The sequence below is a fragment of the Erpetoichthys calabaricus genome, chromosome 12 (genome assembly GCF_900747795.2).
Source record: "Erpetoichthys calabaricus chromosome 12, fErpCal1.3, whole genome shotgun sequence".
Classification (NCBI taxonomy): Eukaryota; Metazoa; Chordata; class Cladistia; order Polypteriformes; family Polypteridae; genus Erpetoichthys; species Erpetoichthys calabaricus.
The window spans coordinates 10,911,444-11,055,622 of record NC_041405.2 but is presented as its reverse complement, the minus strand read 5'-3'; the positions used below and the strand labels follow the sequence as shown (position 1 = coordinate 11,055,622).

The following is a 144,179-nucleotide window of genomic DNA, read 5'->3' as shown; positions in this document are numbered from 1 at the left end:
TTGAGGGATGGCGTACAGTGCATCCAGAAAGTATTCCCAGCGCATCACTTTTTCCACATTTTGTTATGTTACAGCCTTATTTCAAAATGGATTAAATTCATTTTTTTCCTCAGAATTCCACACACAACACCCCATAATGACAACGTGAGAAAAGTTTACTTGAGGTTTTTGCAAATTTATTAAAAATAAAAAAACTAAGAAATCCCATGTCCATAAGTATTCACAGCCTTTGCTCAATACTTTGTCGATGCACCTTTGGCAGCAATTCTAGCCTCAAGTCTTGTTGAATATGATGCCACAAGCTTGGCACACCTATCCTTGGCCAGTTCCGCCCATTCCTCTTTGCAGCACCTCTCAAGCTCCATCAGGTTGGATGGGAAGCGTTGGTGCACAGCCATTTTAAGATCTCTCCAGAGATGTTCAATCGGATTCAAGTCTGGGCTCTGGCTGGGCCACTCAAGGACATTCACAGAGTTGTCCTGAAGCCACTCCTTTGATATCTTGGCTGTGTGCTTAGGGTCGTTGTCCTGCTGAAAGATGAACCGTCGCCCCAGTCTGAGGTCAAGAGCGCTCTGGAGCAGGTTTTCATCCAGGATGTCTCTGTACATTTCTGCAGTCATCTTTCCCTTTATCCTGACTAGTCTCCCAGTTCCTGCCGCTGAAAAACATCCCCACAGCATGATGCTGCCACCACCATGCTTCACTGTAGGGATGGTGCCAGGTTTCCTCCAAACGTAACGCCTGGCATTCACACCAAAGAGTTCAATCTTTGTCTCATCAGACCAGATAATTTTCTTTCTCATGGTCTGAGAGTCCTTCAGGTGCCTTTTGGCAAACTCCAGGCGGGCTGCCATGTGCCTTTTACTAAGGAGAGGCTTCCGTCTGGCCACTCTACCATACAGGCCTGATTGGTGGATTGCTGCAGAGATGGTTGTCCTTCTGGAAGGTACTCCTCTCTCCACAGAGGACCTCTGGAGCTCTGACAGAGTGACCATCGGGTTCTTGGTTACCTCCCTGACTAAGGCCCTTCTCCCCCAATCGCTCAATTTAGATGGCTGGCAAGCTCTAGGAAGAGTCCTGGTGGTTTCGAACTTCTTCCACTTACGGATGATGGGGGCCACTGTGCTCATTGGGACCTTCAAAGCAGCAGAAATTTTTCTGTAACCTTCCCCAGATTTGTGCCTCGAGACAATCCTGTCTCAGAGGTCTACAGACAATTCCTTTGACTTCATGCTTGGTTTGTGCTCTGACATGCACTGTCAACTGTGGGACCTTATATAGACAGGTGTGTGCCTTTCCAAATCATGTCCAATCAACTGAATTTACCACAGGTGGACTCCAATTAAGCTGCAGAAACATCTCAAGGATGATCAGGGGAAACAGCCCTCAATTTTGAGCTTCATGGCAAAGGCTGTAAATACTTATGTACATGTGCTTTCTCAATTTTTTTATTTTTAATAAATTTGCAAAAACCTCAAGTAAACTTTTTTCACGTTGTCATTATGGGGTGTTGTGTGTAGAATTTTGAGGAAAAAAATTAGTTTAATTCATTTTGGAATAAGGCTGTAGCATAACAAAATATGGAAAAAGTGATGCGCTGTGAATACTTTCCGGATGCACTGTATACTTACTTTTGTCCCATATTGTATTTTAGTGATGACTTTATGTAAGGTGACTTACAAGACCAGGGCATGGTACAACTATTTACGGTGAAAGTATTCAGACCCTTATGCTAAAATCATTTAAATTTATTTTTTCTGTCATTAAACAACATTCAATACAACAGAATAACATAGCCAAAATAACATTTTACTTTTTTTTCCATTTTTCTAAAAATAAAAAGCTGAAATATCAGATTGACACAAGTATTCAGACTCTTTACTCAGTACTTAGGTGAAACCACTTTGGCAGCATCTGAGGCAACAAGCTTCACACACCTGGATTTTGGAATTTTTTCTGCCATTCATCTCTGCAGATTCTCTCATGCTCTATTGTGGTGGGTAGAGACTGTCAGTGGTCAACTATTCTCAGGTCTCTCCAAAGATAATTTATTGGGCTCTGGCTGGGTCACTCAAGGACATTCAAAGAGTTATCCCTAAGTCACTCCTGTGTTGTCTTTGCTTTGTGCTTATTGTCATTTTCCTGTTGAAGGTCCAGAGTGTTTTAGAGTAGGTTATCATTAAGGACATCTCTGTACTTTCCTCTGTCCATCTTTCTGTTGAGTCTAACTTTTTTCCTAGTCCTTTACCCCAAATCATGATACTGCCACTACCATGCTTTACTGCTGGAATGGTATTTGGCAGGTGACAAAAGTTGCCTTGTTTCCTCTATAAGTGCCACTGAAGTGCTTTGCCTTCAATTCAGAGAATCAAGTTTTTCAAAGTCTGAGAGTGCTTTAGGTGCCATTTTGCAAAATCAAGGCTGGCTTTCATTTGTTATCAGGCTACTCTGCCATAAAGCTCAAAGTAGTGGAGTGTTGCAGTGGTGGTTGCACTTCTTGACATTACTTGCATATCCACACAGTTTCTCTGGAGTTCATCCAGACACACCATCAGGTTCTTTATCACCTCTTTTACCAAGGTCCTTGTCCTTCGATAGCTCATTTTGGCCAGGCCTAAGAAGAATCATGGTTGTACCAAACTTCTTCCATTTAAGAATTATGGAGGGTTCTGTGCTCTTGGAAACCTTCAGTGCTACAGAAATATTTTTTAGGTTTCCCCAGACCTGTGTCTCGACTTAATCCTTTTACCTCTGCAGGCATTTCCCTTGACGTCATGGCTTAGTTTTTGCTCAACCTTCTAAACACAGGTGTGTACCTTCTCGATCATGTGCAATCAAATTTACCACAGGTGGACTCCAAACAATGTGTAGAATCATCTTGACCATTATCAATAGAATGGGATGCACCTGAGTCAGATTTCAAGTGTCAAAGTAAAGGGTCTGAATACTTTTGTCAATGTGAGATTTGAGTTTTGTTTTTTTTTTTACAAATTTGCAAAAATTCCGAAAATCCTGTTTTTGCCTTGTTATTCTGGTATATTGAATGTTGATTGATGAGGAAAAAATAAATGTAAATGATTTCAGCACACAATGTGCAAAAAGTAAAGGGGCATGAAGAATTTCTGAAAGTAATTACTGTACTCACAGTACAGAGTCAAAATGGTTTACTTGACTGTGTGATTACTGCCATCTACTGGTGGTCATTCTTGGGATGAGTGAAATGATTTGCACTTAATGAAATTCAGTTTCTCTTTGCAAAAAAAAAAAAAATCACCAAAAAAAAATTTGCACTGTTACCACATATATTTTCGTTTAATCTAAAATCATTTTCTCCAAGTGTGAAAGAATACCAAAACTTTTCCTGGTGCTAAACATGAGGCTGGATAGCAATTACCTTAAGTACCTGAACGCTGCTAAAATCTATTGGTCTGACTATGGCAATCTGCAAGTCGTAGGGAGGATCCTGGTTTAGATTGGCTTACAGAGATGGAGAAAGTGAGTGCAGATGGTGTAGCTTCAGACCCCAAATAAATGGTGCGAGGCGAAACCAGTGACATGAATGTAAAGACAGATAGTGCATGAGGCAGGCAGGAGTACATGAAGCTGCGTAGAAGGACCTATAGAACACTGTGGTGGTGATGGAGGGTGGCTAAGGAAAGAGACAGCAGTTTTGGCTACAAAGTAACCTTTAGGAGGAAAAATTCCTGACTTTTCATGCCAAAAATAATTGTAAAAACACAAAATCTAATTTTAGTGAGATTCCTGCATCACAATTGAGAAATTACATCTTCTTCTTCTTCTTCTTTCGGCGGCTCCCATTAGGGGTTGTCACAGCGGATCATCTTATTCCATATCTTTCTGTCCTCTGCATCTTGTTCTGTTACACCATCACCTGCATGTCCTCTCTCACCACATCCATAAACCTTCTCTTAGGCCTTCTTCTTCTCCTCTTGCCTGACAGCTCTATCCTTAGCATCCTTCTCCCAGTATACTCAGCATCTCTCCAATGCACATGTCCAAACCAATGCAATCTCACCTCTCTGACTTTGTCTCCCAACCCGTCCAACCTGAGCTGACCCTCTAATGTCCTTATTTCTAATCCTGTCCATCCTCGTCACACCCAATGCAAATCTTAACATCTTTAACTCTGCCACCTCCAGCTCTGTCTCCTGCTTTCTGGTCAGTGCCACCGTTTCCAACCCATATAACATAGCTGGTCTCACTACCGTCCTGTAGACCTTCCCTTTCACTCTTGCTGATACCCGTCTGTCACAAATCACTCCTGACACTCTTCTCCATCCATTCCACCCTGCCTGCACTCTCTTTTTCACCTCTCTTCCACAATCCCCATTGCTCTGTAACAATTGAGAAATTACATGTAAAATGAATTTTACAAACAATTTAGTCAAACTGTACTCGAAATAAAAGTTTGTTGTTTTGCTCATCACTTAATTCCTAATATTCACAGTCTTTTCATTTTTAGTCTAGAAATGATGACTAATCTGAGTTAATCCCTCTTGTACTGTATCTGTACATTTTCTGCCTAACCTGGCCACACCACTGAATATCACTTATTATATTTAAATGATTAGAATGAATTTTAAACTGTGCAAAACTGTTCTTCATATGTATCATGTTGTCAGGTGTGTGTATCGGAGGACCTCCTCACAGAACCTGTTCAGGTACATAATAGTCCACTATTGCTAACACTGTCATCTCCACTCTTTCACCACAGTGCTGAGAAACTACCCAGTGAGGGTAACTGACCCCAGCCCTTCCCGTTATTTCAGGATTAAGCGACCCACCTGATGGAGCTCTGCTAGCCCTATCACGCTGGGTAACCAACCCACGAACCTCAATTATTTTTTTTATACACAGGACAGTGTTACCAAAAGTACTTTCTGACTTCACATTTCTTGTCGCCTGCCATGGTGTTAACATGTTAGGACTGGACTTATTTACAGCTGTGGGATTTACACTCCTTGATACTCAGCTCACCCTGGCCTGCTCTTTTCACATGCTTGGCTTACCCCTCAGCTTTTAACCATGAGCCACTGCTGATTAATCCATTTGCCCTGTCATACAACCTCTCTGCTGAGTTCCCAAGGGCCTCTAGGAGGCTGTGGCTCCTGAACTATGCAAAATGTATCATTGAACCTGTTAGTACCTTGCTGTGGGTCTCAAACTTACTAACAGTAAAAAAAAAAAAATGGGGGGTTTGTACCTCTGCATTCACCATCACCATCCATTTCAATGCCTCTAAGGTATTTTCTAAATTGGGCATTCGTCAGGGCAGGGGTACTTGCAGATTCCTCTCCTCTCTGAAAGCAGAGGTTTAACTACCTTTGTCACCCTTCATGAGGTGTTTCATTATACTAGAGTCCTGTCTGGCCTCAGCTCTGTTCCCAGCTGTTTTCTGAAGGTGACGTCTACTGTCTTTGCCAGGATTCTTGGGGTGGTCATCTATCTGGATGATATTTTTATGCATGGTCCAAGCCCAGCTGCTCATGATGAATGCCTACACAGAGTTTTAAAAGGATTATTTACTCATTACTTCACACTGAATGATGATTAATGGGTTTCTCAGTGCCTTCCATTGAGTTTGTGGGATTTTGCCTCTCTACACTCCAATTGCATGTGGAAGAAATCCAGCACTTCCCCAAGTCCACAAATGCGGCCCAGGTGGCCTCACTACTGGAAATGACCACCTACTAGTATCGCCACGACTGCTGAAGGTCTGTGCATCGGAGCTGGGGGTTCCTCTACAGCACATCTTCAACCTGAGCCTGGAACAGGGGAGAGTCCCGAGGCTTTGGAAAACATCTTGTATCACCCCAGTCCCAAAGGTATCACGTCCTAGTGAGCTGAATGACTTTCGGCCTGTTCCTCTGACATCACATGTGATGAAGACCATGGAGAGGCTGCTGCTTCACCACCTTAGGCCACAGTTTCAACACGCCCTTGACCCTCTGCAGTTTGCATATCAGGAGAAGGTGGGAGCGGAGGATGCCATCATCTATATGCTACACCGATCCCTCTCTCACTTGGACAGAGGCAGTGGTGCTGTAAGAATTATGTTTCTGGACTTCTCTAGCGCCTTCAACACAATCCAACCTCTGCTCCTTAGGGACAAGCTGACAGAGATGGGATTAGATTCATACCTAGTGGCATGGATCTTGGACTATCTTAAAGACAGACCTCAGTATGTGCGTCTTGGGAAGTGCACATCTGACATTGTGGTCAGCAACACAGGAGCGCCACAGGGGACTGTACTTTCTCCGGTCCTGTTCAGCCTATATACATCGGACTTCCAATACAACTCGGAGTCCTGCCATGTACAAAAGTTCACTGATGACACTGCTATCATGGGCTGCATCAGGAATGGGCTGGAGGAGGAGTATAGGGACCTAATCAATGACTTTGTTAAATGGTGCGACTCAAACCACCTACACCTGAACACCAGCAAAACCAAAGAGCTGGTGGTGGATTTTAGGAGGCCCAGACCCCTTATAGACCCCGTGATCATCAAAGGTGACTGTGTGCAGATGGTGCAGACCTATAAATATCTGGGAGTGCAGCTGGATGATAAATTAGACTGGGCTGCCAATACTGATGTGCTGTGCAAAAAAGGACAGAGCCGACTATACTTCCTTAGAAGGCTGGCGTCCTTCAACATCTGCAATAAGATGCTGCAGATGGTCTATCAGACAGTCGTGGCGAGCGCCCTCTTCTACGCGGTGGTGTGCTGGGGAGGCAACATTAAGAGGAAAGACGCCTCACGTCTGGACAAACTGGTGAGGAAGGCAAGCTCTATTGTTGGCATGGAGCTGGACAGTTTAACATCTGTGGCAGAGCGAAGGGCGCTCAGCAGGCTCCTAAATAGTATCATCTCCAGACAGAAGAGCAGCTTCAGTGACAGACTGCTGTCACCGTGCTGCTCCACTGACAGACTGAGGAGATCGTTCCTCCCCCAAACTATGCGACTCTTCAATTCCACCCGGGGGGTAAACGTTAACATTTAACATTATACAAAGTTATTGTCTGTTTTTCACCTGCATTATTATCATTCTTTAATTTAATATTATTTATTGTATCAGTATGCTGCTGCTGGAGAATGTGAATTTCCCATTGGGATTAATAAAGTATCTATCTATCTATCTATCTATCTATCTATCTATCTATCTATCTATCTATCTTCAATTTCTGCCTCAGTACTCCTCCACCACAGTCCCACTATATCAACTACTAAAGAAGGATGTACCTTGGTCCTGGACTCCCACCTGGTAAGAAGCTGCCCATCTCTTGAAGGCACAGCTCACATTTCCTAGCTCAGATCTCCTCCTATCTCACTTTTGTCTTCTGTGATGTTTCCAGTGTAGTGCTAGGAGCAATGCTGTCCCAGTTACAGATTAGTTCTGAATGATCCATTGGCTTCACCTCCCGGGCTCTAAGTCCAGCTGAATAAAAGTACTCTGTGGACAAACATGAAGCTGTAGCTTGTGTCTGGGCGTGTGAGCAGTGATGTGTGTGTGTTTTTTTTTTTTTGTTTTGTTTTTCTTTTACGGGCGTTCTATTACATTACACACTGATTACACTGGTCTACAAAAAAATATTTTTTGTTTGCTTCTGTGAACTTTAGAGCAGCTCTTTATTAAGTTTTTTACACTGATTTCACATATGAAATCAGAATTAAGCTAGCACGTCAGGTTTTTTGAAATACACATCATTGACGTTTTGACACTTTTGAATATCAATATAATATATCAACACGATATCTGGAGTTTGGACTCTGTCCAAAATTGTTTTGATGTGTTTATTCTGAAAACAAACCAGAAGACAATACCAGAGACACGTTAAAGGATATTTATGTCAATTTATCTCAATATAAAAGTGAGGTCAGCGTGCCCAAAAAATGTTGGAGGCACTCGCCTTTGTGCTTGTACTGCACATCCGTCTCTCTCTTTGCAAGAATCAACAGTAGTCACCCATCATGCTCAGAGTGAATTTTCCCCAGTATCAGTATTCCATCACCTTTATATCTTGATGAAATCTTTCCCTATACTCATCATCGACATCGCCCAGTTTGGTGGAAAATGGTTGAGATGAGAATGTAAAAAATGTGTCTTCAGGGACATTGTGGCTCCAAGCAGCTGCTTATTCTCCAGAAGCTCAGAGTTATTCTCTGCTCTGTGACTGCCAAGAAAATTCTGAACAACCTGCACGAATGAGGGTGCTGATTCAGTTGGCTTCAGTTTCCTTTTGAACTCGTCGTCAAGCATCAGTTCACGGATTTCAGGAGCAACAAAAACACCTTCCTTAATTTTGCCTTCACTTTTCTCGAGACCAAACTTATTTATTAAATGCTGAAAAGCATCGCCGTTTCTGTCCATCGCCTTGACAAAATTCTCAAAGTAATGGTGAATCTAACGAACAAAATGTCCTGAAATGCAATGTTATGTTTAATAGTAAAACTGACCACCTATACTGCACCATCATATCTGAGTTGTATCATGCTTTAGAATCAAATAAAACCTGGTAATCAGTAACAAATATTTTTTTCTGCTAATTAAAAATTAATAATTTTTAAATAAAATTAATAATGACAAGGTAAACAACTCAAAGCTGTTAGTAACATGTGGCAAATTCTTTTATTTCAATGGCATCTCTAGTGGAATTACTGGTATTTATCAAAATGGTTATCCGCCTTTACTGTCCAGTCATCCTAGTTGTCCAAGACCTGGAATATCATAACTAAAAAACGGGACGTGCTGGATAAGAACAGTTTTCAGATTTGGAGTGAGCAAGTGAAACCTGTTAAAGTAAAGCTGAAAGACTCCCAGTAGCAAAATGCTTGTTGACCAGTGTTATCAGACACTCATAACCTTACTGTCAACGTGACACATTGAGCACTGCAGCAGCATAATTTTACATGACAGTTCATCCCTGGATGTGAAAATGTGGTGGCAGATCTTCGGTCCTGTGCTTCCCCCAACTTCATCACACACCCAGAACCTGACATTAATGAATATAAACTTTTTGAAATTCTCTACTGTCCACTGTGAGAAGAGTTTCAACAGGCAACTGAATATGACCCTGCCCTCTCCCAGCTGGAGATTTTAATTTTCAGCCTACAAAGTTCTTGGAGGAACTTTTTCCATACTGCAGAATATGTGCTAAGCTGTCCTGTTAAAATGAAGGTTTTGTTCGACTCATACAGTCTTTACTAGCTGCCTCCAATCACACATCCTGACCATGGCTCATGAAGGCAATTTTGGCATTGTTAAACAGTGCTGCCATGATCTGGTGTGGTTCTGTGGGATAGACAAGAGAAACTCAACATTTTGTTCATGACTGCACTGTTACTGCGTTCAGTGGGAAGACTAGTTCTCCGGTTCTACCCCACTCTACACCCTATAGTGAGGCCAGATTGGCCTAGGGAGCTCCTGCAGGTGGATATCTGTAGGAAGTTCCATGAAGTTCCACATCTCCACCATTTTCTCATTGTTTCCAATCTGTACCCAAGTGGCCTAAATGCTATCTATAGGGTCTGTTACAACATGTGCAGTGGCTGATTTCTTGCAATCTCTGTTTCCCCTCTGGAGTCTGCCCACCACTGTCAATGACAATGATCCCCAGTTGCTATCAAAAGAGACCTCTTCTTTCCTAGCCTCCTGAGGCATACGTCAAATTAGAACAGCTGTTAACAATTCCAAGGCAAATGTCACAGTTCTGTTGTTTCTGATATTCAGTTTCTGGGATGAGAAGTATTTATTCGAGGAACGGGTAATTATTATATTTGTTCGGCCTTGCCACAGTGCTGTTTGGTCCTAACTTTCTATGTGTTAGTGAAGCGCATGCATTTCTTGAAATGTGAGAGTCTCTGTCAAGTAAAAATTTGTTGGATGCATGCTGACCTTTGTGTTCTCTTCAATAGAATGTTGTGATTGACCATGTGAATTTAATGGGTTTAAATTTCATTGAAAATGAAACTTCTACTTTATACATTCAAACCAAAACAATAATATTAATTATACTTTGGTTAAATGACATTTAAGTAAGAAAAACCCTCATGAGACAGTAACAGCAGAGGAAGTCATGCTGAAATCATTTTATTTGATTATGAAACAAAGCAGAAATTATTGCATATACAATTAAAAAGCAGAATATAATGATGGACAAAAATAAATGATTGTGTTAAACTTGAAGCAGAAAATTCTTTTGGTCATCTAAATATATTTTTTATAACAATAGCACCTTGCAAACTTGTAGAATGAAGGATCTTGGGGGAAAGTGGGAACCAACCCCGGTGACAGTGTTGGTCCATCACAAGGCAAACTCAAGCAAATATCCATAACTGGACCAGCTCAGAGCTGATGATGAACCTAAACAACACACTTTTGGGATGGGGAAGAAAAAAATCACCAAAGACACAGAGTGAATGTGCAGAGTTCACCAACAGTGATGCTGTTAGGCAGCAGAGCTAACTACTAAAACAAAACACACTTTAGTCCGAATTAGATTACAGCATAGGACTAGTAACCGCTTGTGAATTTAAAGTGATTGAACTCACTCTTAGGCTGGGACAAGACCACTCACCCAAAATTAAGATTAATTTGTGTTATAATTAATTTTTCATTCATATAATATTTGAAAATCAATCATTCCCCACTATTTCTTCAGTGCTTCAATAACATTCTCCTTAGTAATGGTTTTCCAATGATCAGGGATGTCAGTTAAGCGCCCATTGTATTTCTTCTCCAAGTCTTCTTTAAAGTGACATACAAACCACTTCCAGAATGGCTGCAATGACTTATCTGGTGTGATGGACCAACAGGTGTACTCGGGACCTGCCTGCCGATAATCTCTGAAAGGAATTTTGTTGTCTTCTGAAAGCACTAGAAGACAGTCACTGGCGACAACACTCGAGCAAATATCAGTCACAAGTCTGTCAGTTTTGTACCATTTCATACCACAAATTGTCTGGGGCCGATGGAACTGAGCACAGTGATCGTCACCTTCATGGGTTGGCATTGTGTTTATACACATGGCAGAACACAAAGGACACTTTTTACAACAACCACAGCACTGTCTGAACAATTCTTCATGAGGCTGAGACCTAAACAGCTTTCTATCGAGAGGGTTTTTGCCACTAAACTCTTCCTTTAATTCTAAATATGCACTATTCAGTAAGTCATTGATGCTTTCTTTAAAGAAACTCATGTTCTGAATATCCTGATCTTCAAAGCCTCGTACATTATTAATAGAGAAAACAATTTCATTTTTAAGTTCTTTGCAAAACCTTTCTATCCAGGCAGTTGCTTTTGTACAAGTATTTCCAAAATAAGCAGTCGATTTAGAAATGGCCAAAGAAACGCTGCTCTTGATGTTTTCAAGTTTTTCTGTGCATATATGAAAAATTCTAGGATTTCGGCTTGAAAAATAGGCCTCCTCTCGTTCTTTAACAAACACCTCATAATATGCCTTTGGGTGATCAATGTACTGCTCACATTTTCTGAAATTTAGATTTTCTAAAAGAGACAGTAAGATGTGATTCTCAAGCTTGGATTTATTTCCATTTAACGCTTGGTCACCACATCGTATTTCTGTAGCTATAAGTGCAGAACTTTTATTGTAGACTTCCTGACGGATGGCTTTTTTTAGTTCTCGAGTGACACGGTCTGCTAGCACAGTAGCTGCACTCGCCCCGCTGCAGTTAATCTGAAAACACCCAAAGTAATCTTCTTTTTTATTTTCTACATATTCCAGAGGATTGTTAACCTTCTGAAATACATGGTTCATCTCTTGAAATCGCCGTATGACATCACCTCTTAAATGCAACGCTAAGTCAATTTTGTATTCCTTCTTAATTTTAAACCTATTTTGGTTACACTTACAGTTTTTTACTGCTTTTAAAATTGTGTTGACGACTTCATACATAAAGCTTTTATTGTAATCGACTCTGGCTGCCTCCTTTTCTTTAATGCGGTCATTAATGTCCTGTATTATGCTGCTGGTGAGGTTTCTCATACAGAGCTGGTCCTGCTGGTTTATGGTGTGTTTATGCAGATATCCTTTGTTCATTTGTAAATATGCAGAAAAATCATCAATGTAAAGGATTCTGGTGTAAGAGTTGCTCCGTTTGCAGGAGTCAATTAGTTTCCTTTCAAAGTTTTCCAACAAAACTGCATCAGCATGGGCTTCTATGTTGGGTGGCTGAACATCGGGCATCTCTGATTTCACTCGAGTCACCCACTGAGTCCACATCTTCTGAAAGGCATTTTCTAGTTCTCGTAATGTCAAATTTTTACCTTTAAGGTCTCGTGCCAAATCCTGGCTCTTCTTCATCAGCTCCGACTCGTACGTTCCTTTCTGCTCTTCTACTTTTTTCAGACCCTGCTTCATTTTAATGAAATCAGTTAATTTCCTTTCAGTCCCTTTGACAAGCTCTGATCTAAGCGCCTTTAAGCTAAGTTCAGTTTTTGCTTTCCACTGAATTATTAAGTCTTTATCTTTTTCTTTAGCGAAGTACTCATTCATCTCTTTTGTAATTGCTTTATATTTCGCCTGAATTTTTTCGTCCAACTTGAAATCTCCCGTGTTTTGCAGTGTTTCATTTTCAATGCTGTTGCGAAGCTCATTCTCAATCTCTAACATGCAGCTCCTCAGCCGCCAGCTCCAGTCTGCGTACTTCTCCTCCACCTTCCTATACGCTGCAATCTCCAGTGTATTCTTGAAACTGAAGACAAAGTCCTCATCCAGAACAGCAGACCAGAGGTCCTCCATACGGGTTTTAAATTCCGAAATCTTTATAATCCCCTCTTGCATTTCTTCAGAAAACAGAGATTGCTTCAATTTCTGAATATTTTCACTGTATCTTGGGTTTGGCGGGGCCATTGGAGGATTTCCTTCCCAAAGGTGACTGAAATAGTGGACGTGCCTGTTGATGTCAAAATTGATGACCTCTGTAAATCGTGAGATGTCGCACATCTCCTGTTTTGCTGCAGTTTGCGTCATGAAATCCAGCCTCTCCAGCAGCCGCCTTCTTCCTTCCATATTCTTTTCTCCTGCTGTTATTTCTCCAACATTCTGATGAACAAAAATGCAGCTTGGAGACAGTTTTACTTTTTTCATCCTCATAAAGGCCTGCACTGAGATTTGAAGAATATCCTGCATGTCAGCAGGGTTCTCCCCAAATATATTGATCAGAGTCAGCTTGCCAATGCCAATTACGAATGTTGCAAGCTCATTGTCATGTTTCAGAGTAGCTTTGTCTCCAAGCTCTAAAGCTTTAAGTCCTTCTGTGTCGACCACAAGCACGTAGTCAAAGTTGAGTTCATTATTTTCATCCTTGACTTTAAGTAGCTGCATGAAGGCTCCTCTGGTGCAACGACCGGCACTCACAGCAAACTGAAGACCAAACATGGCATTCAGCAAAGTTGACTTCCCAGTGCTCTGAATTCCTAAAATGGAAAAAACAAAAACTCTTTTGTCTCCCAGCTTAGCAATAACCTGTTCAAGGACTGAACTCACCCAGGTAATAGCAACATGAGAAGCGTCTCCGTCCATCAGTTCAATAGGATGCCCAGAAATCATGAGGTCAGCAGCAAGTTGTGGTAGAGACAGAAACATTTCATTTTTCATATGTTGGGATGCCAACGTCTCATAGATCTGACCAACTTCTCGAAGGAGATGTTCCAGACCCAAAGTGGAAGCCGCAAGTCTACCTGAAGATACCTCAATTTCTTTTTTGATGATGTCTGTATTTTGCCTCTTTTGCTTTTGCTCTTCCATTTTTGCACACAATTCAGAATGCTTTTCATTGAGTGTTTGAAGCTTTCTTGATGTTAGATCATTCAGAATTTGTCCTAACCATGCCAGGAAGAACTTTTGTCTTATTGTGGATTGAGAGTTGAGATTCTTAATAAATTCCCTCATGACATTATTTAGTGGAAAAGCTCTCTCATACTGTTCTTTTCGAAGACGATTTTTTTCCATTTCAATGTCACCTCTTTGTTGCTCAATGGTTCGATTTTCATTTGCCAGCAGGTGATTGGTTTCTTTATTTTTTTTTACACCAGTTGTGCCATAAATTCCCTTGAAGTGGAATGAACTTTTCTTTAGCATCTGACAGTGACATATCTCTTAATGGCTTCACTGCAGTTTCTGCCATCTTTTTAGCGGCAGTGCAATCTTTGTCATCTTCATGTACTAAAAAATGAAGTCTTCTAGCAACATCAGCTCCCTTTTCAATACTGAATTTCACATCGGATTTTGTCAGAAGGCCCTGAATGCACTCTGCCACTTCTTGAATAAGTTCAGACTGATTTCGATTTTCAGCGCTAATTTCACTTTGGTCTTGTGATTTCCTTTTGCAATGTTTGTTTTATTTGCATACAAGCAGATTAGAGGATTTGGAGATTGCAAAAGTTGTGTTAATATTTCTTTACCTTTTGAATCCAGATCATGTTCCATCAGAACAACAACATTGATGCTTGAAGTTTCTAAAAGAAACTGGACTTGCCTGTCATGTTTTTGTGCATCCCCTCTGAGATTTGTAAATGCAATACACTCATTAAACTGGTCATCCTTGTTTCCAGCTGGACAGTACCACGAGATCTCTACAACCCCATCCATTAGCAGACTCTCATTACTGCTTCCTTTGCAATCCCTGTGATAAAAAGTGTCATGCTTTTGATGGTTTAATAAACCATTCATTATCTGGGACTTTGATGAAGTGCAACGGCCGAACCGCATGAATGTCACCATAGGCACTGGTGTGCTACAGATGTTTGCAGTGATGCTCTTCAGGGAAGCATTTGTGCTGCTGACTGTATCTGCACATTTCCAACTCCTTTTCAGTGGTCTAAAGGACCATATTGGCAATTCAATCTTTGTAGTGGACAGATTGGGCACTAACAATGGAAGAGCAAACTGGCAAATCGAGAGCTTGGATGTGATGTACTGCCAGAGAAACATGTCAGAGCAGTGATAGACAGCCATCTGGACATCCATGAAGTGAAGGCTTGCTGGTTTGACACTGCAATCGGTGTTATCGTTATAAATGTCAGGGTCATCCAAAAAGTATTCCAGATTGATTGCACTGGTTGTCTGAACATTAATTTTAGAAGATTCGGTTTCTGCTTTTGTTGTTTTAAATACAATTTGTCTTGCTTTGTAATCAATCATGAGAAGTTTCTGGAGAAAACAAAAAGGAACATCATGGTCAGAGGATGGTTGAGACTCGTGCAGAGAGAATTTGTCAATCAACAAAATATCAGACATTGTCAGCTTCTTTGGATAAAAAGACTTGAGCTCCAGCCTTTCAATCACATTACAGCAGGGCGAGTCTGTGAGTGGATGCATCACTGGTTCAGATTCATTTCTTTCACTCTTTGTACATGGTCTTCTTTTCAAATCAGAGTCTAACTGTCTCTTGACACATTCCGCATCTTTATTACTTTTCTGGTAGGTTCCATTCATTATGGAGTATAGCTGGTCCTTTAATTTTTTCCAGACAATAAGCCCCTCACTGAATTCTTGTACAAGGTTTCTAATATCCTCAAGCAAGACATCCTTTAAATTTGACTCCAGGAATGACAAACGTTTTTTCTTCATTTCAGGAGTCACTCTTGTGAACTTATTTGTTACTGTAAGGCCAGTGATGACCACAAAGGCCTGTGATTTTAAGATGCTTTCCCTTCTCAAAGATGAATACTTTTCTATTACTTTGTTAAGCTCATCATGAATGAAGATGATTTCTGGAAATTCAAGAAGTGACTGAAATGTGTTAGCTGTGTCAGAATATCCCACAACGGTGACAATGGAAAGTAGCAATGATAACTCCTCCATTTGCTTCATCTCCCTAAAATGTTTACATAACATAAATACTGAAATTGCGATTTTACTGGTCAGTTTTACCTTCACTTCCTGCAAGTCTTTCTTTTGAATTTCCGTTTTTGCTAGCTGTAAAATTTTGCAGAGTTGAGACACATTCTTCACAGACTCTTCCTTCTTTGTTTCCTGTCTTGATTCATTCAGCCAAGTCATAATGAAAACTCTTTTAGAAAAGCTGTATGTTTCCTCAATATCTGGGAAGAGAAGCAAGCGCATCTGTGACTTTATGTATGCGCTGTTTTTATTTGGTGATGTCTTATGTGTTGAAACAATGGAATATAAAAAATTCTGCAATGAAGGATCTGAAAGACATTTGTCAATCCATTCCTTACGGCTCTTTGTTTTGTCAATCAGGTTACTTTTCAGTTCTGATAGCTGTATCAAGTGCTGCTCAGGGTCAGAGACATTCCATGATTTAATGGTATTCAAGATCTCTTGAACTTCCTTGTAGATGATGCCCAGCTCTGTGCCAGTTAAATGTTCGTATCCCATGGCAAGAGAATCAGCAACTGTTTGTACATTTCTAAATTCTGTACTATGACTGGACAAGATTATTTCCCACACTGGAACCAAGTTTAGTCCTCTGTCAATGACAGACCAAGTCTTGCTACTGGAAGTCAATCCAGTTTTCCATTGTAAAAGCTGATCAGCTTTTTCTGGGCCACCGGTTTTTGAAACAGAAAGCTGAATTTTACTTCTCAGTAATTCAGTTTTCTTTTCACTAACTGGTCCTTCTGAGGATGTCATGTTTGTGCTACCTCCTGCTGAAACATTTAAGCTGAATCCACTGTAACTGGCACCAATGTAAGTATTTAATGACTCTGATATAATCTTTCTCACCTCTTCAGCTTCTTGTGAATGAAATCCTTCACAGGAGGCCTTCCACCAGTATATACCCCCAAAATGGAAAGGGCCTTGGTTTGCATGACTTCCAAACCTGTTAAAAAATGTTTGGATTTCTTTAATAGGAAGCTGTTTGTCATTAGTATTCATTACAAGCACTTCAATCCTTTTCAGATCATCAAGTGCTGACTTTGTCAGAGACAGATCTGACTTGTTGATAAAGCATGACGCAAGAGGAATGTAATTATATTTAATGATACAGATGTAGTTCTTCTCTGTCAATGAATTACTTTTCCTGGACAATTCAGAAGATGTGTTGTGCTGTAGCTGTGCATCTAAGCTGAAACTCCATCTACCACCTTTAACTGCAGCAGCAATGCTTCTTCCCATTTCTTCCATCAGTTTCACAAAAATGGCTTCTGATTCAGGGGATGAAACCTCAGCTTGTTCAAATACCTCAGTATCATGTGGTCCAGTGAGAGAGAAGGATCGAGGAACGTCTATCAATTGCCCCCTCTTGTTCATAAGGTCCTCAAGTTTGTTTGTCTTGTAACTCCCCTCTAAGGCAAGACCACCAGATGCATTCTTAACAATCTCTCCATCTGACAGGTTCTCAGTCTTTTGAAGTGAGGACTCCATACAGTCCAGCTGTTTCTGCATATTTTCTATCACTGCTTCCAATGGGACAGTTGAGGTTGTCAAATACTCAGGGGGTATTTCAAGTTCTTTCTGAAGTTTCTGCTTTTTGACTTTTACGTCATGGTCACTTTCATTCTGTCCTTGCTCATACATCTCTTGCAGTTCTGTCAGCAGACGCTTACTCTCCTCTTGTCTTTTTCTGGCCTTCTCAATTCGTTCCTTTTGTAAATTTTCAACTACAGAATTTTCATCCTTTATATTAAATGCCTGTCCTGCGGTGGGTTGGCACCCTGCCCAGGATTGGTTCCTGCCTTGTGCCCTGTGTTGGCTGGGATTGGCTCCAGCAGACCCCCGTGACCCTGTGTTCGGATTCAGCGGGTTGGAAAATGGATGGATGGATGGATGGATATTAAATGCCTGTCCTGCGGTGGGTTGGCACCCTGCCCAGGATTGGTTCCTGCCTTGTGCCCTGTGTTGGCTGGGATTGGCTCCAGCAGACCCCCGTGACCCTGTGTTCGGATTCAGCGGGTTGGAAAATGGATGGATGGATGGATGGATATTAAATGCCTGTCCTGCGGTGGGTTGGCACCCTGCCCAGGATTGGTTCCTGCCTTGTGCCCTGTGTTGGCTGGGATTGGCTCCAGCAGACCCCCGTGACCCTGTGTTCGGATTCAGCGGGTTGGAAAATGGATGGATGGATGGATGGATATTAAATGCCTTCTTAAGGGCCCTTTTCTCCCATTCTGCTTTGCAATGTGGTAAAAGTTTTTCATAGTCTTCTCTTCCCACATATAGCAAACCTTGGACAGAAATGATATCCAGCATCTCTTTCAATTTTGGAAGCCAATAGTCAGGGTTGAGTCCAACATCTTTAAAATGCTTCTGAAGGCATTCTGCTTCCTGCTCTGGATTAGAGTTGTCTGACATCTTAAAGAAACAAAAAGAAAATTGTTATTGCTATTTATTATTGTTACATACTGATGTGTGTGTGTGTGTCTGTAGTTCAGTAAAATTTACAAGCAGGTTCCAGAATGGCAATCTCGTCAAATGCCAAGAACAGTATGAAAGACTCAGTAGACCTAAATACAGTCTCAGCTTGAATTTAAATTTGATTGATGTTAATGTGATGTTTAAATGATTATAAAGATAGAATAAGAAAGTGAAGAAGTACAACTCTGACTGATTGGGCCAAAAAAGTTATATCGATATATTAGAGGCTGGGAAACTGTGCGACATGCTGGGATCAGTTATCTACGAATAACAGAGAGCTCTCTAAGGTGCCTGTAAAATAATTTCAACAGCTTTGTAGAAGGTTTATCTTAGGGAAAAAGGCAACCCTTTGAGAGATGTATATAGGGAAGCCAAAGAGAAACTTGGGGGAATATCTTGAGTTCTTGAGGAGAGACACACCGTGTCTGGAAAGGAGTGACAAGGCACAGATCACAAATCCACAGATGCATAGTAGAGCTGGGAGCAGTTATCATTAATTTATATGGGCAAGATGAGGTGAGCAGTGACTTGTCCAAATGTCATTGACCGTATTTGTTGGTTTTGAGGCATTTCCACATGGCCCTTATAACAGGGATGTTGATATAGGTGACCTAGGTTTAATGGTGTGCTTATATTCCATCCATCCATACATTATCCAACCCACTATTATGTTCCATTAAACAATAAATTCACCTATTCATTTAAGTGGTGAACCACTATAGGCTATGCCACATCAGAAGACTTTCCAGTAATTTTCAGTGGTAGCCTTTATTTCCATAATCCTAGCCAGGGCGCTCGCTCCCTCAGATTATGTTCTTTGTTGTTGCAGAACAGACTGGAGCCATACACATCACTAACTAGCTGTAAATGATAACTGCCGCTCCAAAAAAATAGTAAAAAATAGTATTTATACATACATAATCATTCCAGAGAGAAGCCTATGCAACAATACAATCTGCATCCTTTTCTTCAGTGGGGAAAACTGATGATTATACGTTCATCTGGCAGAGTGTTAGATGGCATTGAGAGGCTTCTCAGTGGTTTCTCCCCATTTTATATCCTTGAGTATTATCATAAACCTTGCCAGATATGGGCAACTGTCATCTAAGCTGTGTTATTCTCAGACCAATAGTGCACCATTTACAGTTGCTGTAATCACTCATGTGCTGTGCCTGTATTTGGAACACTTTCAGACAGAAAGCTTCAAATAGAAGACAGGAGCTCTTGGCTATGGACAAATTAGGAGAACTAGTGTACCTGTGCCGTCTTCCAGTTGTCATCTACTGACAGGTTCTCTCTGTCAGATTATTTGTGTGGTTTGAGTTATAAAATGATGGGTTTGAAGAATGTGTTTGAAATAAACCTCACAGATTACAGTGGCATGCTTGAAACCTATTACTGCAGTCGGAAGCAGCCTTGTGGTATGCTCCCATGAACCCAGGTGCCTAATTTTACATACCCAGTGGCTCAGACCAAATAGTCTGTGACTAGCTCCAATAAAAGCAATCCAAGTCTGTGTACATGAGAGCTGAAAACCAATGAGTGTGCATCCAGAGGAATAAGAGATGTGAACGTTTTGTATGTCAAAAACAGAAGAGAGGCTCATCTGTCTGATGTCTCATGTTTTTCATGCCACAAAAGAATAGAAAAAAGAAAAATGGCCAAGATAGCTGTTGTATTTGCCATATCTGTTGACCTTTCGTACAGCTCTGAACCTATCATGCAGTACTCTGTTGGCAGTCAATAAAAAGCAAATGCGCAGAATTTCTGGAAAGTCAGGTGGCAGAAGGTAAATTAAACGTGGGCAGTGCAATTCATCTGTTTAAACTGGCACAGTCCAGTGACAAGATCAGCAACTGCAGTCAGCAAATCTCACATACCGCACACCCAGAAGTCAAGTAATATTGTGTGCTTTTTCCATCTCTTTTATGTCAGTGTTAGTAACAATTTAACTTTTTCGATTAAAGGGCTCCATTTCCATTATGTCAAAGGTTATATTGATATTCTGTTATCATACACTTAAGATTATGAATGGTAAAATGTTACCATGTGAGGAAAAGAGTCCTAACATTTCCCAATTATCTCCAAATTTGGCTTATAGAAAAAAAGTAAAATGAAGCAAAACTTATTTACGATGTATATTTTGTAATCTTAATCCCATTAATATTTTATTGCAATACCTGGAAGGCGTTCATGTATTTTACAATAATATTGTGACGCGTCTTGCCATTGCATGGGCTGTAGGGAGTGAAAGCAGTGTTGGGGTGGAGTCTTGGGGGAACACTGTTTGTAAGGGCTTGGGGCACCTCCCTAGAGAGAGAGAGTTCAGTGACAGGGATCCGGGTTAATTAATGGTGCGTGAAGAAAAGGGGAGGTGGTGGCCGGAAGTGGTAACTGCTTCGATTTTCCAAGACTCCTACTTACCACATGGCTCCAATAATATTATCTCCACTGCCTAATCACTCACTTCTTCACCTCAGTCTCACATTACTCACTTGGGATCAGAGGCAACACCATCCACACTCACTTTCCTCAACTCAATGAGCTAATCCAAGTCAGGATTCCTTCCGAGACTTGCCAGCAGGCGTAAACTGCATCCAGACCAATGGATTTAAGCAGAGGAGAGGGTGTTGTAAGTGCTGCTGTTTAAGTTCTTCGTCTTCTCTCTCTCTCTGTTTTACACACACACACACACACCAAGTCTCCCTCCCCTCCCGCCAAACACACGTATTCTTTCTAACAGTCTATAGACACGTTTGCAGCATTTCTCTCCTGGTCCCAATGGCCCCATCAGAATCTTCATGCCAAAACTGCCAGTGCCTGCCTGTAACAGTTAATATATTGAATGAAAAAAACTTATGTATATAATTACACTTATTTTCATTGAAATTTTAATTCAATATTGGACATACATCTGTTCTAGATGATTGGTTGCATTAAATATTTATGGAAAAAAGTGTAAATAAATTCTTCAGACACCCATATAAAAGTCATAGCTTGGGCACCCCCTCATTAAATGTTTATGTGTTTGTAACATTTTGTGTACAACTTTTCTAATAAAAATGTAAATTATACATCTACACACTTTTTACTGCCTCTAAAGAAATATATAAGTTTCAGAAAACCAAACAGACCAAAATCACAAAGAGTGACAAATTACCCAAGCATATGCTGATTTCTTGTACAAGTAAAAAATAACAATAATGAAAGAAATTTTTACTGAGCAACAGAAGCAGAGTATCAGATCTGTGACAATGCATGTGGCAAACTAAATGTTCAGTAGCTTTTGTAGATCACAAGAATGAAAGACAGAGGACTCTGGCTTAATATAGTGGGCTCGATATCTGTGTATCTTTAGTGTCAAATGGCAGTTTCGGAACACACCTCAAAAACAATCTAGGAAAAAACCTGCTGCTTTGCATAAGAAACATTTATGATTCTGCTACTTCCTGATGTCTAAGTAAAGAAAACTTTAAACAATACATTGATGGTCTGCATCTAGTAATGAGTAGTGATTCAAGAACCCCACTGAATTTGTTTCACCTCTTGTTTGCCAAAAATTCAGAAATATATTGGGAATGTCGGAAAACTCAGCAAAATGTATTGATGTCAATAAGGAATGGAGGAGGTGAGCCAATCTGAGTGGCTTATAATGGTGCAATGTTTTTATATGAGGGGTAGGGAAGTGTCTGCTAACTATGCTTGACTAATTATTGTTGCCAAAAATGAGAACTGAGGTGTGAGTTAGCAGTGTTAACCTCTGCAGCACCATGCCTCTCTGAGATATATTTTTACTCATTTATCTCTCAACCTTCTATCACTAAAACTAACTAACATCCATAAAGCCTGTGATACAAGGGATCAGTGATATCTTCGATGGCTGCCCCCATTAGGTAATCTGAGCTATATAGTGAGGTGCCTAACTTGCTAAGGCATAACATATAGTGCATCAATGCAGAACAACAAAGTGCTTCCATAAAATTTTCATTATGCTCAGCTAACTTGTCAAATGAAAATAATAGTTTTTTAAATGCATATGGGGTGCAAATCCAGTTGGAGTATCGATCAGGTAGTGGAATCATGCATCTGCTTATACAGCATAAATTTTTCACACATGTGCAAAACAGATCAAGCAGTGCCGTAAAGTGTTAGGTAGACTATGCTTACAGTATGTGTGCATGAAAGTTTTACATATGCATGACACAAATTGTGCAGGTAGTATAGATCTGGTAGTGGCCTCCCCATCCAACATGGCTGCTGCAGCTCTATGGTATCATGCTGGACTCGCAAAGCATCTTGTAGTGCTGGGGATAAAAAAAAAAAATAGTATCTAAGCTGGTTGCACAGTGAATTTTTAAGAAATAATACCACATCTGTACCAGATTAGGTACCCCGAGTCACAACTGGACAATTAAATGTATTTTGTATCAAAGTAACATTTCCTAGAATGTCCTAATTAAGTACTAAATATGCGGTTCATGTGTATATCATATGAACAAGTAGGGGCATGATTCATCATATCTCTAATCCCAGTGTACAATTAAATAATGCTAGCAGTAAAGATTGTGCCTTACCCAATGTAATAATTACAAAACATAAAACAGGGCTGTGTTAACTAATATATCCCACGCCTCAGAGTAAGGTGTCCCAAAAAACCTCAATACAGAATGCTGTGTGCATCCTTCCCAATTCCATCCAGTTAAAATGTGGTTATTATGAGACATGGTTTTTGGAAGAAATTGTGCAAGATAAATGCCTACACCTGGGTGCCAAATTCCACAAATTCTAAAGTATAAGATTTGACTCTTCCAGTTACTGATTTCAAAGAACAGGACACACAGGTATTTTCACTCTTTGCAGCATTTTGCTTGCATTTTTCTATTGTGTTAATAAATCATTCTTTTAATGAAGATCATTTTGATGTGCTTTCATTCACAAACCGTGGTTTATGGTTATCCTCCTACTTGTGGGGCATTTTGAGATATCTTTAGGATTTTAAGTTTCTTTTGAAGGTTATAATCCATTGCATCTGCAAAGCCTGAGTCAGAACCTTCCCTGGAGAAAATAATCTTCTCATAGTTCCACGGTCGGTTATAACAGACAATTTCAAAAGACAAAGTCAAATATAGGACCATTTTTAGAGATTCAGGCCACTTGGCTGCTCACTCCCTCCTGGGGCCTCATGTATAACACCGTGCGTAGAACTCACACTATAACATGGCGTAAGCACAAAAGCGGGAAGGTGCGTACGCACAGAAAAATCCAGACGCAGGAATCTATGCGAACGCAAACTTTCACTACATAAATCCCGATCAGCGTGAAAAGTAACACACGTGCACGCGCCTTCTGCTCCGCCCCATCTCCTCCCAGAATTACGCATCTTTGAATATGCAAATCGATATAAATAGCCTTCTGTGAAAAGACAATGGGAAAAGCACGGGGGAAAATATAAGAATTTCAGCGAATACCAAGTGGAGGCAAAGGAAAAACGTACTATTTGTTGGTTTAAACAGTGGTATAATCAACAAAATGAAGTTGATCAAGTGACAGAGTGTCAGAGAAATTCGAAAGCTCAAGTTCACAAAGTTGCACAGTGCCCGAAATAAAAAAAGAAGTTGTCACATATTAAAGTCGCCATGAAAAGGTGAGTCATAGCCCACCGTCTGAGTGTCATATGAAAGTTTATTAGGGTACAGAGAAAAAAAATAGGCACACAGTGGGGAAAAAAGCACGAAATGTCAACTTTAATCTCAAAATTTCCACTTTAATCACGTAGTTTATTTTGTCATTAAAGTAGATCTTAAAATCATTTATTTTACTAGTTTCTCAAGTAACACGTTAAATGCTTTGTTCTGTATTTGATTTTCTATGTGCTCTATGTGTGTGAATCACTATGTGCTTCCGTTCTTTCGCTTTCTCCGACAGGACACAGAATCCATTGCATTCGTGATATTACAGCTCTCTGAATAATTAAAATACTGAGATGTATACGTGATATCTTTTTCATGATGATAGGAATGAAAGCATGTTATTAAACATGGGAACACGGTGGCGCAGTGATTGTTCATATCTCACGCAAGAGGCTTGCTGCACCATACGCCACCTTCAATGAAATAATTTATTACAGAAGTACTGTCTCTTTCAAACGTACTAACCTCCAATTCCTGTCCTTACTTTTCTTTCTCCAAATACCCAATCGCCACACAATCAGCTCTGTAATAGACGTGAAGCCATTTGTAAGCTTAGAACGCCGATTCTTCAAAACTTTTAAGGAACATTGAAATATCTTCGTAGTATGTGTTTAATTATTCTATCTGTCTATCCTTCCAGTGTCGCGTCAGCTCCAGCAAGAATACAGCGCAAGGCAGGAGCAATCCATGAACTAGCTAGCGCTGCGGCACCGTGTCCTCACATGTTTAATTATTAACAATACAGATTATTTAAATGAAGTTAAAGTTTTATCTGTATACTACAAGCAACACATTTTGCTGCATTTCATCTTAAAAATGATATCATCATCATATGTAAATATGCGCTTTAGAAAGTGGCGCAGGTTGTGCAATATTATAACTGTAGTGCAAGTTTGCAGTAGGGTAATTGTACTTATAAGTATTAACAGTTCTACCAGGAGCACTTGATGGACTGATTGAGTGCTTTTAGAGCTCTTGGGATGAAACTGTTTCTGAAACGCGAAGTCCCTACAGGAAAGACTTTGAGGCATTTTGCCATGGCTGAGGTAGTGTGTGCTTGAAACTGTATACTGGTAATTCTCTTTCCGATCAGCTGCTGCTGTGATTCTCCACTCAGATACAGTGATATAAATACTCTGAGTGGTGCAGTGAGAGTAATATGGAAAATGATGATCCGCAGTGGCAACCCTTAACGGGAGCAGCTGAAAGAAGAAAAAGATGCAGTGAGAGTCACAACGCTAAAGCTGTTATGGTATTTGGAATACTATGGCTATTCCCTGGACCATTATATTGCTACAGGTTAATTACAATCAGATGCATTACACTAATAAACAATATGCAGTTAATTTCAGTGTATTTATAAAGCCGCGTCAGGAATGTGGATCTAAGAAAGAAAGGGTAACCACACAGGAAAAGTAGCACTGCTTTGACGCTGGGTGCCGCCAGTATGCAAAACCGAGCAGAGAAATTGCGTACGCCAGGGTTTGAGGTACCATGGAAATGTGCGTGACTTTACGCCAAGTTTAGGTTTTATACATCGCGATTTGAGCGTGGAAACGTTTATACATGAGGCCCCAGGTCATTCTGCACTATTCTGTAAGTGTAGGCTGTGCAATCTAACAAGAGAGAAAACCCTTTAATCCTTCAATTCACTCCTAGATACTTAGACTCCCAGGTAACTCATATGTTTGTACAAATGACTAATAAATAGATACACAAAACACAAAGCTAACCTTCAGCTGTAGTCAGTTTCTGGTCGCTGCACTGTTGCAGACCTCTCAGAGCATCTCTCCGTGTTTTGTACCTGCTTTTTGTTCTTAAATCGTGTAAATTTGTTTTCTTTTTGTTTTCTTTTACTAGTTTGCAAACAGTTATTTCTATAAAATGCTTTATAACATTTGTGAAAGTTTCTTATTTTTGATCGTTATCGCCTTTGGAATCCAACGGGACACTAACGCACTACCTGCGCAGGAAATCCCAGGTGTGTGGCCGGCGCTGTTCATTTACAGCCGGGATGCTCTGCTATCAATGAGACCAGCTACCAGTTACTCCCTGTTTATTACTAATATACCGGATGAATTAAAATCTTTGAAACCCAGAAAGCGAGGAAAAAGAGGTGGACTACGAGTATGTCTGAGACGAAGAAGTTTTAAAACACCTTTGCCAACCATCATCATGAGCAACGCACAGTCCTTGCGAAATAAACTGGACGAGCTGAGAGCATCTGCGTGATACTTTCATGAGTACCGTGAAAGCTGTCTGATGTGCTTTATGGAGACCTGGTTTAAGAATACAGACTCGGATACAGCAGTCGAAGTAGAAGGATTTGTTTGTGTACGGCAAGACAGAAATCCAGCTTCTGGTAAGCAGACGTGTGGTGGGGTCTGCCTTTACATTAACAAAAGGTGGTGCAGGAATATCACTGAAAAAGATCGCATCTGCATGCCAAATATTGAACTACTCACCGCCGGACTTCTCCCATACTATCTACCACGGGAGTTTAATCAATTATTTGTGACAGTCGTTTACATTCCGCCACATGCTGATGTGGGAGCTGCAGCTGAATCGATTCTTGAAATTGCTCATAAACTAGAAACCAAATCACCTGGGGCCTCATGTATAACGCCGTGCGTAGAACTCACACTATAACATGGCGTAAGCACAAAAGCGGGATTGTGCGTATGCACAGAAAAATCCAGATGCAGGAATCTGTGCGCACGCATACTTTCACGTTCTTCCACTACATAAATCCCAATCAGCGTGAAAAGTAACACACGTGCACGCGCCTTCTGTCCCGCCCCAACTCCTCCCAGAATTACGCCTCTTTGAATATGCAAATCTATATAAATAGCCTTCTGTGCAAAGACAATGGGAAAAGCACAGGGGAAAATATAAGAATTTCAGCGAATACCAAGTGGAGGCAAAGAAAAACCGTACTATTTGTTGGTTTAAACAGTGGTATAATCAACAAAAGAAAGTTGATCCAGTGACAGAGTGTCGGAAAAACTCGAAAGATCAAATTCACAAAGTCGCACAGTGCCCGAAATAAAAAAGGAATCACTTATCAAAGTCGCCGTGAAAAGGCAAGTCGTAGCCCACCGTCTGAGTGTCATATGAAAGCGTATTAGGGTACAAACAAAAAACATAGGCACACAGTGGGAAAAAAGCACGAAATGTCAACTTTAATCTCAAAATTTCCACTTTAATCACGTAGTTTATTTTGCCATTAAAGTAGAACATCATAAACTTCATCTTAAAATCGTTTATTTTACTAGTTTCTCAAGTAGCATGTTAAATGCTTTGTTCTGTGTTTGATCTTCTATGTGCTCTGTGTGTGTGAATCACTACGTGCTTCCGTTCTTTCTCTTTCTCCGACAGGACACAGAATGCATTACATTCGAGATATTACAGCTCTCTGAATAATTAAAATACTGAGATGTATACGCGATATCATTTTCATGATGATAGGAATGAAAGCATGTTATTAAACATGGGAACACGGTGGCGCAGTGATTGTTCATATCTCACGCAAGAGGCTTGCTGCACCATGTGCGACCTTCGATGAAATAATTTATTACAGAAGTACTGTCTCTTTCAAACGTACTAACCTCCAATTCCTGTCCATACTTTTCTTTCTCCAATCGCCACACAATCAGCTCTGTAATAGACGTTAAGCCATTTGTAAGCTTTGAACGCCGATTCTTCAAAACTTTTAAGGAACATTGAAATATCTTCGTAGTACATGTTTAATTGTTCTATTCGTCTATCCTTCCAGTGTCGCGTCAGCACCAGCAAGAATACAGCGCAAGGCAGGAGCTATCCTTGAACTAGCTATACGCTGCGGCACCGTGTCCTCACATGTTTAATTATTAACAATACAGATTATTTAAATGAAGTTAAAGTTTTATCTGTATACTACAAGCAACATATTTTGCTGCATTTCATCTTAAAAATGATATTGTCATCATACGAGCTTTATAAAGTAGCGCAGGTTGTGCAATATTATAACTGTAGTGTAAGTTTACAGTGAGGTGATTGTACTTATAAGTACAAACAGTTCTACAAGGAGCACTTGATGGACTGATTGAGTGCGTTTATAGTTCTTGGGATGAAACTGTTTCTGAAACGCGAGGTCCGTACAGGAAAGGCTTTGACGCTTTTTGCCGTGGTTGAGGTAGTGTGTACTTAAAACTGTATACCGATAATTCTCTTTCCGATCATCTGCTGCTGTGATTCACACTCAGATACAGTGATATAAATACTCTGAGTGGTGCAGTGAGAGTAATATGGAAAAAGATGATCCGCAGTGGCAACCCTTAACGGGAACAGCAAAAAGAAGAACAAGATGCAGTGAGCGTAACAACGCTAAAGCAGTTATGGTATTTGGAATACTATGGCTATTTTCTGGCCCATTATATTGCTACGGGTTAATTACAATCAGATGCATTACACTAATAAACAATATGCAGTTAATTTCAGTGTTTTTATAAAGCTGCGTCAGGAATGTGGAGCTAAGAAAGAAAGGATGAGCACACAGGAACAGTAGTTTCACCATTCTGTGGACCATTATATTGTTACAGGTTAATTAAAATCAGATGCATTAAATTTATGAACGATATGCGGTTAATTTCAGTGTATTTGATAAAGCCGCCGCCGTGGATGTGGATCTAAGAAAGAGTAACCACACAGGAACAGTAGCACTGCTTTGACGCTGGGCGCCACCAGTCTGCAAAACCGAATGGAGAAATTGCGTACGCCAAGGTATAAGTTATCGTGGAAATGTGCGTGGCTTTACGCCAAGTTAATATTTTGTACATCGCGATTTGAGCGTGGAAAGGTTCGTACGCAACATTTCTGTGCGTACGCACCGTTTATACATGAGGCCCCTGGTTCTTTCAAACTTGTGATGGGTGATTTTAATTCGTGCAATCTAGAGTCAGTATTACCAAATTATCATCAGTATGTGAATATTAACACTAGAGGGGACAAAACTTTGGACAAGTGTTATGGAAACGTCCCTGATGCCTATATATCGCATAACAGAGCAGCCCTGGGTGCGTCTGACCACGTCGTTATTCATCTACTCCCGAAGTACAAACAGAAACTGAAACAAGACAACCCAGCCATAGGAATAACACAAAACTGGTGCAAGCACAGTGTAGAGGAACTGCAGGAATGCATCTCCAGTACAAATTGGGATGTGCTGATATCCTCACAGACACTAAATGAGGCCACTTACACTGTCAGCGAATCTATGAAATTCTGTGAGTCTATGATCATTATGGAAAAAACTGTCAAGTTGTACCCAAACAGTAAGCCATGGATCACTAAAGAGGTTAAGGCATTACTATTGGAAAAGCAACATGCACATCAAGAAAATAAGTTAGAAGATAAGCGAATTTTACAGCAAAGGATTAACAGGTTAATTAAACAAAATAAAAAGATGTATGGGGAAAAAATCAAGAGGTGGTTTAATGATAACAATCCAAAGCAGGTCTGGAAGGGACTAAAAACAATTACAGGACTGAGCTCTAAAAAGAATGTGAATTTTCCAGCTGACAAAGAACACAAGCTTTTAGCAGATGAACTGAATAACTTTTTTGCCACATTTGAAACAAGTGATTTCAGCACCCAAAATACAGAAATAAAGAAGAAGTTTTATAAAAACACCAGATATTCTGCTGTGATGGGGTTCAGTTTAACTGAAGTGGAGAAAGGCTTGCGGCAGGCCAAAACAAACAGTGCAGTGGGACCAGACGGTATATCAGGTCGGCTCTTAAAGTCTCGCTCTAAGCAGATCTCTCCAGTTTTTCATTTGCTTTTTAACTGGTCTCTGACTTGTGGTATTGTACCTAATCTGTGGAAACAATCAATCATTACCCCTGTATCTAAGGTTTCTAGGCCAAGCTGTTTAAATGACTACAGACCAGTGGCACTTACATCTATTCCAATGAAATGCTTTGAACATTTGGTGAAAAACATTTTAATGACAGAGACAAAGTCTTTTCAAGACAACAATCAATTTGCTTATTGTGCAAACAGAAGTGTGGACGATGCTCTGCTTGTTATCTTACATCAAATCTACACCTTTCTTGATCAGCCTGGTTCATATGTCAGAGCACTACAGTGATCCCTCGCTATATTGTGCTTCGCCTTTCGCGGCTTCACTCTATTGTGGATTTTATATGTAAGCATATTAAAATATATATCGCGGATTTTTTGCTGGTTCACGGATTTCTGCGGACAATGGGTCTTTTAATTTCTGGTACATGCTTCCTCAGTTGGTTTGCCCAGTTGATATCATACAAGGGACGCTATTGGCAGATGGCTGAGAAGCTACCCATCTTACTTTTCTCTCTCTCTCTCTTGCGCTGACTTTCTCTGATCCTGACGTAGGGGGTGTGAGCAGGGGGGCTGTTCGCACACCTAGACGATACGGACGCTCGTCTAAAAATGCTGAAAGATTATCTTCACGTTGCCACCTTCTGTGCAGCTGCTTCGTGAAGCAACATGCTTCACGGTGCTTCGAATACTTAAAAGCTCGAAGGGCACGTATTGATTTTTGATTGTTTGTTTTTCTCTGCTCCTGACAGAGGGGGTGTGAGCTGCCGCCTTCAACAGCTTTGTACCTGCGGTGCTTCGCAAACAGCCCTATTGATTTCTGATTGTTTGCTTTTTTCTGTCTATCTCTCTGACATTATCTGCTCCTGATGCGCACTCCTTTGAAGAGGAAGATATGTTTGCATTCTTTTAATTGTGAGACAGAACTGTCATCTCTGTCTTGTCATGGAGCACAGTTTAAACTTTTGAAAAAGAGGCAAATGTTTGTTTGCAGTGTTTGAATAAAGTTCATGTCTCTCTACAACCTCCTGTGTTTCTGCGCAAATCTGTGACCCAAGCATGACAATATAAAAATAACCATATAAACATACTGTATGGTTTCTACTTCGCGGATTTTCTTATTTCGCGGGTGGCTCTGGAACGCAACCCCCACGATGGAGGAGGGATTATTGTATTTTGGATTTTTCTTCAGCATTCAATACCATACAGCCTCATATACTGTTAGGGAAATTGAACAGTATGAATGTAAACCCATTTATGACACTATGGATTCAGAACTTTCTTTTAAACCGTTCACAGACAGTTAAAGTTCAGGACACTTTTTCAATAGCCATTCATTCAAACACAGGAAGTCCGCAGGTGTGTGTCTTATCACCATTACTGTTTACTCTGTACACAAGTGACCTGAGACAGAACAATGAGCACTGCTCCATTATCAAGTATGCGGATGACACCATGATCACAGGACGCATATCTGGGGAGGATGAAAGCCACTATCTAAATCAAGCGGACTGTATGGTAAACTGGTGCAAGAAAAACTCTCTCACTCTGAATGTAAAAAAGACCAAAGAAATGATATTTGATTTTAAGAGACAGAAATGTATGTTCACCTATTGTAGTTCTGAGAGAGGAGGTAGAAATAGTGAATAAATATAAATACTTAGGAACTTACCTACATAACAATCTTAACTGGAATACAAATACAAAAAAAATATTTTCTAAATGCAACCAGCGCTTATTTCTCCTCCATAAACTCAAACTATTTAAAGTAGACAAGGACCTCTTGTTGTCTGCCACAAATTTAGTGTTTCCAATTCGGACCGCGAGGACATTTTCACCAAACACGGCTACACTAATTGGGAAAAAGCTCTAGAAAAAGACGGTGGCGGCTTCCACAAACACGCGTCTAGTATCCCGCACGTCAGAGCCATGTCTGCATCACAGCACTCATCATTGGTGTGTCTTCAGCTGCATGCAAAAGCTCTTTCTCTACTTTGAACCGCATTCTCACTCCACTCCGCCGAACAATGCTGCATTCAAGGAAGAGAAATTTAGTCATTCTGGCACATGAGAAAAACATCACAGAAAATCTAGACATGAATGAAGTTATTTCAGAATTTGCCAAGAGTAACCGCAGGACTGGTCCTGTAGATAATACCCAGGTGAAACACTGGAAACTGATGTCCTATAGCCTCCCACGACTACAATAAGTCACGTTTCTGTTCTTGCTCTCATATGTTGTATACATTTGACTTTATTGATATTTACCTTGTAGATGTAGTTCTATATTTGTTCACAAAAAATAATAATACAAGTTCCATTGCCTCTGTTAATTTTATTGAACAATAGGTTATGATTTATGCCACAATTTTTGCTTTTATATGCTATATAAAACTATGTTGTTATTATTATTTGACCCCCCTACAAAAATGGGGATGGATGGATGGATGGATGGATATTTTCTTCCAAATGCCCACCCACACATGATGTTCTGGTCACACCTCTGATCGCAGTCTGATCCAGTCTTTCAGTTTCATTGCCTGGTTTAATAGTCTGACAAACCAAAACTCAAAAAAGCTCCAGCAGATTACAAAGTATGCAGCTAAAGTTATTGGGGCTGATGTAGATGATGTGACTGGTGTTTGTGTGTCAGAGGGCAATGTTAAAGAAACTGGAAATCATCTCAACTGATGACAGACATCCATTACATGTACAGCTAAAGTTCAGTAAATCAGGAAGGATAGTCACTTTGAAACCCCACACAAATCGCTCCAGAAACTCCTTTCTTACTAGTGCCATACAACTTTTCAATAAGAAATATCGGAGATAATGATTAAGGTTGTTGATAAATATCCTGTAATCTTTTTTTTTTTTTTTTTGGTGTAAATATGTATTATCTAACTGCCTTACCTTAACCTTTCTTGTTTCTATTTGTCTGTTTTATTTCATTCTGTCTGTTATTAGATGCACCTGAGAAGGCAAATTTCATGTTTTCTTGTGTAAACATGACTAAATAAAGAAACCTTAAACCTTAGTCGCGGTCTACTAGACTAATGTTGTGAGTTTTCAGCCTGATTTAAAAGCTGAGACCAAAGGGGTGTCTTTAATATCAGCAGGAAGATCATTCCACAGCTGTGGTGCCCTGTGGCTAAAAGCTCAAACACTCACTGTTATTGTATTTATCCTTGGAATCTTCAGCAGACCCACATTTTGAAATCTTAATGCACACTCTGGTTTGTCTGTAATGAAAACATGTATGTAATGATAAGTTCATAGTGGTTGGAAGAGTCTAGACCAGGGGTTCTTAACTGGGGGTATGGGAACCAAATGCTGGGGGTATGGGACTCAATCTCTGGGAACTGGTATTTATTTTATTTAATGTATTAATTTATACTTGGGTAGTACGTGAATGGAACACGATAGAATCTTCGAGAACATTTGACATTTCCTGCAAATGCTTGTATTTAATTTTATACGCGTGTATTTACTACAACTTTAATTTTAAATTTAAATTTAATACATTTTCATTTTAATATTTAAATTTAATAAAAGTATATTTACTGAACAAGCGTGTATTTACTAGCTTATTGGCAATGTACGTATCTTGAAGACTCTAGGAGTGCGTTTTCCATTATACATAAAGGCAGCGACTGCAGTTTTCTTTTTTCCTTTTACAGATTTTCTGCAAAATGTCATCAAAAAACGGAAGTGGAATGATTCATATGTTGGTTTTGGCTTCACCTGTGTGACAGAACAAGATGGAACTGAAAGACCCCAATGCATGATTTGCAATTTGGTAATGAGCAATTGAAATTTGAAGCCATCAGGACTGAGGGAACATCTCGAAAGCAAACACAGTAATCATGTTGGTACATCGATTTATGCTTTTAAGTTGAGAAGAGTTCGTTATGATCAGATAGCAACTTTTTCATCATATGGGTTTGCTGCTCCAGGAGAACCTTTTTGGAAGCCTCTGTTGTGATGTGAGATTTTGCATACAAGTTGATAAATATTTTGTATCTCTTTATTTGTAATTTAAGCAAAGTAATGTAATATTAGTGTTACATTAGTGAGAAGCATTCATGTTTGTCCCTGCCTTTTAGGACTGGGTCTCTTTGAATTTTACGACAGAGTTGGGGGAAAGTGCCTTAAACAAGTTTGGTAAATGTTTCTCTGAAGTCTCTCAACCCCCATAGGAAAGTCAGGCTGCCTAACTACCAAGCTTTACCTCAACATATGGTTTGGGGGGTGGCAGGGGTGAAGACGTTCTATTCCCCCATTGGTCTGAAGTATGGCTGTTTGGAATTGGCTTGTATCAAAAGCTTTTAAGTACCATGACATCCTATTGGCTCTAGGGGTTGGACAGAGAATCTATAAATTTATTTGCTTAACCTCACACTCTCTCTCTTACTAACATCTGATGAAGAAGCATCTCACTCCATGAACTGACAACAACAACACAATGAAGAGCACAGCTCGGCAGCCATATTGAGACAGGCACGTGGCCTGTTCTGACAGAAAGCTGACCACAAATGATGCCTTAACTAGAGACATTTTAAGTAACTAACAAGTCTGTGTGCCACCTGAAACTACACATCACCATTTATCAGGTTATATGGTTGCCAATATTCAAATGTACTTTGCATATTGTTATTATTTATGAATATTATCAATAATACATTGTTTAAATTGTAACTTAACTCCTGTTTGTCTTTTACTACACCTAATTGCCTGAGATTGATGAATCAACTGACGTTTCAAACCACAGTGAATTGCATATATTAGTAAGCTATGTACATAAGAAGAACATCAAGGAAGAGTTTTTATTCTGTGAACGACTCAAAACAACAACCAAAGTAGTTGACGTATTCAAGCTGATCCAATCGTTCTTTGATCGCCATGAGTTGGCATGGGATTGGGTCTATTTGTACAGATGGAGCTCCTACCATGATTGGCAAAAAATCTGGATTTGTTGCAACGAGAAAGCTCCACATCGTCAAGCTCTTGTATCCAAAACATTGCCAAAGAAACTTAAAGAAGTGATGGGAATACTTGTGCAAACAGTCAACTTTATTTGTGTACGTGCATTGAACCATCGATTATTTCAAAAATTCTGTGATGAAATTGGAGCGGAACACAGTGTGTTTCTGTACCACAGAGGTACGTTGGCTGAGCTGTGGCCGTGTTTTCACGCGTGTAGTAGAACTTCGGAATGAAATTCTCGAATTCCTCAAGCATCAACAATCCCCCTAGCTGATCATTTTGAAGATGAACATTTTATTGTTAGCCTGGGATATCTGGCTGATATTTTCAGAGTCCTCAATGATTTGAACATATCAATGCAGGGAAGGGATGTGGACATTGTTCAAGCCAGGGGAAAAGTTGTTGCATTTGCAAGGGAATTGCCTATCTGGCGTCCCGTGTTGAAAGCGGAAACCTGGCAAACTTTCCATACCTTGACAATATCCTTATTGGAGATGATAAAACACTACCTGTAGAAATACTTCAAGAAGTCAAAATCATTTGGATGTTCTAAGTACACAATTTGAGGGTTACTTTCCAGATATTGATGATCTTAGCATGGAATCCGTTTGGTTACCCTTTCTCATTTGATATATCGAGATTAAGTGATAACGATTCAGCAAAGGATGATTTCATTGACTTCCAAGAAGACCCAAGAATGAAAGCTAATTTCGAAAGGGCTGGGATGGATGTCAAGCAGTTTTGCTGTGAGCAAATCCCAGCTTATCCAAGCTGGGCAATGAGGGCAATGAATGTTTTGGTTCCCTTCACAACTACGTATCTCTGTGAAACAGGATTCTCTAAATTATTAAATCTGAAATCAAAGTGGAGAAATTGACTTGATGTGTCAGATGACATGCGAGTAGCTTTATCCATAACTGTACCCTGATTCGATGCTTTGATTGCACAAAAACAACAGCAAACATCTCACTAGATTAGTGAAAATCCGTGTTATGTGTTTGATATATTGAAAAAACGTGCACATTTAAGTTTGCTTTCTTCTTTTGTGTAATACTCAACTGTAAGAAGTAAAATTATTAGTTCATAATCTGAAACAGGTGAATCAAAGTTATATTGTAAAATAGCTGTAGCTGTTTGTATATTTGTCATTTGTCATTTTTTAATTTAGCTTATTGTAAATAAATATGATAAAGTTATCAGTGCTTATGATTTTATTTCATGTTCTCTTCCTAGCTATCCATATCTAAAGTACAGTAAATTCAAGCTGTTGACATATTTGGAAATCATACTGGCAACTAATATAAGGAATGGTGATGATTATTTCGACAGTCAAGTAAAGGGGGTATGGTGTCAGAGGGGGGACACTTTTACATTTTTTTTGTGCACTGGGTGGTTCCATTAGGCACCCACTGTTGGGACTGGGGGGGTGAAAAGTTAAAAGGCTATCTGTACTTATTAGTGGTATTTGCTGTCCTGCAAGGGAATCACTGCTTTGAAGTTTGGCCTTAGAAGAATGTCTGTATTTACCTGGCTTGGAAATATTGGTTTCTAATCAGCATATCTGTACTGATTAATGTTTGGTAACCATACATTTTGTTAACTTGTGTTTTTATTAATTGTTAAACCCAGGCAATTTAGATGTGCCATTGATTAAACTGTTTGTCCAGGACTGACAACAGATGGGTGAAGTAAATATAAACGTGCTGGCCAGCAGAAGGCAGGGGGGAGAGTCCACAGGAAACACTGCCAAGACACTCGGACAGGGCACAGGGGCTTGCAGGCAGACAAGGGTACCTGGCTGGCACGACGTGAGGCACAAGGACGGCAACACTTACTTCCAGGGAGGAAGAGACAGCTCCACAAGGAGACGCCAGTGTGGGTCCAGCGAAAGAGGGAAGCTGCATGAGAGGACCCAGTAAAGCTGACAGACGAGGAATGAGGCGTGCCTAGGTCCCAGCAACACAAGGAGCCCAGAGTGGAAGAAAAAGGAACAATGAAGAGACGCTGACAGGGAGTCAACAATTTGACACAACTTCTGCCGTGGAACAGAGTGCATCCATGAACAATTTAGTGTTGGGGTAACACAGTGCCCAAACTGGACTCTGCACCACTAAAGGTTGTATCCACCAATTCTTGTTTTTATGGACTTTTAGAGTGTGGACTGTGTATTTTCCTTTTACAAAAAAGGAAATTAATTCCTGATATGTTTAGGTTCTGTTATGTTCGTTTATCTTTTTAATGTACCTTTATATTGTCTTGTACAATAGAACTTACTGTTGCCTTTTCCAGAAATTACTGTTGTGTCTTTCATTGTGTGTTTACTCACCGCCCAATTTAAAGAAACCTGTGTGCTATTACTGGTAAATTTCAGGAGTTCCCAGTCTCTTAATAAAACTGGGTGGCGTAGTCGGATATTTTAATGGTGTCTAAGTTGGATTACCTATAAGTGTGACCAGACACCTGTGACAATGGGACCATATTGGGCAATCCATTGGGGGTCTGGAGTCATCAAAAGGTTAAGAACCCCGGCTCTAGACCATTTACGACTTTATATTTAAAGAAAGAGGACTTTTGAAATCACCCCCAAACTAGATGCCAGTGAAACAATGTAAGAGCAGGAGTTATATGGTCATACTTTCTAGTTCTAGTCATGATTCTTCCAGCACTATTTTGAATTAACTAAGATTACACAGCTTGTAGTGCTTAGAGAGGGGAAGGAGAGGACATCACTGTGATCTCGTGTGGAAAATCAAAATGACTGTGATTAACTGTAAATTCTTCCCTCAAAGTGTATCTTTCATTTATTAAAAAATACATATGTATTTAAAAATATGTTTATCTTTGAAGATAAAAAACACAGTTTCTTAGAATTAGTACATCATCAGGTTCATCTAACTTTAATCTTTTTTTAGGGATGGCTCTGAAATGCAATCGTCAAAAAAATTGTAAAATTTGCAGAGACCCAATTATTCAAAAATAAGCAAGCTATTCACCCAAATATCTTCATCTGCTTATACATCGACTATTGCTAATGAGATTAACAGAACATAATGAAAGGTGTAGCATTTTGTATGGGTGACAGTGTATTTCATAACAAACTTAAGTATGAACACCTTAGAGCAGAAGAGCAATGCACATTGGGTTTGTGTGGATGCACAGGGTCAGTTCATGGTGGTGTAGTGCTTTTTGCCAGTGGGCCAGTACACTGGCTGGCCAATTCAGTCGAACTACAGACCTTATGAATGAAGTTTGTGGGGAAGGCGAGGGGTAGTCAGGTAGTATTGTCCAGTGGTCCTGCTTATTTTTATTTTTAAACAGTGGACTCAGATGGATCTCTTTCCTTATAATAATAATAAATAATACATTTTATTTATATAGCACCTTTCTCATGCTCAAGGCACTTACAGAATATAATAAAGAATGGCAGCATATAGCATTGTACAAACCAGATAAATAAATAAAGAAGATTAAGACAGTGAATTCTGAATTATGCCACTAGAGTGAAAAGCTGGAGCAATTCTGAAATATTCACTTTGGTAGAGCTGCCACCATATTTGCTCACAGAGCTGAGAGAAGTTCAGTCAAGCTGTTAGAAGGCAGCAAACTAATCACAATTTTACTTTGAAGCACTGGCTGTAGCCTTATGATTTCCAAAATGGCTGCTGTATTTAGAATGCAGAGATAATTATTTTTTTAGCTATTGCAGATATTTGAAGAGTGTGGAGTTCATTAACCTTATGTGAATTTCAGAATAAATAAATAATTAATTAGACATTTTGTTTTGACAGAGAATAACTTCTGACAATATATAACTTTTTTTCCTTTTTCATGTATCCATTGGAAACATCCAGTATACAATAAAAGTTGTTTTACTAATATTGTAAGAGAATTAACAGACCATGATAAAGAGTTTGGACACCACCCTGGTGACCCCTTATAAATGAAATAAAATAATCTCAAAATAAACATGCACAATAATTGCAGCAATATTTTTCCAGATATAAGTTCCTACTTGAACTGTCTCAAAATGGTGGATGTTCCGGTTTTATGCCCTTCCAACAAGAAGATGCTGGTCCACGTGGATGGACACTGGAAGTGGTGTTATGGCGTTATAGCTGTCAATCTTTTGGTCTGCAGAAGGAGGAAAAGAAGAGGAATTAGGACACAGTGCCCACCCCTAGGAATTATAATCACCAGAGTCCTTAAGCTGTCCCCTATGCGCACATGCATGACAATAGATTGTGCCATACTGTACTTGTCAGCATATCTTTTTAACAGTTGGAGTGCAGGACTGTTAAGGGTCACACAAGTGAGTTACAGGTGCAGTAAACTTTAAAGTCCAAAGCCCAAGATGTTGTAGAACACTTAAGAATAATTTTATTCTTACTTCTGATGTATTCTAAAAATTAAATTGACAGAGCATTGAATTCTTCTGCAAAAATGTGCAGGTAAGATTGCCAGAGGTGTGAGGTTCATTGAAATGGAATGTTGTAAAAAAAAAAATTCTTTGCATTTATATAGCGCTTTTCTCACTACTCAAAGCGCTCAGCAATTGCAGGTTAAGGGCCTTGATCAAGGGCCCAACAGAGCAGAGTCCCTATTGGCATTTACAGGATTAAGGAAGCTGTAAGGAATGAGCCTGCCAAATTTCAGCCTTCCACCTACACGGGAGTTGGAGAATTAGTGATGAGTCAGTCAGTCAGTCAGTCAGTGAGTCAGTCAGTGAGGGCTTTGCCTTTTATTAGTATAGATTTTACACAATGTTGAAAAATTAATAAGAAAGCTACATATTTTGGCAGCTGCTGCTTTAATTTTCAATGAAATGAAAAAAGCTCTCCAAGAGAAAACCTCAATGAAGAAGAAACAGTTTGCACTATCTAAAAAGGAGAAACCCTCATTTATAAAGGTTTGCTGCAGATGACTTAACTGAAAATAAATGAATAGTTCCTATGTGTATAATACATATTTATCTATTTGACTTATGCCTTTATTCCAGCAACTTGCAACATCTGAGGTACAATTTGTTCCATTACTTTTGTTTTTTGCAGCACAGGCAGGTGAAGTGACTTCCTCAGGGTCACACAGTGGTGTCAGTACCAGGATTTGAACTGACAAGCTCCGGGTTTGCTGAAATATTACTGAAGAAAGAAAAAAAACAAAAATGGGCAAATAGGGCTATGCATACAGATGTCCATCCATCCATTATCCAACCTGCTATATCCTAAATACAGGAGCCAATCCCTGCCAACACAGGGCACAAGGCAGGAAACAAACCCCGGGCAAGGTGCCAGCCCACCGCAGGGCGCACACACCCACACACACCCACACACCAGGGACAATTTACAATCACCAATGCACCTAACCTGCATGTCTTTGGACTGTGGGAGGAAACCGGAGTACCCGGAGGAAACCCAGACAGACACGGGGAGAACATTCAAACTCCACGCAGGGAAGCGAACCCGGGTCTCCTAACTGGCACCTTTCACTGCGCCACCATACCGCCCGCATACAAACTTAAAAAGTTTAAATAAAACAGAGATATATACCTTTATTTTTACTTCCTTCACTTGTGGAGGGTGTATCCTGTAGCAAAGCCCTAAGTTTTTTCATGAAAGCCCCTTTCAGTCAATAAGCCTTAAAAACAGGTGTAAAGCTAAACTTGCTGCACCACTATTCAATTACACTTGCCTAACGCCTCTACTAAGGGGAGATACTGTGGGATCTGGGCATCCGTCAAAGCACCAATCACAGGCCCAATTAGAAAGCGGGAAGCTGTGATTTGTCGTCTCCCTCCTATGTAACAATCACAGCCCGTGTTACAACGCACTATGTATGTATGTGTATATGTATACATGTGTATGTGTGTGTGTATGTATGTGTGTATATGTATGTGTATATATATATATGTTGATATGTGTGTATATATATATATATATATACTAGCAAAATACCCAAGCTTCGCAGCGGAGAAGTACTGTGTTAAGGAGGTTATGTAAACATATATATACATATACATATATATACATATCTACATATACACATATCTACATATACATATATATATATACATACATATAAACATCCACATATACATATATATACATATACAAATGTACACATCTACATACATATATACATATGCACATATATATATATATATATATATATATATATATATATATATATATATATATATACAGTATATATATATATAAATAAAGACATACATATATACATACATACATACATTCACATATATATATATATATATATATATATATATATATATATATATAGCAAAATACCCGCGCTTCGCAGCGGAGAAGTAGTGTGTTAAAGAGGTTATGTAAACATATATATACATATACATATATACATATATACACATATCTACATATACATATACATACACATATCAACATATATATACACATACATATACACATATACATAAACACACACATATACATCCATCCATCCATCCTCTTCATATATACATATATACATACATACATAGAGCGTTGTAACATGGGCTGTGATTGTTACATGGGAGGGAGACGACAAATCACAGCTTCCCACTTTCTAATCGGGCCTGTGATTGGTGCTTTGACTGATGCCCAGATCCCATAGTATGTCCCCTTAGGAGAGGCGTTAGGCAAGTGTAATTGAATAGTGGTGCTGCAAGTTTAGCTTTACACCTGTTTTTACGGCTTATTGACTGAAAGGGGCTTTCATGAAAAAACTTAGGGCTTTGCTACAGAATACACCCTCCACAAGTTAAGGAAGTAAAAATAAAGGTATATATTTCTATTTTATTTAAACCATTTTAAGTTTGTATGCGGGCGGCATGGTGGCGCAGTGAAAGATGCCAGTTAGGAGACCCGGGTTCGCTTACCTGCGTGGAGTTTGAATGTTCTCCCCGTGTCTGTCTGGGTTTCCTCCGGGTACTCCGGTTTCCTCCCACAGTCCAAAGACATGCAGGTTAGGTGCATTGGCGATTCTAAATTGTCCGTGGTGTGTGGGTGTGTGTGGGTGTGTGCGCCCTGCGGTGGGCTGGCACCTTGCCTGGGGTTTGTTTCCTGCCTTGTGCCCTGTGTTGGCAGGGATTGGCTCCTGTATTTAGGATATAGCGGGTTGGATAATGGATGAATGGACATCTGTATGCATAGCCCTATTTGCCCGTTTTCGTTTTTTTTCTTTCTTCAGTAATATTTCAGCAAACCCGGAGCTTGTCAGTTCAAATCCTGGTACTGACACTTCATTGAAAATTAAAGCAGCAGCTGCCAAAATATGTAGCTTTCTTATTAATTTTTCAACATTGTGTAAAATAAATTTATAAAGTAACATAAAAGGTTTAAATACTGGTTATCCTTTTACACTAAAATATTACTAAAGAGATACAAAAAAAGTGAAATGCATATGTTGTTTTTCTTTAAGGAGATTAAATATTACTGAAGAAAGAAAAACAAAACTAAAACAGCCAAATGGGGCTATGCATACAAACTTAAAAGGTTTAAATAAAACAGAAATATATAGTTTTATTTTTACTTGCTTAACTTGTGGATAGTGTATCCTATAGCATAGCCCTAACTTTTTTCGTGAAAGCCCGTTTCAGTCAATAAGTCTTAAAAACAGGTGTAAAGATATTGACAATAAGCTACGCAAACCCACCAAGACATGGAATCGTTTAAATCAAGTATCATTACATCTTCCTTTCTTAAAGAGAAGTAAGGCAGTACTTATAAGCTTACATATATATATATAGACATACATACATATATATATATATATATATATATATATATATATATATATATATATATATATATATATATATATATATATCTATATCTATATATATCTATATCTATATCTATATATGTATATGTATATCTATATCTCTATATCTATATCTATATCTCTATATACATCTATATATATATATATATACTATATATATATATACTAGCAAAATACCCGCGCTTCGCAGTGGAGAAGTAGTTTGTTAAAGAGGTTATGTAAAAGTTAAGGAAACATTTTTAAAATAACGTAACATGATTGTCAATGTAATTGTGTTGTCATTGTTATGCTGTTGCTGTCATATATATATATATATATATATATATATATATATATATATATATATATATATATATATATATATATATACATATATATATATATATACACATATATTATATATATGTATATATATATATACATATTTTTACACATGTATATATACATACATATATACACATATATACATATACAGTGGGTACGGAAAGTATTCAGACCCCCTTCAATTTTTCACTTTTTGTCATATTGCAGCCATTTGCTAAAATCATTTTAAATTAATTTTTTCCATCCTTAATGTACACACAGCACCCCATATTGACAGACAAAAAAAAGAATTTTTGAAATTGTTGCAGATTTATTAATAAAGAAAAACTGAAATATCACATGGTCCTAAGTATTCAGACCCTTTGCTCAGTATTTAGTAGAAGCACCCTTTTGAGCTAATACAGTCATTCTAGGGAAAGATGCAACAAGTTTTTCACACCTGGATTTGGGGATCCTCTGCCATTCCTCCTTGCAGATCCTCTCCAGTTCTGTCAGGTTGGATGGTAAACGTTGGTGGACAGCCATTTTTAGGTCTCTCCAGCGATGCTCAATTGGGTTTAAGTCAGGGCTCTGGCTGGGCCATTCAAGAACAGTCACAGAGTTGTTGTGAAGCCACTCCTTCGTTATTTTAGCTGTGTGCTTAGGGTCATTGTCTTGTTGGAAGGTAAACCTTCGGCCCAGTCTGAGGTCCTTAGCACTCTGGAGAAGGTTTTTGTCCAGGATATCCCTGTACTTGGCCGCATTCATCTTTCCCTCGATTGCAACCAGTCGTCCTGTCCCTGCAGCTGAAAAACACCCCCACAGCATGATGCTACCACCACCATGCTTCACTGTGGGGACTGTATTGGACAAGTGATGAGCAGTGCCTGGTTGTCTCCACACATACCGCTTAGAATTAAGGCCAAAAAGTTCTATCTTGGTCTCATCAGACCAGAGAACCTTATTTCTCACCATCTCAGAGTCCTTCAGGTGTCTTTTAGGAAACTCCATGCAGGCTGTCATGTGTCTTGCACTGAGGAGAGGCTTCCGACAGGCCACTCTGCCATAAACCCCTGACTGGTGGAGGGCTGCAGTGATGGTTGACTTTCTACAACTTTCTCCCATCTCCTGACTACATCTCTGGAGCTCAGCCAAAGTGATCTTTGGGTTCTTCTTTACCTCTGTCACCAAGGCTCTTCTCCCCCGGTAGCTCAGCTTGGCCGGACGGCCAGCTCTAGGAAGGGTTCTAGTCGTCCCAAACGTCTTCCATTTAAGGATTATGGAGGCCACTGTGCTCTTGGGAACCTTAAGTGCAGCAGAAATTTTTTTGTAACCTTGGCCAGATCTGTGCCTTGCCACAATTCTGTCTCTGAGCTCTTCAGGCAGTTCCTTTGACCTCATGATTCTCATTTGCTCTGACATGCATTGTGAGCTGTAAGGTCTTATATAGACAGGTGTGTGGCTTTCCTAATCAAGTCCAATCAGTATAATCAAAGACAGCTGGACTCAAATGAAGATGATCTCAAGGATCACAGCAAAGGGTCTGAATACTTAGGACCATGTGATATTTCAGTTTTTCTTTTTTAATAAATCTGCAACAATTTCAAAAATTCTTTTTTTTGTCTGTCAATATGGGGTGCTGTGTGTACATTAATGAGGAAAAAAACTAATTTAAAAGATTTTAGCAAATGGCTGTAATATAACAAAGAGTGAAAAATTGAAGGGGGTCTGAATACTTTCCGTACCCACTGTATATATATTTATATATATATACATATATACATATATATATATATATATATATATATATATATATATATATATATATATATATATATATATACATATATATATATATATATATATATATACATATATATATACATATATATACATGTACATATATATGTGTATATATGTATATATGTGTATGTATGTATATGTATATATATGTATGTATATGTATATATATATGTATATATGTATATATGTATGTATATATATATATATATATATGTATATATATGTATATATATATATATCCATATTACTAACCGAGAATGCTAAACCGGATGATGGACGCAGGCACATCCGGCCATGGGCCGTAGCTGCAAAAAGACGTACTGCGCCGGAGCAACAAACAGTCCGCAAGAGTCGGCTGAGGACCCGAGAAAGGCGGACAAAAGAGGGCGAGAGAGGCGGATGAGGGGCCGCGAGAGACGCAGGCGCAAAAAGAGTCCGACAAGAGCACAGAAAACAGGAGTGAGCACATACAGAAAGGAGTCACAAAAATGAGGCTCAACAAGCACCAAAATAAGGAAAAAAAACATTAAAGAGTACTCAAACGAGGGGAAAGCACGAAACACATTGCACACGAAACTAAACACACCAAAAAAAAAAGAACAGACGAGCGCACAATACCAAGGCACGACCATACCCCCGCCACCCTACAGGCACGGGACGGGACGGGACACACACCAAGAGGGGGATTCAACAAGCCCATGGAAGACCAAAAAAAAGAACACAAAACCACCCCACAGACCCTACAAGCAAGGGACGGGACACACACAAAGAGGGGGGAGAGAGGCGGATGAGGGGCCGCGAGAGACGCAGGCGCAACAAGAGTCCGACAAGAGCACAGAAAACAGGAGTGAGCACATACAGAAAGGAGTCACAAAAATGAGGCTCAACAAGCACCAAAATAAGGAAAAGGCACATAAAAGAGTACTCAAACGAGGGGAAAGAGTACTCAAACGAGGGGAAAGCACGAAACACATTGCACACGAAACTAAACACACCAAAAAAAAAAGAACAGACGAGCGCACAATAGCAAGGCACGACCATACCCCCCCCACCCTACAGGCACGGGACGGGACGGGACACACACCAAGAGGGGGATTCAACAAGCCCATGGAAGACCAAAAAAAAGAACACAAAACCACCCCACAGACCCTACAAGCAAGGGACGGGACACACACAAAGAGGGGGATTCAAACAAGACACAGGAACACAAAAAGAAACAAAACGCTCGCGCAACAACGATCCCCCCCACACATCCATAAGAAGTGACACCCAAAGCCACATATTCGAAAGTGAATGTCAGCACCTTCACACTAGGCAGCATAGGTGTCGGCATAGGTGTCAGCATAGGTGTATGTCTTTTCAATAAAGCACTATTAACCGTTCAACTGCAGAAAAGGCTCCATATTAACAGTGAGTGCGATCCTCCTTATTACTTATCCATATTTCGCATGCTGAGAAAGAAACAAGTCATGAATACACGCTCACGGGTACAAAACGATTCGGAAAGGATAACGGGAACAAACACACGTACACGAAAGAAACAAGAAAATAGACGACGGCGCATAAAACACGCTTCTGAAACACCGGGAGAGAAAATGTCAAGGATCGAAAAAAGGAAAGCACAAGTGACACCGTTACAGAGACGTGCCCAAATGGACAGACACAATGAACGTAGACGCATTCAGCGCGCGGGTCAAAATGCTGCATCGAAAGAAGCACGATTACAAACCGAAAGAGCTCGCGTGTCAGACAGTTGGCTGACAACGCCTTCAATAATGAGTCCACTATTGAGGAAAATTCATTGGGATTAATGAATGTTATTTGCAATCATTGTCATTCACTTAACTTCCCAGAAGAAACAACTGGCAATACAAATAATGAATTTACACGTTGTTGTCAAAAGGGGAAAATTAGACTGCCTCCTTTACATATAATCACCACGGACCAAGTGTCATTGAAACAAAACCAGAATAAAGCACGGTCAGAAATTAAAGACAGAGTAGAAAGGAAAGTAAAACGTCATAAACAGGTTGAACAAGGGGACCACGCACATGGACAGCAGGTTACAGATAATGAAGACATAATTCAAAAGCTTGAAAAACATGAGCTCAACTGACCACAGATACAAACTGAAACGAGAAAAAACTACGGGGTCCGCAGTAGTCCACAATGCACCACGTAATAGTACGGACGAAGCTCTGTATTACCGGTGGAGGACTCCAGAATGATACGGGCAAACGCTCCGTATTAAACGTGCGTCATCCGGACACGTAGCTGCCCAGCGGGCACGGGTTCAAAACGCCGGGGGGTAGGCGAGCGAAGCGAGCAGGGGGCGAAGCCCCCTTGTATATATATATATGACAGCAACACTCATAACAATGACAACACAATTACATTGACAATCATGTTACGTTATTTTTAAAATGTTTCCTTTACTTTTTCATAACCTCTTTAACACACTACTTCTCCGCTGCGAAGCGCGGGTATTTTGCTAGTCTATATCTAAATCCCCGCAAAGTACTGCTTTTAAATTTTTATTAAGAAGAAAAGCTTTGAGGGAAAATATCCCAATAACAATTTGTTAAGGATCTGTTTTTTGTGAAGCAGCCTTAACACAGCTTTTCCACTGTTTTATAAACGAACGCCATATTAAAGTCTTCCTTTTTCCTTGCTTCGCCAAGGAAGCAGCCTTTTCATTAAATCCAAGGGTTCTTCGCTTTTTTTTTTTTGTTCGTTTATTACGATTGTTATAGTTCTGTTTGTATACCACGTTGTCAGTTCAGCACTCCGGTTGTAATATGACCAAGCTGTGCAAGCACACTCTTGAGAATGCAATGTATAGTTGTACAGGAGAAAAGCAATCTTGCCTGAAATCAATGGCAACCTTTTGTAGGTCTATGAACTTAATTTAAACTTTAGGTTTACACGGTGCTTTCTTTCCGAAGTACCTGCACTCATGAATATGTCTGTATGCGTCAGTCGCTCAAATCCACGCGCTTCGCACCGGCGAAGTACTGCTTTTTGTTTTTTTTTTTCATTTAGATTTTTATTTTATTAATTTTCATTGTAATCATTCCATGCAAACAGATCAATTTATAACACAACAAAATTGAAGACAAATCAAACCCCACCCCTGAGAAGGAGAGCTTAGCTAAAGGAAAATTGCTTAAGGCTTTTTAATAAGGCAACATTAAACAAAGGAAAGGGAGAAGTAAATATATATGTAAATAAGAGATGGAGAAGGGAGTTAAATGCGGTAATAGTTATTTCTCTTATTCTAAAATAATATTGATTAAATCCTGCCAGGTTTTGAAAAAAATTTGTACAGATCCTCTAACTGAGAATTTGATTTTTTCCAATTTCAAATAATATAAAACATTGGTTTCCCACTGACTTATAAGAGGAGAATTAGGGTTCTTCCAATTTAACAAAATAAGTCTGCGTGCCAAAAGTGTAGTGAATGCAATCACCGTTTGCTTGTCCTTCTCCAATTCCAGTCCATCTGGAAGGACACCAAACACAGCTGTTAGTGGGTTAGGAGGGATTGTGATACTAAGGCTGTCTGAAAGGCACTTAAAAATTTTTCTCCAAAATGATGTTAGTTTGTTGCAGGCCCAGAACATGTGACCCAGTGAGGCAGGAGCTTGGTTGCAGCGTTCGCAGGTTGGATCCTGCCCTGGAAACATTTTGAACAGTTTTAAGCGAGACAGATGGGCTCGATATATAATTTTTAGTTGAATAATTCTATGCTTTGCGCATATAGAACTCGAGTGAATTCTCTGCTTTGCTACCTTCCACTCCTTTTCTGATATATTGATTAAGAGATCTTCTTCCCAATGTCCTCTTGGATCTTTGAAAGGTAGGGACTCTAATAAGATTTCATATATTGCAGAAATAGTGTTTATTTCCTCGAAATTGAGCAGTATTTTTTCCAGCATTGTGGAGGGTGCAAGGTGGGGGAAATCGGGCAATTTCTGTTTAACAAAATTTCTAATTTGAAGATAGTAAAAGAAATGTGTAGCTGGGAGGTTGAATTTTGAACGTAATTGTTCAAAAGATGTAAATATGTTGTCTATATAAAGATCTCTGAGCATATTAATCCCAAAACTTTTCCAGGTATTAAAAACTGGATATACTTGCGAAGGTTGAAAGAGGTGGTTCTCTTGCAGAGGTGCCACTGATAAAAGATTTTCCATCTTAAAATGCTTTCTAATTTGGTTCCATATTCTGAGTGAGTAAAGCACAATTGGGTTATTAGTATATTTGTGATAACTTTCATTTATTGGAGAGCAGAGCAGGGAATATAAAGAAGTACTACAGGATTTTACTTCTATTGCGGACCAAGCCTATGTATGTTCATTTATTTGTGTCCAGGTTTTTATGGCTTGTATGTTTGCTGCCCAGTAATAAAACTGAAAATTAGGTAAAGCCATGCCACCTTCTGCCTGAGGTCTTTGTAGGGTCGCTCTTCGGATACGTGGGTGTTTTGAGTTCCAAATGAATGAGGTTATTGTTGAATCTAACTGTTTAAAAAAACGATTTATTGATATATATTGGAATGTTTTGAAATAAAAAGAGAAGTTTAGGAAGGATATCCATCTTAACAATGTTAATTCTTCCGGCTAGAGTGAGATGAAGGGTTGACCATCTATGCAAGTCTTGCTTAATTTTTTCCATACAGACGCCAAAATTTTGTTGATAAAGAGCTTTATGTTTACTTGTGATATTTACCCCTAGGTATTTAAACTGATCTGCTATGGTAAAAGGTAGGGTGTCTAATCTAATATTATATGCTTGTGAATTCACTGGAAAGAGTATATTTTTATTCAGATTAATTCTAAGACCAGATATCTTTTGAAATTCTGTTAGTGCTGTTAAAACAGCAGGCACAGTGTTTTCTGGGTCTGATATATATAAAACCATATCATCTGCATATAGAGAAATTTTCTGTTCCAGTCCTTCTCTGACAATCCTCTTTATCTGATAAGAATTTTGGCAGTGAACCGCCAGTGGTTCAATAGCGATTGCAAACAACAGTGGCGGCAAGGGACATCCTTGTCTGGTACCACGTTCTAGTTTAAAGTAGTCTGAGCAAATGTTATTAATACAAACTGAAGCTTCTGGATTGATATACTGCGAAGTACTGCTTTTAAATTTTTATTAAGAAGAAAAGAAAACCTTTTTAAATTGAGGGAAAATATACCAATAACAGTTTGTTAAGGATCTGTTTTTTTGTGAAGCTGCCTTCACTCGAGTGATCACTTCGAGCTGACTTGCTGGCCAACTATAAGCGTTACCTGGTAGGTAACCACCCATACAATCAGATTGTGAATCAGACTACGAATGCCGTGAATGTAATTACCCCGATCTACATGTTGTCAAATAAACGAACCACACGCCGTGGCGCAATTTTAGGGGCTTCGCCTCTAGCGCTGACGTCCGAGGTTCGATTCCCGTAAGGGAGTGAAGTGAGTGGGTAGTTACCTACCAGGTAACGCTTATGGTTGGCCAGCAAGTCAGGTAACATCCTCCACGGTGCCTTCAGTTGTGAGAAGCAGATCATAGAATGGTTGAAAATAGTTTACTGTCAAATAATGCAAAGAGTACGCGACACGTCTTTCCCCCTTATTCTTGGCTCATCAGGCGTACACACTCACTGCACTCGCTTACGGTAATCGAACCTCGGACGTCAGCGCTAGAGGGGCTTCGCAGCAGTGAAGTATTGCTTTTAAATTTTAATTAAGAAAAAAAGAAAACCTTTTTAAATTAAGTCTTAAAAAGGGGTGTAAAGATATTGACAATAAGCTACGCAAACCCACCAAGACATGCAATCGTTTAAGTCAAGGCACGAGTCGAAAAACACCATCCCATAATATTAGTTAACGATTGACACATTTCTATATGTATTGTAAGCATACAATACAACTGATAATATGTTGCGCTTATTTATCTGGTGTACCGACATTTTTACGCGTTTAACGGCTGAAATCTAAAGTGGTTTGTGCCCTTCAGAATGAAAACAGTGTGCATTTACCTTTTTAATAAAAGGCGAGCTTTTAAGCCTGAGAAATCACCCCGTAAATGCACACGTTTAATTGCACATGTGTTAATATGTATGCTTACACAGTATTAAAAGACACTCAACAATTACACAGTATTAAAAGACACTCAACAATTAACGTCATTTACCTTCGTTCCCGCGTTTGACTCGTGCTTTAAATTTCTTCCTTGTTTTCAGTTCACGTGATTACGTAGGAGGCGTAATACGTGATGACGCGATACATGACTCCACCTCCTCCATTAGAGTATATGGACAAAAAACAGGATCCATTTATGACCATTACGCGTAGAATTTCGAAATGAAACCTGCCTAACTTTTGTAAGTAAGCTGTAAGGAATGAGCCTGCCAAATTTCAGCCTTCTACCTACACGGGAAGTTGGAGAATTAGTGATGAGTGAGTCAGTCAGTCAGTCAGTCAGTGAGTCAGTGAGGGCTTTGCCTTTTATTAATTAGTATAGATAAGCTACGCAAACCCACCAAGACATGCAATCGTTTAAATCAAGGCGCGAGTCGAAAAAACACCATCCCATTACCTTTTTAATAACAGGCGAGCTTTTAAGCCTGAGAAATCACCCCGTAAATGCACACGTTTAACTGAACATGTGTTAATATGTATGCTTACACAGTATTGAAAGACACTTAACAATTACACAGTATTAAAAGACACTCAACAATTAACGTCATTTACCTTCGTTCCCGCATTTGACTCGTGCTGTAAATCTCTTCCTTGTTTTCAGTTCACGTGATTACGTAGGAGGCGTAATACGTGATGACGCGATACGTGACTCCTCCTCCTCCATTAGAGTATATGGACAAAAAACAGGTTCCAGTTATGACCATTACGCGTAGAATTTCGAAATGAAACCTGCCTAACTTTTGTAAGTAAGCTGTAAGGAATGAGCCTGTCAAATTTCAGCCTTCCACCTACACGGGAAGTTGGAGAATTAGTGATGAGTCAGTCAGTCAGTCAGTGAGTCAGTCAGTGAAGGCTTTGCCTTTTATTAGTATAGATTTTACACAATGTTGAAAAATTAATAAGAAAGCTACATATTTTGGCAGCTGCTGCTTTCATTTTCAATGAAATGAAAAAAGCTCTCCAAGAGAAAACCTCAATGAAGAAGAAACAGTTTGCACTATCTAAAAAGGAGAACCCCTCATTTATAAAGGTTTGCTGCAGATGACTTAACTGAAAATAAATGAATAGTTCCTATGTGTATAATACATATTTATCTATTTGACTTATGCCTTTATTCCAGCAACTTGCAACATCTGAGGTACAATTTGTTACATTACTTTTGTTTTTTGCAGCACAGGCAGGTGAAGTGACTTCCTCAGGGTCACACAGTGGTGTCAGTACCAGGATTTGAACTGACAAGCTCCGGGTTTGCTGAAATATTACTGAAGAAAGAAAAAAAACGAAAATGGGCAAATAGGGCTATGCATACAAATGTCTATCCATCCATTATCCAACCCGCTATATCCTAAATACAGGGGCCAATCCCTGCCAACACAGGGCACAAGGCAGGAAACAAACCCTGGGCAAGGTGCCAGCCCACCGCAGGGCGCACACACCCACACACACCCACACACCAGGGACAATTTACAATCACCAATGCACCTAACCTGCATGTCTTTGGACTGTGGGAGGAAACCGGAGTACCCGCAGGAAACCCACACAGACACGGGGAGAACATTCAAACTCCACGCAGGGAAGCGAACCCGGGTCTCCTAACTGTCACCTTTCACTGCGCTACCATGCCGCCCGCATACAAACTTAAAAGGTTTAAATAAAACAGAAATATATACCTTTATTTTTACTTCCTTAAATTGTGGAGGGAGTATCCTGTAGCAAAGCCCTAACTTTTTTCATGAAAGCCACTTTCAGTCAATAAGCCTTAAAAACAGGTGTAAAGCTAAACTTGCAGCACCACTATTCAATTACACTTGCCTAATGCCACTCCTAAGGGGAGATACTGTGGGATCGACTCGAAGCATGCTGGGACTGAAGACTGGCTCAGAGATGTGTTGAAGATGTCTGTGAGGACACCAGCCAGTTGACTGGCACATTCTTTGAGCACACGACCAGGTATGTTGTCAGGTCCTGCAGCCTTGCGTGGATTGACTCTGGATAGAGTCCTCTTCACGTCAGTTATGGAGAGACAGAGTACCTGGTCAGTGGAGGGAGGTGTTGCTTTTCTTGCAGCTTGACCCAAGCTGTAGCAGTAACACTCCCACCCTCAACTCTGTTCACACCTTCGTGGGCTAAGCGATCTACTAAACTGGGCACGGCTAGCCGAGAAATGACATCAGCATTGACGTGTGCAGAACCAGGACGATGACAGACAATTAAATGAAACATCTGCAAGCTAACAAACCAGCTTGTGTGATGGGAGTGTGTATCATTTTGTCTGCAGGGGGGTCGTAATCGGTCACCAAAGTAAATTTACGCCACCACAACTAATAACGAACTCCCCTTTCACCAGCCTCCATCCATATAGCTACCCTCCTGACCAGCATCCCTGACGACCGCGATCACACACTCCCCAGAGATCCCCCGTCGGACCCGTCCACCATCGGCTCCACGCTCTCCCGACGACCGCGATGACAAACACCCCAGAGATCCCCTGTCGGCCCCGTCCACCATCGGCTCCACGCTCTCCCGACGGCCGCGATGACAAACTCCCCAGAGATCCCCCGTTGGCCCGTCCACCTTCAGCTCTACGCTCTCCCAACAGCTGTGATGACAAACTGCCCAGAGATCCCCCATCGGCCCCTTCCAAACTCACCAAGGATCCCCCGTCTGGCCCAACCTCACGCAGTAGGTTACCCATGCAGGTTGACCTCCGTTCTGCACACTTCCAGGCTGACACCTAAAGTATAAATGTAGCTGTGCCGCTGCTCTCTCGTTACTTCTCTCCAGCGAGACACAGGACTGTTGATGGAAACAAAATACGAAAACAAACTGCGTGACTGAACAATGATGGTGGCTGTGGTTGATGAGTCCTCCAAGGGAGTTCGTTCCCCAGCACATGTTCTCATAGAAATGGGCACTGACTGCGACACCCCTGGCTCGATGGCTTGTCCCCAGTGCAAGCCCAGTGTGACTGAGTTGAATCCCAAGCCCAAGGGACAGCAAATAGGTTTCATTCTGTGTCTCCTCTTAATGATTGTTTGTGCTACTTACACCGTCATGTTCAGCTTGATCTTTGACGAATCACACGCCATTGCCAAGGGTCTTGTCCGACTTGCTTCTAAAGTGATGGAAAATGTCTGTGGTACCTTGAAGAATAATCTGCCACTTAAAATGAAAATGACTAATGCCAGCATTGCATGGGCACTTCAGCTCATGGATGTCATCACTACCATCATACCATTATTCCCCTAATGAGGATCCCAGATGGATGGTGGCGGTGCTTTGTGTTGCAGACATTCTCCTCAGGTGTATTGTCTTCATTTGCAGTAGGAAAGAGAGAGCGTGACTGGTGGGTAGGGTGAGGTTTACTGTAGATTAGCCAAATTCTAAATCGCAGTCTGCCAAGATGTATAATTGAGCATCTAGTTGAGTGAAATAAAATTGATTAAAATTTGCTTGTTGTAACTGTTTTAGTTTCCTGTCCTCCTTTTGTCCTTTCTTGACTATCAATAAAGAGGTGAATATTGACGCTTTAGTATTAGGTTCTGGATATCCACGTGGATCCTCAAGTGCTGAAGCTCTGGTTTGAAACTCATTGGATGTCAAGATAGACACCGGCAGTATAACAGCAGTTGTGCCATTGCTGCCACCCTAGTGCAGCCCAGAGAGACACCCGGGCTGTGAGCAGAAACAAAACACGAAAAGAATCTGCCAGCGTAAAGAAATGTAATTGCTGGTCCTTCCAACAGCCTTTGTTCTCCAGCACTTTGAAATGGACACTGACTGTGAGACACCGGACATGAAGTCTCGTCCCCCTGTACTAACTCAGTGAGACTCTGCTCGAGTCTCACCACAGTCCTAAGAGATAAGGATTTCGGTTGAGAAACTGGACTGGTCAAACTGGAGAGATTCTCAAATAAGTAAACAGGTGCTTGTCAAAGAAAAAAAAAAAACAAAACCCGCCCGTCCATCCTGATTTTAGAAGTGACACAATCTCTCTCTGTGTACCCACAATAGGGCAGCAGAAACTTGAGAAGCGCATTACAGCCTAGGAGACCTGAGCCTCTTAGACTGTGGGAGTCCGGGAGAGGAGGCACGAGTTGCTATGGTGTGAAACATAAAGTATGGGGGGAATAACGGGAGGGAAAATGAGATGATAACAATGCAGGACACCATAGTCGTCAAAGCGAAATACATTCACTGGAGCAACCGGTGAAACAATCACACAGAGGTTTGTGCCACAAACCCCATGAGGACACTTACCTCATATAGATGTGAGCAAATGAGAACCTTTTTCAGTTTTCTGGAAAGATCTTTTGAGAGGTGGAGCTATTGCATGGCTTACTTATACAGCAATACCTCATTCAGAGAACACAACAGGTCTCGAGTGATGAAGGACAACCTGCGCTGGTCGAGAGACCTGAGGAGTTAGCAACGCCCTTCCGATGGAGAGAGCAGTCCAAGATGGTCTGTTATTGAAATAATTCACATTCCATCCACTTCAGGGCTCCATTACAAGTTCTCTGTGTGATATGTCTGTGCGTGCTGTTTGTCTTCACTGGATAAAGAAGACAAGTGTGGAACTCGAGTTGGCATCTGAAGTGGCAGGTGGAGCTGCTGAGGTGGGCAGTTCTCAGTGCAGGGAGTCGGTAACATCTCATGCCACTGAAAGCCTGAAACCACAGCAAAATCTTAGCCTGAACCACAGCAAGGGTGGCGTGAGCCCTTCAGGCTGGAAAAGTTTGGACAAAACTCCTCGAATTGGCCACGGAGCCAAAGGCAAAGCAATTAATAAAAAGAAATGGAAGTTTTCTTCTCTGTCATTTGTCACACTTTTTATTCATTCTTTACATTTTCTATACAGAGCCATTCAGATACAATGAGACAAAGGCAAATGGAATGTGGCATAAGGCAGGGAACAAGCCTGGATGGAACAATCATGGGCCTCATCAGCCGCTTCACTTGTCACGTTCAGCACAGAGTCGGCAGGACTGACGTGTCCTCGAGTGCCAGTCTGTCATCTGTATGGGCAGAAGGAGTTCTGAAATGTGTTAACTGGTGTGTGGTGCACTTCTATCTATCTATCTATCTATCTATCTATCTATCTATCTATCTATCTATCTATCTATCTATCTATCTATCTATCTATCTATCTATCTATCTATCTATCTATCTATCTATCTATCTATCTATCTATTGTGGATGAAAAAGGCACACTGAAAAGCAGACAGATAATATTTTCTAAATTCTCCTGTTTATTAATTTGGAGTCACAGTAAGTAGAGATTCAAAAGAGTATAACTTATTGCCGCAAAGCTCAATTGAACCCTGATCAAAAGCCAGGAGGGGTTTTTTATACTTCAGCATCTCATGATTAATAAGACAGAAAGAACATCCTTATCAAAACAGTAAAGTTAAACAATATGTCTGTTGAGCTAAGCATTATCTGTGTTTTGGAAGCTAAGCACAGGAGAGACGCCTTTGCATAAACTACATGTACAGTTCTGCAGCCCTGTGACCTTGTCCCTGAAACATTCACTCTGAGAAAGGGAAAAACAAGAAACAGCTTACATTTTATTCATCTGGACACTATTTCTCCTGAACCCTGGAATAACATATTTTTGTTAGTTCATAAGCCAAAGCGTCTCTCACTGGCAAGTTACAAAATAGTTATTATAAAGATTCTAATTTACTAAACACACAAAATACATGGTGCTGAGGAGAACATTCTTCTTCTACATTCCCCCCTTTTTGAACCAACAAAGATATGGGTGACCTAGGAGTAACAAGGGAGAGAGTAGGAGAAGGGGAAGGAGTGGAAGGAAAGGAGGAAGAAATGGGAAGCATGCATTCTTCGTGTAACATATAAGCCTTGGCCACGGAGGCAGTGAAATACTGGGACACAAGATATCTAATTAGGGGCACTATACAGCAGGCCACAAGCAACAGAATGATAAAAGCAACGGCCAGTGAAATAAAAACTGACCTGAGCCATCAGCCCCAGGGGCTAGAAATGCCAGAAGTGGTAGCTAATCCATTTGAAAGGGCAGTTAAACCTGTCAAAGTACGGGTGATTGATCCATCGGGAGCCGTATTATTAGGGATGGAAGTGCAGCACGCATCACCAAACATAGTACATACACCCCCCTTTTCAGCAAGGAGCATATCTAATGCTAATCGATTTTGTCAAGTCATAAGAGATGTTCTATCAAGCTGTTCATGTATCCCTTCAACAGCCTCTTTAGTAAAATTCAGGAAACGCTGTTGGTTGTAATATAAGTAATTAATCCAATCTACATTTTTATTTATTGTAACTTGGGGGAAAATAGACTCAAATCCGGCAGCAACTTGATCTCGCGCTTGAAATTTATCAGGGACTCCACAAGGGACACCAATGGAATCAAAGTAAACGCCAGGGCCGTGAAGAGAGAATGTGGAGGGGTGAGCAGAGCGGGGTCGACGACGTCGGCCAGAGCTGCACGACATGGGAGGAGAATTCAAAGGGAGGAGGCGGAAAGGCATAACAAGTTGGGTTAATGTGCATGTGCCAGTCCAAACAGGTGGAAGAATATCAAGTAATTTTAATGTACTGCACATCCACCAAATATCAGCACGCGGAGTGGACTGTGTCAACAGAAAAAGTGATAATGTAAAATTAAATGAGGTGGAGTTAACCTGGAAAGTCTGGGAACAGAAGGAAGAAGGGATATGACCAACATTAGTACCTCGGAAGGGGGAACTATAATTACTAGAGAAGCAGGTATAATTGCCTTCATGAGACTGGAACATCGGGGGAGTCATATGAGGAGTGGGGGGGAAAAGAGGAGAGAAAGTGTAATGCAGTTAGAGTCTTTTGGTGTGGACGGAGAGGTAAAAAGGGCAAGGAGACAAGGAAGACCAACAGGGTCAGAAATATTAGAAAGAGGGAAAGGGACAGTAGCCAAATGTGGCCTGGCCGTAGCACAGGCGTAGCAATCAGATTGATTTACTTGCTTAGCCGAACATAATACCCACTGTAACCAACGGTTCTGATCGCCATAGCCAGTTTCAATTGAAAAAGTGGATGAGAGGGTGGAAATATTCATAATCTTAACAGAAGAAAAGTCTGGACCAGAAGTTGGGGTGACAGGTGTGTGTGCAGGAGAATGAGAGGTGTTAGTAACAGGATTGTCAATCTTAATTAGAAATCTCCCTAAAGGGTCTGTTCCAGATACATATGCCCCTAATATATAGGTTCCTGAGTCATGTAAAGAGGGGTTCTTCAAAATGATGATCAAGGGGTTACAATGGTTGTCAACACATTTATGAGAAGCATGTCCTTTTATGATAGAAAATCGATTTTTCAAACCGTATTTTTGGGCCTCAAAAGGTTGAGAACCCCAGTCCTCAGTTCCAGTGTTAGCAAAAACCCATTGCCAGGTGTCGCAGTTACCTCCCTAATAATACTTCGAAACAGTCATACACACGTATTTGTCAGACCAGGTCCACTGGGCTTGTCGACCAGTCCCACAGTTGATAATAGAGCAGAAATCAACCTGCACTGATGTGGTGATTCCTAACGGGAAAGTCAAGGTGACCAGGGCAGTAGACAAGGGAAAAGAAAGCATAGTAGCACAGCAATCAAGGGTGCCATCTCTTGCAATGTGAGGCATGAATCCAGGCAGGCAATCCTTCCATTTTCACTGCATGTGGTGTGGACAGAAGAACTTGGAACGGTCCTCTCCACCTCGGCTGATGCCAATGTTTCCTCCGAGTGTCACGGACGAGGATCCAAGTGCCTAAGGGAATCGGCGTGTCTTTAGATGGAAGATTAGTCCTCCAGGCCTGGTTAACCTGCTCGTGGACTTCTTTCAGAGAAGCTCGGAGACCTGTAAGACAAGAGAGAAGATCATTGTCCACAGTATGCAAGTTAACATTTCGCATAACCATGCTCACAGGCATGGGTGTCCGGTCAGAATTTCAAACGGCGACAGTCCTAATAGCCGGTGTGTTCTTGCCCTCAATCTCATTAAGGCCAGAGGCAAAGCGTCCGGCCAGGATAAATTTGTGTGCTCACAGATTTTGGCTAATTTAGATTTTAGGGTGCCATTATCAGTTTGTAATTTCTGTGGTATGCCCCACCTAGGAATAATTTCTTTGATTAAAGCTTTGGCTACAGTTTTAGCATCAGCGTGTTTAGAAGGAAAAAGTTCTACCCATCGGGAGAACACATCAACAATTACTAGACAATAACGGTAACCTTTAGATGGAGTTAGTTCAATGAAATCCATTTGGAGGTGTTCAAACGGACCCATTGGATTAGGTGTAACGGCGGGACTTACCTGGACTTACGTGGGTGCCCTTTCCTACATTAGACTTTTGACATAATGCACAGCATCTGCAGAACTGCTCTGCATATGTAGAAAAGCCTGCAGCTTCCCAGTGTTTTTCAACATCCTGAATCATGGTGTCCCTTCCAGCATGGTCTAGACCATGAGCGATTTTTGCCATACCTGGGAAAGAAGCCTTTGGGAGGAAAGGTTTGTTAGTTTGCCTATGGGTCCAGACTCCATCAGAGAGGGACCCTTCTTTGGACCATTTTCTTTTTTCTCTGTCCGTGGCTGCACTCTGTAAAGAAACAAGTTGATTATCAGGGTCCTGGTTATTTCTCTGTTGGAATAAAGAGATTGGTGTGTTATTTTATGCAGCCTGTTTAGCAAAGTGATCAGCTAATTCGTTTCCTTTGCTGACAGGATCTTGTTTTCCTATGTGAGCTTGACATTTAACGATCGCTAACGTTGATGGTTTAGTTATAGCTATTAAGAGGGATTCAATCAGTTTTTGATGTTGGATCGGTTCGCCAGCGCTGGTCTTAAATCCTCTTAATTTCCATAAGGCTCCATGATCATGGCAGACTCCAAAAGCATATCTGGAATCCGTATAAATTGTTATAATTTCCCTTCGGACAACTGACATGCTCAGGTGATAGCTATCAATTCAGCTGCCTGCGCGCTTAAATTTGATGAAATTTGGTTTGCTTCCAGCAGGTGGCCACCTTTCACTACTGCATAGCTGGTCGAGGGTGTTCCATTTTCCAATCGCAAAGAACATCCGTCCACAAAAATTAATTCTCCAATATCTAACGGTGTTTCGTGTAGGTCTGGTCTAGGCTTTACAACTTTAGCTATTTCATCATGACAGTCATGTGGCTCTCCGTCTTCTTCAGTTGGAAGAAGAGTGGCTGGATTTAAGGTAGAGCATCTTTCAACAGTGACATTGGACAAAGTATAGAGTACATTTTGATAGTGTATTGCTCTTGCAGTTGTGAGATGTGAGGTTTTAGCCTGTACTAAAATAGAATGAACGGTGTGAGGTACCTTTACTGTTAGGGGGCTCATGAGCACTTTGTTTGTCTGTATGTGGTTGCGTTAAAACTGCATTCATTAATCCCCCCTTTTTCGTCCACGAACACAGTGAATGGACGAGAATATAGTCAGTGAGAGTAATGCATTTTTATTATTATTTATTTATTTATTTATTTTTTTTTTTTTTTTAATCACATAGAGCCTTGTCAGCCTGCTATATCACTACATGCAGCCAGATCGCAGTGTTAGCTAGATTTTGTAAAGGCTGTGCTCCTCCTGAAAAACTTACAATCAAACAACTTCTCAGGCCGCAAGCTGGTACTACTTTTAAATTAGGAATTCATCTCACCGTGGTGCCATACATGCTAGCCTCCAGATCATGGAAAAGTCCGAGGCAGAACCGGGTCAGCGACAACAAGGAAACACTAATTTCCGTGGCGACCCAAGTGCCAACTGTAAACAAAGATAATCCATTTCGGGAAACACACAGCACAACTCCACAACAAGAAAACATTCCCACCAAAAGCTATGCAGCCACAGAGAAATATGCTGACTTAACCTGTTGTTTTGTGACCGGTCTTGGAAGGTTTTGAATGATGGTTAAACGGCCGCTAGAGAGAGCTCTTGTATTGCAAGAAATGTCATGACCTAAATATTTAACGATAGCTTGAAGTAACTGCAGTTTTTTTTTTTTTCTTCGACACTTTTTTATGGCCATTTTCACCTAAAAAGAATAGCAATTTTTCTGAGTGTCATGTGCACTTGTTGTTTATTTATTTTTCTTTTCTTTTTTCTTATCTATATACTGTATCAATTTATTATCTTTTTCTGGCCAAAACCATAAACACAAGGGGCTTCAGTATATCCCTGAGGCATGACGGTCCAGGTCCATCGGCGGTTTTGAAAGGTAAAAGCAAACCAGGATTGAGAATCAGGGTGCACGGGAAATGGAAAAGAAAGCGTTAGCAAGGTCAATAACAGAGAAGTACCGGGCGGACGGGGGTATCATGGAAAGAATAGTGGATGGATTAGGAACAATAGGTGTTCTAGGAAAAAAACCGCAGAGTTAACTTGTCATAGGACCCGTCAGCCTTTTTTACAGGAAAAAATGGGGGAGTTGACTGGAGAGTATGTAATTGGAATAATCGCTCCTCGCCTCACGAGATCAGAATGTACGGCGACGATGCCAGCCTCTGCCTCTGGAGACAGAGGATCCTGGACACGGTACGGGCGGAAGGAAGATTTTGAGAAAATCACCAGTGGCTCAGTGTGCTATCCTTCCATAATCAATTTTTCCCTTGGGACCACAGTGCTAAGGAAACATGGGGAACCGAATCTCCTAAACAGAAAACGCTTTGTGAATATGTGAGGTGCACTGAAGCAACTGCTTTAGTAGACAACAAAAATACATGGAATGTGCAAAGTTTCAGGGCATGTGCTGGAGGAAAGAAAAGATTCTAACCAAGGTGTGTCCACTTCAGTAGGGAAAATACTGGGCAGTACAAGGCAGGGTGTCCGGGACTTGTAAGTGAGGAAAATAGGCATGAGGGGAAAGAATGAAGGGCTTTCAAGAGGAAGGTGTGCGGGGAGATGTTCAGGGTCCAGGCTGTAAAAGAGGGCTTGGGGTGTGAAGTGTGGCACAGGAGCTTAGGAATGGAGCAGCAAAAATTATTGTTCAGTTAAAGAAAATTGAGACTGACAATTTAAGTCATAAGATCCCATCCAAGCAGTTTCACAGGGCACAAATGATTTAACAGAAAGGAACGAGTCAATAATGAAACTGTTAATGCTGAGCTGTAATTGCACAGAAACCTCCTTCAGCGCATGGCTCCTGTGTCCATTTCAAAGGCAGTTTCTTTGCCATTAAAGTCAATAAAAGATCAGTTTCAGCATGACGAGTAAGCAAAGGAAACTGGAAAAAGTGGCTTGGGTCCCTGATATTTCTTAGGACCAAGGAATGTCATTAGGCTCAGGGAGAGGGGGTGACGGAGGCGCTTGTGTGGGCAGTTGCGTCTGAAATGTCCAAGTTCACCGCAGCAGCGGCAGGCATATGACGCTGGCGTCTGCTCCGAAGGGTTAGGCATCTGAGCAAAAGGATTTTTAGGGTTTGATAAATGGAACCCGCATCCTCTTCCGTGCCCTCGCCCTCGACCTCCAAAGAATTTTCCACGTCCTCTCCCCCTAGCCAGGTCAGTTCTTCCAGTATAGTAATTTATTTGTGCAGCCAAAAGTTTGGTCTGTGTCTCTGACTCTTTTAATTTAGTCTGACTGTCAGCATGCTCTGCATGATGCTTGTCTTCCTCGAACGTTGCGGTCTTCCAACCTTTTTGCAGGACGTGCAGACTTTGCTTTGAATGGCACTTCTCAGTCCTGAGATGAAAGGAGGCACTGCAGCATGAGTTCTATCGTTTGTATTGTCTAGCCCAGAGTGATTAGCCATCAGATCTTGCAATCGGTGAGCCGGCTGAAATTAGTGACCAGTTTGTGCCCTTTTTTATATTTTTTCTGCCAGGGCTCCTTTCAAAGGCTCTCACTGGGCGAGGAAAGGACCTCCATTCCAACGCCAAGGGACACCGTTATGATCACCGTGATTTACAGTTGCCCATGCGGTGCTCAGCTGTCGACGGAGCACCTGTGTCCACTGTGCAGCATTTGTTTCATACATGTTATCCAGCTGCTGTAACGGCTCCACAAATTGCAGTCCACCGACTGCTCATGCGCTGGGAGACAGATGACTCTTTTAATTTCTGCCATTGCAACCCAGTAGCACCTTGTGAATGATCTGAATTATCTTCCTCAGGGTCAATATGTGAGGATGGGTCATAATGATATTGTTCATCGTAAAAACCTGCTCCAGACGGTTCGTCTGTTAACAGGGGTGTTGTTGGAGAAGAGGGTGCAGGAGGTGGAAGCGGGGGAGTTTTGGTAAGGAGGGGGTGGACAGATTACGGGGTATAGGGGGTCTTTCTTTTCGGTCTGCTTTCTTTTACTTTCAGGCTTGGGCGCTGTCTCTATCTTCATTTTCTGCAACGCTAGCAATAATTCTTCCTTGTCTTTTTTGTGTTTTGACTTCAGCAGCCAGCAGGTTGTTACGCCTCTGCTTATTCCACTTCTTATATGCCTTTTAAAATCCAACCCAGTCTGCTTCTCTATTAACTGTTTAGGGGACCCGCCTTTCAATCCCGACGGTGTACTAGGAGCCTGGTGATTCTCTGAAAATAATCCTTCTAACATTAAGTTTTGAGGACCCTGGGGGACCTGTTTGACTGGCGTGCCATTATAATTTCCCATAGTAAGCGGCAGGCCTTCAACAGAGAGCAACTCAATCCCCGATTATTTCTCGTCCCACTTGTCGTCCCCGGAATCAACCAGTCGACAAGTGGAAAATCAACCTCCCCTCTTCCAAATTTCACACGTACTCTAACTGCCCCTTTCACCCCTATTCCTCTTAATATAGGAACGTGCCACTCGGTCCTTTCTACTTGAATTCTTAAGGGATGACTTACTAGCATTCACACTGTGCCGTCACTCTCTATGAATCCCTAAAACCCTTCTAGGTCGATACGGTATGATTCTCTATTCTTTCAGCATGCTTTTATTTTTTATTCTCTTTTATTATTATTTTCTTTTTTCTTTTCCCCGTATACTTCTATTTCTTCCAGCACACCAGTCAAACCAACGGGAATCCCCCGAATCTACTCACCGCGACTCCTTCTGCCTGCCTGGAAAAATCCCATCCAGTTGCTTTTCGTTTCGGTCAGGAGGAGGTCAGCGACTCCCCATGCAGGAAAACGCCCGAGGTAGGCCAGTCCTAACTTTTACCGGAGCTGGTCCTCGATCCGCGGAAATCGGTCCACTTGGACGAACCCACCCAGGGAGTTGTCTGCCCGTCTCCTGCCCCACGTTCGGGCGCCAAAAACTGTGGACGAAAAAGGCACACTGAAAAGCAGACAGATAATATTTTCTAAATTCTCCTGTTTATTAATTTGGAGTCACAGTAAGTAGAGATTCAAAAGAGTATAACTTATTGCCGCAAAGCTCAATTGAACCCTGATCAAAAGCCAGGAGGGGTTTTTTATACTTCAGCATCTCATGATTAATAAGACAGAAAGAACATCCTTATCAAAACAGTAAAGTTAAACAATATGTCTGTTGAGCTAAGTATTATCTGTGTTTTGGAAGCTAAGCACAGGAGAGACGCCTTTGCATAAACTACATGTACAGTTCTGCAGCCTTGTGACCTTGTCCCTGAAACATTCACTCTGAGAAAGGGAAAAACAAGAAACAGCTTACATTTTATTCATCTGGACACTATTTCTCCTGAACCCTGGAATAACATATTTTTGTTAGTTCATAAGCCAAAGCGTCTCTCACTGGCAAGTTACAAAATAGTTATTAAAAAGATTCTAATTTACTAAACACACAAAATACATGGTGCTGAGGAGAACATTCTTCTTCTACACTATCTATCTATCTATCTATCTATCTATCTATCTATCTATCTATCTATCTATCTATCTATCTATCTATCTATCTATCTATCATATAGTGCCTTTCACATATCTATCTATCTATCTATCTATCTATCTATCTATCTATCTATCTATCTATCTATCTATCTATCTATCTATCTATCTATCTATCATATAGTGCCTTTCACATATCTATCTATCTATCTATCTATCTATCTATCTATCTATCTATCTATCTATCATATAGTGCCTTTCACATATCTATCTATCTATCTATCTATCTATCTATCTATCTATCTATCTATCTATCTATCTATCTATCTATCTATCTATCTATCAGATGGTAGCTTTTGCTCTTTCTATTCAATTTGATATTAATCTAAAATGCCACCTTAACAGAACTGCAATTCTTTTCTCAACCTTCACTCTCCACAATATGCTCCTCCCACCTGCCGGTCAGATGCCTTCCCACTGCCACTTTCCTAAACCACGCCCAGCTTGCTTATTCGGCTCCTCCCTACGCTCTTCTCCAGCTGGTTCAGTTGCTCATTCTTGTTCGTCAGTCATAGGATTCGCGTTGTCTCCTTATGTGCCTCTGACAATGACTATTCTGGCCAGGTTAAGGGGTTGTTGTGACTTCCGGTTTTCCTGGAGTCATCCTCTTGTTGTCTTTTAGATAGATTTATGTATGAACTGCGAGTGCATATGAGGCCCACTTACAATCTTAACTTTCAAAGATAAGGATCAGATGATGTGTTACATATCCCACCAACTCAAACAGGAGAGAGGAGAAAATAGAGACCATATAGGCATCATGAGGAGACTAGCTGGATGGAAATGTGTACCTAAAAGAGAATATGTTTAGGGATAGGGTGAGCATGACATGATATTATGGGGGGCTTAGACCACCTAAATGATGCCTTGGAGTCAGGCCTGGTGGTACATATCACCCCAGCTCAAATAGGACGTAACACAGACCATGTGGAGACTGGGAGTATGGAATTTACAATGTGTTACAAAACCTCAGCTCCACTTTAAAAGGAGACTTGTGACTTTTAAATGACAGTTGTGGCCTTAAGTGACTTGTGGCTTTAAAACGGGAGTTGTGGCCTTAAAATGAGTGTTGTGGCATTGAAATGAGAAATCGTGCCCTGAAGTGAGTTGTGACTTTTAAAATGGGAATTTTGGCATTCAAATGTAGGATTGCGATTATAAAATGAACGGCTGTGGCTGTAGAAGGGAAGTTGTGGCCCTAAAACTGGAGTACTGGTCTTATGTGAGTTGTGGAGTTAAAATGGGACTTTTGGCGCTAAAAAGGTAGCTGTGGTATTACAGTGGTAGTTTTGGACTTGTGGTTATTAGAGTTGGGGTATGGGAGTTGTGATAAGACACTTATGGTATGGGAGTTGTGGGAGTTGTGGTATGGGAGTTGTGATATAAGAGTTGCCGTATGACACTTATGGTATTGGACTTGTGGTATGAGAGTTGTGGAATTTGAGTTGTGGTATAGCACTTGTGGTGTGGGAGTTGTGGGAGTTGTGGTATGGAAGTTCAGATAGGAGAGTTGTGGAATGAGAGTTGTTTTATAACACTTTCTGTATGAAACTTGTGGTATGGGATTTGTAGTATGGGAGTTATGGGAGTTGTGGTATGGGAGTTTTGATAGGAGAGTTGTGGAATTGGAGTTGTGGTATGAGAGATGTGGTACGGGAGTTGTAGTTTTGGAATTGTTGCATGTGACATATGTTAAGGGTCTTATGGTAATGGACTTGTGGTATGGCACTTGCAGTATGAGAGTTGTCATGTTGAAATGAGAACAAGGTGTCTTAAATGAGCATCTCAACTCTGAGAGGGCCTTGTGCTGTCTTAACCAGGGCCTGCTTAATTCAGGGTCCCCAAGGTACAATGCCCATGACTATAGCTGTAGAGGCAGTATGCCTTATTTATTTATTTATTTATTTATTTATTTATTTATTTATTTATTTATTTATTTATTTATACACCACACATCAGGAGAAGGTTTTATCTGTCGAATTGTTTTTTTGCTCCATTAAGTTTTCAGTTCTGTGTGGACTGTCTGAGAGTTCCTCTTAGATAGATAGATAGATAGATAGATAGATAGATAGATAGATAGATAGATAGATAGATAGATAGATAGATAGATAGATAGGAATTGGCATTGTGCCCTGGGGGCCCTGAATCCCACTTAAGACAGAACAGATTTGCTGAGCTTCATTTTAGTGCCCCTTGCAGGCAACTCTAACTTCACGGTGACTGTGAGCGCACAGGGCGACACACAATAAGAATTGAAGAGCAGAAGGCATAATAAAAAATAAACTGAACAGCTCAAGAAATGAGGGCAGCAGAAACCGAAGAATGGCTGTCCATACAATACCTCCGCACTACAACCGGCTGAGAGATCGCAGACACCTCTCTGGTGGTTGCAGCCAAAGAGTCAGCATCTCCGGTCTTCTCGAATGATCTTTACAGGACAGCTGACTTACAAAGCAGAGCTACGGTATTTGTGAATGAGGCGACACGTTTTTGTTCGAGGTGTTGGCGTCTCTGGTGACAGGTGGATCTCCAGACGTGTTCATTTGTGATTTCAGAGAGTCGGAGCCACCGAGTGCCTAACAGAGGACGAAACCGACATGAAACTCAGTGCTAGAAACACAGCCAGGACAACGTGCGCCTATCAGGCTGGAAACGTTCGAACGAAACGCTTCGGATTGTCAGCGGAGCCAAAGACAAACCAGTAAATAAAAAAAAAATAGCAAGGAATTTGGGCAGCTTTCTACTGGGTTATTTTTCTCTCTTTTTTCTTTTACTTTTTTATTTCTTGCATTTTCTATACGTAGTGATTTTGACACAGTGGGACAAAGGTAAGTGGAAAGTGGCCGAAGGCAGGGACCAACCCTGGACGGGACAGTCGCAGTCCTCATCTGCCGCTTTAGTTGTCAAGCGAAGCGCAGAGACCTCAGGACTGGAGTGCCCACTGGCACCAGTCTGCCATCTGTACGGGGGAAGGGTGCTCTAAAGTGTGTTAACTGGTGTGAGCTGCACTTAAATATATCTGTCTGTCTATCTATGTGATCGTAGCTTTTTTTCTCGATTAATGAAAGCAAACATTCTGATCAAATCCTTTTTTAATTTAAAATGCCATCTTAAAGGAACTGCAGGTCTGTCTTCCCGCAGAACTCCACACACCGCGCGCTCCTCCCACCTGCCTGTCAATTACGGTCCCGCAGCCACTCCTGATAAGCCACACCCATCTTGATTGCTCAGCTCCTCCCTCCGCTCTTCTCCCGCTGATTCACCTGCTCAGTCTTGTTCGTCAGTCTTAGGGTTCACATCGTCCCTTTATGGACCATAGTACGATGTGCTACACAACCTCGGCTCCAGACCAAAGTGGGTAGGGGGTGTCTGAAACAGTAGGGTGGGCATGATGTGACAGTATATGAACACTCCAACAAGTAAATACGGCAGCATGGTAAGGGGAATTTGATATTAAATGTGGGAGCGCTTAGCGTGACTAAACGAGCCCCTAAATAGCACAGAAGCCGATAGGGTACCATAAGAAGACCTGAAGGTAAACATTTGTTATGCTGTACAGAACATTAGTTACAGAACAAAATGGGAAAGGTGGCGTTTGACTTGGATATGGTGTGAAAATAAGTAAATAAATCAGCAAGCTGCATTGCACAGCCCAACGCACACCTTCACCAGTTACATCAGGTCATTGAAATGGGCTCTGACTCCTGTCTCCGACCTACGCATTCACGTGAATTTTGGGGCTCCTATAGTGACGTGTTTTAAATGAGCTCACCAACTCTGAGCTGCCCCGTGTTCTCTCTTAAGCAGGCACCTTGCTGTCTTCAGTGCCCCCGGGGAAAAATACCCATCCCAACAGCATCAGACGTGGCCCACGTTTTTGTTTTTTTCCAAGCACAACAGGAGAAGGTTTTAGATCTGTCGATTTGGGTTTATGTTCTGTTTGGTTTTTGGTTCTGTATGGTTCAGGTGAAAGAGTGGACTGTCTGAAAATCCTTCAATAGATAGATGTGAAAGGCACTATAAAATAGATAGATAGATAGATAGATAGATAGATAGATAGATAGATAGATAGATAGATAGATAGATAGATATGAAAGGCACTATATAACTGATATACGTAGAAGTGAAAACAACTATATAATAGATAGATAGATAGATAGATAGATAGATAGATAGATAGATAGATAGATAGATAGATAGATAGATAGATAGGCACTATATAATAGATAGATATGAAAGGCACTATATAATAGATAGATAGTGTAGTTGGCAAGATTACATAGATAGATAGATAGATAGATAGATAGATAGATAGATAGATAGATAGATAGATAGATAGATAGATAGATAGATGTGAAAGGCATTATATAAGAGATTGATAGGTAGATCATTTTTAATTTTAAATATACCCTTATTAAAATTTAGTACATAATTGCAGTGAAATTAACAGTCAAAATTCAACAACATTTAAAAATAAGAAAGTACGCCTAACAGCTCAAGAAATGATGGGAGCTGAGTCTGAAGAATCCCCAGACAGAGTCTGTTCCCTGGCACATGAGCTCATTGAGGTGGGCACTGACTGCAGGGCAACCCGGCTTGCCTGCTGCGCTCATAGAGACCACATGTGTCTGGAGTGATGAATGAAGACCTGTGAATGAAGACCTGAGGAGTCGACACTCAATTCTGTTACTGAGATAATAAACAGGCCGTCTATTTCAGGGCTCCATTACAAGTCCTTAACTGTCTTAAAGAAATAAAAGCAACTGAGAAAATCTGTAACGTGAAATGCTGCCACCCAGTGGTGAGAGGACAGAGAGCCCCTCGGTTGACCTTTTTTACAGGCTGCTTTTCATGAGCCAGCAGCAGTCAATAACAGTGTTAATATATTTGTCATAACTGCCATTATGCACACTGGCAAAAATGTTCTATGCCCATAACATGGCATTGGTGCCAGAACCACTAATTTAGGATGAGCAGTTATTTTTGAAATTCACTCCCCCCTGAAGTAGTACAGGCAGTGGTTGAAGTAGGAAACAGTAGAGGTGGCACTTAAGTAGCATTTGTCACACATGTTTGCTTGATGAGTTTCCTACACAAACTTATTTTAAAGGGTGTGCTTTGGCGTTCAGTTACTGACCCATTTTCTGCTTAACAGTAAATGATCCTTATAAACACTGTAGTGGTGGGCACAAAAGGCATTAGTGGGCATTTTTTTGGAGGTACATTGTGGGACTCCCAGTCTATAATACCCACCAGTCGCCTTAAAACTCAATCTCATAGTTGTAACACATGACATTTTGTAAAGCAGTAAGCCTATCACCACACCACCATAACTGGATGAATGAAGATCAGAGGAAGATGAGTCGGGTGTCAAGTCAAGTCAAGTGGCTTTGTTGTCATACCATTGTGGTGGATGTTGCAGAGGGTGTCCTGGTCGGGATGGGGCAAGGTTCCTTACCTGGACAGGAGGCCAGCCCTTTAATGGCTAATAAACAGGGCGAAGATTGCCCTGCCTCAGCTAGAAGACAGGCAGAAGATGGCAGTGTGGCAGTGGGTACACTGGTATCCCGGCAGTTGGACAAAAGAACATGGACTACATGTTCCTCCACCACCCAAAATGGCAGCCTCCCTCGCTGATGCTCCCTGTGCTGACACCTGTAAGGCACCTTGATAACTGTAGTTCCATTGGGCAGCCATCTTAGGTCCTGTAGGTGCAGCCAGGGGGCACTGCAGGAATTCATCATCCCTACTTTAAGGCACTTCAATTGACCCAGAAATGCTTCCAACGGACTCTACCCCAGCACTAGAAGTACTCTCAGGTTCAACTTAAAAGAAGCCGCTCGACCACATCCTGGCAAGTTGGAGTCGGGTAGTAGAAGGACAAAGCTCAGCTGGAAGAGTGGAAGGAGAGATTAAAAAGAGAAGAATGGGAATTATATGGGCTTGTGCTTATTAAAGAAGCATTTTTGTAAGGTACTTTATATAATAAAACATAAATTTCAGCCCAGGACTTCTGCAGGTTTGGGGTGTTTCAGTGCCCCCTAGTGGTCACACCATCCATACACTATTGTAAGAGCCATTTTCCTTGTTCTGTAAGATTCATGAATGTTTATTAGATGACAATGCATAAACTATGGAAGGTTCCTATAACCCCCGTGAATAGAATCGTTTTGGTATGTTCTTGCCATTTCTAACAGCTTGGAGTAAACATTATTCTTCAGTTAGTGTCAGCCTTTCCTTGTATAAGGTGTAGAGGCATACGGTTTTTAACCGTGATCGCACGTCACCGTGCCTGTGCACTTGCCTATGTGCCAACATGCTTACGAGCCTTTAGAGTGCGTGAAGTAAATATGCACTTAACAGCACTTAATTTATGTGTTGTGCCATACGTAAAGCGTACAGAAGAAGAAGCTAAGAACCTTTAAGTAGGAAAGAAGAAATTAAGAACCTTTAAGTATAAAAATACTAAAGTCTTTCAAGAAAATCTAAGTTTATAGAAGATTCATTTTTCCCTTTTTTTTTTTTGCCTTTTATTCTATGTGTGTAACTATTTTTTCTTTTATTCTTGTTTGGATTATTCACTTTTAACTTTCACTAAAAAACCTTTAAAATGAACTCTTGGACTCTGTGAATTCTTTTGACATGCGTCTTACCCGTGCCTGATGACACCTTATATTTTTGCAGCTACAACTATATTGCAGCATACAGTGGCATGGAAATACAGGACCACTCTGCAACAAACACAGGATGAGTGCAAGGCAGGAAAAGAAGACAATACTATACTATAAATAAATAAATTAATAAATAAATAAATAGATAAATATAGTGGAACCTCGGTTCACGACCATAATTCATTCCAAACCTCTGGTCGTAAACCGAATTGGTCATGAACCGAAGCAATTTCCCCCACAGGATTGTATGTAAATACAATTAATCCATTCCAGACCGTACAAACTGTATGTAAATATATTTTTTAAAATATTTTTAAGCACAAATATAGTTAATTACACCATAGAATGCACAGTGTAATAGTAAACTAATGTAAAAACATTGAATAACACTGACAAACACCCAGGCTCCCTGCTCAGCTGCACGTACAGGCTCGCTCTCCGCTGCACGCGCTCTCTCTCTCTCTCTCTCTCTCTCTCTCTCTCTCTCCAGCACGCGAGCCTGCCTGCTCTCTCTCTCTCTCTCTCTCTCTCTCTCTCTCTCTCTCTCTCTCTCTCTCTCTCTCTCTCTCTCTCTCTCTCTCTCTTCTCTCTCTCTCTCTCTCCTCTCTCTCTCTCTCTCTCTCTCTCTCCCCAGCACGCGCGCCTGCCTGCTCTCTCTCTCTCTCTCTCTCTCTCTCTCTCTCTCTCTCATCAGCACACGAGCCTGCCTGCTCTCTCTCTCTCTCTCTCTCTCTTCTCTCTCTCTCTCTCTCATCAGCACACGAGCCTGCCTGCTCTCTCTCTCTCTCTCTCTCTTCTCTCTCTCTCTCTCTCTCTCTCTAGCACGTGATCCTGCCTGCTCTCTCTCTCTCTTACATTGCAGCAATTCAGCAGTTCACGTCTGACCGAGAACAATGCAACATGTGCGGAAATCATCAGCGCGCACAAACTAAAAAGGAAACTGGCTTGTTCGTATACCGAGTGTGTGGTCATGAACCGAGGCAAAAGTTTGGCGAACTTTTTGGTCGTAAACCGAGTTGTACGTGTACCAAGGCGTTCATGAACCGAGGTTCCACTGTACTAGGTAAGTACATAGAGAGTGATCATTTAAAATAGATAGTAATAACTAAATAATAATAACTAATAACAAAATCCAGCCATAGTAACAAATATATGGCACATAAATACGTGACTAGGAGCAGATCTGAGGATGGGGGGCAGTCCGGACAGCCGAGGGGTAGAAGCTGCTGTAGTACCTGGCAGAACTGGTTCAGAACTTTCTACCAGGTGGAAGTGGGACGAGCAGACCATGGGAGGTGTAGTAGTGGTCCGTCATAAAGCTGTAGGCTTTAATGATACAACACTTTGTAAAGATGTCTGAAATAGTGGGCATTGAGGACCCAAGGACCTTCTCAGCAGCATGTGCTGGCCATTGTAGGACCTTACGGTCAGAGACACCACAGTTCCCAAACCAGATGGTGATGCAGTTTGTCAGAACGCTCTCCATGGTTCCCCCTGTAAAATAAAACTATAGGATCATGATCTTCCATGTTGGTCCATAAACAAGAGTCCAGGGCAGCCTGAATGAGGTACCACCGCTGTCCACTGACTCCAAATCGATGAATATAAACTCGTCTAAATCACTGAGCCGGGTTACTTTCATTTTCCTGAAAAAGCTTGTCACGAGTAAATCGAGGAAGCAAACGAGCTTTGTGTCTCCTCCAGACCTGACTGGTGAGCTGAGCAGGCCAGAGCCTGACAAACTGTTACAAACATCCAGAAATTTCCACATAAATCACTGAGAGTGACAGGTTGGTCTGTGAGCTTTAAAGACAAGCTCTGTAAGTTAATAGAATTTATTCGTATAACTCGAATTTACACTGTTGTAGAACAACAGAAACTGATTTTAATTGTTTTAATTAAGCTTAACTTCATCAAACTCCATGCATGCACAAAATGCTGCCATTTTCTGTCATCATAGGCTACTGTTCTATGGGAAATTTTGTTATCTTCTCTCTTCATGAAAATGTTTTCTCAGTCGTCATAACAAACCACACAGGCTATGTAACTTATAAAGATATCATTGTTGGGTGGAGTGTTCCTCCAAGGGTTACGTTGAATTGTGTTTTTAAATCCTGAATTTGTCCCAGCCTATGTACCCAGCATGTCTCCTCTAAATGTCTGCACCATCTCAGCATCTTATGACCCCATCTAGAAGGTCTAGAGCAGTAAAAGACTGACTCAGCTCATTATTCTGATTTTGGGGAGCTCCGTCTCATGTCTGATGACCAAAGCCACCTCCATCAGAATGGCCTTCTTCTGCTCAGATGAACCTGCTGCCCTCTTGACTGTAAACAAGCTGTCTAAAGTGCGAGCGTCTGTGTGCGTCGATGTCTGATGATCCTCCTCCCTCCCACTCCTTTGCCACATGTTGTTTATTTGTGACATTTTAAAGATGAACGTTTTGCCATCCCAGATTTTGATCTATCAGGATGTGGTCTCAAAGAACGCAGTGAAAATCCATTCTGTTTATTTCTACATCCCCAGAGGGTTTGTGGGTAGGTGAAAGTGTGACTCGTCTTGGCAGTTGCTTCTTGCTACTTTCACACACTGTCACTCCAGAGTGGGCACCACTGCCCTGTTCACTGGTGCATCTTCACCCAGACCGGTTTTTGGATGCTGTACATGTACATGTGGTTCACCTGTGTGTTCTCCCCATGTTCTTCATCCTTCCAGGCACCCCCCTCCCACCCCAGCTCAACTTTGCTGTGTGATTGACATCCTCCAAAGCCGTCCCACTCATTCAAGTTCTGCCATTTTCCCTCTTGTTTTCCTCCTCCAGTGGGTTCCTAGTAATCCTCTCCTAACTCCCTGCCTCCTTCTGCTTCAAACCCAAACCGTAATTACTCAGGAGGTGGGACAAGGCAAGACTTCCTGCAAGCTTATTGGCTCAAAAAAGGGTGGAGTATCTGATTGGTCGTTTTTTTTAATTTGAATATACAAACCTCCAGTACTGTCGAGATCTGAATAGAGACTGGCACTCTGAGCTAAGCGGCGGGACAATCAAGCAGAGCACGTTAGGATTTTATCCATGGCACCCACCGTCCGGGACCTCCTCCTACAGTCGCTTAATGAATTGGAGATGTCGCACCTGAGGAGCTTCAAAGGCAGGATGAGCGACCATGAGCTGACAGATGGCTCCAAAATTCCTCGTGTAGCAATTGAAGACAGAGACAGCCTGGCAGACCTGCTCATCCGCTACTGCACTGAAGCCAAGGTGGTCCATGTAATGGTCGCTGTCCTCAAACGGTGTTGTTTTAACAATGAAGCAAGAAATCTGCTCCAATGTGCTCGTGAAAAAAGCCGGTCATGCCATGAGAGACTCGCTGTGCCTGGGAGCGGTAAGCTGAGAGCTCTTACCTGTGCCAATGTGTCGTAGCACATGAACTGCATATGCGTGTTGCACAAGTTTCTCATCAAGCTACAGCAGATGTCTGGAGGATGGAAATTCCCATTTGCCGCATTTACAATCAAAGAAGGTTATGAGTTTGTTTGATAGGTGATTCCAAACAGGAAGAGAACTCCAAGGAAAAGAAAACCATGCCCGATGAGCGTCTCCCCTCACTGCCCAAGGATGGATCAGAAAGTCAGGTATCTGACACAATAGCAACCCTACATAAGGAAATGGTAGATCTGTTTAGGTCTCTCCTGCTTAGCCAATGCCATGTCACGTTTTCTTCATCTGGGTGACTTTGACGTTTCTTTTGGTGCCACAACCATGAGCCAATGGGAGAGAAGCACATTTTAAATTCATAAACAAATGAATCTTTGCTATGATGGTGAACAAAAATAACCTTAAAAATGCTGAACATACTATGAATCTAGAAGGTCTTGGAACCCTTTTGAATTCTCTCTTTTCCTGCAAAAATATGACCTAAATACGTGATATGATTTTTACGCAAGTCCTAAAACTAGATAAAGAGAACTCATTTAAACAAATGGAAAAAAAACGTTCAACTTGTTCAAGAACAACTCTTGATGAGTACATTTATTATTTTGCTCTTGGGGAAGAAATATACATTTTAATTTCCATTTTATTTAAATTCTATGACACCGGCATCATCCTGCTCCTGCCTGCTCCTGTACAGAACCTTCCTCATTCAAACCTGCAGCCTACCACCACAAAGCATTGCAGCTCCCAAGAAAACGTACGCCTCTGGTCCAGATCCATCTCCTCACTCATACTGTATGTTCTGGTTTATTGTGTCATTTTACTCCACAGATACAATAGCAGTGACAGATTCCAATTTATGAAGATGCTTAAGTGATGATGACCCCCTCCATCTTTGGCCAAATCATCCCCTTCTTCAAATCTACATGAAGTAGATGATCAAGTGTGTGTGGTGGGGCGGTGGGTTATCCCTGTCAAGACTTTCCACTATGGTGGTTTAGATTGGCTAACTGACCTTCTATTGTCTGTGTTTCAGCATCACAAGTCTCAAGCATCAGGAGACCAGGATCCATTTCCGCTGAACAGTGAAGTCCAGAAAAAAATGGAGGAGAAACATTTAACACATCCTCAACAACAGGACAGGAAAGGAGCTGAAATCTCTGCAGAAAATCGGGGAAAAAAAGGCCTTGCTAATTTTGGGTGGCAGGAAGATGTTGACTCGATACGTAAGGTGACTGGCCTAATTATAAACTAAAAGTGAATAAGAGGTGATGTGATTGAAGGGGAATAGTATGGTGGATCCCAACTATTACCATAAAATGAGTTCCTCAACAAGAACACTGGGGTGTGGATAGAAACTGGTTAAGAGGACATTTTGTGTGAAAGCTTTTCCTCACATAGATCACCATAGAGGCATGAAATAAATTGACCAAGTAGTGTGGTGGAGAGTAGGACCTCTGGGACCTTCAAAACTTGAATTGATGTTATTTTGGAACAGTTATTCAAACAGGGCTGGGGAGCCTTGTTAAGATGTTCTTATCAAAATTGTTCAAATGTTCCTACTGATGGCTAGAGTTCATGTAAGCCTAAGTGCAAGCCATTAGATGGAAAAGATCTGCAATGAAGTATAAGATGGTTGGTCCAACTGGGATCACCAGTAATTGGTTTGCTTAGAGAATCCCACATAGAGACGCAGGGACCGACTAGTAAATGTGTTTCAGGGTCTGTGATGTTGTGCCCACCAGTAGTAAATGACCAACTGAAGAGTGCCATATTAAATACTCACCCCATATACCCTGTGTCTCTTTGACAGGTGGAGGACCTGAAGGAGGTGGGCTGCCTCTCTTCCAACATGATCGAATCATTTAAGAAGGTAAAGTCAGAAATATGGGAATGGGACTTGAGGAGGTCCGCGGTGATGTGGGCATGAGGGCACTGTCAGCATAAGGGCACACACCCCACATCCACTGAGTTCATTTTATACATGGAACATGGCTGACAAATATCTGTCTGTTTTTATTTTATGCAACCTGAACATGTTGAATGGACATGCAAGTTAAACTACATGTTACATATCAATTAAAAAATTATTATTATTATTATTATTATTATTATTATTGGAGTGGAATATAATGGAGCAATCGTCTTTTATGTGTCCCTGAGGGCTATGGGAGCATCTGCCAGCTAGGTCTGAACAGATTACTGTGGCCAAAAATGTGATCTAAGCTGTAAGGCAGTAGTGCTAACCACTCCGCCACCGTGATTCAAACAACAAAAGACGTAGATGGAATGACAACCATGAACAAAATACAACACATAGCCAAAACTCAGTAATTAGTTAAATATAGACTGTATATAAATTACATTAGCAGTGCGACACTAGCTCCTTCTATTATAAAGTCGTGGAGCTGGCAGCAGCAAAATTTTTTCTTTGTTTCCTATTTCTGTATAAATGCGTGAACTTTTTATTCCATGTAGAAGGTATAAATACCCTGTAAACAGTAATAAATCTTTCACTATTATTATTATAATCATTATTTCACAATGTCACCTATGTTTTCTTTCTCTGGAAGCAGCATGAAGAGGACTCCTTTAGCTCTGACACATTGTACAATTAGCCATGTTGTGCTGCGCTGTCAGTTCACAGGGATCAGTGGCACTACTCATAACATTCTCATTATGGTCCGCTAATGTACCCCTCAAATGTAAATACCACACATGTTTTATTCTTTTTAACACACATAGGGTGGAAGGCTGGAGTACTGATTTTGATCGTGACATCACTCATGCCAGAAGAATCTTGGCAAAGAAAGATCTTAATGTATGCTTAAGCCAAAGTCCTGAACATGGTTGCTACAGCTCTGTGATGTCACATTGGCCTAGCAAAGCATCATGGGGTGCAGGGAAATATAATGTTCATCTAAACCAGCCACACGGCTAATTTACAGGAATATATTCGGAGAAAACAGTAGATTTGTTGCAAAAAACACTTTGCCGAATTTCACCGATCAACAGCTCAGGTGAATATGGGTGAAGGGCCTATTCTGGTCCTAACATTTTGCCTTTTGAACTTAACCTTGAATCACGTACTCAACATCAGCAGAAGTTAAGGGGAAGGACATTTAGGGCTGAAGCCAGGAAGCGCTTCTTTAATAAACAACTGGTGCATTGAGTTGAAGTAGAAACATTGAAAAACCTGTAAGAAAGATCTGGGTGAGATATACAGACAACTTAGCTAGTAGGTAAACAAATGAGCAACACATGGACTGAATGGTCTACTTATGTTCTGCCTGCATATCCAGTATATAATAATATTCTCTATCATTCATTAGGTTAACATCATAGTGTTATATGGCAAAGAGAACCCCTTCGAGAAGATGAACTATTTGAAGCTTGAGGACTGAATCTTCAGCCAAAGTCTTCTCAATGCTGGAGATTTGAAGGAGCAGAAAGGTGTGGAAGAACCAACTTGTCTGGACTGATGGTTTCCTGAAAGGTGTTAACAGAGCAGACGGAGGCTACCTTTGAGATTATCTGAAATTTTACCTGTGAAGTATAGTAGTCAATTTCTTGGTGGTTTACCTTCTTTGCACAAAGAGTCGTGGGAGCAAACTACTGTAGGACAAAGTGGGCATTGCCCAGTCTGCTAGACTTTTGTGGCACACCAGGCCTATTAAGAAAACAGACTTAACAGGGGTTCAGACATCCAGCTGCACCTTCTCAAACCTGCATTTCAAACTAAGTGACTGAACTCCAGCTTGGACCAGGATCTTCCTGGACTTCATCTGATAACAAAAGGTGTAAATCAGAACTGATTTCTCCAGAGGACCCTCTGTGGACCTCTTCAGTCAAAAGTGCAAAATGGACTCAAACAAGGACAAAGACTTCTAATTCATGGGATGACAACTAAGGTATGGAGAGTAGAGCCCACCTATTAAAAGGCACTGATTTTGTTAACTGGAAGGGACTTTAATCCAATCAGGAGAAGGTTCAACCTCCCTTTAGAAGCACATGCACCCCATCACTCAAAGGGCGTAGAAGGAGAAACTCTGGGATATTCACTGAACATTCATTGAACACTCTGGGACTCTCTTGAGCAGGGGGAAGATATGCAAAATGACCTTCTGAAACCTAAAAAGGTATGAGGCACTCTTCATTGAAGAGCTGAATCCAACAAACTCTTGTCTTTGTGAACCTGAGAGCTGAGACCCAGTCTGCCATGCCAAAGCTGTGTGCCAGTAGAGTGATGAGGCTGCGAAGCCATAACTTCAGCATCTAAACTCAGGGCTGTCCTATGGGATTACAGCTCCCAATATGCCCTGCGGTTGTGGATCTGGGTACTCAGGACCAGGAAAGCTGCTATCCGGTGCACCAGAGATGTATGTTGTCTTGGTATTCCAACTCCCTAAGACCATCCAATACTCTGGCATCCCGGCTGGGCATGTTTCTTCTATTAAATCTCACTGGGATGCCAGTCCATCCATGTTGGCATGGTGTGTGTAGCGCCTGGCTGAGACAGGATTTGCCCTTCCTCTGAGGGAACATGGTCCATCAATCACTAGGCAGGTGGATGATTCACAAATTATGAATTAACTAGGGGGCTCCGCACCCTGCTCACTTCGCTCACCAACCCCAGGGATATACAATTTAAAGAGATTGTTATTTTCATGGGAATTGTTACATATTCATTATTTTCACTTTTATTTAAAATTTTAGTAAAAACAATATTTGGAATTACCTTTTCTTCAAGATCGCATTGAATTTTGATTCCGTGTTTGGACTTACATCATGACAACTCAACGTATAACTGCCTGTGAGTGAATATCGTTTCTTTCTCTCTAATAAATAAAATGAGTTTCTCGAATGTTTGTCCATGTTCTTTCTTCTTCGCTTTGTTGTTGACGTGTCATCTAGAATGTATAAAATTATTGTCCTGACTGTAAATTCTTCCCTCAAAGTGTATCTTTCATTTATTAAAAAATAAATATGTATTTAAAAATATGTTTATCTTTGAAGATAAAAAACACACAGTTTCTTAGAATTATTACATCATCAGGTTCATCTAACTTTAATCTTTTTTTAGGGATGGCTCTGAAAAGCAATCGTCAAAAAATTGTACAATTTTCATGGACCCAATTATTCAAAAATAAGCAAGCTATTCACCCAAATATCTTCATCTGCTTATACATTGACTATTGCTAATGAAATTAACAGAACATAATGAAAGATGTAGCATTTTGTATGGGTGACAGTGTATTTCATAACAAACTTAAGTATGAACACCTTAGGGCAGAAAAGCAATGCACATTGGGTTTGTGTGGATGCACAGGGCCAATTCATGGTGGTGTAGTGCTTTTTGCCAGTGGGTCAGTACACTGGCTGGCCAATTCAGTCGAACTACAGACCTTATGAATGACGTTTGTGGGGAAGGCGAGGGGTAGTCAGGTAGTATTGTCCAGTGGTCCTGCTTATTTTTATTTTTAAACAGTGGACTCAGATGGATCTCTTTCCTTATGCCACTAGAGTGAAAAGCTGGAGCAATTCTGAAATATTCAGTTTGGTAGAGCTGCCACCATATTGGCTCGCAGAACTGAGAGAAGTTCAGTCAAGCTGTTAGAAGGCAGCAAACAAATCACAATTTTACTTTGAAGCACTGGCTGTACCCGTATAATTTCCAAAATGGCTGCTGTATTTGGAATGCACAGAAAATTATTTTTTTAGCTATTGCAGATATTTGAAGAGTGTGGAGTTCATTAACCTTGTTATGTGAATTTCAGAATAAATCTTCACATCTTGCTTTCATGTTGGTCTGTTTGTCATAATAATTAATTAGACATTTTGTTTTGACAGAGAATAACTTCTGACAATATAACTTTTTTTTCCTTTTTCATGTATCCATTGGAAACATCCAGTATACAATAAAATTTGTTTCGTTAATATTGTAAGAGAATTAACAGACCATGATAAAGAGTTTCAAAATAAAATAATCTCATCATAAACATGCATAATAATTGCAGCAATGTTTTTCCAGATATGAGTTCCCAATTGAACTGTCTCAAAGTGGTGGCTGTTCCTGTTTTATGCCCTTCCAGCAAGAAGATGCTGGTCCACGTGGATGGACACTGGAAGTGGTGTTATGGCGTTATAGCTGTCAATCTTTTGGTCTGCAGAAGGAGGAAAAGAAGAGGAATTAGGACACAGTGCCCACTCCTAGGAATTATAATCACCAGAGTCCTTAAGCTGTCCCCTATGCACACATGCATGACAATAGATTGTGCCCTACTGTACTTGTCAGCATATCAGTTGGAGTGCAGGACTGCTAAGGGTCACACAAGTGAGTTACAGGTGCAGTAAACTTTAAAGTCCAAAGCCCAAGATGTTGTAGAACACTTAAGAATAATTTTATTCTTACTTCTGACGTATTCTAAAAATTAAATTGACAGAGCATTGAATTCTTCTGCAAAAATGTGCAGGTAAGATTGCCAGAGGTGTGAGGTTCACTGAAATGGAATGTTGTATTACTGATTACTTAGACAAATTAAAGAAAAATGAAGAGCAATCAAAACATACCTGAAAAAAAGTTTCAGTTTCAGAATGACTGTGCTCGTAGGACTTCGTTATTGTGGATCATCTATCAGCTATCACTCCATAAATGTGGTGTTTCTGGAGGTGCAACATCTCAAATGCCTATCATGCAAAAGTGTGTGAAGTGCCCACTTTAATTGAAAGTTACTTTATAGCTTCTGTTTTCTTTCAAGACATTTTTTTCAGATAGAACAATAAAAATATTTTCATGACAGAAAACATGTTTAAAATGAGGTACTGATGCAATTCCGTTTCCGGATATCTTGTGAACTTTTTTTCTCTCCACCATCCAGTGGGGTTGTTGAAGTTTTTTGAAATGCTTGACATTTGTAGCCTGGCACCACTCTGTTGACGTAGTATTCCAGATGTTTATTACATGAGTATGGAAAGCTACCTCTCCAGTTTTTATGGTTGATCTTGGAATAAAAAGCAAAGCAATGTTGGAGGAGCTAAGAGTAAACTAAGAAATGTTGGGGGCACACACTCCAAAATACAGGCAGGGTCTACAATTCTGGACTACCTGACCCAAAGACAGTAGTTTGTGAGGCTCACTGACTGTATACAGTATTTACTTGTTATTAATGCTTTGTTCACAGCACTGAGCTCAATGCAGAGACACAAACCCCCACTTTTTTGCTATCACTAAGCTTGAGACCACACGGTGAGGCACTATACTGTTCAGTGATGCTCGCCTCCAACAGGTTGTGTAGTTTAGCAGACACAACCTCCTAGTGGGCCAGGGGAACATGACAGACAGGTTGGATGACAGGGCGTAAGGATGAATCAAGCAGTGGCTCATTGGGTGAAAGCTGAGAGATAAACCAAGTTCATGAAAAGAGTAGGCCATGGAGACCTGAGTATCTTGGAGTGTAAATCCCAGATCTGTAAATAAGTCCAAACCTAACAAGTTAACACGGGCAACAAGAAATGTGACGTTAGGCAGTACTTTTGGCCATAACGTACAGGCGGGGAGAGTGTTGTCTTGTTTTCACAAATTGTGAAAAATGAAATGATGGCGAGACTTTCTTTTTAAGTATGCAGGGGGACTTTATTTATCACAGTTCTTACATCCACGGCATCCGTGCTCTAAATTAACTCTAAAACAAAAACATCGAGGTCCCTTTTCTGGTGTTTTCCTGATGACATAGGTGTCTAAACAATGCCTGATAATTATAATACATTTCAATGACATGTCTTAATATTTTGCTGACACATAAATATTACACTGCGGTGGGCTGGGGCCCTGCCTGGGGTTTGTTTCCTGCCTTGCGCCCTGTGTTGGCTGGGATTGGCTCCAGCAGACCCCCGTGACCCTGTAGATAGGATATAGCGGGTTGGATAATGGATGGATGGATGGATAAATATTACAAGTGTGTCCACTATTTTAATTTCAACCCCGCTATCACTGCATGAAACAGCAGAAGGAGCAGTGAAAGGTGGATGAGAACAAAACTGACCGTGGCCAAATGAAGTAGAAACACCGCTGCTCTCCGTGTCCAACAGCAGAGGATGATACACATCGTCCAACTCTAGAGTAGAAGTTTTAAAGGTGGTGACAGTGGAACCTGAGTAAATGGTTGTTGATGCAGTTTGAGTGGAAGGCGATTGTTCCCTTGGTACAGAGGAAGCAGGAGCCGAAAAACTGACTTTAGCAAAGTCGTTCAGCTTCTCGCAGTTCAGACAACCATGTCTCTCTGTAGAGCAGCTCGGCGCGCTAGACTTACAATCGGCCACAGTTCCCATAGCACTTTCTAGAAATGACCTGCAGCTGCCTCGTATGATAAAAATCGGAGCTGTCCCGAAATGAAATCACGTCCTCGCCTAGCCTCAAGTTCGGCGAATGGTTCAATTTAAAAAGCCCCGTTGATTGCTTGCGCGAGAGTCGTGTGATCTGGTGCTATTAGGAAACTTTCACGAACTTTGGGGTTACGAGCATTTTCCGCAACTCGCTCCCCGCTAAATTCGCCATGTAACTCACCAAACCTGTAAAAGCTGACTATAAACCCCATAAGTCCGCCACGATCTGGAGAACTGACTCGTATGAATGCTAAAGGATGATGGCGCTGACTGAAGAGGATTCGTCAGACGTTCACAATTTGCGGAATATCCAGTCTCAGTTTCGGTGCCTAGGCAGTGTTTAAGTACGACTCTTATTTTTATTTTTTTTACCAGCATCACTCACCTCGTCCAGACCAACAGCTGTTAAATATGCCTCAAAAGATTCAGTCCAGTGAGTCCACGGCACCCGGGACTTGCGGTCAGGGGAGGCAGGTCCTGTCATCATTAAAAGCTGAAAAATACTAATTACGATAACATAAAATAAATGTGTCTACTGGTCTGTGCTATACATTTGTATGATTCCAATAATTTTGATAATTCTTATAGTCAAAATCGCTGAATTGGCGCATTTCCTGTCCAAATACAGTGGAGAAACGCGAGGTGTGGCAGCGAAGAGCCTCATCTCACCTCAGACTGCGCTATCCCGCACACTCTGGGTTGATGCCTGCAATTGGCGCGTGCCTGTTGCTGTCTTTCTGTATGTCGCCAATATAGATTTTGCAGACACATTTATTATATAGAAAGAAATTGTCTACTTTGCTTTGTCATTTTATAGTCGGCATGGACACCAAAGCCTAATTTCACCTTAATTGTAGTGGTAGACGTTTACTAGGTGTAGTGCTGAAGGCATTACTAACACGAATAATCTCTCATTGGGCCTATGTAATAACAGCTAGGAATGCATTCAGACTGTTGTAATAAAACCATTGTCATGTTCCAAAGTACCACACGAGGGCGCAGATCTTTAAAGGATGCAAAATAAAACTCCAGCTCTTGAGCTTTTCCTCTGTCGATTCATTTTATGCTCCCATATTCGCTACATTTCCTCTTTAGATAATTGCAGCCTTCTTAGTCACATCTCATTTAATACCTTTTGTTTTTATTTCTGGTTTCTGTAAAACATATTCTGATAGTGGAATTGGAGCAAGTTATTAAGCATTTTTACTACATTTAAATTAAATAAACTTTATTAATCCCAAGGGGAAATTTAGATGCATACAGAGCAGAAACATTACAAAACAAAGATGCAGACTCAGAGGGCTTCTACTACATTCAATCAATCATTAAATACACGAACAGTTAAATGTATATTGTGTAGATATTGTAAAATGAACTTAAAGAGTTTACTGTAAGCATTTTGTGTGAGTCATTGGGGGGGGAGCAATGAATAATGCCCGAAAGCAGCCAGCAGAAAGACCTCCAGAGGCACTTCTTAGCACACCTTGAAGAAATTAACCTGTGACTAAAAAGTGCTCCCAAAGAGCGCCTCCTGAAGGGAATGGAGGTGATTGCTTATGATAACATGCAATTTTGTCACCATTCTGTTTTCTACAACAGCTTTCAGTGTATCCAGGGGTAAACCTGTGATGGAAAAGGTTTTCTTGATACGTTTGTTCAGATATTTTGCATAATTTGTACTCAACTTGCTTACCAAGGAGACCACAATGTTGACAAACACACTGGCTACTTTGAGCTGATAGATCACTTCCAGCAGTTTGCTGCACACATCAAAAGACCTGAATCTCCTCAGGAAGTCCAGTCTGCTCTGGCCCTTCTTCTTGTCTGTGTTGTCAGACCAGTTCATTTTGCTGGCTGTGTAGACCCCCAGGTACTTGTAGCTCTGCACCACTTCCACATTCTTCCCTTGAATGAGGAGAGCAAAGGCTCTTTGGCACACTGGAAGTCCACCACCAAATCATTTGTCTTGCTTGTTTTTACTGTGAATCATCTTCATTATTCATGTAGCCTATGATGGAGGAGTCATCTGAAAATATCTGTAGATGGCAAGTGCTGGTATTGTGCTGCAAGTCTGTTGTGTGGAGGGTGAAGAGGAAGGGGGGGAGGACAGTTCCCTGAGGTGCTCCAGTATTACACACCACCATTTCAGATACAGTGATCCCTCGCTATATCGCGCTTCGCCTTTCGCGGCTTCACTCTATTGCGGATTTTATATGTAAGCATATTTAAATATATATCGCGGACTTTTTGCTGGTTCGCGGATTTCTGCGGACAATGGGTCTTTTAATTTCTGGTACATGCTTCCTCAGTTGGTTTGCCCAGTTGATTTCATACAAGGGACGCTATTGGCAGATAGCTGAGGAGCTACCCAGCTTACTTTTCTCTCTCTCTTGCGCTGACTTTTTCTGATCCTGACGTATGTGGATTGAGCAGGGGGGCTGTTCGCACACCTAGATGATACGGACGCTCGTCTAAAAATGCTGAAAGATTATCTTCACGTTGCTACCTTCTGTGCAGCTGCTTCGTGAAGCGACATGCTGCACGGTGCTTCGCATACTTAAAAGCACGAAGGGCACGTACTGATTTTTTTATCTGTCTCTCTCTCTCTCTCTCTCTGCTCCTGACGGAGGGGGTGTGAGCTGCTGCCTTCAACAGCTTTGTGCCAGCGGTGCTTCGCATACTTAAAAGCCAAACAGCCCTATTGATTTGTTTGCTTTCCTCTCTGTTTCCTTTGAAGAGGAAGATATGTTTGCATTCTTTTAATTGTGAGACGGAACTGTCATCTCTGTCTTGTCATGGAGCACAGTTTAAACTTTTGAAAAAGAGATAAATGTTTGTTTGCAGTATTTGAATAACGTTCCTGTCTCTCTACAACCTCCTGTGTTTCTGCGTAAATCTGTGACCCAAGCATGACAATATAAAAATAACCATATAAACATATGGTTTCTACTTCGCGGATTTTCTTATTTCGCGGGTGGCTCTGGAACGCAACCCCCGCGATGGAGGAGGGATTACTGTACCCACTGCCACCCACTGAGGAGCTTATCATCCAGTTCAATGGCTTTAAGGTATTTTCCAAATTGTACCTTCACTAGGGGTACTTACAGATTCCTCTCCTCCCTGAAAGCAGATATTTAAATATCTTTGTTATGCACAATGGGGTGTATTGTCATACTAGGGTCCTCTTTGATCTTGGCTCTGACCCGAGCTGTTTTCTGAACAACAACAGCATTTATTTATATAGCACATCTTCATACAGAAAAAGCAGCTCAAAATTCTTCCAACTTCCATGGTGATGTCCATCTTTGTCAGGACTCCCGAGGTGGTCATCTATCTGAATGATTTTGCTGCGCATGGCCCAACCCCAGCTGCCCAGGATGAATGCCTACACAGAGTCTTAAAAGTATTATCTACTCATCACCTCACATCAAATGATGATAAATGGTTTTTTTCTGTGTCTTCCATTGAGTTTGTGGGATTTTGTCTTACTTCCAATGGCTTCTCTCCATTCCATTCTCATATGGAAGCACTCCAGCACATCCCCAAGGCCACAAATATGGCCCAGGTGGCCACACTTCTGGAAAAGGCCACTTACTATCTTTAATTTCTGCTGCAGTACTCCACCACCACAGCCCCTTTAAATACACAATGGGCAGTCGGAAAATCGAGAGTACACATTACGAGAAGGATTTAGGAGACATAGTGGACTATAAACTATCGACTTCCCGACAGTTTTTAGAAGCAATTAAGAAGGCTAACAGAATGTCAGGTTATATAGCACAATATGTGGAGTACAAGTCACAGGAGGTTCTGCTCAAGCTTTATAACACATTGGTGAGCCTTCATCTTCAGTACTGTGTGCAGTTTTGGTCTCCAGGCTACAAAAAGGACATAGCAGCACTAGAAAAGGTCCAGAGAAGAGTGACTCGGCTAATTCCAGGGCTACAGGCGTTGAATTATAAGGAAAGATTAAAAGAGCTGAGCTTATACAGTTTAAGCAAAAGAAGATTAAGAGGTGACATGATTGAAGTGTTTAAAATTATGAAGGGAATTAGTCCAGTGCAGCGGTGCCTAATACGTCGATCGCAATCAACCGGTAGATCGGAAAGGTAGTGCGAGTAGATCACGTTGCATTCAAAATTATTTTTTTTTTAAATGTTAGTCTATCATATATCCTTCCTATGGCATTTGCCATTTGATTGACATACAGGATGGCCAGTCTGAGATCTCTTTTCTTCTAACACACTGGTCATCCCGCACGCACAATCAAACACGCAAGCTACTGCAAAACTCCGGCGATATAAGTGATCTAGTTAGCCTTCCAATTTAAAGACTAAAGAAGGGATTTTAAAAAAAAAAGTTTTTGGAGGGTATGGGCTGGATGTGCAATTGGAAGAGGATTTTTTTCTCACAATGTCACAATCGAAGTGCGTTTGTCTGATCTGTCAGTCTATCATTGCTATTCCAAAGAAGGAAAATGTGGAAAGGCACTTTCGAACTGTTCATAAAAACTATGAAACTGACTTCCTTCCGAAAGGCAACCTGAGAAAGAGAAAGGAGAGGGAACTAAAATCGCAGTTAATCAGTCAGCCGTCATTTTTCACTCGGCTGAATTCAAGAGCAAAGGCAGACACACCGAAGCATCGTTCCTGGTGAGTCACTCGATCATTACACATAAGAAGCCCTTCCAAGATGGAGAGATGATAAAAGAGGCCTTTGTTGAGGCAGATGGCTAAGGAGAAATTCCTGCTAAGATTTCAAGACCCCTGGCTGGAGAAAAAGGAGTTTCTCCTTGTCATTAAACATGCAGAATACAAGCAACTTAATAACGATCAATGGCTGTTAGACTTGGTATTTTTTTTCCGATTTGACCAACATGTTGAATGAGCTTAATTTACAGCTGCAAGGAAAAGACAAAACCATGGTCAATATGATTAGCTCAGTTAATGCTTTCAAACGAAAATGCAACATCGGTCCTCAAACCTGCAGCGCCTTCATTTGGGGAACATCCAAAACCTCACATCAGAGCTGGAGACGCAATGGAAGGCGTGTGCGCAACCTGACAGCATACACTACACAAAGCAGATTGAAAATTGTCAGTCAGACTATCCATTTAGGGAAGATGTTGAGGGTGATTCACCCGCATCAAAAATTGCCACACTGTTTCACCTAAAACTCCTCTACAGTGGAGGATGAGATTTTGACACTACAGGATGACATTCAGCTGAAGTAGAAGAAAGTAGAAATAAGTGGACAGGACTGGTGAGCTTTGTTGGGCTGAATGGCCTGTTCTCATCTAGAGTGTTCTAATGTTCTAATACATCAACCACTGAAGAAGGACGTACCTTGATCCTGGACTCCCACCTGCTCAGAAGCTGTCCATCTCTTGATGTTACACCTCACATCTCCTCCTAGCTCACTTTTGTCGTTGGTGATGTTTCCAGCATAGTGCTAGGAGCAGTGCTGTCCCAGTTACAGATTAGTGCTGAATGACCCTATTGGCGTCACCTCCCAGGCTCTAAGTCTGGCTGAAAAAAAGCACTCTGTGGGTGAGCATGAATCTCTAGTTTGTGTCTGGGATTGTGAACAGTGGTGTGTGTGTGTGTGTTTGTGTTTTTTTTTTTTATGGGCGTTCATTTACGTTACACATTGACTATCAGGCACTCACAGCATTACTTTCAACATGAGACACTGGGCACTGCAGCAATTTAATTTTACATTACATCCCTGGCTGTGAAAATGTGCTGGCAGATCTTCTGTCAAGCTTCCCTCAACTTCATCACACACCCAGAACCTGACATCAATGAATATGAACTTTTTCAAATGCTCTACTCTCCATTGTGAGAGGAGCTTCAACATGCAATTCAATATGACCCTTCCCTCTCCCAGCTAGAGATTTTAATTTTCAGCAAAGTTCTTGGAGGAACTGTCTTCATACTACAGAATATGTGCTAAGCTGACCATGGCTCATGAAGGCAATTTGTGCATTGTTAACCAGAGCTGCGATCTGGTGTGGTGGCCTGGGATAGACAAGAGATGCTGAATATTTTGTTCACGATTGCACTGTCTGCATTCAGTGGGAAGAATGGTTCCCCGGTTCCACCCACCACTACAGCCTATAGTGCAGCCAGATTGGCCTGGGGAGCTCCTGCAGGTGGATATTTGTGAGAAGTTCCATGAAGTTCTGCATCTCCACCGCTTTCTCATTGTTTCCCATCTGTACCCAAGTGGCCTGAAGTGCTATCTATAGGGTCTGTTACAACATGTGCAGTGGCTGATTTCTTGCATTCTCTGTTTCCCCTCTGGAGTCTGACCTGTGCTGTCAATGACAATGAGCCCCAGTTTGTATCAAAAGAGACCTCTTCTTTCCTAGCCACCTGAGGCATACGTCACATTCGGACAGCTCTCTACAATCCCAAGGAAAATATCACAGTTCTGTTGTTTCTGATATTCAGTTTCTGGGATGGGAAGTTTTTAGTTGGGGAGCAGGTTATTATTATATCTGTGCGGCCTTGCCACAGTGCTGTGTTTGGTCCTGACTTTGTATGTGTTAGTGAAGCGCGTGCATTTTTTGAAATGAGAGAGTCTCTGTCAAGTAAATATTTGTTGGATACATGCTGACCGTTGTGTTCTCTTCAATATAATGTTGTGACTGACCATGTGAATTTAATGGGTTTAAATTTCATTGAAAATGAAACTGTTCCACTTTATACATTCAAACCAAAACAATAATTTTAATTATACTTTGGTTAAATGACATTTAAGTAAGAAAAACCCTCATGAGACAGTAACAGCAGAGGAAGTCATGCTGAAATCATTTTATTTGATTATGAAACAAAGCAGAAATTATAGCATATACAATTAAAAATCAGAATATAATGATGGACAAAAATAAATGATTCTGTTAAACTTGAAGCAGAGAATTATTTTGGTCATCTAAATATTTTTTTATAACAATAGCACCTTGCAAACTTGTAGAATGAAGGATCTTGGGGGAAAGTGGCAACCAACCCCATAGACGGTGTCGGTCCATCACAAGACAAACTCAAGCAAATATCTATAACTGGACCAGCTCAGAGCTGATGATGAACCTAAAGAACACACTTTTGGGATGGGGAGGAAAAAAAGTCACCACAGACACAGAGAGAATATGCAGAGTTCACCAAGAGTGATGTTGTTAGGCAGCAGAGCTAACTACTGAAGCAAAACACACTTCAGTCCGAATTAGATTACAGCATAGGACCAGTAACTGCTTGTGAATTTAAAGTGATTGAACTCACTCTTAGGCTGGAACGAGGCCACTCACCCAAAATAAAGATTAATTTGTGTTATAATTTATTTTTCATTCTTATAATATTTGAAAATCAATAATTCCCCACTATTTCTTCAGTGCTTGAATAACAGTTTCCTTAGTAATGGTTTTCCAATGATCAGGGATGTCAGTTAAGCGCCCATTGTATTTCTTCTCCAAGTCTTCTTTAAAGTGACATACAAACCACTTCCAGAATGGCTGCAATGACTTATCTGGTGCGATGGACCAACAGGTGTACTCGGGACCTGCCTGCCGATAATCTCTGAAAGGAATTTTGTTGTCTTCTGAAAGCACTAGAAGACAGTCACTGGCGACAAGACTCGAGCAAATATCAGTCACAAGTCTGTCAGTTTTGTACCATTTTATACCACGAATTGTCTGGGGCCGATGGAACTGAGCACAGTGATCGTCCCCTTCATGGGTTGGCATTGTGTTTATACACATTGCAGAACAAAAAGGACACTTGTTACAACAACCACAGCACTGTCTGAACAATTCTTCATGAGGCTGAGACCTAAACAGCTTTCTATCAAGAGGGTTTTTGCCACTAAACTCTTCCTTTAATTCTAAATATGCACTATTCAGTAAGTCATTGATTCTTTCTTTAAAGAAACTCATGTTCTGAATATCCTGATCTTCAAAGCCTCGTACATTATTAATAGAGAAAACAATTTCATTTTTAAGTTCTTTGCAAAACCTTTCTATCCAGGCAGTTGCTTTTGTACAAGTATTTCCAAAATAAGCAGTCGATTTAGAAATGGCCAAAGAAACGCTGCTCTTGATGTTTTCAAGTTTTTCTGTGCATATATGAAATATTCTAGGATTTCGACTTGAAAAATAGGCCTCCTCTCGTTCTTTAATAAACGCCTCATAATATGCCTTTGGGTGATCAATGTACTGCTCACATTTTCTGAAATCTAGATTTTCTAAAAGAGACAGTAAGATGTGATTCTCAAGCTTGGATTTATTTCCATTTAACGCTTGGTCACCACATCGTATTTCTGTAGCTATAAGTGCAGAACTTTTATTGTAGACTTCCTGACGGATGGCTTTTTTTAGTTCTCTAGTGACACGGTTTGCTAACACAGTAGCTGCACTCGCCCCGCTGCAGTAAATCTGAAAACACCCAAAGTAGTCTTCTTTTTTATTTTCTAGATATTCCAGAGGATTGTTAACCTTCTGAAATACACGGTTCATCTCTTGAAATCGCCGTATGACATCACCTCTTAAATGCAACGCTAAGTCAATTGGATATTCCTTCTTAATTTTAAACCTATTTTGGTTACACTTACAGTTTTTTACTGCTTTTAAAATTGTGTTGACGACTTCATACATAAAGCTTTTATTGTAATCGACTCTGGCTGCCTCCTTTTCTTTAATGCGGTCATTAATGTCCTCTATTATGCTGCTGGTGAGGTTTCTCATACAGAGCTGGTCCTGCTGGTTTATGGTGTGTTTAAGCAGATATACTTTGTTCCTTTGTAAATATGCGGAAAAATCATCAACGTAAAGGATTCTGGTGTAAGACTTGCTCTGTTTGGAGGAGTCAATTAGTTTCCTTTTAAAGTTTTCCAACAAAACTGCATCAGCATGGGCATTTATGTTGGGTGGCTGAACATCGGGCATCTCTGATTTCACTCGAGTCACCCACTGAGTCCACATCTTCTGAAAGGCATTTTCTAGTTCTCGTAATGTCAAATTTTTACCTTTAAGGTCTCGTGCCAAATCCTGACTCCTCTTCATCAGCTCCGACTCGTACTTTCCTTTCTGCTCTTCTACTTTTCTCAGACCCTGCTTCATTTTAATGAAATCAGTTAATTTCCTTTCAGTCCCTTTGACAAGCTCTGATTGGAGGTCCTTCAAACCAAGTTCAGTTTTTGCTTTCCACTGAATTATTAAGTCTTTATCTTTTTCTTTAGCGAAGTACTCATTCATCTCTTTTGTAATTGCTTCATATTTCGCCTGAATTTTTTCGTCCAACTTGAAATCTCCCGTGTTTTGCAGTGTTTCATTTTCAATGCTGTTGCGAAGCTCATTCTCAATCTCGAGCATGCAGCTCCTCAGCCGCCAGCTCCAGTCTGCATACTTCTCCTCCACCTTCCTATACGCCGCAATCTCCAGTGTATTCTTGAAACTGAAGACAAAGTCCTCATCCAGAAGAGCAGACCAGAGGTCCTCCATACGGGTTTTAAATTCTGAAATCTTTATAATCCCCTCTTGCATTTCTTCAGAAAACAGAGATTGCTTCAATTTCTGAATATTTTCACTGTATCTTGGGTTTGGCGGGGCCATTGGAGGATTTCCTTCCCAAAGGTGACTGAAATAGTGGACGTGCCTGCTGATGTCAAAATTGATGACCTCTGTAAATCGTGAGATGTCGCACATCTCCTGTTTTGCTGCAGTTTGCGTCATGAAATCCAGCCTCTCCAGCAGCCGCCTTCTTCCTTCCATATTCTTTTCTCCTGCTGTTATTTCTCCAACATTCTGATGAACAAAAATGCAGCTTGGAGACAGTTTTATTTTTTTCATCCTCATAAAGGCCTGCACTGAGATTTGAAGAATTTCCTGCATGTCAGAAGGGTTCTCCCCAAATATATTGATCAGAGTCAGCTTGCCAATGCCAATTACGAATGTTGCAAGCTCATTGTCATGTTTCAGAGTAGCTTTGTCTCCAAGCTCTAAAGCTTTAAGTCCTTCAGTGTCGACCACAAGCACATAGTCAAAGTTGAGTTTATTATTTTCATCCTTGACTTTAAGTAGCTGCATGAAGGCTCCTCTGGTGCAACGACCGGCACTCACAGCAAACTGAAGACCAAACATGGCATTCAGCAAAGTAGACTTCCCAGTGCTCTGAATTCCTAAAACGGAAAGAACAAAAACTCTTTTGTCTCCCAGCTTAGCAATAACCTGTTCAAGGACTGAACTCACCCAGGTAATAGCAACATGAGAAGCGTCTCCATCCATCAGTTCAATGGGATGCCCAGAAATCATGAGGTCAGCAGCAAGTTGTGGTAGAGACAGAAACATTTCATTTTTCATATGCTGGGATGCCAACGTCTCATAGATCTGACCAACTTCTCGAAGGAGATGTTCCAGACCCAAAGTGGAAGCCGCAAGTCTGCCTGAAGATACCTCAATTTCTTTTTCGATGATGTCTGTATTTTGCCTCTTTTGCTTTTGCTCTTCCATTTTTGCACACAATTCAGAATGCTTTTCATTCAGTGATTGAAGCTTTCTTGATGTTAGATCATTCAGAATTTGTCCTAACCATGCCAGGAAGAACTTTTGTCTTATTGTGGATTGAGAGTTGAGATTCTTAATAAATTCCCTCATCACATTATTTAGTGGAAAAGCTCTCTTATACTGTTCTTTTCGAAGACGATTTTTTTCCATTTCAATGTTACCTCTTTGTTGCTCAATGGTTCGATTTTCATTTGCCAGCAGGCGATTGGTTTCTTTATTTTTTTTACACCAGTTGTGCCATAAATTCCCTTGAAGTGGAATGAACTTTTCTTTAGCATCTGACAGTGACATGTCTCTTAATGGCTTCACTGCAGTTTCTGCCATCTTTTTAGTGGCAGTGCAATCTTTGTCATCTTCATCTACTAAAAAATGAAGTCTTCTAGCAACATCAGCACCCTTTTCAATACTGAATTTCACATCGGATTTTGTCAGAAGACCCTGAATGCACTCTGCCACTTCTTGAATAAGTTCAGACTGATTTCGATTCCTTAGCCCTAATTTCACTTTGGTCTCATGATTTCCTTTTGCAATGTTTGTTTTATTTGCATACAAGCAGATTAGAGGATTTGGAGATTGCACAAGCTGTGTTAATATTTCTTTACATTTTGAATCCAGATCATGTTCCATCAGAACAACAACATTGATGCTTGAAGTTTCTAAAAGAAACTGGACTTGCCTGTCATGTTTTCGTGCATCCCCTCGGAGATTTGTAAATGCAATACACTCATTAAACTGGTCATCCTTGTTTCCAGCTGGACAGTACCACGAGATCTCTACAACCCCATCCATTAGCAGACTCTCATTACTGCTTCCTTTGCAATCCCTGTGATAAAAAGTGTCATGCTTTTGATGGTTTAATAAACCATTCATGATCTGGGACTTTGATGAAGTGCAACGGCCAAACCGCATGAATGTCACCATAGGCACTGGTGTGCTACAGATGTTAGCAGTGATGCTCTTCAGGGAAGCATTTGTGCTGCTGACTGTATCTGCACATTTCCAACTCCTTTTCAGTGGTCTAAAGGACCATATTGGCAATTCAATCTTTGTAGTGGACAGATTGGGCACTAACAATGGAAGAGCAAACTGACAAATCGAGAGCTTGGATGTGATGTACTGCCAGAGAAACATGTCAGAGCAGTGATAGACAGCCATCTGGACATCCATGAAGTGAAGGCTTGCTGGTTTGACACTGCAATCGGTGTTATCGTTATAAATGTCAGGGGCACCCAAAAAGTCTTCCAGACTGATTGCGCTGGTTGTCTGAACATTAATTTCAGAAGATTCGGTTACTGCTTTTGTTGTTTTAAATACAATTTGTCTTGCTTTGTAATCAATCATGAGAAGTTTCTGGAGAAAGCAAAAAGGAACATCATGGTCGGAGGATGGTTGAGACTCGTGCAGAGAGAATTTGTCAATCAACAAAACATCAGACATGGTCAGCTTCTTTGGATAAAAAGGCTTGAGCTCCAGCCTTTCAATCACTTTACAGCATGGCGAGTCTGTGAGTGGATGCATCACTGGTTCAGATTCATTTCTTTCACTCTTTGTACATGGTCTTCTTTTCAAATCAGAGTCTAATTGTCTCTTGACACATTCCACATCTTTATTACTTTTCTGGTAGGTTCCATTCATTATGGAGTATAGCTGGTCCTTTAATTTTTTCCAGACAATAAGCCCCTCACTGAATTCTTGTACAAGGTTTCTAATATCCTCCAGCAAGACATCCTTTAAATTTGACTCCAGGAATGACAAACGTTTTTTCTTCATTTCAGGAGTCACTCTTGTGAACTTATTTGTTACTGTAAGGCCAGTGATGATCACAAAGGCCTGTGATTTTAAGATGCTTTCCCTTCTCAAAGATGAATACTTTTCCATTACTTTGTTAAGCTCATCATGAATGAAGATGATTTCTGGATAATCAAGAAGTGAGTGAAATGTGTTAGCTGTGTCCGAATATCCTACAACGGTGACAATGGAAAGTAGCAATGATAACTCCTCCATTTGCTTCATCTCCCTAAAATGTTTACATAACATAAATACTGAAATTGCGATTTTACTGGTCAGTTTTACCTTCACTTCCTGCAAGTCTTTCTTTTGAATTTCCGTTTTTGCTAGCTGTAAAATTTTGCAGAGTTGAAACACATTCTTCACAGACTCTTCCTTCTTTATTTCCGGTCTTGATTCATTCAGCCAAGTCATAATGAAAACTGTTTTAGAAAAGCTGTCTGTTTCCTCAATATCTGGGAGGAGAAGCAAGCGCATCTGTGACTTTATGTATGCGCTGTTTTTATTTGGTGATGTCTTATGTGTTGAAACAATGGAATATAAAAAATTCTGCAATGAAGGATCTGAAAGACATTTGTCAATCCATTCCTTACGGCTCTTTGTTTTGTCAATCAGGTTACTTTTCAGTTCTGATAGCTGTATCAAGTGCTGTTCAGGGTCAGAGACATTCCATGATTTAATGGTATTCAAGATCTCTTGAACTTCCTTGTAGACGATGCCCAGCTCTGTGCCAGTTAAATGTTCGTATCCCATGGCAAGAGAATCAGCAACTGTTTGTACATTTCTAAATTCTGTACTATGACTGGACAAGATTATTTCCCACACTGGAACCAAGTTTAGTCCTCTGTCAATGACAGACCAAGTCTTGCTACTGGAAGTCAATCCAGTTTTCCATTGTAAAAGCTGATCAGCTTTTTCTGGGCCACCGGTTTTTGAAACAGAAAGCTGAATTTTACTTCTCAGTAATTCAGTTTTCTTTTCACTAACTGGTCCTTCTGAGGATGACATGTTTGTGCTACCTCCTGCTGAAACATTTAAGCTGAATCCACTGTAACTGGCACCAATGTAAGTATTTAATGACTCTGATATAATCTTTCTCACCTCTTCAGCTTCTTGTGAATGAAATCCTTCACAGGAGGCCTTCCACCAGTATATACCCCCAAAATGGAAAGGGCCTTGGTTTGCATGACTTCCAAATCCGTTAAAAAATGTTTGGATTTCTTTAATAGGAAGCTCTTTGTCATTAGTATTCATTACAAGCACTTCAATCCTTTTCAGATCATCAAGTGCTGGCTTTGTCAGAGACAGATCTGACTTGTTGATAAAGCATGAGGCAAGAGGAATGTAATTATATTTAATGATACAGATGTAGTTCTTCTCTGTCAATGAATTACTTGTCCTGGACAATTCAGAAGATGTGTTGTGCTGTAGCTGTGCATCTAAGCTGAAACTCCATCTACCACCTTTAACTGCAGCAGCAATGCTTCTTCCCATTTCTTCCATCAGTTTCCCAAAAATGGCTTCTGATTCATGGGATGAAACCTCAGCTTGTTCAAATACCTCAGTATCATGTGGTCCAGTGAGAGAGAAGGATTGAGGAACATCTATCAATTGCCCCCTCTTGTTCATAATGTCCTCAAGTTTGCTTGTCTTGTAACTCCCCTCTAAGGCAAGACCACCAGATGCATTCTTAACAATCTCTCCATCTGACAGGTTCTCAGTCTTTTGAAGTGAGGACTCCATATAGTCCAGCTGTTTCTGCATATTTTCTATCACTGCTTCCAATGGGACAGTTGAGGTTGTCAAATACTCAGGGGGTATTTCAAGTTCTTTCTGAAGTTTCTTCTTTTTGACTTTTACGTCATGGTCACTTTCATTCTGTCCTTGCTCATACATCTCTTGCAGTTCTGTCAGCAGACGCTTACTCTCCTCTTGTCTTTTTCTGGCCTTCTCAATTCGTTCCTTTTGTAAATTTTCAACTACAGAATTTTCATCCTTTATATTAAATGCCTTCTTAAGGGCCCTTTTCTCCCATTCTGCTTTGCAATGTGGTAAAAGTTTTTCATAGTCTTCTCTTCCCACATATAGCAAAGCTTGGACAGAAATGATATCCAGCATCTCTTTCAATTTTGGAAGCCAATAGTCAGGGTCGAGTCCGACATCTTTAAAATGCTTCTGAAGGCCTTCTGCTTCCTGCTCTGGATTAGAGTTGTCTGACATCTTAAAGAAACAAAAAGAAAATTGTTATTGCTATTTATTATTGTTACATACTGATGTGTGTGTGTGTGTCTGTAGTTCAGTAAAATTTACAAGCAGGTTACAGAATGTTAATCTCGTCAAATGCCAAGAACAGCATGAAAGACTTAGTAGACTTAAATACAGTCTCAGCTTGAATTGAAATTTGATTGATGTTAATGTGATGTTTAAATGATTATAAAGATAGAATAAGAAAGTGAAGAAGTACAACTCTGACTGATTGGGCCAAAAAAGTTATATCGATATATTAGAGGCTGGGAAACTGTGCGACATGCTGGGATCAGTTATCTACGAATAACAGAGAGCTCTCTAAGGTGCCTGTAAAATAATTTCAACAGCTTTGTAGAAGGTTTATCTTAGGGAAAAAGGCAACCCTTTGAGAGATGTATATAGGGAAGCCAAAGAGAAACGTGGGGGAATATCTTGAGTTCTTGAGGAGAGACACACCGTGTCTGGAAAGGAGTGACAAGGCACAGATCACAAATCCACAGATGCATAGTAGAGCTGGGAGCAGTTATCATTAATTTATATGGGCAAGATGAGGTGAGCAGTGACTTGTCCAAATGTCATTGACCGTATTTGTTGGTTTTGAGGCATTCCCACATGGCCCTTATAACAGGGATGTTGATATAGGTGACCTAGGTTTAATGGTGTGCTTATATTCCATCCATCCATACATTATCCAACCCACTATTATGTTCCATTAAACAATAAATTCACCTATTCATTTAACTGGTGAACCACTATAGGCTATGCCACATCAGAAGACTTTCCAGTAATTTTCAGTGGTAGCCTTTATTTCCATAATCCTAGCCAGGGCGCTCGCTCCCTCAGATTATGTTCTTTGTTGTTGCAGAACAGACTGGAGCCATACACATCACTAACTAGCTGTAAATGATAACTGCCGCTCCAAAAAAATAGTAAAAAATAGTATTATACATACATAATCATTCCAGAGAGAAGCCTTTGCAACAATACAATCTGCATCCTTTTCTTCAGTGGGGAAAACTGATGATTATACGTTCATCTGGCAGAGTGTTAGATGGCATTGAGAGGCTTCTCAGTGGTTTCTCCCCATTTTATATCCTTGAGTATTATTATAAACCTTGCCAGATATGGGCAACTGTCATCTAAGCTGTGTTATTCTCAGACCAATAGTGCACCATTTACAGTTGCTGTAATCACTCATGGGCTGTGCCTGTATTTGGAACACTTTCAGACAGAAAGCTTCAAATAGAAGACAGGAGCTCTTGGCTATGGACAAATTAGGAGAACTAGTGTACCTGTGCCGTCTTCCAGTTGTCATCTACTGACAGGTTCTCTCTGTCAGATTATTTGTGTGGTTTGAGTTATAAAATGATGGGTTTGAAGAATGTGTTTGAAATAAACCTCACAGATTACAGTGGCATGCTTGAAACCTATTACTGCAGTCGGAAGCAGCCTTGTGGTATGCTCCCATGAACCCAGGTGCCTAATTTTACATACCCAGTGGCTCAGACCAAATAGTCTGTGACTAGCTCCAATAAAAGCAATCCAAGTCTGTGTACATGAGAGCTGAAAACCAATGAGTGTGCATCCAGAGGAATAAGAGATGTGAACGTTTTGTATGTCAAAAACAGAAGAGAGGCTCATCTGTCTGATGTCTCATGTTTTTCATGCCACAAAAGAATAGAAAAAAGAAAAATGGCCAAGATAGCTGTTGTATTTGCCACATCTGTTGACCTTTTGTACAGCTCTGAACCTATCATGCAGCACTCTGTTGGCAGTCAATAAAAAGCAAATGTGCAGCATTTCTGGAAAGTCAGGTGGCAGAAGGTAAATTAAACGTGGGCAGTGCAATTCATCTGTTTAAACTGGCACAGTCCAGTGACAAGATCAGCAACTGCAGTCAGCAAATCTCACATACCGCACACCCAGAAGTCAAGTAATATTGTGTGCTTTTTCCATCTCTTTTATGTCAGTGTTAGTAACAATTTAACTTTTTCGATTAAAGGGCTCCATTTCCATTATGTGAAAGGTTATATTGATATTCTGTTATCATACACTTAAGATTATGAATGGTAAAATGTTACCATGTGAGGAAAAGAGTCCTAACATTTCCCAATTATCTCCAAATTTGGCTTATAGAAAAAAAGTAAAAATGAAGCAAAAAACTTATTTACGATGTATATTTTGTAATCTTAATCCCATTAATATTTTATTGCAATACCTGGAAGGCGTTCATGTATTTTACAATAATATTGTGACGAGTCTTGCCATTGCATGGGCTGTAGGGAGTGAAAGCAGTGTTGGGGTGGAGTCTTGGGGGAACACTGTTTGTAAGGGCTTGGGGCACCTCCCTAGAGAGAGAGAGTTCAGTGACAGGGATCCGGGTTAATTAATGGTGCGTGAAGAAAAGGGGAGGTGGTGGCCGGAAGTGGTAACTGCTTCGATTTTCCAAGACTCCTACTTACCACATGGCTCCAATAATATTATCTCCACGGCCTAATCACTCACTTCTTCACCTCAGTCTCACATTACTCACTTGGGATCAGAGGCAACACCATCCACACTCACTTTCCTCAACTCAATGAGCTAATCCAAGTCAGGATTCCTTCCGAGACTTGCCAGCAGGCGTAAACTGCATCCAGACCAATGGATTTAAGCAGAGGAGAGGGTGTTGTAAGTGCTGCTGTTTAAGTTCTTCGTCTTCTCTCTCTCTGTTTTACACACACACACACACACACACACACACACACACCAAGTCTCCCTCCCCTCCCGTCGAATTCTTTCTAACAGTCTACAGACACGTTTGCAGCATTTCTCTCCTGGTCCCAATGGCCCCACCAGAATCTTCATGCCAAAACTGCCAGTGCCTGCCTGTAACAGTTAATATATTGAATGAAAAAAACTTATGTATATAATTGCACTTATTTTCATTGAAATTTTAATTCAATATTGGACATACATCTGTTCTAGATGATTGGTTGCATTAAATATTTATGGAAAAAAGTGTAAATAAATTCTTCAGACACCCATATAAAAGTCATAGCTTGGGCACCCCCTCATTAAATGTTTATGTGTTTGTAACATTTTGTGTACAACTTTTCTAATAAAAATGTAAATTATACATCTACACACTTTTTACTGCCTCTAAAGAAATAAAGTTTCAGAAAACCAAACAGACCAAAATCACAAAGAGTGACAAATTACCCAAGCATATGCTGATTTCTTGTACAAGTAAAAAATAACAATAATGAAAGAAATTTTTACTGAGCAACAGCAGCAGAGTATCAGATCTGTGACAATGCATGTGGCAAACTAAATGTTCAGTAGCTTTTACTGTAAAATAAACAAACTGCAAGTGCACTCCCAAACACCAAATAATTTTGTTATTTTCCAAATTTCAAGAGGCAAAATTTGAATAATAAAATTTAAAATGCACATAAAGAACATAGATATGTACGTATGGAAAATATGCAACCTTTGGTTAATACACGGTGGTGTAACTCTGGACATGTTAAAGTCAAAATCTCCACTTGCTGCAGGGACATCGAACTGTTGGCCGTAAGTCTGCATCCCTATTACTTGCCCAGAGAGTTTGGACATGTCATTGTTGTCATCGTGTATATTCCTCCTCGGGCGGACGTGGAGATAGCGAGTGACATCATCCATTCTGCTGTTGCTAAGTTACAAACGCAGCACCCCGACGCACTTGTGCTAATCGCTGGAGACTTTAACCATGTGACGCTGGACAAAACATTACCTGCATTCTCCCAGTATGTGGACTGCAACACCCGGGGAAATAAGACTATTGATTTACTGTATGCAAACGTTAAAGACGCATACAGTGCCACCCCGCTGCCTGCACTTGGGAAAGGAGATCATAACCTGGTTCTGCTTCAGCCTCACTACAAACCAAAAGTGAGAGTCCTACCTGTAACCACACGATCATTCAGGAAGTGGACCCCGGAGGCTGAGAATGCTCTGAGACAATGTTTTGGAACTACAGACTGGGATATCCTGCAGGGATCACATAGTGAGAACATTGAGGAGGTTGTTGACTGCACTACTGACTACATCAACATCTGTATGGACACTGTAGTTCCAGTAAGAACTGTACGCTGCTATGCTAACAACAAGCCATGGATTACAAGTGACATCAAGGGCCTTTTGAACCAGAAGAAAAGGGCCTTTAAAGACGGTGATCAGCATGAGCTCAAGCGCGTGCAGAAGGAACTCCGAGTCCAGCTCAGGGCGGCGAAAGAGCAGTACAGGAGAAAGCTGGAGCAGAAGTTGCAGAACAACAGCATGAAGGAAGTGTGGGATGGGATGAAGATCATCACTGCTGCAGCTCGAAGCGGGGGGTGCCACCATCGAGAGAGACGTGAAGAGAGCAAACCAAATGAACATCTTCTTTAACAGGTTTTGACCACCCTAACCCACTCTCACCTCGGAGTACTGCACTCTCTACACATCCTTCTGCTGATACCAACATAGGAGAGACATCCCCACCCACAACTTCGTGCCAGCAAAGCAGCAGGTCCAGATGGAGTATTGCCACGACTGCTGAAGGTATGTGCATCAGAGCTGGGGGGGGTCCTCTTCAGCGCATATTCAACCTGAGCCTGGAACAGGGAAAAGTCCCGAGGCTTTGGAAAACATCTTACATCACCCCAGTCCCAAAGGTATCACGTCCTAGTGAGCCGAATGACTTTCGGCCTGTTGCTCTGACATCACATGTGATGAAGACCATGGAGCGGCTGCTGTTTCAACACCTGAGGCCACAGGTCCAACACGCCCTCGACCCTCTGCAGTTCGCATACCAGGAGAAGGTGGGAGCGGAAGATGCCATCATCTATATGCTACAGTCGATCCCTCTCCCACTTGGACAGAGGCAGTGTGCTGTAAGAATTATGTTTCTAGACTTCTCTGGCGCCTTCAACACCATCCAACCTCTGCTCCTTAGGGGACAAGCTGACAGAGATGGGAGTAGATTCATACCTGTGGCATGGATCGTGGACTATCTTACAAACAGACCTCAGTATGTGCGTCTCGGGAATTGCAGATCTGACATTGTGGTCAGCAACACAGGAGTGCCGCAGGGGACTGTACTTTCTCCGGTCCTGTTCAGCCTATATACATCAGACTTCCAATATAACTCGGAGTCCTGCCACGTGCAAAAGTTTGCTGACGACACTGCTATCGTGGGCTGCATCAGGAGTGGGCAGAGGAGGAGTATAGAAACCTCATCAAGGACTTTGTTAAATGGTGCGCCTTAAACTACCTACAACTGAACACCAGCAAAACCAAGGAACTGGTGGTGGATTTTTAGGAGACCCAGGCCCTCATGGACCCCGTGATCATCAGAGGTGACTGTGTGCAGAGGGTGCAGACCTATAAATACCTGGGAGTGCAGCTGGACGATAAATTGGACTGGACTGCCATTACTGATGCGCTGTGCAAGAAAGGACAGAGCTGCCTGTACTTCCTTAGAAGGCTGGCATCCTTCAACATCTGCAGTAAGATGCTGTAGATGTTCTATCAGATGGTTGTGGCGAGTGCCCTCTTCTACGCAGTGGTGTGCTTGGGGAGGGCAGCATTAGAGAAGAAGGAGTGCCTCATTGCCTGGACAAACTGGTGAGGAAGGCAGGCTCTATTGTTGCATAGGAGCTGGACGGTTTGACATCCGTAGCAGAGCAACGGGGCAGCTCAGCAGGCTCCTATCAATTATGGAGAATCCACTACATCCATTAAACAGTGTCATCTCCAGACAGAGGAGCAGTTTCAGCGACAGACTGCTGTCACTGTCCTGCTCCACTGACAGATTGAGGAGATCATTCCTCCCCCAAACTATGCGACTCTTCAATTCCACCAGAGGGGGTAAACGTTAACATTATTCAAGTTATTGTCTGTTTTTTACCTGCATTTTTTATTACTCTTTAATTTAATATTTTTTGCTGCTGGAGTATGTGAATTTCCCCCTGGGATTAATAAAGTATCTATCAATCTATCTATCTTTTCAAATGATGATTTTTTCAAAGCAATGCAAGAAGTATATTAAGCAAAAGCAAATAGCAAACCATTTTTGGAAGCTTGAAGACTAAGCTGTCTTAAAGATTTTTCAGAGTGTCCACACCTCTTGTAGATCACAAGAATGAAAGACAGAGGACTCTGGCTTAATATAGTGGGCTCGATATCTGTGTATCTTTAGTGTCAAATGGCAGTTTCGGAACACACCTCAAAAACAATCTAGGGAAAAACCTGCTGCTTTGCATAAGAAACATTTATGATTCTGCTACTTCCTGATGTCTAAGTAAAGAAAACTTTAAACAATACATTGATGGTCTGCATCTAGTAATGAGTAGTGATTCAAGAACCCCACTGAATTTGTTTCACCTCTTGTTTGCCAAAAATTCAGAAATATATTGGGAATGTCGGAAAACTCAGCAAAATGTATTGATGTCAATAAGGAATGGAGGAGGTGAGCCAATCCGAGTGGCTTATAATGGTGCAATGTTTTTATATGAGGGGTAGGGAAGTGTCTGCTAACTATGCTTGACTAATTATTGTTGCCAAAAATGAGAACTGAGGTGTGAGTTAGCAGTGTTAACCTCTGCAGCACCATGCCTCTCTGAGATATATTTTTACTCATTTATCTCTCAACCTTCTATCACTAAAACTAACTAACATCCATAAAGCCTGTGATACAAGGGATCAGTGATATCTTCGATGGCTGCCCACATTAGGTAATCTGAGCTATATAGTGAGGTGCCTAACTTGCTAAGGCATAACATATAGTGCATCAATGCAGAACAACAAAGTGCTTCCATAAAATTTTCATTATGCTCAGCTAACTTGTCAAATGAAAATAATAGTTTTTTAAATGCATATGGGGTGCAAATCCAGTTGGAGTATCGATCAGGTAGTGGAATCATGCATCTGCTTATACAGCATAAATTTTTCACACATGTGCAAAACAGATCAAGCAGTGCCGTAAGTGTTAGGTAGACTATGCTTACAGTATGTGTGCATGAAAGTTTTACATATGCATGACACAAATTGTGCAGGTAGTATAGACCTGGTAGTGACCTCCCCATCCAACATGGCTGCTGCAGCTCTATGGTATCATGCTGGCCTCGCAAAGCATCTTGTAGTGCTGGGGATAAAAAAAAAATTGTATCTAAGCTGGTTGCACAGTGAATTTTTAAGAAATAATACCAGATCTGTACCAGATTAGGTACCCCGAGTCACAACTGGACAATTAAATGTATTTTGTATCAAAGTAACATTTCCTAGAATGTCCTAATTAAGTACTAAATATGCGGTTCATGTGTATATCATATGACAAGTAGGGGCATGATTCATCATATCTCTAATCCCAGTGTACAATTAAATAATGCTAGCAGTAAAGATTGTGCCTTACCCAATGTAATAATTACCAAAACATAAAAACAGGGCTGTGTTAACTAATATATCCCACACCTCAGAGTAAGGTGTCCCAAAAAACCTCAATACAGAATGCTGTGTGCATCCTTCCCAATTCCATCCAGTTAAAATGTGGTTATTATGAGACGTGGTTTTTGGAAGAAATTGTGCAAGATAAATGCCTACACCTGGGTGCCAAATTCCACAAATTCTAAAGTATAAGATTTGACTCTTCCAGTTACTGATTTCAAAGAACAGGACACACAGGTATTTTCACTCTTTGCAGCATTTTGCTTGCATTTTTCTATTGTGTTAATAAATAATTCTTTTAATGAAGATCATTTTGATGTGCTTTCATTCACAAACCGTGGTTTATGATTATCTTCCGACTTGTGGGGCATTTTGAGATATCTTTAGGATTTTAAGTATCTTTTGAAGGTTATAATCCATTGCATCTGCAAAGCCTGAGTAAGAACCTTCCCTGGAGAAAATAATCTTCTCATAGTTCCACGGTCGGTTATAACAGACAATTTCAAAAGACAAAGTCAAATATAGGACCATTTTTAGAGATTCAGGCCACTTGGCTGCTCACTCCCTCCTGGGGCCTCATGTATAACACCGTGCGTAGAACTCACACTATATAACATGGCGTAAGCACAAAGCGGGAAGGTGCGTACGCACAGAAAAATCCAGACGCAGGAATCTGCGCGAACGCAAACTTTCACTACATAAATCCCGATCAGCGTGAAAAGTAACACACGTGCACGCGCCTTCTGCTCCGCCCCATCTCCTCCCAGAATTACGCATCTTTGAATATGCAAATCGATATAAATAGCCTTCTGTGAAAAGACAATGGGAAAAGCATGGGGGAAAATATAAGAATTTCAGCGAAAACCAAGTGGAGGCAAAGGAAAAACATACTATTTGTTGGTTTAAACAGTGGTATAATCAACAAAATGAAGTTGATCAAGTGACAGAGCGTCAGAGAAATTCGAAAGCTCAAGTTCACAAAGTTGCACAGTGCCCGAAATAAAAAAGAAGTTGTCACATATCAAAGTCGCCATGAAAAGGTGAGTCATAGCCCACCGTCTGAGTGTCATATGAAAGTTTATTAGGGTACAGAGAAAAAAAATAGTCACACAGTGGGGAAAAAAGCACGAAATGTCAACTTTAATCTCGAAATTTCCACTTTAATCACGTAGTTTATTTTGTCATTAAAGTAGATCTTAAAATCATTTATTTTACTAGTTTCTCAAGTAGCATGTTAAAGTCTTTGTTCTGTATTTGATCTTCTATGTGCTCTATGTGTGTGAATCACTATGTGCTTCCGTTCTTTCTCTTTCTCCGACAGGACACAGAATCCATTGCATTCGTGATATTACAGCTCTCTGAATAATTAAAATACTGAGATGTATACGTGATATCTTTTTCATGATGATAGGAATGAAAGCATGTTATTAAACATGGGAACACGGTGGCGCAGTGATTGTTCATATCTCACGCAAGAGGCTTGCTGCACCATATGCCACCTTCAATGAAATAATTTATTACAGAAGTACTGTCTCTTTCAAACGTACTAACCTCCAATTCCTGTCCTTACTTTTCTTTCTCCAAATACCCAATCGCCACATAATCAGCTCTGTAATAGACGTGAAGCCATTTGTAAGCTTAGAACGCCGATTCTTCAAAACTTTTAAGGAACATTGAAATATCTTCGTAGTATGTGTTTAATTATTCTATCTGTCTATCCTTCCAGTGTCGCGTCAGCTCCAGCAAGAATACAGCGCAAGGCAGGAGCAATCCATGAACTAGCTAGCGCTGCGGCACCGTGTCCTCACATGTTTAATTATTAACAATACAGATTATTTAAATGAAGTTAAAGTTTTATCTGTATACTATAAGCAACATATTTTGCTGCATTTCATCTTAAAAATGATATCATCATCATATGTAAATATGCGCTTCAGAAAGTGGCGAAGGTTGTGCAATATTATAACTGTAGTGCAAGTTTGCAGTGGGGTAATTGTACTTATAAGTACTAACAGTTCTACCAGGAGCACTTGATGGACTGATTGAGTGCTTTTAGAGCTCTTGGGATGAAACTGTTTCTGAAACGCGAAGTCCGTACAGGAAAGACTTTGAGGCATTTTGCCGTGGCTGAGGTAGTGTATGCTTGAAACCGTATACCGGTAATTCTCTTTCCGATCATCTGCTGCTGTGATTCCCCACTCAGATACAGTGATATAAATTCTCTGAGTGGTGCAGTGAGAGTAATATTGAAAAAGATGATACGCTGTGGCAACCCTTAATGGGAGCAGCTGAAAGAAGAAAAAGATGCAGTGAGAGTAACAATGCTAAAGCAGTTATGGTATTTGGAATACTATGGCTATTCCCTGGACCATTATATTGTTGCAGGTTAATTACAATCAGATGCATTACACTAATAAACAATAAGCAGTTAGTTTCAGTGTATTTATAAAGCCGCGTCAGGAATGTGGATCTAAGAAAGAAAGGGTAACCACACAGGAACAGTAGCACAGCTTTGACGCTGGATGCCGCCAGTCTGCAAAACCGAGCGGAGAAATTGCGTACGCCAGGGTTTGAGGTACCATGGAAATGTGCGTGACTTTACGCCAAGTTTAGGTTTTATACATCGCGATTTGAGCGTGGAAACGTTCATACGCACCGTTTATACATGAGGCCCCTGGTCATTCTGCACTATTCTGTAAGTGTAGGCTGTGCAATCTAACAAGAGAGAAAACCCTTTAATCCTTCAATTCATTCCTAGATACTTAGACTCCCAGGTAACTCATATGTTTGTACAAATGACTAATAAATAGACACACAAAACACAAAGCTAACCTTCAGCTGTAGTCAGTTTCCGGTCGCTGCACTGTTGCAGACCTCTCAGAACATCTCTCCGTGTTTTGTACCTTCTTTTTGTTCTTAAATCGTGTAAAACTGTTTTCTTTTTGTTTTCTTTTACTAGTTTGCAAACAGTTATTTCTATAAAATGCTTTATAACATTTGCGAAAGTTTCTTATTTTTGATCGTTATCGCCTTTGGAATCCAACGGGACACTAACGCACTACCTGCGCAGGAAATCCCAGGTGTGTGGCCGGCGCTGTTCATTTACAGCCGGGATGCTCTGCTATCAATGAGACCAGCTACCAGTTACTCCCCGTTTATTACTAATATACCGGATGAATTAAAATCTTTGAAACCCAGAAAGCGAGGAAAAAGAGGTGGACTACGAGTATGTCTGAGACGAAGAAGTTTTAAAACACCTTTGCCAACCATCATCATGAGCAACGCACAGTCCTTGCGAAATAAACTGGACGAGCTGAGAGCATCTGCGTGATACTTTCATGAGTACCGTGAAAGCTGTCTGATGTGCTTTACGGAGACCTGGTTTAAGAATACAGACTCGGATACAGCAGTCGAAGTAGAAGGATTTGTTTGTGTACAGCAAGACAGAAATCCAGCTTCTGGTAAGCAGACGTGTGGTGGGGTCTGCCTTTACATTAACAAAAGGTGGTGCAGGAATATCACTGAAAAAGATCGCATCTGCATGCCAAATATTGAACTACTCACCGCCGGACTTCTCCCATACTATCTACCACGGGAGTTTAATCAATTATTTGTGACAGTCGTTTACATTCCGCCACATGCTGATGTGGGAGCTGCAGCTGAATCGATTCTTGAAATTGCTCATAAACTAGAAACCAACTCACCTGGGGCCTCATGTATAACGCCGTGCGTAGAACTCACACTATAACATGGCGTAAGCACAAAAGCGGGATTGTGCGTACGCACAGAAAAATCCAGATGCAGGAATCTGTGCGCACGCATACTTTCATGTTCTTCCACTACATAAATCCCAATCAGCGTGAAAAGTAACACACGTGCACGCGCCTTCTGTCCCGCCCCAACTCCTCCCAGAATTACGCCTCTTTGAATATGCAAATCAATATAAATAGCCTTCTGTGAAAAGACAATGGGAAAAGCACAGGGGAAAATATAAGAATTTCAGCGAATACCAAGTGGAGGCAAAGGAAAAACATACTATTTGTTGGTTTAAACAGTGGTATAATCAACAAAAGAAAGTTGATCCAGTGACAGAGTGTCGGAAAAACTCGAAAGATCAAATTCACAAAGTCGCACAGTGCCCGAAATAAAAAAGAAATCACATATCAAAGTCGCCGTGAAAAGGCAAGTCGTAGCCCACCGTCTGAGTGTCATATGAAAGCGTATTAGGGTACAAACAAAAAACATAGGCACACAGTGGGAAAAAAGCACAAAATGTCAACTTTAATCTCAAAATTTCCACTTTAATCACGTAGTTTATTTTGCCATTAAAGTAGAACATCATAAACTTCATCTTAAAATCGTTTATTTTACTAGTTTCTCAAGTAGCATGTTAAATGCTTTGTTCTGTGTTTGATCTTCTATGTGCTCTGTGTGTGTGAATCACTACGTGCTTCCGTTCTTTCTCTTTCTCCGACAGGACACAGAATGCATTACATTCGAGATATTACAGCTCTCTGAATAATTAAAATACTGAGATGTATACGCGATATCATTTTTATGATGATAGGAATGAAAGCATGTTATTAAACATGGGAACACGGTGGCGCAGTGATTGTTCATATCTCACGCAAGAAGCTTGCTGCACCATGTGCGACCTTCGATGAAATAATTTATTACAGAAGTACTGTCTCTTTCAAACGTACTAACCTCCAATTCCTGTCCTTACTTTTCTTTCTCCAATCGCCACACAATCAGCTCTGTAATAGACGTTAAGCCATTTGTAAGCTTAGAACGCCGATTCTTCAAAACTTTTAAGGAACATTGAAATATCTTCGTAGTACATGTTTAATTGTTCTATTCGTCTATCCTTCCAGTGTCGCGTCAGCACCAGCAAGAATACAGCGCAAGGCAGGAGCTATCCTTGAACTAGCTATACGCTGCGGCACCGTGTCCTCACATGTTTAATTATTAACAATACAGATTATTTAAATGAAGTTAAAGTTTTATCTGTATACTACAAGCAACATATTTTGCTGCATTTCATCTTAAAAATGATATTGTCATCATACGCGCTTTATAAAGTAGCGCAGGTTGTGCAATATTATAACTGTAGTGTAAGTTTACAGAGAGGTGATTGTACTTATAAGTACTAACAGTTCTACAAGGAGCACTTGATGGACTGATTGAGTGCGTTTATAGTTCTTGGGATGAAACTGTTTCTGAAACGCGAGGTCCGTACAGGAAAGGCTTTGACGCTTTTTGCCGTGGTTGAGGTAGTGTGTACTTGAAACTGTATACCGATAATTCTCTTTCCGATCATCTGCTGCTGTGATTCACACTCAGATACAGTGATATAAATACTCCGAGTGGTGCAGTGAGAGTAATATGGAAAAAGATGATCCGCAGTGGCAACCCTTAACGGGAACAGCAAAAAGAAGAACAAGATGCAGTGAGCGTAACAACGCTAAAGCAGTTATGGTATTTGGAATACTATGGCTATTTCCTGGCCCATTATATTGCTACGGGTTAATTACAATCAGATGCATTACACTAATAAACAATATGCAGTTAATTTCAGTGTATTTATAAAGCCGCGTCAGGAATGTGGAGCTAAGAAAGAAAGGATGAGCACACAGGAACAGTAGTTTCACCATTCTGTGGACCATTATATTGTTACAGGTTAATTAAAATCAGATGCATTAAATTTATGAACGATATGCGGTTAATTTCAGTGTATTTGATAAAGCCGCCGCCGTGGATGTGGATCTAAGAAAGGGTAACCACACAGGAACAGTAGCACTGCTTTGACGCTGGGTGCCACCAGTCTGCAAAACCGAGCGGAGAAATTGTGTACGCCAAGGTATAAGTTATCGTGGAAATGTGCGTGGCTTTACGCCAAGTTAATATTTTGTACATCGCGATTTGAGCGTGGAAAGGTTCGTACGCAACATTTCTGTGCGTACGCACCGTTTATACATGAGGCCCCTGGTTCTTTCAAACTTGCGATGGGTGATTTTAATTCATGCAATCTGGAGTCAGTATTACCAAATTATCATCAGTATGTGAATATTAACACTAGAGGGGACAAAACTTTGGACAAGTGCTATGGAAACGTCCCTGATGCCTATATATCGCATAACAGAGCAGCCCTGGGTGCGTCTGACCACGTCGTTATTCATCTACTCCCGAAGTACAAACAGAAACTGAAACAAGACAACCCAGCCATAGGAATAACACAAAACTGGTGCAAGCACAGTGTAGCGGTCAGGAGCCGCTAAGATTCACACCGCCAACGAAGACGGTGATTTATTTATTTTAAAAGCAGAGATCCCAGGAACGTCCCCAGCCTTGGATCGACCCACACACTCTCACCACAGAGACAAATAAACACACTGGGAATGACAAACAATTATAAATATAATGACATGAATTGAGAAATGAAAACAGTAATACCACCCCTGACCCCTTCGGCGATATTACACATACACAAAATAAACACAAACACCACACAGCCAAGTCCATATATAAGAAACAGGTTGAAAGATGAATAGTGACCAAGTTATGTCCAGCGAATCTGTAAGTTGCAATGGAGAAGGGAAAATACAGTCCTACCGGTATTTACTGATGAGGTTGATGGTTGATGGTTGATTCGGGAGCGCTCCACTGTTCCGAAAAATCCAATAATCCAATACAGCTCTCAGTGAACAAGTAGACAGACAATCCAGTCCCCAACAAACGAATACAGTCCAAGACAAAAATGATCACAGTTCAAATAATAGCAGGAGAGACGACAAATAATAGCAACAATACAAACCAAAAACAAACTTTTTTTCTCTTTGCCCTCTGCCCTCCTTTTATCTGCCTGTGGCTACCTTTGACCCCAGCAGCCCCAGCAGGGACTGCTGGGAGATGCAGTTTTTAAGTAGCACTGCTACAATCCCCACCCCCAGGCCGTGGTGTACGGCCGAACCAAGGCTTGAGATTGGAGATGTTTACCGTGTCTATTTTTTTAGTCCCTGGCAATCCCCACTCTATTGCGTAGGTCACAGGTCCCTTCTTTTGGACAACCGTTGCCGGGCCAAACCACTTAGGAGCCAGTTTAGCAGTGAATTTCTCAGAGGCTTTGGAGAGGGGATGAGTCCTGATCCAGACTTTCTCCCCAACCGAGAATTGCACAAGCTTATGTCTCTGGTTGTACGATTGAGATTGTCTGGACTGGGACCTCACCATCCTCTCCTTTACCTGTTGTGTGATGTGTTGGATACTTTGCAGGTGATTGTGTAGTGATGTGTCTGGTTTAGGTGGGTTGAGTTCAATAATCCTTTCCAGAGGACCGTTTATCTGTCTGCCTAAAGCTAACAATGCAGGGGTTTCACCTGTAACCTCGTGCACTGCCGTGTTCAATGCGAACCGCAGCTCAGGCAGCCACTTTGTCCAATCCTGATGATGGTCTCCGACAAAGGATGCTATCATGGTCTTCAGGGTCCGATTCACCCGCTCAGTGCGATTGGATTGGGGATGGTATGCTGTAGTTTTGAGGTGAACCACCCCCCATTGTTTCCACAACTCTTCGGCCTCTGAGCCGGTAAATTGCGGGCCCCGATCTGTGATGATGTTCTTCGGCACCCCCCATCGGGTAAATATCTCATCCTTCAGGGTGGAACATATCTTCTTGGCTGTGGCATTAGCCAAAGGGAATAGCTCCACCCAGCGAGTAAAATAGTCCACAACCACCATCAGGTAGGTCTTCCGGTCCTTGCTAGAAGGAAATGGTCCCATTAGGTCCACGCCTAGGCTTTCCCCCGGGGTGGTGACGGTTACTGGCTGAAGCTGTCCCGAGGGGAGACCAGGTGGGGTTTTGTATTGCTGACAGGTGGTACAAGTCTGGACATAGGACCAGACGTCTTTGCGTACAGTCGGCCACCATGCCACCTCCAAGATTTTAAACAGTGTTTTAGTACGTCCAAGGTGACCACCGATCGGGCTATCATGATAATACTGTAGGAACTTGGGCACATATGTCTCGGGCACTACCAACTGATAATGGTAACCCCGATCTTTTGTTGGAACGCAGCGATAGAGTGCCCCTTGAAGTTCCCTATAATGTATGCGGTCAGGCCTCCCCCCCGAGCCCTCTCTCAACCCCTGACATACAGGACTGGCTGCTTGAGATTGAACGATTTCCTGCATGTTCAGGGGAAGATCAGGCCAAGGGTTAGAGACCGATACCGCACATACCACTGGCGCGGGCTCGTGAACCCGTGATAAGGCATCGGGCACAACGTTAGCACAACCCTTCCGATAGCACACCCTGAACGTGAACTGTTGGAGGCGCAATACCCACCTTGTTAGCCTAGACGTGGTCTTCGGGCAATTGAATGCCCAGGTCAGAGCCCGATGGTCAGTGTAGACTTCAAACGATGTTCCCTCCAGGAAGTGCCGCCACTTTTCCACGGCCCACACGACAGCGAGGCATTCCTTCTCGGTGGTGGAATAATTATACTCGGCGCCCTTTAGTGACCGAGAAGCATAGGCCACCACTCTTTCCTCTCCTTGGCTAGTTTGGCATAGAACGGCGCCGAGCCCGAGGTCACTTGCGTCAGTGTGGACCTGAAAGGTTAATGACGGATCAGGCTGTGCCAGGACTGGTGGCGATATCAGGGCCTGTTTGAGTCTTTCAAAAGAGTCCTGGCACGTTGGTGACCACTCCCAGGGGGATCCCTTCCTCAGCAACTGGAACAAAGGGGCAGCGATGTCGGCAAACCCATGCACAAATTTGTGGAACCACCCAGCCATCCCCAGGAAGCGCTGGAGACTTTTTACCTCCTGGGGCGCTGGGTAGTCCAAGATGGACTTAATTTTCTTCGGGTCCACTCGGACTCCGTCTGCTGACACCACATGGCCGAGGAAGTTCAGATGGTCTTGCTGAAATCTATACTTCTTGATGTTAAGGGTGAGATGAGCCTTATGCAGTTTCTGGAAGATGTGGTCGAGGTCCTTAAGATGTTGTTGGACAGATGGGGAGAATACAATGATGTCATCAATATAAACAAAACAGGTCTTCCCAATGAGTCCCCGGAGTACCTGCTCCATTAGCCGTTGGAATGACGCCCCAGCGTTTTTCAGTCCAAAGGGCATCACCCGAAACTGGAACAACCCCTCCGGGGTGATGACGGCTGTCTTTTCCATGCTACTCTTCCCCATCCTCACCTGCCAGTACCCTGACTTCAAATCAAGGGAGCTGAACACTGCTACCCCATGCAAAGACTCCAAGATGTCATGAATGAGTGGCATGGGGTAAGCGTCATCCAAGGTCTTCTTGTTCAGCTCCCGATAGTCCACACAGAATCGGTAGGTCCCGTCGGCCTTCTGAACGAGTACCGTGGGGCTAGCCCATGGCGAGGTGGAAGGCTCGATGACCCCCTCTGCCAACATCTGGTCAACCCACTCCTTGATTATTCCTCTTTTCAGAGGCGACACTCTGTAGGCTCTGTGCCAAACAGGGACAGGGTCGACTGTGTGAATGTGATGACACACCACCTCAGTCCGACCCAATTTGTCCGTCCACACCGAGTGCCACCTCCTAAGCAGTGGCTGAACGAGCTCCGGCTGTTCAAGAATAGCCTTCTCTACTGGGCTGGGCTCATCCACCAACTGCGCGAGATAACACAAGTTAGGCCAAACCAGATTGCTTTGAGCCTTCGTCCCAAACCGATGGACTTCACCCCCCGGCAACTCATACTCCAGCCGCGACAGATGGATAGTCAGACCTACCGACACAAGAGAGTCCATTCCCAGTAATAAGGGCATCGACAGGTGGTCATCTTCCAGGATGTAAACCTCTGTCTCCCAGTGTGTCTCATGTAAGCAGAGCCTCATAGGAACCCTGCCCCTGGCCCCGTGCGCCCTTCCATCCGCAAGAAAGAATTTTACTTTTGCACTTCCCCTTAATTGCTCATGAGGCACTTTAAGCTTTTCCCACAAGCTGTATTTCATAAGGGTATAAGTGCTCCCTGTATCTACGACCGCCTCTCCAGTGACACCTCGCACTTGTACGGGCAGCACTAAGAGGGGCAAGGTGGCTTGCGCCAGGGTGAGATCGGCACGGGGATCCACTGAGGCTTTCCCTCGTGGTTTGGGACAGGGGACATCCCGAGACGTGGGACCCTTTCGAGACCCACTAATCCCGATAGCCGCCCAGTCCTTTTCCACTCGGGACCCCACCTTCACCAACTCATCTACCGACTTCACGACCCCCCTCAAAGTAGCCGCCACCCGAGGGTCACAAGCGTCAAGGACACGTCGCAATATCTCTTCCTCACGCATGTCAGATCGCCACTTAAGGCACAACGCACGGAACTCAAAGACAAAGTCCCTGAGACTCTGCGATGGCTTCTGTACAAAGGTCCGGAGCTTTTCTTCCAACAGCACCTGGTATTCATCTGAGAGGAATGCTTTCAGGAAGGCAGCGCGAAACTCCGCCCAGGTGTTACACTTGTGCCGCTCAGCAAACCACCAAGAGCGCGCCGGCCCGCTGAGTGCCGTGTTCAGGAATCCCCGCAGCTCGGCTCCACTCAGAGGATGCAGTTCCACGAACAAGTCGACCTCCTCCACAAAGTCGACAATGCCCGTGGGTGTACACTGAGGGGCCAGCTTAGGGATCTCCATCCGCGGCATCGCAACGGACAAGGACGACTGTCCCCAGTTGATCCCCACTCCCGCTAAAGGAGTCGACTGCCCCAGTGGCTGCGTGACGGCACGCCAGCTATCCTGCACCTGCCTCCTGATCTCCTCCCCTCATATTGGCTTCCAGGCGCTGCACACACTTCGCGAAGGACTGCTCCAGACGCTGCACCCTCACAACCGCCTCACCGGAAACTCGGGCGGCCGTGGCATCGATGAGCTCATGGATGGTTTCATCTCGGTTGAGAAAACTGCCGGCGATGTGATCCACCCGCGTCTCTAGCTGTTCAAGGCGCAACGTCAGGTCATGCAGAAGCCGTCCCTCATCCGTCTCGGGCTGCTCCGGACTGGAGACACACAGGGAATCCAGCAGGCTCAATTCTTCCTCCGGGGATCTGACCGTAACGTGACGTGGCCTAGGCTGCGGACGCACGTCCACCAGCGGTCCACTCAGCTCAAGCTCCTCGCCCTGCACTGCGCTTACAACAGACATGCTTCTGTCGGATGTGTATGTAAAGTCGGTCAGAAGGGAACGTAATTGACCTGGCTCCTACCCGGCTCGCCAAAATCTGTAGCGGTCAGGAGCTGCTAAGATTCACACCGCCAACGAAGACGGTGATTTATTTATTTTAATTGAAGAGATGCCAGGAACGTCCCCAGCCTTGGATCGACCCACACACTCTCACCACAGAGACAAATAAACACACTGGGAATGACAAACAATTATAAATATAATGACATGAATTGAGAAATGAAAACAGTAATACCACCCCTGACCCCTTCGGCGATATTACACATACACAAAATAAACACAAACACCACACAGCCAAGTCCATATATAAGAAACAGGTTGAAAGATGAATAGTGACCAAGTTATGTCCAGCGAATCTATAAGTTGCAATGGAGAAGGGAAAATACAGTCCTACCGGTATTTACTGATGAGGTTGATGGTTGATGGTTGATTCGGGAGCGCTCCACTGTTCCGAAAAATCCAATAATCCAATACAGCTCTCAGTGAACAAGTAGACAGACAATCCAGTCCCCAACAAACGAATACAGTCCAAGACAAAAATGATCACAGTTCAAATAATAGCAGGAGAGACGACAAATAATAGCAACAATACAAACCAAAAACAAACTTTTTTTCTCTTTGCCCTCTGCCCTCCTTTTATCTGCCTGTGGCTACCTTTGACCCCAGCAGCCCCAGCAGGGACTGCTGGGAGATGCAGTTTTTAAGTAGCACTGCTACAACAGTGTAGAGGAACTTCAGGAATGCATCTCCAGTACAAATTGGGATGTGCTGATATCCTCACAGACACTAAATGAGGCCACTTACACTGTCAGCGAATCTATGAAATTCTGTGAGTCTATAATCATTATGGAAAAAACTGTCAAGTTGTACCCAAACAGTAAGCCATGGATCACTAAAGAGGTTAAGGCATTACTATTGGAAAAGCAACATGCACATCAAGAAAATAAGTTAGAAGATAAGCGAATTTTACAGCAAAGGATTAACAGGTTAATTAAACAAAATAAAAAGATGTATGGGGAAAAAATCAAGAGGTGGTTTAATGATAACAATCCAAAGCAGGTCTGGAAGGGACTAAAAACAATTACAGGACTGAGCTCTAAAAAGATTATGAATTTTCCAGCTGACAAAGAACACAAGCTTTTAGCAGATGAACTGAATAACTTTTTTGCCACATTTGAAACAAGTGATTTCAGCACCCAAAATACAGGAATAAAGAAGAAGCTTTATAAAAACACCAGATATTCTGCTGTGATGGGGTTCAGTTTAACTGAAGTGGAGAAAGGCTTGCGGCAGGCCAAAGCAAACAGTGCAGTGGGACCAGACGGTATATCAGGTCGGCTCTTAAAGTCTCGCTCTAAGCAGATCTCTCCAGTTTTTCATTTGCTTTTTAACTGGTCTCTGACCTGTGGTATTGTACCTAATCTGTGGAAACAATCAATCATTACCCCTGTATCTAAGGTTTCTAGGCCAAGCTGTTTAAATGACTACAGACCAGTGGCACTTACATCTATTCCAATGAAATGCTTTGAACATTTGGTGAAAAACATTTTAATGACAGAGACAAAGTCTTTTCAAGACAACAATCAATTTGCTTATTGTGCAAACAGAAGTGTGGACAATTCTCTGCTTGTTATCTTACATCAAATCTACACCTTTCTTGATCAGCCTGGTTCATATGTCAGAGCACTACAGTGATCCCTCGCTATATCGCGCTTCGCCTTACGCAGCTTCACTCTATCGCGGATTTTATATGTAAGCATATTAAAATATATATCGCGGATTTTTTGCTGGTTCGCGGATTTCTGCGGACAATGGCTCTTTTAATTTCTGGTACATGCTTCCTCAGTTGGTTTGCCCAGTTGATTTCATACAAGGGACGCTATTGGCAGATGGCTGAGAAGCTACCCAACTTACTTTTCTCTCTCTCTCTCTTGCGCTGACTTTCTCTGATCCTGACGTAGGGGGTGTGAGCAGGGGGGCTGTTCGCACACCTAGACGATACGGACGCTCGTCTAAAAATGCTGAAAGATTATCTTCACGTTGCCACCTTCTGTGCAGCTGCTTCGTGAAGCGACATGCTGCACGGTGCTTCGAATACTTAAAAGCTCGAAGGGCACGTATTGATTTTTGATTGTTTGTTTTTCTCTGCTCCTGACAGAGGGGGTGTGAGCTGCCGCCTTCAACAGCTTTGTACCTGCGGTGCTTCGCATACTTAAAAGCCAAACAGCCCTATTGATTTCTGATTGTTTGCTTTTTTCTGTCTATCTCTCTGACATTATCTGCTCCTGATGCGCACTCCTTTGAAGAGGAAGATATGTTTGCATTCTTTTAATTGTGAGACGGAACTGTCATCTGGAAGGCGCGGTGGCGCAGTGGGTAGCGCTGCTGCCTCGCAGTTGGGAGACCTGGGGACCTGGGTTCGATTCCCGGGTCCTCCCTGCGTGGAGTTTGCATGTTCTCCCCGTGTCTGCGTGGGTTTCCTCCTGGCGCTCCGGTTTCCTCCCACAATCCAAAGACATGCAGGTTAGGTGGATTGGCGATTCTAAATTGGCCCTAGTGTGTGCTTGGTGTGTGGGTGTGTTTGTGTGTGTCCTGCGGTGGGTTGGCACCCTGCCCGGGATTGGTTCCCTGCCTTGTGCCCTGTGTTGGCTGGGATTGGCTCCAGCAGACCCCCGTGACCCTGTTTGGATTCAGCGGGTTGGAAAATGGATGGATGGATGGATGGAACTGTCATCTCTGTCTTGTCATGGAGCACAGTTTAAACTTTTGAAAAAGAGGCAAATGTTTGTTTGCAGTGTTTGAATAACGTTCCTGTCTCTCTACAACCTCCTGTGTTTCTGCGCAAATCTGTGACCCAAGCATGACAATATAAAAATAACCATATAAACATATGGTTTCTACTTTGCGGATTTTCTTATTTCGCGGGTGGCTCTGGAACGCAACCCCCACGATGGAGGAAGGATTACTGTATTTTGGATTTTTCTTCAGCATTCAATACCATACAGCCTCATATACTGTTTGGGAAATTGAACAGTATGAATGTAAACCCATTTATGACACTATGGATTCAGAACTTTCTTTTAAACCGTTCACAGACAGTTAAAGTTCAGGACACTTTTTCAATAGCCATTCATTCAAACACAGGAAGTCCGCAGGTGTGTGTCTTATCACCATTACTGTTTACTCTGTACACAAGTGACCTGAGACAGAACAATGAGCACTGCTCCATTATCAAGTATGCGGATGACACCATGATCACAGGACGCATATCTGGGGAGGATGAAAGTCACTATCTAAATCAAGCGGACTGTATGGTAAACTGGTGCAAGAAAAACTCTCTCACTCTGAATGTAAAAAAGACCAAAGAAATGATATTTGATTTTAAGAGACAGAAATGTATGTTCACCTATTGTAGTTCTGGAAGAGGAGGTAGAAATAGTGAATGAATATAAATACTTAGGAACTTACCTACATAACAATCTTAACTGGAATACAAATACAAAAAAAATATTTTCTAAATGCAACCAGCGCTTATTTCTCCTCCATAAACTCAAACTATTTAAAGTAGACAAGGACCTCATGTTGTCCTTCTATCGCAGTCAGAGGTGTGACCACAGGCGGGCTGGAGTAGGCACTGCCCACAAACCCCACTCCTCCCCCCCCGAGACAAGCCGTGCTCCCCCTGCGAAATGCTCTGTCTGTCCAATGAAAACTCTGGAGAAGAATAACATTTGATTTTCAAAACTGAGTTTCTTTCCAATCGGCCCGTTTGAATTTGGGGCATATCCGTCAGCGTCTCCTCCACTAGACAGGCACCGTGCTGCTCACAGTTCACTTCACCGCACATTTTGCTGCACGTTTTGATCCTGTTGACAGCATTCTTTAATTAAAACAGCGTATACGTTCCATTCTTCTTTTATTTTCTGGTTGGTAACACCAAAGGCTATGCATAGGTGGCTTATTAAAAAGCAGACATCTTCAACCTCTGTCCCTCCGCAAGCTGCTGGCTCCATGGTTGAGCCCAGCACTGCTGCTACCAACACGGAGCACAGCACACCCACGTCGGGAACTGAAACTCCAAAAGATGTAGAGAAGCCTACACAATCCTCCAGCTCTGCGCCCGTGTCGGGTACTCCAAACCTCTGCCTTCAACAAAATATACAGTCCGGTCTGCCTGACTTAAATATGGATAGCCCATCCCAGCCCATTTTAATTAATTATCCCAAACGTGCATTCGGAAAGACACTCATATGTTTTAGTGCAAGCTGGTATCAGTCTTGACCATGGCTTGAATATTCTGTTGTCCGTGATGGCAGCTTTTGCTTTGCCTGCCACAAATTTAGTGTTTCCAATTCGGACCGCGAGGACATTTTCACCAAATACGGCTACACTAATTGGGAAAAAGCTCTAGAAAAAGACGGTGGCGGCTTCCACAAACACGCGTCTAATATCCTGCACGTCAGAGCCATGTCTGCATCACAGCACTCATCATTGGTGTGTCTTCAGCTGCATGCGAAAGCTCTTTCTCTACTTTGAACCGCATTCTCACTCCACTCCGCCGAACAATGCTGCATTCAAGGAAGAGAAATTTAGTCATTCTGGCACATGAGAAAAACATCACAGAAAATCTAGACATGAATGAAGTTATTTCAGAATTTGCCAAGAGTAACCGCAGGACTGGTCCTGTAGATAATACCCAGGTGAAACACTAAAACTGATGTCCTATAGCCTCCCATGACTACAAGAAGTCATGTTTCTGTTCTTGCTCTCATATGTTGTATACATTTGACTTTATTGATATTTACCTTGTAGATGTAGTTCTATATTTGTTCACAAAAAATAATAATACAAGTTCCATTGCCTCTGTTAATTTTATTGAACAATACGTTATGATTTATGCCACAATTTTTGCTTTTATATGTTATATAAAACTATGTTGTTATTATTATTTGACCCCCCTACAAAAATGGGGATGGATGGATGGATGGATGGATGGATGGATGGATGGATGGATGGATATTTTCTTCCAAATGCCCACCCACACATGATGTTCTGGTCACACCTCTGATCGCAGTCTGATCCAGTCTTTCAGTTTCATTGCCTGGTTTAATAGTCTGACAAACCAAAACTCAAAAAAAGCTCCAGCAGATTACAAAGTATGCAGCTAAAGTTATTGGGGCTGATGTAAATGATGTGACTGGTGTTTGTGTGTCAGAGGGCAATGTTAAAGAAACTGGAAATCATCTCAACTGATGACAGACATCCATTACATGTACAACTAAAGTTCAGTAAATCAGGAAGGATAGTCACTTTGAAACCCCACACAAATCGCTCCAGAAACTCCTTTCTTCCTAGTGCCATACAACTTTTCAATAAGAAATATCGGAGATAATGATTAAGGTTGTTGATAAATATCCTGTAATCTTTTTTTTTTTTTTTTTGGTGTAAATATGTATTATCTAACTGCCTTACCTTAACCTTTCTTGTTTCTATTTGTCTTTTTTATTTCATTCTGTCTGTTATTAGATGCACCTGAGAAGGCAAATTTCATGTTTTCTTGTGTAAACATGACTAAATAAAGAAACCTTAAACCTTAGTCGCGGTCTACTAGACTAATGTTGTGAGTTTTCAGCCTGATTTAAAAGCTGAGACCAAAGGGGTGTCTTTAATATCAGCAGGAAGATCATTCCACAGCTGTGGTGCCCTGTGGCTAAAAGCTCAAACACTCACTGTTATTGTATTTATCCTTGGAATCTTCAGCAGACCCACATTTTGAAATCTTAATGCACACTCTGGTTTGTCTGTAATGAAAACATGTATGTAATGATAAGTTCATAGTGGTTGGAAGAGTCTAGACCAGGGGTTCTTAACTGGGGGTATACATACCCCTTGGGGGTATGGGAACCAAATGCTGGGGGTATGGGACTCAATCTCTGGGAACTGGTATTTATTTTATTTAATGTATTAATTTATACTTGGGTAGTACGTGAATGGAACACGATAGAATCTTCGAGAACATTTGACATTTCCTGCAAATGCTTGTATTTAATTTTATACGAGTGTATTTACTACAACTTTAATTTTAAATTTAAATTTAATACATTTTCATTTTAATATTTAAATTTAATAAAAGTATATTTACTGAACAAGCGTGTATTTACTAGCTTATTGGCAATGTACGTATCTCGAAGACTCTAGGAGTGCGTTTTCAATTATACATAAAGGCAGCGACTGCAGTTTTCTTTTTTCCTTTTACAGATTTTCTGCAAAATGTCATCTATCAAAAAACGGAAGTGGAATGATTCATATGTTGGTTTTGGCTTCACCTGTGTGACAGAACAAGATGGAACTGAAAGACCCCAATGCATAATTTGCAATTTGGTAATGAGCAATTGAAATTTGAAGCCATCAGGACTGAGGGAACATCTCGAAAGCAAACACAGTAATCATGTTGGTACATCGATTTATGCTTTTAAGTTGAGAAGAGTTCGTTATGATCAGATAGCAACTTTTTCATCATATGGGTTTGCTGCTCCAGGAGAACCTTTTTGGAAGCCTCTGTTGTGATGTGAGATTTTGCATACAAGTTGATAAATATTTTGTATCTCTTTATTTGTAATTTAGGCAAAGTAATGTAATATTAGTGTTACATTAGTGAAAAGCATTCATGTTTGCCCCTGCCTTTTAGGACTGGGTCTCTTTGAATGTTACGACAGAGTTGGGGGAAAGTGCCTTAAACAAGTTTGGTAAATGTTTCTCTGAAGTCTCTCAACCCCCATAGGAAAGTCAGGCTGCCTAACTACCAAGCTTTACCTCAACATATGGTTTTGGGGGATGGCAGCTGTGAAGATGTTCTATTCCCCCATTGGTCTGAAGTATGGCTGTTTGGAATTGGCTTGTATCAAAAGCTTTTAAGTACCATGACATCCTATTGGCTCTAGGGGTTGGACAGAGAATCTATAAATGTATTTGCTTAACCTCACACTGTCTCTCTTACTAACATCTTATGAAGAAGCATCTTACGCCATGAACTGACAACAACAACACAATGAAGAGCACAGCTCAGCAGCCATATTGAGACAGGCATGTGGCCTGTTCTGAAGAAAGCCGACCACAAATAATGCCTTAACTAGAGACATTTTAAGTAACTAACAAGTCTGTGTGCCACCTGAAACTACACATCACCATTTATCAGGTTATATGGTTGCCAATATTCAAATGTACTTTGCATATTGTTATTATTTATGAATATTATCAATAATACATTGTTTAAATTGTAACTTAACTCCTGTTTGTCTTTTACTACACCTAATTGCCTGAGGTTATAGATGTAGAGGGGAAGGTGGGGAGAAGTTATATGTTACAATACCTTATAAACAGTAGTGAGTCTGGGAGATTTAAGGCATTCTGACAAAGGCTACATATTGATATTACAACAGAGGAAAGCAGAGTTATATATTTCTCTACCAAGACAAAACACCTCCTACAAAGTTTCATACATGACTGTCAAAGAAAAGAAGCCCCACACAATTGGGGAGACCCTCGTGAAACCTTGTGCGCTGGAAATGGCAAAAATCGTGCTGGGAGAGGATGCCACGAAGCAATTGAGTCAGGTGTACTTGTCCAATGACACTGTACACTAGAGAATTAAAGACCTGAGTCAGGACATAATAACCCAAGTTATCAGCAAGATTAAACAAAGTCCTGCAAAAATCAGCATGCAGATCGATAAATCAACTGACGTTTCAAACCACAGTGAATTGCATATATTATTAAGCTTTGTACATAAGAAGAACATCAAGGAAGAGTTTTTATTCTGTGAACGACTCAAAACAACAACCAGTTGACGTATTCAAGCTGATCCAATCGTTCTTTGATCGCCATGAGTTGGCATGGGATTGGGTCTATTTGTACAGATGGAGCTCCAACCATGATTGGCAAAAAATCTGGATTTGTTGCAACGAGAAAGCTCCACATCGCCAAGTTCTTGTATCCAAAACATTGCCAAAGAAACTTAAAGAAGTGATGGGAATACTTGTGCAAACAGTCAACTTTATTTGTGTATGTGCATTGAACCATCGATTATTTCAAAAATTCTGTGATGAAATTGGAGCGGAACACAGTGTGTTTCTGTACCACAGAGGTACGTTGGCTGAGCTGTGGCCGTGTTTTCACGCGTGTAGTAGAACTTCGGAATGAAATTCTCGAATTCCTCAAGCATCAACAATCCCCCTAGCTGATCATTTTGAAGATGAACATTTTATTGTTAGCCTGGGATATCTGGTTGATATTTTCAGAGTCCTCAATGATTTGAACATATCAATGCAGGGAAGGGATGTGGACATTGTTCAAGCCAGGGGAAAAGTTGTTGCATTTGCAAGGGAATTGCCTATCTGGCGTCCCGTGTTGAAAGCGGAAACCGGGCAAACTTTCCATACCTTGACAATATCCTTATTGGAGATGATTAAACACTACCTGTAGGAATACTTCAAGAAGTCAAAATCATTTGGATGTTCTAAGTACAAAATTTGAGGGTTACTTTCCAGATATTGATGATCTTAGCATGGAATCCGTTTGGTTACCCTTTCTCATTTGATATATCAAGATTAAGTGCCTCGCAGTTGGGAGACCTGGGGACCCGGGTTCGCTTCCCAGGCCCTCCCTGCGTGGAGTTTGCATGTTCTCCCCGTGTCTGCGTGGGTTTCCTCCGGGCACTCCGGTTTCCTCCCACAACCCAAAGACATGCTGGTTAGGTTGATTGGCGATTCTAAATTGGCCCTAGTGTGTGCTTGGTGTGTGGGTGTGTTTGTGTGTGTCCTGCGGTGGGTTGGCACCCTGCCCGGGATTGGTTCCTGCCTTGTGCCCTGTGTTGGCTGGGATTGGCTCCAGCAGACCCCTGTGACCCTGTGTTCGGATTCAGCGGGTTGGAAAATGGATGGATGGATGGAGATTAAGTGATAACGATTCAGCAAAGGATGATTTCATTGACTTCCAAGAAGACCCAAGAATGAAAGCTAATTTCGAAAGGGCTGGGATGGATGTCAAGCAGTTTTGCTGTGAGCAAATCCCAGCTTATCCAAGCTGGGCAATGAGGGCAATGAATGTTTTGGTTCCCTTCACAACTATGTATCTCTGTGAAACAGGATTCTCTAAATTACTAGGGGGCTCCGCCCCCTGCTCGCTTCGCTCGCCAACCCCTGGCGTTGGGGCATGACAAAGAGTGAGATGTATGAATTAGAAATAGAATGGTGTGCAGGTTTGGATGATGCCTATATAAATAAAAAATAGAGTGTTTGGCATAGAGTAATGTTTTATTGGAATATTTCTTTGTATACAACATTAGTAGTAAAGATGGTGTCTTGTCTTTGAATGAGTCTTCCTTGGCATGGATCATTTATAACTTTAACTTTAATGTCAGATGAACGTCGAACACGTGAGAAGGCAACATAAAGTTGTCCATGTCCAAAAACGGGTTCAGAGAGGTAGATGCCAACTTTGTCCATGGTTTGTCCTTGTGATTTGGTGATGGTCATGGCAAATGCAGGTTTAATGGGGAACTGTCGGCGTTTCAATGTAAAAGGTAATTGTAGGTCAGAACTCGTAAGGTCAATTCTAGGAATGAGAACAGTATTGTTAGCATGTGATTCTGTAAGAACTGTTGCTTGAATAACATTGTGTGTCATGGTGTTGACGACTAACCGTGTGCCATTGCATAAACCCTGTTTAGTGTTAAGGTTTCTTAATAGCATGATTATTGTTCCGTTTTTAAGGGTAAGGTTGTGTTGTGTTCATCCGTCCGGGTTAATAGTGTTCAAATATTCTAAGGGGAAATTCAGATGTTCATTGTCGTCATAAGAGTCAACTTTGTCAGAGCTTAGAAAGAGCCGTGTCTCTCCAGGAAGTAATGAAATGACCTGGTTATTAATGTGATTAACATTAATATTTTTTGGACATAATATAGTGCGTTGTGTTAACCACATATGCAAAAGCAGTATGGGCCATTGCCTTTTGGTGGCCTGATATGTACTCTGGTAGATGCAAAAGCAAATGAACTATTGTAGGATCTAATGCAGTTCATAAAGTTTTTACTTTCAGGCACATCGTTAGTTAGAAGCTTCTGTAGATATTCAGGATATGAATGTAAAGGAGGCAGTCTAATCTGCCCCTTTTGACAACAACGTGTAAATTCATTATTTGTATTGCCAGTTGTTTCTTCTGGGAAGTTAAGTGAATGACAATGATTGCAAATGACATTCATTAATCCCAATGAATTTTCCTCAATAGTGGACTCATTATTGAAGGCGTTGTCAGCCAACTGGTGTAAGCGTTTAGCAGGTGTCTGGCGTTGATGTCCGCGACGGACATGTTTTGCTTGTGGCGTTTGAGTGCCGCGTTGTTGCATGTCCATTATTTGTGTATTTTTGACTTTTAATTGATTCGCCTCCGCTTTGCGAAAAGTCCGTTTCAGTCTACGTCGTGCATTGTTTGTATTGAGCATTGTCAGTTTTTGTATGTTGGTCAGTTGAGCTTTCTGCTTTTGGAGTCTTGCTTGCTTGTTTTCTGGCAGGTCATATGCGCGTTGTACACGTCTGCGTTCATTTATTCTGTCTCTTCGCTCCCTTTTTTGTATGTCTGAGACGCGAGCTCTTTCTTTTGAAATCGTGCTTGTTTCAATGCAGCACTTTGAGACGCGCGCTGTATGCGTCTACGTTCATTGTGTCTGTCCATTTGGGCACGTCTCTGTAACGGGGTTACTTGAGCTTTGCGTTTTTTGATCGGAGACATTTTTTCTCGCGGAGTTTCCGAAGCGCGTTGTATGCGCCCCCGTGTATTTTCTTGTTTCATTCGTGTTCGTGTGTTTGGTCCCGTTATCCGATCCGAATCGTTTTGTACCCGTGACCGTGTATTCATGTCTTGTTTGTTCCTCAGCGTGCGAAATATGGATAAGTAATAAGGAGGATCACACTCACTGTTAATATGGAGCATTTTCTGCAGTTGAACGGTTAATAGTGCTTTATTGTAAGGAGATCCACCTATGCTGCCTAGTGTGAAGGTGTTGAGATGACGTATGTTTAATATGGACGTTTCCTTTAGATATGTGGCTTTGGGTGTCACTTCTTATTGATGTGGGGGGGGGGGGGGTGATGATTTTTGTTGCGCGAGCGTCTTCTTTCTTTTTGTGTTCCAGGGGCTTGTTGAATCCCCCTCTTTGTGTGTGTCCCGTCCGTTGCTTGTAGGGGGAGGGGGGGTTTGGTGGTGCCTTGCTGTTGTGCGTGAGCGTCTTCTTTTTTTTTGTGTGTTAGTGTCCCGTCCGGTGCCTGTGGGGGGGGGGGGGGGGGTGCCTTGCTGTTGTGTGCGAGCGTCTTCTTTTTTTGTGTGTGCTAGTTTCGTGTGCAATGGGTTTGTGCGGCGCATCCTACTTTTTTCTGTGACTTTTCCTTTTTTCTGTGCTCACTCATTTTTTCTCTGGTTTTGTCCGCCTCTCGCAGCCCCTCATTCGCCTCTCGCGGCCCCTCATTCGCCTCTCGCGGCCCCTCATTTCTTGGGGCGCATGCGCAGTACGTCTTTTTGCGGCTATGGCCCATGGCCGGATGTCCCTGCGTCCATCCGGTTTAGCATTCTCGGTTAGTAATATGGATTAAATCTGAAATCAAAGTGGAGAAATTGACTTGATGTGTCAGATGACATGCGAGTAGCTTTATCCATAACTGTACCCTGATTCGATGCTTTGATTGCACAAAAACAACAGCAAACATCTCACTAGATTAGTGAAAATCCGTGTTATGTGTTTGATATATTGAAAAAACGTGCACATTTAAGTTTGCTTTCTTCTTTTGTGTAATACTCAACTGTAAGAAGTAAAATTATTAGTTCATAATCTGAAACAGGTGAATCAAAGTTATATTGTAAAATAGCTGTAGCTGTTTGTATATTTGTCATTTGTCATTTTTTAATTTAGCTTATTGTAAATAAATATGATAAAGTTATCAGTGCATATGATTTTATTTCATGTTCTCTTCCTAGCTATCCATATCTAAAGTACAGTAAATTCAAGCTGTTGACATATTTGGAAATCATACTGGCAACTAATATAAGGAATGGTGATGATTATTTCGACAGTCAAGTAAAGGGGGTATGGGACCATATTGGACAATCCATTGGGGGTCTGGAGTCATCAAAAGGTTAAGAACCCCGGCTCTAGACCATTTACAACTTTATATTTAAAGAAAGAGGACTTTTGAAATCACCCCCAAACTAGACGCCAGTGAAACAATGTAAGAGCAGGAGTTATATGGTCATACTTTCTAGTTCTAGTCATGATTCTTCCAGCACTATTTTGAATTAACTAAGATTACACAGCTTGTAGTTCTTAGAGAGGGGAAGGAGAGGACATCACTGTGATCTCGTGTGGAAAATCAAAATGACTGTGATTAACTGTAAATTCTTCCCTCAAAGTGTATCTTTCATTTATTAAAAAATACATATGTATTTAAAAATATGTTTATCTTTGAAGATAAAAAACACACAGTTTCTTAGAATTATTACATCATCAGGTTCATCTAACTTTAATCTTTTTTTAGGGATGGCTCTGAAATGCAATCGTCAAAAAAATTGTAAAATTTGCAGAGACCCAATTATTCAAAAATAAGCAAGCTATTCACCCAAATATCTTCATCTGATTATACATCGACTATTGCTAATGAGATTAACAGAACATAATGAAAGGTGTAGCATTTTGTATGGGTGACAGTGTATTTCATAACAAACTTAAGTATGAACACCTTAGGGCAGAAGAGCAATGCACATTGGGTTTGTGTGGATGCACAGTGTCAGTTCATGGTGGTGCAGTGCTTTTTGCCAGTGGGCCAGTACACTGGCTGGCCAATTCAGTCGAACTACACACCTTATGAATGAAGTTTGTGGGGAAGGCGAGGGGTAGTCAGGTAGTATTGTCCAGTGGTCCTGCTTATTTTTATTTTTAAACAGTGGACTCAGATGGATCTCTTTCCTTATAATAATAATAATAAATAATACATTTTATTTATATAGCGCCTTTCCCATGCTCAAGGCACTTACAGAATATAATAAAGAACGGCAGCATATAGCATTGTACAAACCAGATAAATAAATAAAGAAGATTAAGACAGTGAATTCTGAATTATGCCACTAGAGTGAAAAGCTGGAGCAATTCTGAAATATTCACTTTGGTAGAGCTGCCACCATATTTGCTCACAGAGCTGAGAGAAGTTCAGTCAAGCTGTTAGAAGGCAGCAAACTAATCACAATTTTACTTTGAAGCACTGGCTGTAGCCTTATGATTTCCAAAATGGCTGCTGTATTTAGAATGCAGAGATAATTATTTTTTTAGCTATTGCAGATATTTGAAGAGTGTGGAGTTCATTAACCTTATGTGAATTTCAGAATAAATAAATAATTAATTAGACATTTTGTTTTGACAGAGAATAACTTCTGACAATATATAACTTTTTTTCCTTTTTCATGTATCCATTGGAAACATCCAGTATACAATAAAAGTTGTTTTACTAATATTGTAAGAGAATTAACAGACCATGATAAAGAGTTTGGACACCACCCTGGTGACCCCTTATAAATGAAATAAAATAATCTCAAAATAAACATGCACAATAATTGCAGCAATATTTTTCCAGATATAAGTTCCTACTTGAACTGTCTCAAAATGGTGGATGTTCCGGTTTTATGCCCTTCCAACAAGAAGATGCTGGTCCACGTGGATGGACACTGGAAGTGGTGTTATGGCGTTATAGCTGTCAGTCTTTTGGTCTGCAGAAGGAGGAAAAGAAAAGGAATTAGGACACAATGCCCACCCCTAGGAATTATAATCACCAGAGTCCTTAAGCTGTCCCCTATGCGCACATGCATGACAATAGATTGTGCCCTACTGTACTTGTCAGCATATCTTTTTAACAGTTGGAGTGCAGGACTGTTAAGGGTCACACAAGTGAGTTACAGGTGAAGTAAACTTTAAAGTCCAAAGCCCAAGATGTTGTAGAACACTTAAGAATAATTTTATTCTTACTTCTGACGTATTCTAAAAATTAAATTGACAGAGCATTGAATTCTTCTGCAAAAATGTGCAGGTAAGATTGCCAGAGGTGTGAGGTTCATTGAAATGGAATGTTGTAAAAAAAAAAATTCTTTGCATTTATATAGCGCTTTTCTCACTACTCAAAGCGCTCAGCAATTGCAGGATAAGGGCCTTGATCAAGGGCCCAACAGAGCAGAGTCCCTATTGGCATTTACGGGATTCGAACCAGTATCACTGCTTAGTTAGACAAATTAAAGAAAAATGAAGAGCAATCAAAACATACCTAAAAAAAAGTTTCAGTTTCAGAATGACTGTCTTTGTAGGACTTTGTTATTGTGGTTCATCTATCAGCTATCACTGCAAAAATGTGGTGTTTATGGAGGTGCAACATCTCAAATGCCTATCATACAACAGTGTGTGAAGTTCCCACTTTAATTGTTAGTTACTTTATAGCTTCTGTTTTCTTTCAAGACAGTTTTTCAGGTAGAACAATAAAAATATTTCCATGACAGAAAGTGTTTTTAAAATGAAGTACTGATGCAATGCAAGTGATTTCTAAGGAAAGAAAATGAAGAGAACAGTCATGGAACATCTAAGACCCAGTCACATGAAGTTTTCATAAAGAATCTCTATTTAGAATCATAACAGGCTCCATAGAGCAAATAACCATTAATAGATAGTAATAGATTTGTGAAATAGCAATGGGTCAGGATGTTAAAGGACTCTGCTAAATTCAGGTTTTCTTAACATATTAGTGTCCTGCTAGGAAGTAACCATACATTTAAGATGTTTTTTCTGGGGGTCTGCTGGAGCCAATCCCAGCCAGCACAGGGCGCTAAGGCAGGAATAAACCCCCCGGCAGGGCATCAGCCCACCGCAGGGCACACACACACACACACACACACACACACACACACACACACCAAGCACACACTAGGGACAATTTGGGATCGCCAAGGCACCTAACCTGCATGTCTTTGGACTGTGGGAGGAAACCAGAGTACCCGGAGAAAACCCACGCAGACACGGGGAGAACATGCAAACTCCACGCAGGGAGGACCTGGGAAGCAAATCCAGGTCTACTTAATGCAAGGCAGCAGCGCTAACACTGAGCCACCGAGTACAATTCTCTAATTAATTTTTTTAGGAGGCAAAAAAGAAGGACACAAGAAATTAGAAAAATGTGTAAGTGCTCTTCATGCTTTTGGGGCACATTAAAAGAGCTAAGAAAATGGTGATTTAGATTTTAAGATGGGGATAAGCCAGGGAGAAGATTTGTGAGGTTCTTTCCTAAGATGATAGAATGGTCTAGAGAGGAAACTGAACATTTTAAAGAAGGACTAGAGAATTTGCTTATATTTTTTTGGAGTTTTATAGGCCAGATAAGCATCATGATCTAGCAAACTCCTCAAATTCTTCAAAACAAAAAGCATTATTTATTTTTTATTCTATTTTCTGAATCACTAGTGTGACAATAAGAGGGGATATACCAGCACTCTACCCGACACAGACAGACAAAGTTTAGGCATGAAATTTTGGGGCCACTCACTGTTCATACAAGAATATCTAATTATGCAGTCCTACATAGGAGATATTACTATGAACTGAACCACCAAATGCTGTGAGAACGTGTGAGGGAAACAAATCTGTGCTTTGACAATAAAAGTGAATTAAGCTGTTACCACCCATGATAATAATATTTTAGTTGAATAATGGTGTCATAAATCAAACAATGAAGATCTGTCAATATATGTTACTATACCAACAGTACAACCACAAAAGGACAATGCTACGAGATTTCCCAAAGTCAGATATTCAAGGCTGAAACCAACATCAGTGTAAGGACTCCAGAAATGCAAACCGGCATTCATGAAGTAAACATCACATTGTCAATACAGACCGGTCAACACAGTCCTGGTAAAGCAAGAACGCTGGGAGGGAAGGTCAGAAAAATCCACCAGAGAAAAATACTGACAGGAATAAACAAGATTGTGGTTCAGGGACTAGCAGATGGTCTTAACACGGAGAGAGACATCAATCATCAAGTCCAAAACCATAAACGCAAGAAAATGTAGTCAAAGGAACAAAGCAAAGGTTTTAGCACTAATAGGCAGATGACCTAATTTGTCACACGACTTTGGTGTCATGTGACTGGCATTGGGATTAGCAACCTGTAAACATAATGAACATGACCATGCAAAAGATCAACACAGAAAGGTGGTGACCATGTTACGACAAGAACCAGAATTGTGTCTCCACAATAATGAAAAAAATTCTGAAAAACAAGAAAATAAGTTTAAAGACTGTAGTCTTGAACATAATAAATCCAGATTTGCTACACACATCAATTGATCCATGAAAAATATAACAATTGTGAGGGACAGTTGTACGTTACTGTGCTGATTGTACACTTGCTGGCCTAATTCTTCGGCTAGAAAGAACCGCAGCTACACCAGAGAGTAGATAACACCCTTTTCCAGCTTGCTTCAAGTATTTTAATAGGTCCTCTTTGCCGGCCAAACGCGATTTGATGGGTGAATGAAATACATTTCTTTTTGTGTTGAAGGCTAAAAAAGATAGAAAATGGGCTAATTTTAATTGCTGTGCAGTGCAGGAAAAAAACATCAAATGAACCTTTTATTAAGACCAATGCAGGATGACCTGACCCTTTTATTGAACGCTCAAGAAGATGGCAGAGGTACTAGGAAATGTCGGGAGAAGATTGGAACAGACAATCTCAGTAGTTTTATATGGTTAGTCATGGCCCAAAAGTACTTTAAGTTAGACTAGACTTAACCTTGGAAGCACTTCTAGGAACAGACTGAAAGAAACCAATGCTCAGAGGTCTGTGTAGTCAGGGTGATATATAAGAGTTCACCAGGTGGACATTGAGAGACCAATGAGAAATAGAGACACTGAAGGTGAGAAGGATTCTTATTTTTCCTCTGCTAAAATATATTCAAGAAGTGATTAGTAACACCACTGTTTGGTCCACACTAATTTCTCAGCTCTTAAATCCACCAGACAGAACAAGAACATTTTTAAATAGCTGTCACCCCTGCACTAAAACAGTGCAGTTTTACAATTTATGTGATGTCACTGATAATGAATTATTAGTGACCGGTTATATGTTAAGTGTACAAGAGGGGAACATTTTGTTAGTCATGATTTTTGAATTCTAAAAGCAGTAACTTCCTGAACTTATGTCTTCTTCACCTTCATTTTAAAGATGAGACTTTCTGAGGCCATGAAAGATGTCATTGGAATGATGTGATCAATAATGATGAAATCATTACAATAACTATAAAAGCTGGTGCCTGGATTTTGAAAGATAATCTATACTAATTAATAAAAGGCAAAGCCCTCACTGACTGACTGACTGACTGACTGACTCACTCATCACTAATTGTCCAACTTCCCGTGTAGATGGAAGGCTAAAATTTGGCAGGCTGATTCCTTACAGCTTACTTACAAAAGTTAGGCAGGTTTCATTTCGAAATTCAACGCGTAATGGTCATAACTGGAACCTCTTTTTTGACAATATACTGTAATGGACGGCAGCTCGATGGCCGTGGGAGGCGGAGTTGAGTGTCACGTCATCACGCCTCCCACGTAATCACGTGAAAAGACTGTGAACGCAGTAGGGAGAAATGAAGGAAGAGCTGCAAACAGCGAAGAACAAAAAATTAATTAAACAATTGAGAAGGGAGCGAAACAATAAGAAGCGAGCCAGTGAAGCATACAAGCATCTTCATAAGGGAAACAAAGCACGGTGTAAAACGTAAGTTTAAATTAAGTTTATTGAAACGCTCCCGTTGCGGATTGCAATAACATATTCACGAGATAAAAGAACGCAGTAGAGAGAAATGAAGGAAGAGCCGCAAACAGCGAAGAACAAAAAATTCATTAACAATTGAGAAGGGAGCGAAACAATAAGAAGCGAGCGAGTGAAGCATACAAGCATGTTCATAAGGGAAACAAAGCACGATGTAAAACGTAAGTTTAAATTAAGTTTATAGAAACGCTCCCGCTGCGGATTGCAATAACATATTCGCGAGATAAAAGTTTAATGAGAAGACACGAGGTATAAACGAACCACACGCCGTAGCGCAACGTTAGGGGCAACAGTTTCAACCATTCTATGATCTGCTTCTCGCAACTGAAAGACGGCACATGGCGGATGTTAGCCAACTTGCTGACCGCAACGTTAGGGGCTTCAACTCTGGCGCTGACGATAGAGATTCGATTCCCGAGAGGGGATGCAGTGAGTGTGTATGCCTGATGAGCCCAGAATTAGGGAGAAACACGTGTTGCATACTCTTTGCATTATTTGAAAGTAAACTATTAAAACCATTCTATGATCAGCTTCTGGGAACAGAAAGAGGGCACGTGGCGGATGTAAGGCGACTTCCTGACCAACCACAAGCGTAACCTGGCAGGTAACCACCCATACAGTCAGATTGTGATTCAGAAAACGAATGCCATGAATGTAATTACCACGATCTACATACTGTCAAATAAACGAAACACACGCCGTAGCGCAACAGCTGTGAAAAGCGAGGTTCACAAAAAAACAGATCCTTAACAAATTGTTATTGGTATATTTTCGATCCGTTTAAAAAGGTTTTCTTCTTAAAAAATTAAAAGCAGTACTTCGCCGCAACGAAGCGCGAGAATTTGGCTATATATATCTGCTTCTCACAATTAAAAGAGGGCACGTGGCAGATTTTAGACGACTTCATGACCAAACATAAGTGTTACCTGCCAGGTAGGGTTACCACTTTAAATACAAAAAAATAAGGGACGCATACTGCAGCGGGTGCCACATCCCAGTGCCAACACTTTGCAGACTCTGCTTAAAAGACCCGCCCTCCTCACTGGACAGTTAAAAAGACCAATCAAACTAACGATGACATCAAGTATTACCCAATCAAAAGTAGGAAAGGAGGCATCTTCATAAAATGCGTGTGGGATGATTTGCATGAGACGCTGCTTTAAAAAAAAGGATAAAAAAAATACGGGACAAATCCTGTCCCGTATTGATTCAAAACGGGACGCACAATTTCATTCTCAAATACGGGACGATTCCGTATTTTAAAGGACGAGTGGCAACCCTACAGTGCCAGGTAACCACCCATACAATCAGATTGTGATTCAGACTAGGAATGCAATGAATGTAATTACCCCGATCTACATACAAGGCGAAAGTCTTGCAACATTCAAAGATGATGGTTTGGGATAAGTACACCATGGAACATAAAAGAGCTTATGAAACCTTGAACCGAAAAAAGCAAGATCTCAGAGATCGTAAAAAAAAAATAGGAGGTAATGTCGTTTTACTCGACGTAAATTTTAGTCAAACATTACCAGTTATTCCACGAGGGAGACCAGCAGATGAACTCAACACGTGTTTAAAATCCATGCTTCTCCCACGCTCGGTTATATGTCGCGTGTTCTCGGGTAGGTACACCAAAAAATGTATACATTTAAGGATGTAATGGGCAAACAAAAAATGAGGTATACCCGAAGGCACTGCAGTAGTACTTAATGTAACTTTACTTCTTAAATGTTAATGTTTTACTGTTTAATAATTTATACGCTTCTTATATGTTGTTCAAATTCTTTTATCAAAATACCAGTGACAGCGCAATGCACGATAACATGGAGTGAATACACCATACGCATCCGCCCACGGCCGCCCTGGTGTGCGCAGATAGGAGTTGATTCTACAATAAAATAAAATAAAGATAAAAAGAGTAATACAATCATCACCCATAAAGCGGATAGTAGACGTGACGTACTATATGTGTACCAGATTTCAAGTCAATAGGTGAAACGGTTTGCGAGCTACAGGTGATTTAAAATCCTGGACAGACAAACGAATAGCCACGGTAGCAAATTACAGAAGAAGATTTTACTGTTTAATAATTTATATTTATATGAAATGTGCTTCTTATATATTACTTCATATTCTCATATGATAATAATGTTAATGTTTATATTGATTTCTATGTTATTGAAACTGCAAGTAGTGTGTTAAAGAGGTTATGAAAAAGTAAAGGAAACATTTTAAAAATAATGTAACATGATTGTCAATGTAATTGTGTTGTCATTGTTATGAGTGTTGCTGTCATATATATATATGTGTGTATATATATATATATATATATATGTGTGTATATATATATATATATATATATATATGTATATATATATATATGTATATATATATATATGTATATATGTATATATGTATATATATATATATATATATATATATATGTATATATGTATATATGTATATATGCATCGGCACCACGCTCTCCCGATGACCGCGATGACAAACACCCCAGAGATCCCCCGTCGGCCCCGTCCACCATCGGCTCCACGCTCTCCCGACGACCGCGATGACAAACACCCCAGAGATCCCCCGTCGGCCCCGTCCACCATCGGCTCCACGCTCTCCCGACGACCGCGATGACAAACACCCCAGAGATCCCCCGTTGGCCCCGTCCACCTTCGGCTCTACGCTCTCCCAACAGCTGTGATGACAAACTGCCCAGAGATCCCCCATCGGCCCCGTCCAAACTCACCAAGGATCCGTCTGGCCCAACCTCACGCAGTAGGTTACCCATGCAGGTTGACCTCCGTTCTGCACACTTCCAGGCTGACACCTAAAGTATAAATGTAGCTGTGCCGCTGCTCTCTCGTTACTTCTCTCCAGTGAGACACAGGACTGTTGATGGAAACAAAATACGAAAACAAACTGCGTGACTGAACAATGATGGCGGCTGTGGTTGATGAGTCCTCCAAGGGAGTTCGTTCCCCAGCACATGTTCTCATAGAAATGGGCACTGACTGCGACACCCCCGGCTTGATGGCTTGTCCCCAGTGCAAGCCCAGTGTGACTGAGTTGAATCCCAAGCCCAAGGGACAGCAAATAGGTTTCATTCTGTGTCTCCTCTTAATGATTGTTTGTGCTACTTACACCATCATGTTCAGCTTGGTCTTTGACGAATCACACACCATTGCCAAGGGTCTTGTCCGACTTGCTTCTAAAGTGATGGAAAATGTCTGTGGTACCTTGAAGAATAATCTGCCACTTAAAATGAAAATGACTAATGCCAGCATTGCACGGGCACTTCAGCTCATGGATGTCATCACTACCATCACACCGCTGGCTCTCTCTGTTGTTTATTCCCCTAATGAGGATCCCAGATGGATGGTGGCGGTGCTTTGTGTTGCAGACATTCTCCTCAGGTGTATTGTCTTCATTTGCAGTAGGAAAGAGAGAGCGTGACTGGTGGGTAGGGTGAGGTTTACTGTAGATTAGCCAAATTCTAAATCGCAGTCTGCCCAGATGTATAATTGAGCGTCTAGTTGAGTGAAATAAAACTGATTAAAATTTGCTTGTTGTAACTGTTTTAGTTTCCTGTCCTCCTTTTGTCCTTTCTTGACTATCAATAAAGAGGTGAATATTGGCGCTTTAGTATTAGGTTCTGGATATCCACGTGGATCCTCAAGTGCTGAAGCTCTGGTTTGAAACTCATTGGATGTCAAGATAGACACCGGCAGTATAACAGCAGTTGTGCCATTGCTGCCACCCTAGTGCAGCCCAGAGAGACACCCGGGCTGTGAGCAGAAACAAAACACGAAAAGAATCTGCCAGCGTAAAGAAATGTAATTGCTGGTCCTTCCAACAGCCTTTGTTCTCCAGCACTTGAGCTCATTGAAATGGACACTGACTGTGAGACACCGGACATGAAGTCTCGTCCCCCTGTACTAACTCAGTGAGACTCTGCTCGAGTCTCACCAGAGTCCTAAGAGATATAAGGATTTCAGTTGAGAAACTGGACTGGTCAAACTGGAGAGATTCGCAAATAAGTAAACAGGTGCTGGTCAAAGAAAAATAAAACAAAACCCGTCCATCCTGATTTGAGAGGTGACAATCTCTCTCTGTGTACCCACAATAGGGCAGCAGAAACTTGAGAAGCGCATTACAGCCTGGAAGACCTGAGCCTCTTAGACTGTGAGAGTCCCGGAGAGGAGGCACGAGTTGCTATGGTGTGAAACATAAAGTATGGGGGGAATAACGGGAGGGAAAATGAGAGGATAATAATGCAGGACACCATAGTCGTTGAAGCCAAGCACAGTCGCAGCTCGGTCCTTTAAATGTTCGAAGCCCTGTGCTAGCAAACATGCAGCTGATCACACACAGAGGAGGGGGAACAGTGAGCAAGAGTGAGTTTATTTCCCAGAGGGAATTTCTGAAGATCGGCTCCGTCCACCTTCGGCTCCACACTCTCCCGACAGACGCGATGACAAACTCACCAAGGATTCCCCCGTCGGGCCCAACCTCATGCAGTAGGTTACCCATGCAGGTTGACCTCCTGCACACTTCCAGGCTGACACCTAAAGTATAAATGTAGCTGTGCCGCTGCTCTCTCGTTACTTCTCTCCAGCGAGACACAGGACTGTTGATAGAAACAAAATACGAAAACAAACTGCGTGACTGAACAATGATGGCGGCTGTGGCTGATGAGTCCTAGCACATGTGCTCATAGAACTGGGCACTGACTGCGACACCCCTGGCTCGATGGCTTGTCCCCAGTACAAACCCAGTGTGACTGAATTGGATCCCAAGCCCAAGGGACAACAATTAGCTTTCCTTCTGAGGCTCCTCTTTATGATTGTTTGTGCTACTTACACCATCATGTTCAGCTTGGTCTTTGACAAATCACACACCATTGCCAAGGGTCTTGTCCGACTTGCTTCTAAAGTGATGGAAAATGTCTGTGGTACCTTGAAGAATAATCTGCCACTTAAAATGAAAATGACTAATGCCAGCATTGCACGGGCACTTCAGCTCATGGATGTCATCACTACCATCACACCGCTAGCTCTCTCTGCTGTTTATTCCCCTGATGAGGAGCCCAGATGGATGGTGGCAGTGCTTTGTGTTGCAGACATTCTCCTCAGGTGTATTGTCTTTATTTGCAGTAGGAAAGAGAGAGCGTGACTGGTGGGTAGGGTGAGGTTTACTGTAGATTAGCCAAATTCTAAATCGCAGTTTGTAATGATGTCAAATTTAGCGTCTAGTTGAGTGAAATAAAAATTGATTAAAATTTGCTGGTTGAAACTGTTTTAGTTTCCTGTCCTCCTTTTGTCCTTTCTTGACTATCAATAAAGAGGCGAATATTGAAGATTCAGTATTAGGCTCTGGATATCCACGTGGATCCTCAAGTACTGAAGCTCTGGTTTGAAACTCATTGGATGTCAAGATAGACACCGGCAGTATAACAGCAGTTGTGCCATTGCTGCCACCCTAGTGCAGCCCAGAGAGACACCCGGGCTGTGAGCAGATACAAAACACGAAAAGAATCTGCCAGCGTAAAGAAATGTAATGGCTGGTCCTTCCAACGGCCTTTGTTCTCCAGCACTTTGAAATGGACACTGACTGTGAGACACCGGACATGAAGTCTCGTCCCCCTGTACTAACTCAGTGAGACTCTGCTCGAGTCTCACCACAGTCCTAAGAGATAAGGATTTCGGTTGAGAAACTGGACTGGTCAAACTGGAGAGATTCTCAAATAAGTAAACAGGTGCTGGTCAAAGAAAAATAAAAAACAAAACCCGCCCGTCCATCCTGATTTTAGAGGTGACACAATCTCTCTCTGTGTACCCACAATAGGGCAGCAGAAACTTGAGAAACGCATTACAGCCTGGAAGACCTGAGCCTCTTAGACTGTGAGAGTCCGGGAGAGGAGGCACGAGTTGCTATGGTGTGAAACATAAAGTATGGGGGGAATAACAGGAGGGAAAATGAGATGATAATAATGCAGGACACCATAGTCGTCAAAGCGAAACACATTCACTGGAGCAACCAGTGAAACAATCACACAGAGGTTTGTGCCACAAACCCCATGAGGACACTTACCTCATATAGATGTGAGCATATGAGAACCTTTTTCAGTTTTCTGGAAAGATCTTTTGAGAGGTGGAGCTATTGCATGGCTTACTTATACAGCAATACCTCATTCAGAGAACACAACAGGTCTCGAGTGATGAAGGACAACCTGCGCTGGTTGAGAGACCTGAGGAGTTAGCAACGCCCTTCCGATGGAGAGAGCAGTCCAAGATGGTCTGTTATTGAAATAATTCACATTCCATCCACTTCAGGGCTCCATTACAAGTTCTCTGTGTGATATGTCTGTGCGTGCTGTTTGTCTTCACTGGATAAAGAAGACAAGTGTGGAACTCGAGTTGGCATCTGAAGTGGCAGGTGGAGCTGCTGAGGTGCGCAGTTCTCAGTGCAGGGAGTCGGTAACATCTATCTATCTATCTATCTATCTATCTATCTATCTATCTATCTATCTATCTATCTATCTATCTATCTATCTATCTATCTATCTATCTATCTATCATATAGTGCCTTTCACATCTATCTATCTATCTATCTATCTATCTATCTATCTATCTATCTATCTATCTATCTATCTATCTATCTATCTATCTATGTATCATATAGTGCCTTTCACATCTATCTATCTATCTATCTATCTATCTATCTATCTATCTATCTATCTATCTATCTATCTATCTATCTATCTATCTATCTATCTATCTATCATATAGTGCCTTTCACATCTATCTATCTATCTATCTATCTATCTATCTATCTATCTATCTATCTATCTATCTATCTATCTATCTATCTATCTATCTATCAGATGGTAGCTTTTGCTCTTTCTATTCAATTTGATATTAATCTAAAATGCCACCTTAACAGAACTGCAATTCTTTTCTCAACCTTCACTCTCCACAATATGCTCCTCCCACCTGCCGGTCAGATGCCTTCCCACTGCCACTTTCCTAAACCACGCCCAGCTTGCTTATTCGGCTCCTCCCTACGCTCTTCTCCAGCTGGTTCAGTTGCTCATTCTTGTTCGTCAGTCGTAGGATTCGCGTTGTCTCCTTATGTGCCTCTGACAACGAATATTCTGGCCAGGTTAAGGGGTTGTTGTGACTTCCGATTTTCCTGGAGTCATCCTCTTGTTGTCTTTTAGATAGATTTATGTATGAACTGCGAGTGCATATGAGGCCCACTTACAATCTTAACTTTCAAAGATAAGGATCAGATGATGTGTTACATATCCCACCAACTCAAACAGGAGAGAGGAGAAAATAGAGACCATATAGGCATCATGAGGAGACTAGCTGGATGGAAATGTGTACCTAAAAGAGAATATGTTTAGGGATAGGGTGAGCATGACATGATATTATGGGGGGCTTAGACCACCTAAATGATGCCTTGGAGTCAGGCCTGGTGGTACATATCACCCCAGCTCAAATAGGACGTAACACAGACCATGTGGAGACTGGGAGTATGGAATTTACAATGTGTTACAAAACCTCAGCTCCACTTTAAAAGGAGACTTGTGACTTTTAAATGACAGTTGTGGCCTTAAGTGACTTGTGGCTTTAAAACGGGAGTTGTGGCCTTAAAATGAGTGTTGTGGCATTGAAATTAGAAATTGTGCCCTGAAGTGAGTTGTTACTTTTAAAATGGGAGTTTTGGCATTAAAATGTAGGATTGCGATTATAAAATGAAGGGCTGTGGCTGTAGAAGGGGAGTTGTGGCCCTAAAACTGGAGTACTGGTCTTATGTGAGTTGTGGAGTTAAAATGGGACTTTTGGCGTTAAAAAGGTAGCTGTGGTATTACAGTGGTAGTTTTGGACTTGTGGTTATTAGAGTTGGGGTATGGGAGTTGTGATAAGACACTTATGGTATGGGAGTTGTGGGAGTTGTGGTATGGAAGTTCAGATAGGAGAGTTGTGGAATGAGAGTTGTTTTATAACACTTTCTGTATGAAACTTGTGGTATGGGATTTGTAGTATGGGAGTTGTGGGAGTTGTGGTATGGGAGTTTTGATAGGAGAGTTGTGGAATTGGAGTTGTGGTATGAGAGATGTGGTACGGGAGTTGTAGTTTTGGAATTGTTGCATGTGACATATGTTAAGGGTCTTATGGTAATGGACTTGTGGTATGGCACTTGCAGTATGAGAGTTGTCATGTTGAAATGAGAACAAGGTGTCTTAAATGAGCATCTCAACTCTGAGAGGGCCTTGTACTGTCTTAACCAGGGCCTGCTTAATTCAGGGTCCCCAAGGTACAATGTCCATGACTATAGCTGTAGAGGCAGTATGCCTTATTTATTTATTTATTTATTTATTTATTTATTTATTTATTTATACACCACACATCAGGAGAAGGTTTTATCTGTCGAATTGTTTTTTTGCTCCGTTAAGTTTTCAGTTCTGTGTGGACTGTCTGAGAGTTCCTCTTAGATAGATAGATAGATAGATAGATAGATAGATAGATAGATAGATAGATAGATAGATAGATAGATAGATAGATAGATAGATAGATAGATAGATAGATAGATAGATAGATAGATAGATGTGAAAGGCATTATATAAGAGATTGATAGATAGATCATTTTTAATTTTAAATATACCCTTATTAAAAATTAGTACATAATTGCAGTGAAATTAACAGTCAAAATTCAACAACATTTAAAAATAAGAAAGTACACCTAACAGCTCAAGAAATGATGGGAGCTGAGTCTGAAGAATCCCCAGACAGAGTCTGTTCCCTGGCACATGAGCTCATTGAGGTGGGCACTGACTGCAGGGCAACCCGGCTTGCCTGCTGGCGAACTTTTTTGGTCGTAAACCGAGTTGTACGTTTACCGAGGCGTTCATGAACTGAGGTTCCACTGTACTAGGTAAGTACATAGAGAGTGATCATTTAAAATAGATAGTAATAACTAAATAATAATAACTAATAACAAAATCCAGCCATAGTAACAAATATATGACACATAAATACGTGACTAGGAGCAGATCTGAGGATGGGGGGCAGTCCGGACAGCCGAGGGGTAGAAGCTGCTGTAGTACCTGGCAGAACTGGTTCAGAACTTTCTACCAGGTGGAAGTGGGACGAGCAGACCATGGGAGGTGTAGTAGTGGTCCGTCATAAAGCTGTAGGCTTTGCTGATACAACACTTTGTAAAGATGTCTGAAACAGTGGGCATTGAGGACCCAAGGACCTTCTCAGCAGCATGTGCTGGCCATTGTAGGACCTTACGGTCAGAGACACCACAGTTCCCAAACCAGATGGTGATGCAGTTTGTCAGAATGCTCTCCATGGTTCCCCTTGTAAAATAAAACTATAGGATCATGATCTTCCATGTTGGTCCATAAACAAGAGTCCAGGGCAGCCTGAATGAGGTACCACCGCTGTCCACTGACTCCAAATCGATGAATATAAACTCGTCTAAATCATTGAGCCGGGTTACTTTCATTTTCCTGAAAAAGCTTGTCACGAGTAAATCGAGGAAGCAAACGAGCTTTGTGTCTCCTCCAGACCTGACTGGTGAGCTGAGCAGGCCAGAGCCTGACAAACTGTTACAAACATCCAGAAATTTCCACATAAATCACTGAGAGTGACAGGTTGGTCTGTGAGC

At 41.3% G+C, this 144,179-nt stretch overlaps 1 protein-coding gene and 1 long non-coding RNA gene across 2 annotated transcripts; one reads left to right on the top strand and one right to left on the bottom strand.

Annotated features, from left to right (window-relative positions):
* Positions 1 to 10,668: 10,668 nt before the first annotated feature.
* On the bottom strand, positions 10,669 to 14,243 carry LOC114642954 (interferon-induced very large GTPase 1-like). The gene has a single exon (XM_028791686.2). It carries the CDS (start codon positions 14,122 to 14,124, stop codon positions 10,669 to 10,671), a length of 3,456 nt encoding a protein of 1,151 aa, XP_028647519.2. The 5' UTR covers positions 14,125 to 14,243.
* A 40,555-nt stretch (positions 14,244 to 54,798) lies between these two features.
* On the top strand, positions 54,799 to 140,423 carry LOC127529793 (uncharacterized). The gene is made up of 3 exons (XR_007936412.1): positions 54,799 to 54,908; positions 138,544 to 138,593; positions 140,310 to 140,423. It is a non-coding gene; the product is annotated as an uncharacterized LOC127529793 (long non-coding RNA).
* Positions 140,424 to 144,179: the final 3,756 nt, after the last annotated feature.

Bases quoted from the DNA above. Each gene is read 5' to 3' on its own strand.
- LOC114642954 (XM_028791686.2), bottom strand. From the start codon at position 14,124: ATGCTAAAGAAAAGTTCATTCCACTTCAAGGGAATTTATGGCACAACT.